Genomic DNA, 123,682 nt, shown 5'->3' on the forward strand with positions numbered 1-123,682 from the left:
TTTAATGTAACCAACTTGAATTCAATTTCCAACACAAACAAATACAAGAAATATAACCAATCTTGTCATAGCACCTATAGATTATTATTATGTTGGGTAAATGGCGGCAAAACCCCCAATACTTTCGTTTTGGTTTCATTAAACCCCCACAACCCAAATTTCTGCGGGTAAACCCCCAAAACCACTATTCTGTTAGCAATTTACCCTTTTCGTCCAAATTTAGCTGTTAAGTGCCAGGTTAGCTTGTCCACGTGGACACAATATACTTGTGTCACAATTTTATTGGTCCACGTAAATAATTATATTAAAAAAATTAAAAAATTAAAAATCAAATTAATTTAAAATTAAAAAAAATTATAAATAAAAAATAAATAATTTTCTTTTTTTTTCTTTCTTTTTTTCCTTTCTTTTTCTTTTTCTTTCTTTTTTTTTCTTTTCTTTCTTTTTTTTGACTGAAACGATTCTCTCTCTCTCTCTCTCTCTCTCTCTCTCTCTCTCTCTCTCTCTCGTTCTATCACTCTCTCTCGATCTCGTATACAATACCCAGAAAATAAATGAAATACCCAGAAAATTAATAGAACAAAATACCCAGAAATTGACACAATACCCATATCCATATACAAAATTGATAAAATACCCAGAAATTGATACAATACCCATATACAAAATTTTGAACAGAAAATACCCAGAAATTTCGACTCGGTCTTCTTCTCCACTGAGATTGAGTTGCAGCACCAACAACTCGGACCGTACTCGCCGCAGCAGGGAGGGTTCTTGGGTGGAACTTCGCCGGTTCTGGTGGTGAAAGACCAAGGGAACGTGAGTTTGGTGGACGGTTCTTCTTCGGTGGTGGTGGAATCGTCTCGACCTTCGTCTGGATATGGATCAACCTTCGTCTCGACTGGTTTTCTCCGTCGGACCAAATGGGTCTGGAGAGGAGCATATGGGTTTTGGGGTTGGGGTTCAGTGAGGGTGGAGTGAAGAGGCTGCCCAAGGATTTTGAAAACCCTAGATTGAAAACCCAACCAAGAGAGAAATAGAGACGAGATCTAGAGAGAGTGATAGAACGAGAGTGATAGAGAGAGAGAGGGAATCGTTTCAGCCAAAAAAAAAAGAAAGAAAAGAAAAAAAAAGAAAGGAAAAGAAAAAGAAAGGAAAAAAAGAAAGAAAAAAAAAAGAAAATTATTTATTTTTTATTTATATTTTTTTTTAATTTTAAATTAATTTTATTTTTAATTTTTTAATTTTTATAATATAATTATTTACGTGGACCAATAAAATTGTCTTACGTATATATTGTGCCCACGTGGACAAGCTAACCTAGCACTTAACGGCCTAAAATTGACGGAAAGTAAATTAATGCAGAATAAATGTTTTGGGGTTTAGAATTTGGGTTGTGGGGGTTTAATGAAACCAAAACGAAAGTATTGGGGGTTTTGCCGCCATTTACCCTATTATGTTTTAATTTGGTGAAAATTAAATTAAGGTCTATTTTGCACCACTTTAAAAAATACAGAGTCTAAATTATCGTTTAACTAAACATTGAATCCAATTAGTAACTTTTGTGAAATAATGGTCCAAAATAGTATTTAGAAAAAAAAAATATATATGTGGCATTTAGTTGGAGATAATGAAAAGGAAATGAAACAAATTTTATTCTATTTATTTGTTTAGTTGCATTTTGAGGTATTGGGATGTCATCCAATGGAATGACTATTCTATCCTTTTGGTAAAATGACTAATTCAAGGAATGACCATCTCCAACGGGAGATGTAAAAATTGTACTATATTTAGCAGAAAAAGTAGTTTTATGGTAAATTTATACCAAATTTTAGCTTTGTGCTCTAATGCACAATTGCAAAATTTTGATGTAAAATTTAAAGTCTAATTAATATTTTATTAAAAAAATAAAATCTAATAACTTTATAATCATTTTATTATTATTTTAGTATGTAAGGTAATAAAAAAAATAATATAAATATTTCATAATTTAATGTGATAGTTAAATATACTAATAAAATAATAGAAATGACATAAATATAAATGAAAAAGTAGTGCATTTATTGTGGTATAAATTTTACATCATAACAAATATTGTGTCAAATTTGGCACAAAATTTGCTATGTGTTAAATTTACATCTTTTTTTGGCACACTATTGGAGCACACTTTTTCACCACTTATTTACACCTCCATTAGAGATGCTATGATATGTTTCAAAAAAAAAAAAAAGAGATGCTATGATAAAAAATTTAATAATTTTTTTTATCAATTTTTTTATACATTTTAAATTTGATTTTATTTTATTTTTATTCTCATTCTTATTTATTAGTATGTTTTTAATCCTCCTAACCAAACATAAACATTGAATTATGGGAAATTTTATTTACACCTAAAAAATTTCTAAAGACACACCATTTTAGTAGTTTTTATTTTATATAAAGTTTATATCTTTAATTGTACTATATTTTTTTTAATTTTTTTCTTCCCATTCATATTCTTAAAAAATATACCTATCAAATAAAAATAAATTATATTTTATATATTATGATGAAAAAATTAAAATAAAAAATTATATGAAATTTTCTTAGAAAAAAAAATAAAAAAAATATATACATGAGTTAAAAAAAATTATAAAAATAAATATTAAAATTAATATAAAATATTGTGAGGAAAATTTTTTTTAAAAAAATATTAAAAGTAATTTTTAAAAATTATTTAAGTTTATATATTTTTGGGTGATTCTACAATACACCCCCTTAAAAGGGATGTACTGATACACCATTGACTTGTTTCGGCATCCAAAAAAATTTTTAGTCTAGTTTTTTTTTCATATTCATGTATGTTATAACTATTTAAGATAACCTACAAAATTTTAAGAAATTTCGAATAATTTACAATATAGAAAACAATGTTCAAATAGCTTATTTTACATGCGTATAAAATAAAATAATCACGTGTGCAATACACAGTTTGAACGTAGTTTTCAGCGTATTAAACTTTTCCAAATTTCTTAAAATTTTGCAGGTTGTCTTAAATAACTATAACATACGGAAAAATTTTGACTAAAAAATTATTTCGGGTGCTAAAACAGATAGAGGTGCATTAATATATCCATTTTAAGGAGGTGCGTTGTAGAATTTCCCTATTTTTTTTAATAAAGAGATGTATTTATTATTTTTTTAAGGGGAGTTCTATTCTCACTCGGTGGCCTTAGATATTGGATCTAAGTTTGTGATTGTGGAGAGTGACTCGAGTGTGGTTATCAATGCTCTCAATAGTAAGGATTCTTGCCAGGCGCTTGAAAACTACATCTCATTTTGTTCTAAGTCTTCTCCCTTCTTTATTAGTTGTAATTTTGCTTTTATTAGTAGAGCCTGTAATTTTGCCGCTCATAATGTGGCTAGATGGGCGTTTGCTCATCAGGTATTTGGGTCTATCCCGGTTTCGGTTGTACCTAACAATATTTTGTGTAACGACCGAGAGGTCTAACCTATTTGAATCTATGATATAGACGCCTTTTCTCAAAAAAAAAAAAAAAAAAAGAACTCCCCTTAAATTATTAGATGAATTGAAAAAGCAAGGCTATAAATACAGAACAATTAAGAGCGGGAAAATTTGAAGATTAGAGCAAAGAGCAGAAGAACAGAGGTGAAGAGCGTGAAAATGGAGGACTCGAGTTCAATGCTCAGCCATATCTCTATTCTCAAGGACATGCTCGATCAAGTAACTTTCTTCTCCTTCTTCCTTTTCTTCTTCTCTCTAATTTTCATTCCGAAAACTACTCGAATTTTGGAGATATCCAGATCAATCAAGAAGTTGAGGACAATATCCAGATAACTCGTGAGATCGAATCTGAGATCGTCAAATGCTCGGAATCCGAAAAAGCTATGGCTGCCAGAGAATCCGATCTCACCAAAACGCTTTACGTTTCTCAGTTTCAGATCACCAGCTTGAATGCTCTCGCTCGTAATCATTTTCAATTTTCTCAATTTCTTTCTATTCTATTGATCAAAATGCATATATTCATTTGATTTTTATTTGATTTGGTTTGTAGATAGTTCAAGAAACTCTTTGGAATCTTTGGAGAAGCAATTGAGTAGTTTGAGAATGAAGCGAGATAACACGCTGCAGAGAATCAGTGATAAGCAGTAAGTAATTGAATTGACCAAAATAGGGATTAGTTGATATTTTCTTATTATTATTGATTTGATTTTGATGTGTAGAGATGAGTTTGTAAAGAAGTGCATAGAGTTTCAGAGTGATGTTGGGAAGAATGATGATCTGAGGACTTTGCTTTTGGAGAAAGAGTTTATTGAGAATGAAGTTTGCAGATTGGATAAGAAGAATAGTATGTTAAAGAATTCAATGCAGGCATTTGTGGAAGAAATTCTTGAAGATCTTCATAATTGCAATTGTGGTAATTTCTTACATTATTGTTCATTGATTAGTTCTTATCTTAATTTACCACCTTTATGCTTATTTTTTTTATTTTTCTTTTTCAGTTTGGATTTCATTCATTTGTTTGCATAAATTTATTGAACCAAATCTTTAAATATGGTTTCATGTCATTGTCTGTTGTGCAATATTGTAGTATAAAATTCCAATAATGTAATGACCATATATATTGACTTCTGCTTATCTTAGAATATCATGAATTTGTGTCTTAGACTCTGTGTGTGTATTTCTTATTATTATTTTCACTTTCAACATTTTTGAATTACCTTACTTTTATTCAAAACACTGAATTTGTTTACTATTTTTGGTTTTCTGTATAAATGGTGGATAATTACATTACAATTTACAATCATTGCTACTAAATTCTTGACTCGCTCTGATATATTGCATTTCTTCCCAAATACAGCTTTACAAGTTGAGATAGAGAAAGGAAGTCAGGAAAATCAGAAATTGGTCAAAGAAATTGATAACTTGAAAACTACCTTGCTTTCTAATATCATAATTGAGGATGATTAGTGGTAAAGTCTCTTATTCCCTTAAAAGCATTCTTCATTATGTTGTGTTAATGTATCACCTGTTTCTATTCATTTACTCTCTTTACAGAAACTAGAAATGGGATAGATGAACATTAAAGGCCGAAAGCAAATACCAAGTTAGTGTCAGCTTCCGTAAGCAGGGCGAAAATGGAAAAACAACAAAAATAAAACTTTGGTGTAAAAGCTTATAGTTAGAAGATGATGAGCCATAATAGATAACATAGCAGCTAATTCTTTTTTAGTTTACTTCTGGTATGTCTTTCTTTCTTTGATTTTAAATGTTTTTGTTTAGCTTTGATAGTTAGTTACTGATTAGTAATCACAAATATTCAGATGAGTTTTTCTCTAGTTCTTAACATAACTAAGTACAATTTATATATGATAATTATAATAGTTACATAATAAAACTGATTTGATCAGATCAAAGCTAGCTGTAAGCCTGTAATAATACTCTTCTTTCCAACTTTGTTTTTTGGGGTAGCATAACGAGTTGGGTGTTGGGACTAGTGTTTACTTTAGAAACCTTTTTTTTGGACAGTTGAGGAAAAAGGAATGACAAAATTAGGGGTGGCAATTAGTGTTTGAAAAATTTCAATCTTAACTCACCTATATTTATGTTATAATAAAAAATTAATATAATTAGTATCACATATTTAATTTTTATAAAAATAATTTATTACGAATTATCAATGCAATAAATAAAATTCTTAATATCAAATTTAAAGTATCTATCTAATATTCTTATAAGCAATTTTTTTTTTTAAATTTATATATTTTTCTATGAAATTTATCAATACTTTAACGGTAAGTTAATTATTTTAATAATATTTAATATGTTTAGATCAATTTGTATTGATTTTGGAGGAAATTACACTCTATACCCTTTTTATATTGTCCTCTTTTATTTTTACATTTTTTTTTAAAATCTATCATTTTTACCTCTTTTTTTAAACATTGTACCAATTTTGCCCCTGTCACTTCAAGATACTCTCCATGTGATTCTCTTATGTAAGGGTATTTTGGGTACAATACATATAAAAAGAGGTATGTTTCAAATAAATATAAAATTAGAGGTAAATTTGATTAATTGATGAATAAAAGAGGCATTTTTCAACTTACCCCGTTTTTGGATCCTAACCCGATCCAAATAATTGTCATTCGAATTTAACCTAATTCTAACTCATTGTCTATGTTGTTGCAAGAAATCATCTTGGTAGAGTGATTAGAGTTCAGACGGCTCGGGAGGATTTTTCGAATGCTCTTTGTAGAGAAGCCGCAGCTTGCTGCTTGGCTGTGTCAGTTGCCTTGGATTTCGCCTACTAGTATGTTATTGTGGAGAATGACTCGAGAGTGGTTATCGACGCTATCAATGGGAAGCGATCTCGTTGGACATTAGAGAACTATATCTCATTTTGTACTAAATCTTCTCCCTCATTTAGTAGTTGTTGTTTTTCTTATGTTAGTAGAACTTGTAACTTTACCGCTCATAATGTGACTAGATGAGCCTTTACCCATCAGATTTATGGGTCTCTCCCGATCTCTTCTATACCGAAAACTATTTTATGACTTAAACCCACAATAATTCGTATAGAGTGTCGTGTTGTTGTGTGAATTGCCACCCTTACTTAAAACACATAATCTTATTATTACTAATTAATATGCTGCTTGTGCAAAAACATGAGGATGACATCTTGAAATATTTGGGCAATAAATCCCTAGCGAAATCCAAACGACAAAAGCGGTGCCGTTTTCATTCCACGAGATCACGTCGTCCGTGATCGGATCATCCACCAACTGATACATCTTCGTCAAAAACGGCGCCATTTTTCTTCCAATAATAACAGAGTGAGTATTCGATTTGTGATCTCCTATTCGATGATGATGGATGTTCAGATGGAACAACTAAAGAGAAGAAGAGCAGTGAGGAACTCCCAACCCCAACAGTAGAATCCAGAGAGAAAGAAATTAGCAGAGTCAACGAGATTGCTTGATAAATTAAATGTATTTTTTTTTTAAATATTTAAATATTACACTCTTAAAATTTTTCTTTTTGATAAATTTACTTTTTCTTTCAGCTTAACAACGTTTGTTTCCAACAACAACAACGTTTCTCTCTCTCTAGCCCTAACACTCTTTCTCTTGATCGACTCACTGGTATGTGTTTAATATTATGTATATACATATTTGATTTGAAGAAGAAAAAAAGTATAGTTCTTTTTTAATTTTTCCTCAATCAATTTCAGTTTGTTTGAGTATTAAAAGTAGTATATTTGTTTTATCAGATGCATAATCAAATCAAGTATTGATTAATTTATAATGGAAGGAGATGAGGAACAACATTGTAGCCCTAACTTTATTGAACCATACAATAACCCCAAGAAGAGAAAGTCTATTACTTCAACAATGGTGGTACAGGACAAATCCCCTTTTAGTCTTTCTAAAGGAGCTATTTTGTCTCTTACTAAACCCTCATATGTTCTTGGTTTGGGTTCCAAGACTTTGAGGAAAGACAACAGGAGTAGGTTGAGTTATCTTTTTACTAAGCTTATGAGTTACCATCAATGGAGTGAAGCTACTGGTGTTCTTAGTGTTTTGTTGAAAGGGACTTGCAAAGATAGGTCTATGCCCAATAATCGCTTGAAGTACACTGTATGATGAATCTCACTACTGTTTCTTTCTTTTTCTTTTTTGTTTTTCTATTGATTAAAATCTAAGGGCGTGTTTGGAGGAGTTTCAATTATACTCTCCAATTCGGATTTGTAATTACTAGGGGACTTTCAAACACACACTAAATGTAGGGTTTTTCTTTTCGTTTCTCTTTGCAGGCGTTAATGGAGATTGTTGAACTTTTAGGAACTGATTCTAATAATGGGACAAGGCTCAAGAACATTTATGACATTTGGATAAGAAAAACCACCACCTTGAAAGGAAAGCCAGTTGAAGTATGTACAATTTTCTGTCATGGAATGTTTGCATTTTGTTATATTCTTTTCAAGTTGTATGAAGGGTTTTAATTCTTAACAGTTCTATGTGCATTCTTGTATGATTTTGTGTGGTGTTTAATTAATGCAAATTTTATCTTTTGAGCAGAATCGATACTTGGTTCATATAGAGTTCATCGTTTTTTGTCTTACACAAGGGAATATTGAAGATGCTTACCAGGCTGCTTTATGGTATGATTTTCGTTCAATCTTGTAGTTTGTAGCTCTCCTTGATGTTGAAGCAAATAGCATTGCATGTTAGAGTAACTTACGCATAATATCTACTCAACGAGATAGACTTGAACAACTCATGTCATATACTGTTACTATTACATATATGAAGTGAAAGATTCATATTTGAGAACTTCATGTTTGATTTCAATAATTGTAGTTTCCGAATTGGTTTCTGGTATTCTTTTGTCTCCAGTTTCAATAATGTTTTTCAAAATATCATTATTATGATACAAATGCACACAAGCCAATTCCAAGTCTTTTGTTTCTCTGCACTGCTTATTTTGAGTAGCACTGACATTTTATTTTTGGCAATTGGCATCCTTTATTTATAAGCTCTTTCGTCTATCCTATGATTTTATTTTTCTCTTGTTTTTTTGAACATATTCGCCAAATTCTATGTGAAAATTAGTTGACATTTACAATCACTTCTGAGAAGTAAAATGCATAATGGACTACTTTAGAGAAAACCTTGACCACATCTTCATGACTAGCAAAACAATTACACTGGCACAACTCTATAAGCTGCACCTATATAATGTAGGCATACTTAGTATCTTCAGTTTCGTTATTTCCAATATTCATGTTGTTGGGTAAGATATTATGATGATTGACTGCTTGTAATTGACATTTGCAATGTATTTTGTTCAAATGAAAACAGTGTAAGGTTTTGTTGCTTTTGTGGTACTTTTCAGGCTCATGCAAGAAAATGATTTTGGTACAGAGCCAGTTTCAAATATGATTGTAGGATTGACATTCTACCAGTTATGGTACTCTACTATTCCAAAGGAAATGTTGTTGACAGATTCTGACCAGGTTTATTCCCCCGGGCATACGAATAAACTTTCTTTCACAGAAGGGTGGGATAAAGCTGATTCTATTCAAGCCTGTACAGAATTTCAATGTGATTCGAACTCCTCTATCAACAATGATCAAAGAACACATATTGATTTGGATAAGGGCTTACAGATCGAAAACTCTGTTGGAGTCCATAGTGTTCAGATAGAAACTCTCCCACAGAACTTTCAGTCCCAGGGCTTCTATGCAAATTCGGCTGATAATACAGGAAGTGGAGCTTTAGAACCTGGTCATAGCAATCAGATGACTTCCACTTTCTCTGATCTTGGTGGGTACTTAATTTCTTTCTGGTTTTTATTCTTAAAGTGTTTAATAGTTTTCCCTTTTTTTAAGCGAGATTCTTTTTTTCATGGCTACAAAAATTGGATGTTCCTTTCGTAATTTTTATATTCCTTGTATATAAAATTCAACTATTAGAAGATGTAATTGTTTTACTAGTAAATACCTATTATTTTTAGTCTGTGGATTCTCTTACGATATGTTTTGTATTTTCAGAAGGCTTGAATTCAGTATTGTTACCTGTAAAGTTGTTTAATGAGAATGGCGTGCATACGGAAATGCTTAATGACTACTACAAGGAGGCAGTGAATTGCTTAAGACGTGCTCTTTGCTCAACTCCACCAGTATTGGCGGCCTTACTTCCCTTAATACAGGTGCACATTTATCTATAAAAAAACCGACATGCATCTCCACACTATTTTGCTTATGTGTTTTTTTTAAGCCACTCTAAGAAATCCTGAAAAATAAATAATTGCAATGATTTCACGTGCCTTTATGATTTGCTAAACATCCCGGTTTAAGTTTAAAAATTTGTTCAAGCTGGCTTGTAGATGTATCTCAGTAATCCACACTCACCGTCAGGATTCAGAAATGGTCTCAATTTTTGTTATTTGTTGAGTAAAAAACCAACACGATGACTGGAAGTAATTTGTTTTAATGCTTCTTTCTTGTGACAGCTATTACTGGTTGGAGGTCAAGTTGATGAGGCCTTAAATGAGCTCAACAAATTCTGCTGTAATTCAAACTCAACACTTCCAATGCGGTATTCATTTTGTTCGTATATTTTGCTTTACTGTCCGCTTCTTTTGAATTCGGAAGACAAGTCTAATACATATTACTTCTGATGGTTTTGTGCAACTGATTGTTTTTATAATTCCAAAAGTTAGATGAAATGATAACCATATATTGATCATTAACTTTGCTCAACGTGATGATGAGATTTTCGTTAGCAGACACTTTGCTTGTTGTGAAGACACATAAATACTAAAGCAGGAATGTTGATATTTTATGCAGATTAAGAGCTACCCTCCTGGAGCATTTTGAGTATAACAACATAAATATTTCTTCCCATTTCGAAGACATATTAAATAAGGATCCTACTTGTTGTGATTCACTGGCGAAGCTTGTTGTCATGCATCGAAATGGTACTACATACTTCTGAAACTTACTTCGCTACATGATCTAGTTATCTCTGCACACAATCGTTGATATACTAGTTCAACATATAATATTATATATATATTTCACATTTTCACATGATATGCTATTATTTCTTGCAATTAAAGTGTGTGCACTGCTATCTAAGATTTTAAGTAAATACGGGAAGCAGCATTGTGAGTTATTTTTAAGTATGTTTCTGTTGAGGAACAAGTTTTAACTGGAGTTATGTTTTTAGTAATTGTTTTCTTGTAATATTATGCAGGGGAGTATAGTTCTGAATCTTTGTTGGAGGTGATAGCTTCTCATCTCGATGCTACATATGCAGACCACAACACATGGAGAGATTTCGCTTCATGTTTCTTGAAACTTTCACAATACGAAGAAGACCAGATGTCAGTGTGTCTTAATGAAAACGATGGCGGGGTTAAACAACGTTATTCAGTTTCCTTAAATAAGACTCCGAATTTATTTAGGGAGTCTAAATCTCGTAAGAATTGGAGGCTTCGATGCAGATGGTGGATGACACGTCACTTTAGCTCAAATATGCTTGCATCAGAGATTGCAGCAGGTAACTTTGTTTTATCAATAAGCAATGGATTTTATTAAACAACAATGGTGCAATTCTAATATTTTATTGAATTGCATTGTTCCTGAACTTGCTTAAAAAAATTGAGCTACTTTCACTATTTTATTAGGCCACTTTTACGCCTAACATATTATAGGTGGAACAAGGCTACAGGGGCAGGAGGATTAGAGGGTTATAAGCCTTAGGAATGTCTTATCAGTAAGATATTAAAATGAAACCTTTTTGGGCGTTTAAAGACCAACTCTGATGCTTGTAATTTTGTCAAAATGAATATCTTTGGACTTGGGAAACAATTGTATAGGGCCAATATGAATAAATAAAGACCAACAAACCATAACTAAATTTTCTCTATAGTTTAGGGACTGACTGAGAGTATTCTTACTGTGACAGTTTACTATATCCTTTGTTCACTTTGCTACAGGTGATTTGGAGCTCATAACTTATAAAGCAGCAAGTGCTTCTCACATGTTTGGACCCAAGTTTGCTTATGTAACAAAGGCATATTCTTGTTTGGAGGAGAAAAATGAAATAGACTTTCTCGGTACACTGAAACTTCACATTAGTAAGTCTGTTGGGGTCTATTCAAGCTTTGAACAGAATAATAAACGATAAAAATGTGAAAGAGTATCAAAAAAGAAGGCGGGATGAATGGTGGTGGCTAGCAGCAGGTAGGGTGGCGGTTTGTTACTCTCACAGACAGTGACAAGAAGTTCACTCCATTTCGGGCAACTCCATTCCCTTTCGGTCCTTCAAGCTTGATCTACCTGAGACCTGAGTTGCAAGGCATGCCTGAAGAGATCTCCAAAGAAAAGGCTCGTTTGGTTGCCATTCAGGTGAATGGGGCCAGTGTCGGTTGAGGATATTCTGCTTCAATGCCCTTAAGGGTCTTCCTGGTCCATACATCAAAATCAGTTTATGCCGCGTGTTTTCACTTTCGCCCTTGGGCCCAGAGCTGAACAAGAACCGCAGTTATTTGCAAACTAAGCTGAAAGCACGATCTGAACTCGGGCAACACCCTAAATTGCCTCAAAATAGTTGCAAGCTCTACCTCTCCAAAGGTAATGATATTTCCTAAATGCAAGAAAATCTAATTGATTAGTTTACTTTTAGATCCGCTTTGGTATACAAAAATGTTGACAAGGAAATAATTTTGTAGAGAGAACATAATCGATTAAGTATCTGTTCTTTGAGCAGGATCTCGATTAAGCTTACCGGGTCTTTATTGGATTAAACTTCTCAAAGCTATTCTTAATGCTTCCCTGTATGGATTGATAGCAGTCTTTTGATGAATACTTGTACGGTAATAGTGCCTGAGTTTGGTTCGAGTGATGGTTTTCGGTTTTCAAAATTGAGTTTCGATGATCAAAAACGAAGATGTTTAGAATGTGCCTTTCTCTGATTTATGTAGAGATTAGAAATGTTTTATGTTTTCTTGTTACTCCAATACATATACACATTGTATTATTGGTGATAGTGATACTATTAATACAAGTTCTATGAGTTATCAATCTCTGATTATCAAAGTTTTCTAAAATCAAAATCAGTTCTTGTTAATTTCTTTGACAGAAGAAGAGAGGTTTTCCTCCAAGATATTCTTGTAAAATATACTAATCAAAAATTGTGTGGCTAAACCTTCAAAATTATTGTTCTATTAACAAATTCAGTCTTTAACATTAGAGCTGAACTTACCATGGGTGAAAAACATGATTCTTCGACTGAAGATGTTAAGTTAAACGAGTCCTTTATAACATTTGGAAGGGTTGTACTTTTTCACAAAAGAGAATGTTCAAAATTTCGGCAATAATAATAATAAAGGTAAATAGTTTATCAAAAAATAATAATAATAATAATACTAATAAGGGTAAATAGCGGTATAAATACTAAAATTTTAAGTTTGTAAGTGACATAAATTTAATGTTTATTTTTAGCGGCATAAGTACCCAATATTTGTAAAATTTTAATTTTCTTTTAGTTTTGTTAGTAGATATTCCGTTTTGAATTTATTAAAGGAACATTTGGAAGTAACTGATACTAATGATCTAGAATTTGGACCTTATTTGTGACATGTTTAAGAAAATAACAGAGTTTGTACTGACGAAATTAGAAAAAAATTATAGTTTTCTAAACATTGAGTACTTTTACCGCTAAAAATAAACATTGAGATTATGTCGTTTACAAATTTAAAACTTTAAGTCTATTTACACTAATAATAATTATCATCATAATAACTATTTGTGTACTATTTAAAAAATAATAATAACAATAATAATAATAATAATTGGAGTTTTTATATTACATACTAAAATTTTTAACTTTTTTAATTTTTATTGTGGGGCAGAATTTTCTTCAAAAATATAGTGTAAGTTTTATACAGTCTACTGTGTTAAGTTTTCATTGTTGTTTCACGGTTGTTTTTTAGTTGTTCTACTGTTGTTTTAATTATTCTGTTTTGCAATTTTACGGTTGTTTTATAAAAAGACAATATTTTTGTAAAAAAATTTATGTGACAGTAAAATTATAATTTTTTACCCAAAATTTAGTATTTTTATAAAAACTCTTAATAATAATAATAATAATAATAATTTTGTATGGATCAAGATTTCCAGACAATTGGAAGGCCTAATGAGATTGTTTCTCCATAGGATTCAAGTAGTTTGGCTGGTATGTTCAACGTAACACTTATCAGAGCATTTTGAATTGAAGGGATAAATAGCTAACAAAAGTGAGATTTAGAGGGTTGTCGTTGTGTCGCCCACTAAAAATTGACCATGTAGTGTACACTGTGGCATGTCCACCGTGACAATTAACAAAACTTTTTAAACAGAATAGGTAAATAACATCAAAAGTAAGGTTTGAAGGGTTTTATCAACAAAAAAATCAATTTATGTGAAGTGTCACTTATTATAGAGTTTAAGTAGTTTTGTCGCGAATATATTTTTTTATTACATAACACACAATACATTACTTATATTCCTAAGAAAATTTAACCTAAAAATCCCTCATTGCCGCAAGCAACCCACTGTCCACTCCCACCCACTCCAATTTCTCCATCTCCCTCCGTGATACATAACTCACTGCATTATGGGTCCACCCAACCCGAACTCAAACCCGCCACACGTGAATGGGCAGTACATGTTCACTTTTTTTCTTTTTTTCACTCGAATTTCAGTCAATTCGCTCAATATTCAGCCTTAATTACAACAAAACAGGCAAATGACGAGCAACAGAAGCAAGATCCTCATGTCACCTAACAGATATTTTAACATCAAAAGTCATCTTAACTAAACAATGAGCGAGAAAATTAACATCTCTTCGCTCAAAACAAAACTCAATAGATAGTTGTAAATAGCCTAAAGTAATTAGTTATAAATTTTTTCACTGCAAAAAAAAAAAAAAAAATTAAAATTTGCGTCATAAATACTTAAGTTTAACTCCCAATTATAATAATACATAAGTTATAATTTTAGAACTTTTATAGATACTTAACTGTTAAGTGTTAAGTAAATTGCCACGTGTCAATTTTTAATTAGTCCAAATCATTAAATTTTTATTTTTTTAAAAAAATTAAATATACCAAAAAATGACCCGTGAATAATCACTGAAAATTTAACGGGGAGTTCCAGAAATATAACTTATTATTGACAAAAATTAAACTTAGGTATTTATTTGCAACTAAAAATTAAACTTAAGTATTTATACCATAAATTACTCCATAAATAGTTATAAATAGCCTAAAATAATTAGTTATAAAAATTTTCTTTGCAAAAAAAAAATTAATTATAATAATATTTTTTATGTCCACATAGGAAAAACCAGTGGCCCTAGAATAGAGGGCTTAAACCCTATTTTGTGTATTTACAGAGAAACCCAAAACCCCTGGCTCTGACCTTGAACGAACTCCCGACTAGCCATGGCCGCCGATTCAAAAGCTTCCACCACCAGAAAGAGAAAGGCTATACTCCGCCGCAAACATGAAGATGAAGTTGAAGATCAACACTATCTCAAAAGACATCAAATTAACTTCTTAGAAGAAACTGAAGAAGCGGAATCCGTACAGCCCCCGATTCCATGGAATAACTTGCAGTTGATTCTATCAATCCAGAACAAATCCATCGACATTCAAAAGTTAGCTTTTTTATTTTTACCTTTTTTATTTTTAATTATTTTTGTGTTTTAAGATGAATTCAGTTCATTGTGTTTAAACAATGTCTGTCTTGTTAACTTAGGAGCTGATTCATTTTGACGTAAGTCAGTGTTAATAGTGATAAGAAGTAATAATTGAATTTTTTGGGTTATTTTTAAGTATTAAATTTTGTATCTTTACTGATAGTTTAGGAAATTTGAATGTAGGAAGGTGGAACTTGCTTTCGATTTTGTGGGTTCGAAAATGAAAGGAAATGATGATGGGAAGGATTGTGAGACTGTGAAGATTTCACGTGTTGTAATATTTCTTAATGATTGGGTTCAGTCTTTGTTGATTCCTTCAGGGAAGAGAATTAAGAATGATGAAGAAAAGGAGAAGCCTCATGGTCAAGTTGAGACATGTTTGGACTTTAGATGTTGGAAAGTTTTTAAATTCTGCTTGGAGCAATCATTAAAATTGCATATTCCTTTGAATTTTTCGAGAAACCTTTTACGGTCGTTTTCTTTCTTTGCAAATGATACATTGTCTTTAATCAACAATGTATCTTCATCTTTGATAGGATCATATTTTGTTGGTGAAGGGTTTGAGTTGCATAAAGATGTGCTTGATTGTGTCTTGTTATTGTTCTCAAGTCATGGTGGTTTGTCAAATGAAAATTTAGAACTGTGGCTTTCGACTGTTGTTACAGTGCTTGAGCTTGTTCACAAGATTTTCGCTGAGAATCTGGTTACTGGAGATGCGGGTGTTTATGTATTGCGGTTCTCGTGCTTGATATTTGAACCGTTTGCCAAGTTTTTGAGGGCACACCCTTGTAAAAAAAATGCCTTTTCTGATTTTATTGACAAACTTCTTGAACCTCTATTGCATCTTCTCGGTATCTTGCATAGTGAAATGGATGAATGTTGTCTTGATTGGAAAAGAAATTTGTTGAAGTTAGTTGAAGATATTTTGTCTCATGGGTTGTTTCATCCTGTGCATATTGACGGGTTTTTGTGCTTACGTGGTTCAGAAAAGTATGCTGCAGACCATAGTGAGGCTAAAACTGACACTAAAACAGTCATTATGAGTTACCATAGACACTTGTTTACTAAATTGGAAGAGGTTATGGCTACAAAGAAGGAATTGGCAACAAGTAGCATAGGAAGGTTATTTCGCCTGCTTGTTGATCGAATTAAAAATCCTAAAGGAGCTTTAGTGATCTCTGAAAATACCACGATGGCAGAGAAAACCGAGTGTTCAACACAACTAGAAGGTAATATGTTGGGTGATACGTCTACAGCATTTTCTCAAAGTAGCACAGTTTTAGAACAGAGTAACTGCTCAACTTTTATAACCGCAGAAAAACGAAAGTCCCTTCTTAACTTTTTTGTATGTGTTATGGAACCTCTTTTGCTTGAGATTAATGGCCACCATCAATCAAAACAAGGAGGGGAATCTGTGTTTTCGGATGCCCTTTGTACACTTAAATCTATAAATAGTTTACTTGCTAGCTTTATGCACGAAAAGGTGTACTTGAGAACAGAGGATGCTTCAGAGGGAGCTTGCCTTAATTTCTTGAAGAATGTTTATGATACAGTAACATTACTGTCATCTAATTTAATCAAATCTTATAAGTTTGATGTTGATAACAGAAAGGAGGGGGAAATGCTGGCTTTATTAGCCGAGGAGGTACTTGTTGCTGTTGGTTATATTTTGGAAATTGAGTATAATGTTATGGGGGATGATCTGGTAGGCTTATGGCTTATGATGTTTTCATACTTGGTACTTGGGTTTTCTTTGACCAATGTGGCAGATCAGTTTCCATTATTTAATAAGACATCACACCTTGGGTGCCAATTGATTAATCTCTATAGTCAACTTCGTCAGGTTGGTTAAAGATCCTTGTTTTTTGTTTTCTTTCTTCCCTGTGTGTTCTAAGCTTTTGTTAAAGTATAGATACATGAGACAAAACACACATACACATATATTTATGTACTTATAGATATAGAATTTTAACTAAATCTATCAAAATAGAGTAATGCTAGGACACACAAAAGTTGCACATTGATGTGTAATTAATCTTAGGCATTACTATTGTCAAGTGAGACCACATCATTTTAAATTGTGTTGTTAAAATTACGTACTTTATTGTATGTAACTCATGTGTGAATCCCTGGCATTACCCATCAAAACAAGAGCATTTAGTCTCTTTTGGGCATTAGGAATTTTCAAAAACCTTATCAATATCCTGCCAGCTAAATCTTGTTTCTTATTATTTTGTTTTTTGTTTTCGTTAGACTGGGATTCGAGCTCTGACATAATGATCCTAATGCAGGTGAATAATGCTATTTTCACAATGTCTAAAGCAATAAGGCTTTTAGCTTTACATGATGGGGATGAAGAAGTGAATTATACTAGATTCTTGACCCCTCAACATAATGAAGGTCACGCAAAGTCAGTTGGAATGTTATTATGCTCGCATGAGTTTAAATATGCCATTCATAGAGCTCTTAAAACCATGCCAGAAGGACAGGCTAGTGCGTGTCTTCAACATTTGATTAAAGATATATCAGAATCTTTGAAATGGATAAAGACTGATGATTTGGTTGTTCGTAAAAAGAAATCTGTCAAACCAGATTCTCAAAATAGCTTTGAATTGCGAGCTGAACTTTTGGGTAGAGGATTGTCTGAAGTGTATGCATTAGTGCTAAACTCACTGCCTGTCACAACGGGTAATAGCAAGCTAGTTGGAGCGTCTGTAAAGGACTTGATAACTGTATTGTGTCCGTACATGAGTAATCTAGTTGGACTACAGCCAGATGCTGCCAACAAGTTCCTCTCTTCTGTCACGGGAATATCTGTTGACTTTGACCTGGCTGGAAACAACGCTGATTTGCAGAGTATTAAATATTCAACTCATTGGATCTTTGTATTCTTCTTTCAGTTGTTCATGTCCTGTAGAATTTTATATAGGCAAGCTGCCAGCTTTATGCCGCCAGATTCCTCGAGAAAGATGTCAGCAGCAATGGGGGATTCATTTATGGCACTCTCTGGTGGAGATTGGATGAATAGGACTGACTGGATGAGTGATGTGTATTTTTCTTGCTTTCTACAACCTTCAGCTCCTCTTCTTACTGTCATTCAAGCTATTTCGAACATCTTTGTGCCTGGTGCTGAAGATTATAGTCCTCTGATTTATGTAATGCATGCTATGGCTCTTCAAAGGCTTGTTGATTTGAACAGGCAGATAAAAGCTCATGAGTATCTGTTGCAAAATAATAATAATTTGGTTCAGATTGGGTTGCTTGATGATGGTGACTTGTCACGTTATAAAAAAAGAAACAAAAAGCTAGAAAAGTGCATCTCTACTCTGATGCAAGAGGCAGAAGGCCTTACTGGTTTCATGATGGAGCATCTATCATTAGTATCTAACTCTCAACAACCAAGTTTCGCTTCAGATGATACGACTTGTAAGGAAAAATCTGCCCGCGAAAGTGGTGAATGGGATTTTAGTGTTACTTCTGTGAACAAGAATTCATTGCCTACTGCAGTTTGGTGGATTCTGTGCCAAAATATTGATCTTTGGTGTACTTATGCTACTAAAAAGAAATTGAAGATGTACCTTACTGTTCTGATCCAAACTTCCATTTTGTGTGGGAGAAACAGCTTTGGGCGGGTTAGAGAGCACCGCAGCGATAAAAACAACCAGCTGAATAGGGTGACCGTGTGGCAAATCTCACTAGAACTCTTCAATAACTCCATCCTATATGAACAACGAGTTAGTTTCCTATAATCCCTTCTTAAATGCACACAACACATACTTACATTTTACTTTGTTTATATGTTTGCTTTTATTGTTTGTATGGTCATTGTATTCTGTTATATATTTCTTGAGTTCTTTTTATCCGAATCTGTACTGAATCATTATTTGAAAATATTTTCATCCCAATTCCTGAATGTTCATTCTGTCTTGTCTTAGTTTGTTCGCAGACATTTGGCATCAAGGTTTTGCCATGCACTGGAGAAATTTGCATTACCATCTAATTGTATTTCATCCGGGAATGTTGATTTTATGTCACCTCCTAATTGGTCTGATGTCTTAAGCGACCTAGAGAAGTCATCGGCAATTGTTCTGGGAAACAAGCATGTCCCATACTGTCAGGACTCAGCCAAAAAACCATACACTCGTTCTTCTGCCAAGCTTTGTTCAGGAAACGGGAATGACCTGAGTACCTTTCCATTGCTCAGTACGGAATTTGCAGTTTCTCAAAGTTTGCTCAATCTCATAGGCTGGATTCCAAAAGAATATTTCAATTCAAAATCATTTTCAATTTTGATGACATCTATTCTCAATCTTGAAAGGTATGTTTTCCATTCCTATCTAGATGATGTCATTTGTATGATATGTTGCCATCGTCCTTCGGCTTTTAGTTCAAAGTAGTTTTTCTATTTACAAGTGTACTGTGTTCTTTTTTAGAAAAATCTTACAATGCAAGTTCTATTTAGTTTAGGAAAGTTTTCAATCAACATGGTTTTGTTTTCTTCCTTTTATTTATTTATTTATTTTAGCATAATTTGGCAGAGTAATCTCTATTTTTACCAATTTGATCTGTACTGGATATTACAGGCTTGTTATTGGCACCTTATTAGATCGTGAGGGCTCTTCAAACTCACAAAATGGTTATGAGCTTTTCCGATTGTTCTTGTGTTGCCGGAAGGTCTTGAAAAGTATTGTTATGGCTTCTTGTGAGGGGAAGACAGAATCAAACCAAACGTCACTTTGTCTCATGTACTCTGGGAAGTCGCTTCCTGTTTTATGGCTTTTCAAGTCATTATATGTTGTTGTTGGTATTCAGGAGTCACTTTCCAAAAAGAATGATTCTCTTCAAGTTGATGATATGATATTTTCATTATTGGATCACACATTATATGTTTTTTTGACATTGAACAAATATCATTTCAACAAAACAATTAAAAATGCTCAGAACTCTTGTGAAGAGCAACAAAATGCCGGAGTTGACTGTGAGCAGAGTGATTTAGTAGAACCCGATCAACCCTTAACCTCTGATTATACTCAAGCCTGGAAAAGTGTGTTCTGTGTCGCTAAAAGCTTCAGAGAGCAGATGCAGGATGGACTTACCTCCTTGAAGTCTCTCATTTCCGATCAAAAAGGGGCTTTTAATGCCGAAGTTGTGGATATTAGTAGGTACTCTACGATCATGACTTGCTTTAGTGGGTTTTTATGGGGCTTGGCATCGATTATGAATCAAACTGATGTGAGAAGTGCCTATCTTAAAGAGATATTATCAGGGAGAGACAATGGTGAATCTGAAATTAACCTTTGTATAACTGTTTTTGTGGAATTCTCTAGTCTACTGGTAGGCATGTTGGTTATAAATGATGCTCAGTATTTTGAAAAAGCGAACAACAATTCCGATCTATTGGGTGAAAAGGAGCTTTTAGCTAAAACTAATGTTGGGAAGAATGATATTTCTTGCGATAAGCAATGCGAAAGTTCTGGTGATGTAATGACATGCTTGGAATCACAAGACATTGATGCTAACTCTGGAATTGGCAGTGTACGCAAGAAGAAGAAGTTGCGGTCAAAAGCTTTAAACTTTACTGCTAGTTTTCTGACTGAGGTCGATTCACTTGATCGTCTACCTCTAAACAAGTCTTTCCTTAGGAGCATGGTAACAGGTGATTGTACTGAAGCAGCATATCTACTCAGGCAGTTGTTGATTGCCTCTTCAGCTATTTTGAGGCTCAATTTGCACATCGATTGTGCTCCCTTGTCTGCAAGCTTGATGAAAATTCTTACTGGCATTTCACAGTTCTTGCTATCAGAATTAGTAGACACAATTCATGTGCCACGACCCTTATCTTTCGTTTGGCTAGATGGTACTGTGAAGTACATAGAGGAAATAGGAAATCATTTTCCTATGACTGATCCCACTTTGTCAAGAAGTCTTTATGTCAAGATGGTAGAGCTGCAGTTAAGGGCCATAGGAAAGTGCATAACTTACCAAGGGAAAAGAGCTACCCTTGCATCTCACGAAACAGAGTCGAACACCAAATTACTTTATGATTATTCAAGACTTTCCGAAGCTTCTCTTCCTCGCAAGCCATGTGGTTTCGATGAATTTAAATCAAGATTGCGATCGTCATTTACGGTGTTCATACAGAAGCCATCAGAGTTGCACCTGCTATCTGCAATACAAGCTATCGAGAGAGCCTTAGTTGGTGTGCAGGAAAGATCCACAATGATTTATGACATACAGACTGGAAGTGCAAATGGCGGAAAAGTTTCCTCAATTGTTGCTGCTGGCGTCGATTGCTTGGATTTAGTTCTCGAGTTTGTTTCAGGTATCAACATTTCAACATATTGGTCGAGTTTGATATTTATTTTAACTTTGCTGTCTTTCTCTCTGGGTTATAAGAATGAGTTGTCTGAACCAGTTATGTTTTACCATTGCCATCAGTATTATTTGTTTCAACTTTCCTGTAATATTGAAAAGCTCAAAATCTCCTGCCCCCTGCCAATACAAACATTGAAACGTTAAACATAAAATTAAATAACCGAAAGAAATAGAGGATGTGAAAGGAAAAAAGGGGCTGTACCTGTAGTGTAACATGTTTTTGCTGCATCATTTTCAATTTTGAAATTAAGATTTTGGATATGTGTGTAATTATTGTAATTTGATGGTTTTCTTTTCATTCTTCCTGACAAATGGTTTTTCTGTTCAGGACGCAAGCGCCTAAATCTTGTTAAAAGACATATTCAGAGCTTACTTGCTAGTGTGTTCAACATAATTCTACATTTGCAAAGTCCTTTAATATTCTCTGAGAGATTGATAGGTGATACTAATCCAGATCCAGGAGCAGTTATTCTTATGTGTGTTGAGGTACTGATAAGAATTTCAGGCAAACACGCTCTGTTTCAAATGGAGGCTTGGCATTTAGCACAATCTTTGCGGATACCCGGGGCACTTTTTCAGAATTTTCATCAACTTAAACGTTCTAAATCTTCTGTTCGGAACACACCTTCCAATAATTCAGATAACCATATTTCTGATCCAGTAGGGAGTATGCAACTCTGCAATGTAGATAGGCGATTTTCAATTGACCTATTTTCTGCATGTTGCCGGTTACTATATAATGTCCTAAAGCATCACAAAAGGTATTTATTTTTGTTATTTTCTTCTTTTTCTAAAGGAACAGTTTGTCTTGAAATCTTCTAACAAAGGTTAATTAACATTTTGATGATTTCGAGATAGTACTCGAAATACAACTATTGATATTGGGTTTATTAGTTTGCATATTATTACATTATGTTTGTGGGTTTTGCATCCCCAACAAAATGGCTGCTGTGTTTTTACATTGTAAATGGCTTTTAAATTTCAGTGAATGCAAGCGATCCATTGCTGTGCTGGAAGCCTCTATGTGTGTTCTTCTCGAGTGTTTGGAGACGGTGGATTCTAAGTCATTGATCAGAAATGGTTATTTCTCATGGGAAGTGGAAGAGGGAGTAAAATGTGCATACAGTCTCCGAAGGATTTATGAAGAGGTGAGTGTTGTCATTACTATTGTCAATAATGCATAATCTCATGAAAACATCTTTGTTATTATTTCTTCACCTAATGCTATGCGATATGGTCAGTCAATATGCCCACTTTTAGTGTTCTTAGTTTGTTTCGGTCTTTCGCTTTACATATATTGAGATGGCAAGGAGGACCATAGGCTCTATAAATAAGTATAAACTTATAAATCAAGTTCTTAGCCTGACATTGTTTAATCCTCAATTGTTAATCCTGTGATAATACTCTTAAAGACTATGAATAAACTTTCTGAAGCATGCATACCGAAGGTATTGTTGTGTAGTTATAAACCGAAACATGTTACTTGTTTCATTGGTGAACTCTCATATCCAACTTAAATTTAAAAGTTTTATCGAGATGAAATCATCGACGTTCACTGTGATTTTATGAAGGTGGTATTGTTTTAGATATAGGCACTTCATATCTAGATTATTGTAAGAGGTGTAGTGTAGGTATTCAGAGAGCCCTTTTTCTCTTCTTCAGTTTTCGCTGATATAGTACTTTCTCCTTTCACTTTTCAGATTCGACATCAGAAAGATGTCATGGGACAACATTGTTCTCAGTTCTTGTCTAATTATATATGGATTTATTCAGGCAATGGCCCCCTTAAAACTGGCATCAAGAGGTACTCTTTCAAATATAAAATATATTGTTCAGTTCTTATTGTGTAAAATCTTTCTATTCTACCCAGTGGTTCTTGATTTCTTTCCCGATAACACTACGATTTTAATTATATTTATTCAAATCGGTTCTTATTGTGTAATTGTTCCTCATTCTCAAGTATGATATCCATAGTTAGCTAACTTATGTCATAGCTCTAACTATGGATATTTGTGTTGGAGATGACACAAATATGTTTTTCTTTCTTACAATTCTCGGGTAGGGAATAAGAATAATTTTTGGTCCGAACAAGAGACTAAACTGCTAGCCCTAATCAATATGCAGGGAAATCGATGATGCGCTAAGACCGGGTGTGTATGCGTTGATAGATGCTTGCTCGGCAGAGGATCTTCAATATCTTCATACTGTATTTGGAGGTAAGCAAGCAATCATAAACAATGTAGTCAAACCTAGTGCGATCATTATAAGTTCGATATGTGAAATTTCGGTTATCTTACCACTATCTTTTATGTTTTTCTGTAGAGGGTCCTTGTAGAAACACATTGGCAACTCTACAACATGATTACAAACTCAATTTTCAGTATGGAGGGAAAGTCTAAGCCATATGAATGTGTACATAAAAATTTTGCCATGATAATATTAAATTGTAATTTTGTTTTATATATACTATTTTCTTTCCTTTCATCTCACCAAACAACATTAGAGAAATTCATTTTCTTTTCTATCACTCCAATTTTCTATTTCTCTCAATTTTTCTACCTTTCCATTTTTCTCTCCTCTACTATACCAAACATAGGGTTAGTGTTCGAGTTCGAGTTCTAAATGTTAGTCTTTAATGGGAAGTTAGCATCCAGAACTGAGCTGATAAAAGTTGATTCACTTCTTTTCTTTTTAGGAGTAATCGTTATAGGTTAGAGAAAAAAACATTGAGAGGCAATGTGAAGAGATTTTTTCTATCCAAAAAAGTTTACTGTCTATTCTAAGGGCATGTTAGACTAATTTATGAGTTGCAACGTTAACGTTACGATAAACATGAGAAAGAGAAAGTTAGTTTTCTTATGTATCGAGTTTATTTATTTTTGAATTGTAAGTGGTGTGTGTTAATGGCCCTTTGTTTAATTGTTTCGTTATCTAGCTTGTTATATGTGGTAGGAATCCTTTTTTGTTTTTGCTTCTTTCCCCAATGAAAAATTTATCTCTTAGCAATAATAATAATATTAATAAAAAAAAGTGTTAGAAATATTTTTCTCCTCATCCAATTCAATCCAATTAGATTTTAAAATCTAATTTGATTCTATCGTTTTTTTAGTTGGATATCTAATTACACTTAATTTTTAATATTAACATAAAATATTCAAAAATTAAATTATCACCTTTATAAGTGTAATGCAACTAAAAGATTGAAATAACTAAAATAACAACATTATTAAGTAATATAATAGAACAAAATATCATGAAAATAAATACACAAAATAATCAAGTGTACAAATTCAACACACAAAAGAGAAGCTACTAAAAATATATATTTTTATTATACAAAAATAAATATAAATTGTTTTTTTAATATGTAATTAAATTAGATCGGTATTTCATTCAAAAAAAAAATTAGATCGGTATTTAATTTGATATTGACATACAAAAATTGATCCAGTCGAATTAGAATTCAACTTTTAACATCTAATTCAATTGTAATTGGATATTCAGTTTAATTACAATTAAATTAGGTTGAATCTGTTCGCTTTACTTAAATTAGATTTGATGTTTCCCACCGCTAATCTAAAGTGTCGGAAGTCATTTTATAAAAAATTACCAAAACTAAGCCAAAGTGCAAAATGACTCCAAGGAGCAATAGTCTTATCTTCTTTGCTCCAAATTCAAGTAAATTATTGTACAAAAGTGAAATACAATCATATTATTAATAATAATAAACTAAAAAAATAATAATTAAAGAACCAAATTCCATCTCTAAAAAACTAGTGTAAATTGCAATATTTTTCATATACATATATTAATTACATCACAGTGTATTACCTCACATGATCTTTAATTTATTCCCACTTTTAAATATTCAAATCAAACGGTAACTGCAAGCAATCCTCATCACCTTTACTATATTACACCAAAAAAAAGACCCTTATGCTACTCAAGCACAACTATCAAATAGCAAATTCATGTCCAAATGTGATTAACATTTCATTTTTATTACTTCTTCAAATTTGATTCTTTCTTCATATTATGGATACTTCACTTGAAGATGTTATTATATCCCACCTTTTACATCACATTTCGTTTCCTTTTTTCTTTCTTAAACTACTCAAACTTATCTGGAATACAAATCACGAGAATGTATATTTTTCCCTCGAGTTTTTAATTGAGAGGAAAAGAGAGGTTATCCATTTTTTCATGGATACACTACTCAAATTCCTACTTCTTTAACTGATTTTGTACTAAATAAAGAGATTCTTAGCTATTTGGAAATCGAAAAGTATTGAGTATGGCTGATGATGAAGATGAGCACGCATTGAAATGGGCCGCGATAGAGAGGCTTTCGACATTTGATAGGATGAAGAAAGGGTTGATCAAGAAGTTGACTAAAGAAGGAAAGGTGGTGCATGAAGAGGTTGATGTTACAAAGCTTGGAGTTCAAGAAAGGAAGCATGTCATAGACAATGTGCTCAAAGTTTTCGAGGAGGATAATGAGAGCTTCTTGAGAAGGCTTAGGGAAAGGACTGACAGGTTAGTGCTTCTTTGCTTGGTTTGGTCTTTTTGTTGAGTGTCTCCTTGTTTGGATGCTGAGAAAGTGATGGAAAATGTAGATAGCTAGCCTTGTTTTCATCCAATGAAACTCTATCATAAACCACTTTTTTATAGACATATAAACTATACAAATATTGGTCTAAACTTAAACATGAAATGATTTGAGTCCATGTACAACAATAATTTTGATAAGAGCAATTCAGTGTATTAGATACTTATTTTTTATTTTTCCCCTTTTTTTGGGAGGATAATAGGGTTGGAGTTGAGATTCCTAAGATTGAAGTAAGATTTGAGAATTTGTCTATTGAAGGAGATGCTTATGTTGGCACTAGAGCACTTCCAACTCTACTCAATACCACCTTAAATGCTATTGAGGTACTTTTCTTGTGTTCTTTTAAATGCTATTGGTAGTTTTTATCTATAAAAACAAAAGGAAAAATACCAATTTGGAATGCGAATACGTATTTAGTTAATATATTTTGTTAAATGATAATTTAGACCCTCTATTTCGCAAAATAGATTAAACTGATATCGTGACCTCAATTTTGATTAAACAATTTCAATATGATGAACTCTAAAGTCTCCGTTGAAAATTTGAGTTCAGGATATCAATTTGCTGAAAATTTGTTTAGGTTAAATTGAGCTCAGGGTATATGAATTTGATCCATTTTGCAAAACACATGATCTGAATAATCATTTAACAAAATACAATGGCCGACTGTGCATTCTCGCTAAATACAGAGGCCAAATAGGTATATTCCCTAAAAAAAACACACACTTTTGTAGATTTCATTGACCAAATGAGAACTTTTATGTTGCATGTAATGTTATCCAAAATGAACTCATATTATAGAGTAAGCCTTATCTCTTTTCCACTATTGATCTTCATCATGTGACTCAAATAGGATGTTCTTGAGCTAGTTAAACTTTTTCCTTCAAAGAAAAGGACTATTAAGATACTCAAAGATGTGAGTGGAATAGTGAGGCCTTCAAGGTATATATCCTTAATGAATTTTCCATTACATACTATTTTTGGACTATTCTATATTAGCTCTATGGTTGGTTTTTATTTCTAAATCTCACAAATGAATTCTATTATTCTTAGGTTGACTCTACTTCTTGGACCACCAAGTTCAGGAAAAACAACATTGCTAAAAGCATTAAGTGGGAAACTTGATACTAATCTAAGGGTCTAACTATCTGTCTTTACTCCTAACTCACTTTTAGTAATGTTCTATTCCATTAAGTAACAAAAAAGTAATGGTTTTGAGCAGGTAACTGGGAAAGTCACCTATTGTGGGCATGAGTTTTCAGAATTTGTCCCTCAAAGAACATGTGCTTATATAAGCCAACATGATCTTCACTATGGTGAAATGACAGTCCACGAGACATTGGATTTTTCAGGACGATGCCTTGGTGTTGGTTCGAGGTATGAAACATTAATTGAGACATTAAGGCGCGAAAAGAATGAAGGTGTTCAACCAGATTCAGATGTTGATGTGTTCATGAAAGCAACTGCTTTGGCTGGTCATAACACAAGTTTGATCACAGACTATGTTCTCAAGGTATGTATGTTGTCCTTACTACATTAAGTCTTGCCTTTTTCTTATCTCAATAAGAAAAAATGAATGTTTCTTCAACAGATACTTGGATTGGAAATTTGTGCTGATATTTTGGTGGGTGATGATATGAGAAGAGGTATCTCTGGTGGGCAGAAGAAGCGCGTGACTACTGGTATTTGACATTTTTTTTCGATAGATTTAATTACATCAAACATAGGATTTACCCAATTACCAAAACCATATCACAGGGTTCAGGCTTGATAGCTGCTAAGTGTAATATAAACTCTACAAACACATTGGTATTTGACACTTGCATATAGAACATTTTATATTACACTAAGTTCCCATACATACAAGTGTAGAGTTTTTTTGTTTAAGTTAGAAAATGTTATATGGTTTTCCAAATTTGAAGTAAGAATCCAAAAAATTAGAACAATTGGACTCACCACCAAGTAGACAAGATTGCTGTTACACCTATATTAGTCTCATTAGTATGATTGATTAGGATTTTCGAGGCTGAGTTGTCAAATTCTTAGTGGTTTTAACTAAGCTATATCCTATAGTCCTAAGGTGTTGAAACAGTTAAGGGAGACTTAGTAAAAATATAGGGCTGATCAATTGTAAGGGGGAGAAATTGTTTTACAAAGCGAGTAAAAGAGACAACAAACTGTCTCGAAAAGTTTGAAACTTTGTAATGCCTATGCTCTAAATACAAACTAGAACTGACATAACAAAAAGAGACCGAGTTTCGCTGTCAAAGTCTACACCAAAGCAAAGAACACATCAATCACTACAAAAAATCTTACTTTTAGTTACAACAAAACTTGTGACTAAAAATAAAAAGTTGTGGCTAATTATAAATTATCATTATTGTGTTGTGACTAAAAACACTTGTTGTGACTAAAACTAAATTAGTGACAACTTGTATCTAAATACTATGTTTTAATCACAACAAGTAACTTTTTGTTGTGACAAAAAAGTCATATTTAGTCACAAAAGATTAATGTTGTGACTAAAAGATTGTCACTAAAAATAGCAGTTTTTTGTAGTGAATGGAAATACACTACGAAATCGGTTAATCTCAATACAAAACTCTCTCTGTATATATCAAAGATTGTGTCACTCTCAGTCATTAGTAGCATCTTAGCATTAATCTTGTTTTATATTGTTTGAATGGATATATTTAAGAAGTACACTAAATTTCAGGTGAAATGTTAGTTGGGCCAGCAAGAGCATTTTTCATGGATGAAATATCAACAGGCTTGGACAGTTCAACCACATTTCAGATCATCAACTACATGAGGCAAATAGTTCATATTATGGATGTCACAATGATCATATCTCTCTTGCAGCCAGCTCCCGAGACATTCGAGCTCTTCGATGACATTATCCTACTTTCGAATGGACAAATAGTATGCCAAGGTCCCCGCGATAATGTGCTTGAATTTTTCGAACAGATGGGCTTCAAATGCCCCGAAAGGAAAGGTGTTGCGGATTTTCTTCAAGAACTAACTTCCATAAAAGACCAAGAACAATACTGGTGTAGGAATAACCAACCTTACAGATACATATCAGTACCCGAGTTTTCGCAAGCCTTTAACTCTTTTCACATTGGCCAAAGCCTTTGTGAAGAGCTAAGAGTCCCTTATGATAAAACCAAAGTCCATTCTTCAACTTTGGTTAGAGAAAAGTATGGCATTTCCAATTGGGAACTCTTCAAAGCATGTTTCTCAAGGGAATGGCTTTTGATGAAGAGAAACTCTTTTGTTTACATTTTCAAAACATTTCAGATAACAGTCATGGCTGTCATTGCTTTTACTGTCTTCTTTAGAACACAAATGAAATCGGGAAAGCTTGAAGATGGGACAAGGTTTTGGGGAGCATTGTTTTTCAGTCTCATTAATGTCATGTTTAATGGAATGGTGGAACTTGCAATGACAGTCTTTAGGCTTCCTGTGTTCTATAAACAAAGAGATTCATTGTTCTACCCGGCATGGGCTTTCGCCTTGCCTATTTGGATACTTAGAATTCCGATTTCACTAATGGAAGCTGGGATTTGGATTGTTCTTACATATTACACCATTGGTTTTGCACCTGCTGCTAGTAGGTAAGTAATACACCAAGAAAAAGCTGCTTAGGGTTTATTTTCGCCCCGAAATATTATTGTTACCAAATCTTTCCGTTTGAATTTTTTCCCGCGTTGAAATATAGGACTTTTGTTAAATTCTATATTAGGTGGCTAATAAAATGATGATATGGTCGATGGACATTAGAATTTCAAAATTTAACAAAAGTCTTATATTTCAACATTGTCAATAGTTCGAGGAGAATTTTTAACAGGGGAGAAACTTCAGGGAGCGTGATTTGATAGTTGTAAAAGTTCAGGGAGGCGAAAATGCCTTTTACTTGTAATTTGTGAATTGTCCCACATGGAAAGTGAGTGGGAACATTGTACCATTTATAAGAACACAGATTACTTCACTTGGTTTTAAGATGAAATTCCACGAGTATTATTACCATGTTGTCATCTTCTTCTTCTTCTTCTTTCTTTCGTGTTTTTCAGGTTCTTCAAACAATTATTGGCTTTATTCGGTGTACATCAGATGGCTCTTTCTCTCTTTCGATTCATTGCAGCTGCCGGAAGGACAGAAGTTGTTGCAAACACACTTGGTGCTTTTACATTACTATTGGTCTTTGTTCTTGGAGGTTTCATAGTGTCTAAAGGCAAGTAATGTCACTTTAGTTTCAAGACTCTTTTCATTTCAAAAGTAGACTTTTTTTTTCCCTTATTCACTAAACCAATTAACCATGTAAATATTATTTGAATGATAGATGACATCAAACCATGGATGCTTTGGGGATATTACATCTCTCCTATGATGTATGGACAAAATGCCATTGCTATTAATGAATTTCTTGATCACAGATGGAACACTGTAAGATACAATATAGTCCAAAAAAATATTTGCTTAAAGTTCGTTTGGTACGTCGTATTAGACTGTTAAATTTTGATTCGTATTAAAAGAGAGTATAGTTATATGCATGTAATGGCAGACTGAGAATTTAATTTTAGGGTGAGATTAGTTAAACATTAAATATAATCCAAAATTGTTAATAACAAGTTAAATTTAAGTGGAATGATGGTTTAACAACGTCCTTCAATTCTAGTGGTTATAAGTCCGAATCTAGTTTGAACCTTATACTTCGTGGGATTTTTTTAGAAAATAAAATGTAAATAAACAAAGAAAAAAAGGGGTGATTCAAGCATCTTAATCAACTATCTTATTTAATTACTATGTATATATGTTTTAATATATTTTCAAATTTTAGGGTGCTTTAGTCCTCTTTGGGCTCAACGGGGTCCGCCTCTAGTTATATGCACATATAAGTCAATACCAAATGTAATACTGGATAAAAATGTGATATAGGAAACAATTCAATATAATACGATATAATACAACATATCAAACAGATTCTTAAAGTCTTCTTTATTAGGTTCATATCTTATATGCTATCACTAAGCTCAACATGATTTTTTTTCACAGACCATATGTACATGTGAATCAAGGCAGCCTACAGTTGGGAAGACCCTTCTTAAAGAGAGGGGACTTTTTGTAGATGAAAATTGGTATTGGATAGGCATTGGAGCACTACTTGGATTTTCTCTTCTTTTCAATGTTCTTTTTATTGCAGCATTGACATTTTTAAAAGGTAAGTCATGTGTTCTACAAAAGTTTATGCCTTGTTTTTTAGGTATTTTCTTAGTATTCTATGTCCAATCTTAATTTCAGCTTTTGGCGATTCGAAGCCTGTAGTTACAGATGAAGACTTTGAAAATCATACCAAGAAATCCATTTCTAAAGGTTGGTGATTGTGTTAACTGTAGAACCAAAAATACAAAATTTAGTTCAGGCTTTCGTGCCCTTTCTATAACATGACATATCACTATTGGTACATTTTAATATCGTGTATTGTATATTCTAATTTGAATAAGCATTGCTACAAGGCACCTAGGATGCTCAACACCCTAGGATCATATATCGATTTTCACAAATATTGATATAGGGTGTTGGGCACTCTAGATTGCTCTTTAGCATTTCTCTACCTAAATTTAAATATGAGACCCGATATTAAATTGTACTAATAACAGTATGATATGTTATAGGGTGTTGGATACCATATGGTGCCCATTAACAATTTTCCAAAAAGAGAAGTATTATGCTTATTCTCTATTCATTTGGTGTTACATTTTTCACTATTCATATTGCAATGGTACCACATACACATAAACCTTCATGCTCATAACTTTTTCCTATGATATATGTCTGAATATAGGTTCTAAAAATGCTGAAGAAAATGTTGTGAACAAGAAAATTGTATTGGCATTGCCCTTTCAGCCCCTAACACTTGCTTTTGACCATGTAAATTACTATGTAGACATGCCTGTGGTGAGTTACTTACTTTCTCCAAAAAAGACTTAAAACTATACATTCATCTATGTCAACTATGTCCAATGGTGTTTTTCTTCTTCTTTTCCACATTATCAGGAAATGAAGAAGAAGAGTCGAGGAGTTCGAGAAACCAGGCTCCTACTATTGAGAGATGTAAGTGGCGCTTTCAGACCGGGTGTTCTAACTGCACTAATAGGAGTTAGTGGTGCAGGAAAGACCACCCTAATGGATGTATTGGCAGGAAGAAAGACCGGTGGCTATATTGAAGGAAGTATAAGCATTTCAGGCTACCCGAAGAACCAAGCTACTTTCGCTCGTGTTTGTGGTTATTGTGAACAGAATGACATCCATTCACCTTATGTTACTGTCCATGAATCTCTTATATACTCTGCATTGTTGCGTCTTGGTTCGGATGTGAAGAAGGAAACCCGAAAGGCAAGTTGCTTTAATAAGATGTTTTTGTGAAATTCCTATACATTTTTAAGCTTAGAATAAGAAAACTCAAGAATCAAAGCAGATTACACTGTGTTCATGGGGTCAACACTCAACCCATAATCTTAACATTGCCAATAGACACAATCCCAACTAGTTAAAAACTCATTTGAATGAACTATTAGGTTGTGTTTGGTTGGAGGTAATAAAATAGAATGGAAATGAATCGAATTTTATTCTATTCCTTTATTTAGTTGCATTTTAAAGTATTAGAATGTCATTCTAATAAAATGACTTTTCCACCAATTTGGTGGAATGACTTATTCCATTTTAAAACCAAAGAAAAGATCATTCCAATGCATTTTAAATTTTATTTCGTTTCATTACCATTCCTATTGGCTATTCCTATTCTGAAAGGTAACGGGGTCCTCTTCGAGACAGGACAAATCTCCCAATTGAACTAAAGTTCTATTTTCGCATTCCATATCCAATAATAGCTACACAATAACATATTTATAGGCTTTCACGCTATTTTCAAATTACTAATAAGCTCCTATAGTATTTCATAGTCTAACAGTTTCCCACTCTTCAAAATCACCTTGTCCTCGAGGTGGTAAAATTAAAAAATAAAACTAAAATTAATAGCTACATTCCCTTTTCTATTTCTGTGTTTTCATTCCTCCCAATCAAACGTACCCTAATGTCCTTATTCACTCCTCTATCTAAAAGGAAGACTCTTTCACTTTCACAAAACTTTCTCTGAAAATAATTAACTCATTGTAACACTAAGTAACTACCAATGTTAGTTACAATCTCTGACAACTATGATTATGCATTAAAGACAAATTGCTTCCTATTGAAAAATTTGAATACTAACCTTCTCAAGTTGTTATGAAGTTTATTAGAGATTTGACTTTAAATTTATTTACACTTTCTTTAGATGTTTGTTGAAGAAGTCATGGAGCTAATTGAGCTAAACTCATTGAGAAATGCTTTGGTTGGACTTCCGGGAGTTAACGGTCTAACAACCGAACAAAGAAAAAGGCTTACAATCGCGGTAGAATTGGTTGCTAATCCTTCTATTATCTTCATGGATGAGCCAACTTCAGGCCTTGATGCTAGAGCTGCTGCAATTGTCATGAGAACAGTGAGAAACACAGTTGATACAGGTCGAACTGTTGTGTGTACAATTCACCAACCGAGCATCGATATCTTTGAAGCTTTTGATGAGGTATAATGTGATTGTGGACACTTTTCTTTATAGGTTTTATAAGGTCTAATTCATGTCAATTTTGTTTCAATTTTCAGCTCCTATTGATGAAAACTGGTGGCCAAGTTATTTATGCTGGACCTCTTGGTCACCATTCACAAGATCTTGTTGAATATTTTGAGGTAGTTTTTATATTTACAACCACATAAAATAAAACCATTAATTAGGCAATGTGATCAAAGAAATTATTGAGATTTGTAGTGATTTTTTTCATTTCTTTTATCTTTTGCCCCCGAATTCTTAATGGGGTTGCTCATGTTTTGGCTAAGCACGCTTTTATTGTTACCTAAAACACTGTTTGGTGGCCCGAATTTCCTTTGTGTGTTCGGTCCTTGATTGAGACAGAGTCCTCTGTTTAATGAATCTCTCGGGTCCTTGTTCTGAGGCACCTCTCTCTTTTGAAAAGAAAAGATTCTCAACTAGAGGGGATCGGGGGAAGTTCCCCCCGCCAAGCTGGGAATGAAGGAACGTACTCTAGGGGCTCTCCCATAGCTCCTTAAAAGCAGAGGGAGAGACCCAGAGAGGGAGTGACTGAATGAACCAGTGTATAACAGACCGAGGGACTCATGGGTATGAGTCCCGAGAGACTTTGTTAAGACTATGAACTGCACTGAAATACTTTATACAATTATATTATCGTTATGATATCAAATTTAAAGTAAACAAGCGAATACTGATTTATACAAGCGAAATCTTCTAATCGAATCGATAAATGTGCCAAAGAAAGAACTTTGATTTGATTAGTGTTTTTTATTCAATACTTTAAACTTCTTGCAGGCTATTTCAGGAGTTCCCAAGATTAGGGAGGGCTATAATCCTGCTACATGGGTCCTAGAAGTGAGCTCTAATGTTGTTGAAACTCAACTTGGCATAGACTTTGCAAATGTTTATGTCAACTCTAACCTCTATCAGTAAGTCAACTTTCCACTTCAATATTTTCCTTAACCTCCTAATCCAATCAATTTGACCATAATTAATGATCTTTTTTACAACTTTTTAGGAGAAATGAAGAACTTATCAAGCAGTTAAGCACTCCACAAGAGGGTTCAAAAGATCTTAACTTTCCCACTAAATACTCTCAAAGCTTTATGACTCAGTGCAAAGCTTGCTTTTGGAAACAACATTGGTCATATTGGAGAAACTCTCATTTCAATGCCATTAGGTTCTTCATGACAGTTGTTATTGGGATTATGTTTGGAGTAATCTTTTGGGGCAAAGGAGATAAAATGTAAGTCAAATTCTTTACCTACCTTTTAGTAAAAAAAAATGTGCACTCATTTGGTATCCTGTGTTTAATCTAATTACAGTACTTTGTATTTTGAAATCGTACATATTTGTCTATTTAGTACCCTAGACTTAGATTTGATCAATCAAATTTAATCAATACGGTCTAATTTTCTTCTAGAGTTCTAAATTCAAATTTAATTATTTTATTACATATAATCCAGGGCAGTTTAGTCAAACTTTATTGATCAAATTTGATGTACAATTTCAAAATACAAGGTAACAAATGAGCATTATTAGAAACTCGAGTACCAAACATGTTCTTCGAGAAAACATAGGATACAAAATAAGTATATTCTAAAAAAAAAGTTATTCTTATGTATGATGTTGGATTCTTATTCATATGGTTTTTTTCCTAGAGAAAAACAACAAGACTTGATTAATCTTCTTGGGGCTACTTATTCTGCTGTACTTTTTCTTGGAGCCACAAACACTTCAGCTGTGCAATCTGTAGTTGCAATCGAAAGAACAGTCTTCTATCGCGAGAGGGCGGCCGGAATGTATTCTGAATTGCCTTATGCATTTGCTCAAGTAAGAAATTAAGTACCATTTTTTTATGTCACATTTTTAATCCTTTGTTTTTACTAATAATGTAAATTAATTTTTGTATGTTGGATTCAGGTGGCTATAGAAACCATTTATGTTGCAATTCAAACCATGGTCTATTCTCTTTTACTATATTCCATGATTGGATTCCATTGGAAAGTGGACAAGTTCTTCTATTTTTATTACTTCATTTTCATGTGTTTTACCTATTTTTCAATGTATGGAATGATGGTGGTTGCATTAACTCCTGGCCATCAAATTGCTGCCATTGTTATGTCCTTCTTTCTCAGTTTTTGGAACTTGTTTTCCGGCTTCCTCATCCCCAGACCGGTATGTCTCTTGAATCTTCGTTGAGATCGCAAAAACACTAGTTAACAATTGAACTGGCTTTTTAATGGGGTGTTTGTTATGTGAATTAGACTTTGAGGGAATAAAGTTAGAGGGTGCTTAGAGTAAGGGAATATGAAAAGTGTTGGAGATCGTCAATTAAACTTTGAGATTCTGTTTGGTTGGAAGGAATGAAAACATAGAGAATAGGGATGAGAATAAAACAACAATAGGAATGAAATGAAATTTAATATGTATAAAAAAATTATTAAATTTTTTCTTATCTTCCATTAGAATGGTGTTTCCTTCCATTTCAAATAGAATAGTCGTTCTATTAAAATGGTAAAAAAATCATTCCAGTAGAATAACATTCCAATACTTCAAAATTCATTCTATTACCTTCATTCCAAATGTCACCTAAAAGTGGGACCTACTTAGAAATATAAACCTCTTGGTCAATAAAATTTAGTTTACCAAACATGCAAGGCCGGCCCTAGGCATAGACAGGCTAGGCCCGTGCCTAGGGCCCACACTTTTCGGGGGCCCAAAAAAAAATAAAAAAAAATTTACTTGACTTTTATTTAAGAAAATTTTAAGTGTATTATAAGTAACAAATATTCATAGTTTAGTTGGTTAAGGTGGATGGTATAATATTTAAGGTCGTGGGTTCAGATCCCATAACACTCTTCTTTTAATATTTTTTTATATATATTTTTGAGGCCCCAAAATTTAATTCGTCTTGGGCCCATATATTTTCAGGGCCGGCCCTGCAGACATGGGTTGAGTTTGACATTCTTATTCTCACCAAGTCTAACTCTCATACCAATCGTTTGGAAAGTAGTTTTACATGTTAAAGGGCTTTAGTGTAAATAATTTTTGAGGTTTATACAATTTTAGTTCCATGTGCTTTTTTTTAAGGGGGAATTTGGTTTTTATGGTTTTTAAAGTATAAATTTGTAAAAACATGACTTTTTCTCAAAAAAGTTATATTATGGAAGAATTTTAAAAAAAAAATTAAAAAAATGTATAAAAAAAAATAGCATAAGGTACCTAGTTACCCTTTGATAATAGTAACCCTTACTCATAAGAGTACCTAGTTACCTTTACTCAATTTTCTTATATTTTTTAACTTTTTCTTCAATTTTTCCATAAAATAACCTTTTGAAAAAAAAACCATATTTTTGTACAAAAAGTATAAAACCCATAAAATTTGTAATTTTGTCTTTTTTTTAATCTCAATTTCAATCAATTACAAATAGGACCCTATACTTTGTAAATTGGTTAAAAAATATGGTACACCCAACTCAACCATTTGGTCTCTTCCATCTCATTTTTCCACTTTCTCCTCTCACAAATCCAATCATAAGACCAACAACAAAAATTCAGACCATTTTTTAGTTTACTTCAAATTTGAGTTAAGGGTACTATTTTTACCAATTTACAAGCCAAACTCAAGATTACAAATAAGAAGATGCAGCTTTGTCACATTCATATTATAACATAATATTATGACACTTTTTGTGAACCAAACAATAACATCAAAACAAGTTCTTAACACTTTTGAGTCTTTTTTTTTAATGATAATTGCAGCTAATTCCAATCTGGTGGAGGTGGTACTACTGGTGTTCACCAGTAGCATGGACAATATATGGCATTTTCACATCCCAAATTGGTGACAAGAAGACTCTAATCGAAATTTCGGGTGCAAAACCAAAGGCAGTGGATGAATTCCTCAAAGAATTTTTAGGCTTTGAGTATGACTTTCTTATATATGTCATATTTGCTCATCTTGGTTGGGTTCTTCTCTTCTTCTTTGTCTTTGCTTATGGTATCAAGTTCCTTAACTTCCAAAAGAGATAAGACACTCAAATCTCATTGCTCAAAGTTTTCTTAACCATGTTCATTTGATAGTGTGTATAAAAATATAAGTAACTATTTGAGTAAAAGATTATACTAAAGGCCTCTCCACCTTTTTGTTTTTTGGTACTTATATAAGTAACTATTTGTGTAAAAGATGATACTCTAGAGGTCTTGAAGATATAATTTTAGACCATTTACATGTAATTTAAGTATAAATGGTAATGTTAAATTTGGAATGAAAGATATTTTTAAATTCTATATCTTAAATATGTTTATTTGTTGTAAAATCTACATCATTCTAAGGCTATGCAAATGGAGTTCTTCCATCTTTGAGACTTTTCTTAGTTAACATCCGGGCTCAGTCCTGAACATAGGCTGGCTAGGTTTGTGCTTTAGGCCACAAATTATATATTTTTTTGGCTAATTAGGATTTTTACCCCCTGAACTTTGACATGTACCAAATCATACTCCCTGAACTTTTAAGGTCATTGAAAATACCCCCTAAACTATTGAGATTGTTGGATTTAAGGACTTTTTTCTAATTTTAGTAAAAAAGTCTAACATGGATGAAAGTTCAGGGGACATAATTTAGTACATGTCAAAGTTCGAAGGGCATGATTTGGTAGATATCAAAGTCTGGGGAACATGGTTTAGTACATAAACAATCATTGAAATAGTAAAATTGAATAAAATTAGACAAAAGTCCTTAAATCCAACAATCTCAATAGTTCATGGGGCATTTTCAATGGCCTTAAAAGTTCAAGGGGCATAATTTGGTACATGTCAAAGTTCAGGGGGCAAAAATCCTAATTAGCCTATTTTTTTTTTACTGGTTTAAAAAATACAACATTTTTTTAAATAAAAGCTCAAAAATATCTTTTTTATGGCCCACTAAATTTCAAAGCCGGCCTGTTGACACCTAAAAATATAGCAGAATTCTCACTCTTAAGAGTTTCCATGTACTTGATTGGAACTTACAGCAAGAGTGCCTGCAAATCCATCATTGAAGGAGGCATCGGTGAAAATCATCGATGAGCATGTCCGATAGAGCTCTTCACAAAAAAAAAAAAAATGCTCAAGTTTCTAATTAGAAGTTGTGATTATCACTATCAAGTTTGTACTTTGTAGCACAATTATATACTATAAGATAACTAGTTAGCCTTTAGGAGAAGGTATCTTGTTACCCTACATTATTTTTCCATATTTTGTAACTTGTTTCTAAATTTTTCCTACATAATTTTCTTTTCTTTTGAAAAAAGGACATATTTTTGCATACATCACAAATACCCCATTTAATCTATTTTATCTAAAAGTTACATTACACCATACATCATTTCTCTATGTTTTCTTTATATCATTTAAATATTATATTTTTAATATATTTTATTCATTTTATATAAATAAAACATATAATATTAACACATATATAAAAAAAATTAAGAAAATAATAATAAAATATATTTAGCTCAATTAATAGTTATCTCTACAATAACTAAGCATTAATCATTGAGATAAATAATATGTAAAATAGTTAAAGTTTAGCTCACTTGATATAAGCTCAATTTGTAATTTTTTCTTTATAATTTAAAGATTAAACTATTTTAGCTCATCTATTTGGGAGGGAGTTTGAGCTTCTTTACTTTATCTTTCAAAATATATTACCAAAACTTTATTTTTTATTTTAACTCAAACTTTTACATTACCATACATCAGTTTCTTTAAAATACATCACCTAAAAATTATTATTTTTTCTTTTTTGCAAGTTTTAATATATTTTATTCATTTCAAACACATAATATTAATATTACACATATCCCCATATAAAAAGTAAATTAAAATCCCAAAGAATTAATAAAATATGTTTAGAGCAATAAATATTATTTTATAAATGTGGAGCATGAATCGTAAATTTTTAAAGAAGCTTTAAAATAGAGAAAGAGAGTTTAGATCATTTGATGTAGCGTGTTTTTAGTTTAGTTCTTTGAATATTTTTAGAGAATCTCACTTTAAAGCTTGATCTCTCAGATCATCACTCTCAATGTCAGCTTTAAGAAGCTCAGTTGTCATCACCTTTCCACCACACGCCTTGTCTAAGTTCTTAAACTTAGACATAGTTAGCTAAGCTCTAATGAACTGAGCCACATGGGGGTCATATATAAGAATATTTTAATTTAGGAAATAATTTTCTATTTAAGGAAATAAAATAAATAATTAATTTTCTGATAAATGAATATTTTATATTCATTGAATCTGGACAAAATCAATTATGTAATATTCTATATGGTCAGATTTCCTGAATTTGTTGTCAAAATATTCTGACAATTAATTTGGCGCAGATACTGATGGAGTATCTCACCTATAAATATAGGGTCTCGGCCCCCGAGCTTCTTACTCATTTTGATTATTCAGCAAATTTCATCTAAAGAGAGTTGAGAGAGCGAGGAAGCCCGAACTCCAATACCGAAGCTATCGCATGGATTGAAGCTCAAAGATCAATGGCTGGAGGTATTTCGATCCTTCATTGCATATACATTTCGATATGTTTATAATTTTTCCGCACTACATATCGTTTATCTATATGTTGTTTTACATATACTATATTATAGTCTAACATCATACTCATTAGATAATCTTCTACTTCTCTTCATCCTAGTTATTACAACTCAACAATACAAGTTGCTTACAGCTCAAGAAAAGACTAATTGGGTTGTGAAAAAATTCAAGTAATTTTGAGAAATCATGTATGTATACCAAATTATTATTTACATTGTGTTCTATTTTATATACAAATTTTGTATCTTGGTTTATTAATTTTTCTAACATCCCCATCAAAGCTCAACAAACCAAGAGACCTACTGTTATTCAAAGCCTGAGGTTACTTACAACCTTTAAGAAGGAAACCTAGCCTGACAGATAGGGCAAGTATATAATAACCAAATATCTCGTGCTTCTGTTTGTGTTTCCCTTTCAACATCTTTTAAAGTGAAACAGTGTTCATTGGCGTCTGCGTTTAGGATGCACTAGGCTCCGGTGAACACTTACAAGCTCACTGAATGAAACCTCTGCTCACATATAGCACAAGGATAGAATAACAAAATATTTTGTGCTTTTGTTTATGCTTTTCCTTCAACATCTTCAAAAGTACATTCCTCTTCATCTTCTATGATAACATTGATGGTTTAAATACTACATCTAATTCATTAATATGAATTTTCTAATTCCTCTAAAAAACATTATTTCAAATCATCTTTAGTAAACAAAGACCACAATAAAACCCAAATTTTTTCAAATATCACCAATATTTTCAAAAATTGACCCAAAAATTATAATAAAACACAAAGAAAGGAATGTTTGAATAATTTTGTAATAAATGAGTAGAGTAACTATATAATTTATAAGAGTTGAATGTAACCACACACTTTTCATGTGGTACATTAATCCACTTATTAATGTAACAATGTATATGTCATTTGTCCAAACTGCTGAGTTTATATTAATCCACTTATTACTTAGCTCTTAATCTCTTATACTATAAAATATGACAAATCATCTCTCTCAACTTATGGCTTAGAGAGAGTTTGGATCCAATGATTTAAGAAAACTTACAAATTACATACAAAAAATACACACAATCAATCTCCATCCACCCAACTATTTATCAGCTTCTACCAATCAAATTTTTCAAAACATATAATCACTCTTATTCTCAAATTCTAAGTTTCAAAACACTTTCAAAATATACTATTTTCCAATTACTAATTAAAATTAATTACACATCATTATGTATATATTTTCTTTGTATCCTCGCAAAGTTTGAAGTTCGAGTTTTTCGTTCGTGCATACCTAACAATATATTAGAGCATTTCCAACAATTTATCTACTACATTCAGTAAAATACATCACTTTATTTATTTTACTTCAAACTTTTACATTATATCATACATTAATTTTTCTATTTTTTTCTCTATATCATTTAAACATTATATTTTTAATATATTTAATTCATTTTATAGAAATAAAACATATAATATTAACACGCATATATAGAAAATTAAAAAAAAAATTATAATAAATATAGAAAATTAAAAAAATAATAATAAAATATATTTAACCCAATATATAATTATCTCTACATTTAACTCAACTTAACTAAGGTTTAGCTTTAAGCTCAATTTTGTAACTTTTTCTTTATAATTTAAAGTTTCCTATCTTGAAAGGTGATAGTTTTCACTAATATAAAAAAGTTTGAGTGTAATCCTCTTTGTCAAATATATTTTGAAAATTCATGATGATTGTTCAAACACATACATAGTACATAATATTCATTAAGGATAGGAAAATAAATTGTTCCCCCAAAATCAAAAACATTTAAAGAAACTATAGCTATATTATATTTTGACCCAAAAAAAACTAACTTCTCAATTGGTTCACAGTGTGGCATCTGAAATGGCTTGGATTTCCTTCTTGCTTCTCACCACACAGTGACTCTTAATGTTGAAATCGAGTTTATCCAAATCCTCTACGATTCCCAGGTAGCCATACAAAACACTTTCCAACTTTTCTGATTCTGTCAATTCTCGAGTATCTCGGTGAGTGTTATTATGGTCAGTTGAGTTGGTTTGTTGTAGCTCGAGTCTCCCATGTTTGTTCTCTGCATAATGCTTGTGAAGCCTTTCTGCTTCTTGCAAACCCGAGAGTGTAGCGTTGAATATCGCTACTAAAATACTCTGATTCGCAGCCTTTCCCCGAAACACCTTAGTTTTCTCCCCATTAAATCCCATATCTGTAATTATAACATAAACAATAATTTTAACAGTAAAAGCATAAACAATGTTTATGGATGCTTACCATTTGAAAGAATGAATCACTATTTAAGGAGACTTACCTCGAAGAATAGCTTCATACATTTGAATGCTAACAATCACCCGTTCATCTAGATTGCGATTAGCTATGGAGATATTTTGAATGATTACAACAGGAGGCCAGATAATTAAGTCCTCTCTCAAAGCAGTGGCTTCGGCACGAGGCAAAATCTGCAGAACCCAAGGAGTATTAGGGGCTGTTGCACTGTTCCAACCCAATAGTACACAAAGCGCTTTGTGAAACCCCAAATGCTCTGCTCTAAGCTCCCTTTTGTGTGATGTTAAAGCATGTTTGACCAGCTCCAATGGACATAAAAACTCTTTGGAGCTGCAGTGTTTAGTCGAGAAACCAAGAGTAACCATTAACCAGAAAATTAACAAGTTGTCTAGGAGGAGGTAATATTGTTCTTCAATGTTTCAAGTACCAAACAAGTTTTCGGTTTTGTTAAAGAAAATCCCGATAATATAATGTTGTTACCACACAAAAATCTAACTAAACATTCTTACAGAATAAGATATGAGGAAAGACAGCTTATTACTAGCTTAGCTGAAGGTATGCACTAAGTTAAGTATCGAAAAATGTTGACTGTTCAAGAACCTGTGAAACAGAAAACACCAACTGATTTGGTTTGATCAGTTTACTCGGTGGATCGATTCTCTTGAACACACTAAGCCAATATTGTATTAGAGTTTAAACAATGAAGAACATGAGTCATGCTGCTTGAAACTAATATTAGAGCTTGTCTTTGTCTTCTTTCTTGGTCAACAAGAAAGAAGAGAAAACAATCTGTAGTGAGAAAGATTTACAACATTGATGATGTCCTGATTCTTTCCCTAAATTCAAAACCAAGCAAAATAAAGTTCTTGAATCCTATCATTCTTAGTCATCACCTTCCTAAACTAAATTCAAAATCTTCACTCCTCAAGTCATGTTATCCTATACTAAAGTCATACTATATATAATTGGCATTAGCTAAAGATGCTCACTAAGATTGCAAAGTAAACACTATAATCAAATTAACTGGTAAAGTAATCATATCTACAGAGTCATGAATGGACATTTGATTAGATGACAGACCTGCCACACACGCAACACTTCAAAGTAGATTCCCCTTCTTGATCTAAATATTTTCTTCGTTGAGCTGGGTGTTCATGCAAATTCTTAATGAACTTAAAGAAAGCTTTTTCAACCAGCCTGTGGAATTCATCTGAATCTTCAGAAACCGGAGTCTTTGAAGGCTTTACAACCTTATCCAAAGAGCCATTAATGTTGTTATCAGTTGTTTTCCTCAAGGAATCTTTCTTTTTCCTCTTCAAGAACACCTTATTACTCGGTTCAAGTCTCCCGCGAAATGATACCGAAATGGGATCCTTTTGAATAGGCCCTAAACGCTTCTTTACATCTCCTCTAGCTTTGTTATCAAATCCCCCATATCCATGGCACTGATAAGAACCACCATTAGAGTCATCATTAATCCTTCTCTTCATACTCTTTTTCTTCTTACCTTTTCTTCTAACCAACCTTTCATATTGGTCATCCCTCTCAATCCTCTGATGATGCAAAACTCTATCATCACTCTCTGGCATAGCTACTAACCTGTTCAAGCTACCAACAACATCTTTTTCTCTTCCCAACCATGAAATCTCACTATCCCCACCATAGTTTGAACCTTCATAATCAACAAGCCTCCTTTTCAAGCCCAACACTTCCTCATCTTGGTCATCCCTTCTAAACAAACCTCCTTTCACATCATCATATTCATTACTAAAAACAGCACTACCTTGTCTTGAAGATTGACCAAAAGGGTTGTTGTTGTTGTTGTTAGCAACATTATCAAAATTATGAACAATAATAGAATCAACATTACTAGGTCTCATACTCAAACAACCTTGTTGTTGTTGGGTCCTAAAGTTTTCCCCAACATGATCATCAATCAAATAACCCATTTCACCATTTCCATGGGATTGTGAAACATCATTAAAATATCCAAGAGAATCTTCTTTCACATACCTACTACCAATACCAAGATGAGATTGAAGTTGAACCACTTCTTTGTTCTTATCAAGTGGATGAAGAAACCCTTGTCCTTGACCGTACAAAGAGTTATCAAAATTGATAAAGCTCTCATTTTTCTGAATACCCACATCGAGTTTTCCCAATGGTGACATTAACAGACCATTAGAATACCCAGAGAACACAGTACGATCCAAACCCTCATGAAACTCGCTCTTCCGATAACCCATTTCCCCTTCCGCCATGTACGGACGATGAAGCATTGTGTTCCGCCATTGAAGGGTTTCCAAAGAAGAAGATTCTTCACGTACATCGGAGCAGTAAGAAGGAGTGATTGTCCGTATTCCATACCGACCCGGATAACCAAACCGGGTCGTCGGGTCGTAATAACCAGTTTGGCGGCCTAATTCTCTATCTCGAGAACTACCCTCCATTGTTGATGACCAGAAAAAAAAGCTTTGAAGAAGAAGCCAAAGAAAAGGAACTTCTGAGAAGCCTAAATAGGGAAATGTAGTAAGGTGTCAGATTGAGAGAGAGAGAGAGAGATTATGGTAAAGAAACTGGGTAATGAGAAGAGCTTAAGGAAATTAAGGAGTTGTGTAGTGAGAGAGGAAGAGGAGGAGTGGGGGAGTGACACCTGATTTTTTGCATGGAAACGCAATGATCACCTTTTCCCGCTCTCACTATATACCTAATTGCTATCTAGTAACCAAGTAACTTACATTGTCCAACACCATACCGATATGATATTTTAGGGCTTGTTTGGAACGCCGCCGTAATAGGTCGTATTGTATTATATATACTATAAATATTATCATCTTTACGTAAGAAATTAAAATCGAGCCCTAAAATAAAAAACGTCATTAACGTTCGGACTAAACTTTAAAAAGTTCCAAACTCGATTTTTAACTTAAAATTACTTCAATTTCAATAAGTAAACAGCAAAACTAGTCTCATAGTTACCAAAGAACAATTCTATGAAGTCAGAATTTCCATAACTACTCTAAATCACAAAGCCCCTATATAAAACCAATCGTTTTTAGCTTAAAACGTAATTAATTTATACCTTAAGCTTTTCCTCTTCGAGGATTTGTTATCGCTACTACCAGAGCTTAGATCGTTAGGTTTCGAGTTGAAATAAAAACAAATAGATATAAAAGAAGAAAGTTTGTCAAAAAGAGAGAACAAAAGTTTCGTTCGTCGTATATGTACTAAATTTTTATATATATATATAAAGGAAGAGGTTTCAATGGTTACATTTTTATTGTAACCATCATGGTTACATTTTTTTAAGCCATTGGATTATTATTAAATGGTTGTGATTAATTTGGAAAATAAATAATAAATAACTTGTAACCTGAAAGTGACCTAATCATTTATTTCTTTATAAAACTTTAATTAAGATTAATTATATTTTAAAATTAAATTAATTATAATTATTAATTAAATTTTTGCAATTTATTACTATATAAGGATCTTTTAGCAATTTATTTTTTTATACTTAAATTATTTAAAATTTTATAGCAAAACTTTTTATAATTTAAAATTATAAACATATAATTTCATAATTTAAATTTTATTATATTTGTAATTTTAATTTTAAATTATTACACTTAATTATTTAATTTTTTTATTTAAATATTTAAAAAGTAAAAAAATGAAATAAGTTGAATGATTTTTTAGAAAAAAAATGGTTATCGATTGATTAGCTTGAGGCCTCATACTTAGATTATAATTGTAACAAAATAATTAAATATCATTTAAAAATAATTAATTATTTGAAAATTTATTATAAGAAGAGAATTTTAATTTGTGTCAAAAAAAATTTAATTTTTGTAAAAAAAAATAAATTTTATTGTAAATATTATAATTAAATGGCTTAATTATTAAAATAATTCAAGTAAGGATTTAAATATAAATAATAATTGCTAAAAGAGGTCTTGTCAAATATTTAATTAATTATTTTAAGAAAATAGTTAATTATAATTAAATAATTCTAAAAAAGAATGTAGAAAATAGTTAATTATAATTAATTAAATCTAAAAAAGGAAAGTCTACCTATTAATAACCTGCTATTACAGGTTAAAAAAAAATGTAACCATATGGTTACAATAAAAATGTAACCATTGAATAGTCACCCATATATAAAATAGTATTATAATAATATATTAATAATTAATATAATAATATTAATAAAAATTTATTATTAATAATTATCTTATTATTTCTTAACTACTAAGAAACTTATACTTTTAGTGTATTTAGCCAACTTAGAGTATCTTAAAATACTTCGGTATTTTCAAAATCAACTAACCCCAACAATCCCATCAATATTTCTAACTAAAACCGTTGTGACATTTTTTGTCTCTAATCGAGTCTTCAGGGTCGCCGAACTTGAAAATATTTTTATTTCACAAATAACTCATATTATATCCACATATTTCAAATAAATCTCCGTAATTAACAAATTACTCTTATTTATCCACTTATCGAGTCTTCAGAGTCACCGAACCTGAAAATATTTTTATTCTACATATAGCTCATATTACATTCACATATGTCATAAAAATCTCCGTAATTTATAAATTACGTTTATTTACTCACTTATAGCAAATTTAAATTATATATTGAAATAGATTAATAGGATTGATTAACCCATAATATAAATATAAACTCTAATTATTTACCATTAGACTTATCAGGATATTACAGCATAAGTACCTAAAATGTTAAGTTTGTAAGCGGCCAAATTGATTATCTATTTTTTATATTCTTTATTGAATTAATTTGAAAAATCACGATTGGTGTCTAGTAATATTTAATATGTCATATCACTATCAGAATAATTAAGTATTTGATCTCACACAATTTAATTTAATTTAATAATATTGATAACTATTTATAAGAGCATATTTAATAGTCTATTTGCAAATATCTACATTGTTAATTCATAAGTAATTCTAATTACTACATAAAAAATAGTTTAACAAAAATAAAAAAAAATAATAAAAAGAGTTTTAGCATCATAATAAATATATTAATCATCAAATTAGTATATTGAGTTGTCTCTAAAAATAATGTGATATACACATATATTACATATATTTATTTTGGCATGAAAAAAATTCATATTGTAAAAATTAGTAATTTTGTAATATATAGTATGGTGAAATTTTAAATTGCAATTATTAAATTCAAAACTGCAAACCGCACTGCACTACGTGATTTTACAAAAATACAAACTACAACTGCACTGTATTTTTCATGTGGTGCGAACAATTTGTGCAATATAAGCTGTCTGATGAACACATTGTACAATATTATTAATGAAAATTTTAATTTTTACATTTCAAAATCAAAACAGATTATTCTTTACTTTTTTATTGAAATTTACATAGAAACCCACAGAATAATTTAAATCGCAATTAAAATCAACTCATATAAAAACTACCCAAACAATCTAAAACGTAAATCTTTTTTTTTTTAAAAAAAAATAGTATAGGGTGATTCTACAATGCACGCCCTTAAAAGGGATGTATTGATGCACCCTTAACTTATTTCGGCATTCAGAAAAAAAATTTAATCTAATTTTTTTTCTTCATATTCATGTATGTTATAACTATTTAAGATATCCTACAAAATTTTGAAAAATTCGGAATAATTTACAATATAGAAAACAATGTTCAAACAGTCGATTTTACACGCGTATAAAATAAAATTATGCCGCAATAAACTTTGAACATACCGTTATTTACCCTATTATTAATGAAAAATTTTATATTTACATTTTAAAACAGTTTATTTTTTTATTTTTTTACTGAAATTTACATAGAAACTCACACAATAATTTAAATTGCAATTAAAATCTACATCACAACTCATATAAAAACTACCCAAACAATATAAAACGTAAATTAAAAAAAAAAAATAGTATATGAGATAAATTTGAGAAGGTAGGAGAATGTGAAAAGTGACTTATCTACCGTAGGATTGAATTCAACATTGTTTTTTTTTCTTCATCTAATCCAACGGCCAAAAATTGTTGTGAGGGACTTAATTCCTCCTTTGATCCCTCTCTCTCTTCTTTCTCTCTCTTCAAGACAAAGAAAGCTAGCTAAGCTAAAAAACGTTTCTTTTTCTTCTTTTCGAACTCTCCAATGGAGTCTCCAAAACCCTACGCCTCATCCTCAAACCCACTCCTATCACTCTCCACCTTCATACACCACCAATGCCTCCGTCTCGGTGCCGACCTCTCAGCCCGAATCCAACACACCAAGCGCTTCGCCGAAACAGTGACCGGAAATTGGCCCAACGGAAGACGCCTCCGTTTCTCGCCACTGTCACCTCTTCCGCCATTTGCCTCGTTAAGTCAGCCAAAGCAAGCCTTGGCTGCCGCGTTGGCTTCCGATAATGTGGCCAAGACTCTTACCGGTACTGCTGTCTATACTGTTAGTAATTCGAACAATGAGTTTGTGCTTATTTCTGATCAAGAAGGAGTTAAATCAATTGGATTGCTCTGTTTTCGCCAGGAGGATGCCGAAGCTTTTCTAGCTCAGGTTTTTCATTTTCTTCTTTCTGCCATTTTTAGTTGCTATGAAGAAAAATGATGTTTTTGTAGAGGAATTAAGTGCATTCGAAAATTCCAGTGCAGATTTTGTGATATGTTGAATTTGAACAGTAGGGTCATATTTGGATAGTTGAACTGAATTAGACAAGATGAGTTGATTTTATCCCAATTGCAAATGAATGTTTTGTAAAAATGTAGTCAATTATGAAATTTTTTATTGGCAAAATAACCATGTTTAGTTGCACAATCCACAAAAAATTACACAATGCTAACATAAAAAGACCATTATGGTCGTTTTTCAACCATATAAATTCAATATAGTTACGTTGCTAATTTAACGTTTTCATAAGAGAAAACAAGATAAACTATTTGGGTTTTTACTATTAGTATAGGTGAAGATATTGGGATTGGATTGGATAGGATAGGATAATTTTATTTCCAGGCAAAGTAATTGGGGTTTCTCTTTAGGACATATTGAATTCTGCTGTTGGATTCAGGTGTGTTTTTCCTGATTGTTTTACAGGCTCGGCTGCAGCGAAGAGAACTTAGAAGTGGTGCTAAAGTTGTTCCCATTACGCTTGATCAGGTAATATTTTGTTCTGAATTGAGTCATTTCCTTTTGTTTGTCCTAGTCATGACTTTGCAGAAGCAGTTTTCTATTACTTGTTTTTGGGTGCATGCAAATCTGAACATAAGAAGCTTAAGTGGGAACTGGTTGATTATCTGAGTTGGTGGTTAGAGTCCAGGACAGGAACCTATAATGGTAGAAAGGGTAGGAAAGTATGAGGAAGATAATTGTCACTGACATTTACATCACCTATGCTTAAGCATAATACAGTGAGAAATGCATCTCTTTTCAAGTCTATATGCATTTTGATTATCCCTCTAAATTTCGCTAACTTCGACAGGTACAATTACAAAGAAACCTGTGCATATGATCTAATGCTTTTGGTTGTGATATTTAGGTATATATGTTGAAGGTTGAAGGAATAGCATTTCGGTTTTTGCCTGATCCAGTTCAGATAAAAAATGCTCTGGAGGTTAGTTTTTCTCTAGTCTCGTGTGGAAAAATATTGGTTGACTTGTATTTGGATGAGATAAATATTAACTATTAAGCACCACATTACTTTAATTTAGTAGCATTTGTAATATTCTTTCTAAGGTTTCTGTGTCAATTTGGCTATATTTTTTGTTTTTCACTGTCTGATCATTGTATTCTGCTTTCTGATACGATTTAATATTTTCTTACAATTGTCTTTATGTTATAGCTCAAATCAACCGATCGCAAAAATGGATTTGATGGAGTTCCTATTTTCCAGGTATACTACACTTGTTGAATCTAGTATCTTGCTTGAATACAGTTGCTCTATCCTTTAGTAAAGTTTGTGAGGAATCTAGTATCTTGTATGTTTACAGTACTCCATTATATATAAATGGTTTTATACACTTTTATTTATTCTTTTTTTCAACATTTACTTTCATGAAGAAATTTACCTCTGCTCATACAAATATCTTTATATTTTTTAATTGTATCCATTTATTTATCTTATCTTATCAGTCTATAAGGTAATCGCCATTTGTTTTTTTTAATAACTTTATCTCATTAGTTGTTTGTGTTTACAGTCAGATCTACTGGTTGTGAAGAAGAAAAACAAGCGATATTGCCCAATATATTTTACTAAGGTTTGTTTTGACAACTCTGTTTTCTCGTAGTTGTAGGAAAAATGCTTAAAAACACCATTAGTATCTGAGACCATATATCGCTATTGGTGCAAATGAATATCGGGTCCTGCATATTTTACTAAGCTTAATTGTACCAATGACGTATACCATCTGGTGTTGGGCTCTTTAGGGTGCCTTTTAGCAATGCTCTAGTTGTAATTGTACTCAAAAGAACCGAGAACGTAACACTTGTTGTCACAGACATAAACAGCTCATTCACTAGATGCTAAGTATTTGACATCAATGCAGGAAGACATTGAAAGGGAGCTCAGTAAGGTCTCTAGGGCATCAAGAGGACCAGGGCTTTCTCAAAATATCTTGGTACTAACACCTGCTTTAATTTTTCTCATCATTTGCATACAATGTATGTGATTTACTTGCTCATATCATCCCTTCTGCTGTTATATTCTCATAATATGCCGATTTTAAATTGCCTTTACAGGTTGGTAGTCTCGAAGACGTTTTAAGAAAAATGGAGGTATTTGGCGCTTAGTTTGATTAAATTTCTCTAGTCCTTGATTAAAGACACAGCTTAGTTTAACTTTATTTCGATCAAATGCAGACGAGCGAAAAGAACTCTGGCTGGGAAGATCTGATTTTTATCCCACCCGGTAAAAGTTACTCTCAACACATTCAAGATGTGAGTAAAAAATGAAGATAAACAGCATAGCTTCAACTTACAAAAACATCAAAATAGTGAATCGGTTGCATTTACCGATGGCTCACTCACACAGCGAAACAGGTAAAGCATCATTCCTCCCTATCTCTTCTTTTTTCCTCTTTAGCTTTCGCGTAACAATGCAACAGCTTTGACACGTGCAGCTGGTACCGAAATTTTGGAAAATTAAAATAAAACTTAACAACAGTTGCGGAAGTCAGTGAAATGTTAAGCTTGATCTGTACAGTTTATCTGAACTTAAACCATTCTGGAAATCTTATCTTACAATTTTTGTATCAAAAATAGAATTCTAAATTAAGGTATTTTATTTTGTTGCATTACTAAGCTTTTCTTAATGCATATTCCACTGCTGTGGGAAATCCAGATTAGGCTCTTCTAATAATATTATGGGATTTCTTGGCATTTTTCTAGGCTGGAAACATGCCACAGTTGACCAATATTTAGATGAGATCTTGGTCAACAAAGCCATGTTATAATTACACATAAGATATTGAGTAGTAAAGGTTCAACATTTTAACACTTATTCTAAGTATTTAAATGCTACGTTTAACCAACTTTCGATATTTTAGTGTTACATTCTGTAAACATCGAGTATTTTTGTCGTAAATATTCTTGATATTTTCATTTGGATACTATGCCTTTTTCTAAATTTTGATGGCCAAACAACATTTGGAGTCTATTTGTTGATAATTTATTTGTTTATTCACCATGCCATACAGGATTATAGTGAATAGTTTATATTTTTATAATGTTGTATGATGAAAGTTAAAGTTAAAAATGTTCTATATCGTGCTAAACATGTTCAATAATCTTCTTTTTGAACCTTTATATTGTGTATTTGTATATATTTGGTGGAGCCTTTTTTTGCATGTAAGAAGTTTGATTAGTAGGTTGAAGAAGTCTCTTTTCTAACTCTTTTTCTTATGGTATAAATGGTGGGGGCCTAAAAAGATTCTCATGAGTATTTTATAGTTATAAAAATAAAAATATTAAGGAATATCTTAAGTTGTCATGCACCGCAAGAGGTGACCTGCTGTTATTGGTGTAATATAATATCGAGTCCCACACTTTTTGATTTATTAAGGTGCCGTTTGGTAACACTTTTATTTTTTTAATTTTTTAATCACAAAATGAAAGTAAAATTTTTGTTTTTAAAAATTTTGTTTTTCAAAAATAAAAATGCGTTCGGTAACTACTTTTGATTTTCAATTTCAAAAACAGAAAACAAAAGTGTGTTCTGTAAAGTTTATTTTCATTTTTATTTTTTGATTTTATTTACGTCGGGTCTAGGTCCGGGGTCGAATTCGGGCTAAGGTCAGAGGACGGGTTCAGTGCTAGGGCCGTGGGAGGATTTGGGTTCGAGTCTGATCGAAGTCCAAAATATTGATTGAGAAAAAAAAACTATTTAAAAAAATATTAAAAGTGATTTTCTTTTGTTTTTAAAATTTTGATCTCAACTAAAAAATTGAAAAGTAAAAACAGTTTTATAGAACATATTTTTGAAAAATATTTTCACTTTTTCTATTTTAAAAACAAAAAACTAATTAAAAAAGTGTTACTAATCGCCACTTAAATTATATAAAAAATTGTTAATCACTAGTGTTGGGTGCATTGTGGTGTCCCATAGCAATGCTATACTACATTAGTTTTGAGGAAATTTTAAACAATTTAGAGTGTCAAAAATAAAATTTTAAAAAGTTAATTGCATGTGCAATTAATTGTTTGAACATTATTGGTTGTGGAAATTATTTGAATTTTAAAAAAATTATAATTTTCTAAGTATCATAAATAAATAAAAACAGTCTTGTATGTGATTTTTTTTTGGTGTCCTTAAGAATTTGAGCATTGTTATTTAGACACTAGTAGTGTTTAGATGATACTTTATGAATGGTTGGTAATATTTCACACTTGTTATTAAATTATATTGAACATATTTCATAGAACTATTAAACAATCTTAATAAAATGAAAGAGAATCTTTGAGCAAGTAAACATAAATTGGATGACCTTCATTAATATTTATTGTAAGTGTTTGTTTGCTATGTTGTATTATACTGTATTGTATTGTATTGTATATGTTGTATTACATTGTATTGTATAGTGTTATATTAAATTATATTTTATGCAATATTCTTATGTAAAATTATATGTAATATTGACCTGTATGAACACATAAATATATAATATTTTAGTATAAATTAAAGTTTAACATAGTATTATATAAAAGAGAATTGCTAAAGGGCACCATTGGTGGCTAACAATTTTCTTAGTGTCATACCGCTATTGGTGTAATTAAAAAGCGGGTCTCATATAATTTAAGAAAATAAATTTTATGAAATATAGGGTGACACCTATGGATAGTGTTGGGCACCATTGGTGTCCAATAGTAATGCTCTATATGAAAATGCTCTATCTGAAAATATGATATATAATCCAATTTAATATAATACAATACAATACAACTTAATACAATGTCCCACATCAACCATAAATGTTGTTGTCTTGATATCTCTAATCACTATAACTAAAATACCCTTCAAATATTATAATAATCATAAACCATTGTTACTAATTATAATAATCATAAACCATTGTTACTAATATACCTGATCAAAGAGATGATAATCATTTGAGATATGATTATTATAAAATATTTTTTTACTACCAATTTGAATTAAATTTTACCTTTCTTGGAAAATTTTTACTTCTATGTGGTAGATTATCAAAAATGTTTGAAGAAAAAGAGAAAGTTTGAAAAAAATGAAACTTTAAAAATCAATTGAAAGTGTATGAAACAAGACATCGTACCACAAGATGAAAGACCCAAATCTTTGACCTTTGTTAGACTAATGTCAGAAATGGCGAGGAAATTTTAGAAAAATCTTTACTTCTCTGTCGTAGAATATCGAAAATACTTTGAGGAAAAAGAGAGAAAGTTTGAGAAAAATGAAGCTTTAAAAATCAATTGAAAGTGTATGAAACAAGAGATCGTACCACAAGATGGAAGAGCTAAATCTTTGACCTCTGTCAGACCAATATCAGAAATGGCGAGGAAATTTCAGAAAAATCTTTTACTTCTCTGTCGTAGAATATCGAAAAGGCCTGAGGAAAAAGAGAAAAAGTTTTAGAAAAATGAAGCTTTAAAAATCAATTGAAAATGTATGAAACAAGACATCGTACCACAAGATGGAAGATCCAAATCTTTGATCTCTGTCAGACCAATATCAGAAATGGCGAGGAAATTTTAAAAAAATCTTTACTTCTCTGTCGTAGAATATCGAAAATGCCTGAGAGAAAAGAGAGAGTTTGAGAAAAATGAAGCTTTAAAAATCAATTGAAAGTGTATGAAACAAGACATCGTATCACAAGATGGAAGACTTAAATCTTTGACCTCTGTTAGACCAATATCTAAAATAGCGAGAAAATTTCAGAAAAATCTTTAGTTCTCTGTTGTAGAATATCGAAAACGCCAGAAAACTTAATGAGAAAGCTTTAATTTAACCAACTTATAGTTCTAGACTGACATGGCTATAGTTATTGGTTATAACAAAAAATTAATGTGTTTTTTTTTAAATGTGGCACTCATACGTCTTTTCTTTTCTTTTGCTAAAAAAAATGAAGCGACCTCAAAGAAGCGGAGGAGGAACATCAAAAAGAAGAGCTTCAAGGAAGAAATAGATCCCTGAGGTGTAATATTACTATTGGTAGAATTAATTATTAGATTTCAGATAATTTAATTTAATGACTACTATAAAATATTGTTAACTAATCACAGGATTGGTGTCTTAGTGCCTTATAGATGCTATTTTAGAAAAGGTAAATAGCTCATGGGTCCCAACTTCATGTGGGTGTATCACCTAGGTCCCTCATTTTATTTTATTTTTAGATCCTCAACTTTATGTTTTTTCTTTTTTGGCTCACTTCAGACTTAAGCTATATTCCATCCAAAATGTATTAAAAGGTCATGATATTATGCATGTGGATAATAAATTAGAAGAAAAAAGAAGTATGACACTCCCATTTTGTTCATTTGTGCATCATTTGATGTTCTCCACCCATTAAAAAAGTTTTGAGTGGTAAAAAGTAAGTGTAATAAATATTATCTTGCTACACAAAAGTTATCCAATGAAAACTACTTGTTACATTCATGGGGCATTACATTCAAATAAATAAAAGAATGCAAAATTTAAAAAAGAAAAAAAAATTAAATAAAACCTTTACTTATTAGTGAGACTAAATTTTGCTAAAAAAATTAAAATTCAAGAATAAATTTGATAAAAAAAAAGATAAAATTCTTTAACTAATTTGTCAAAAAAAAAATAAATAAATAAAAAAGGTTTGTACATCAATTTGTCAAAATGTATATAATTTAAAAACTTGCAGTCACGATCGATTCTGAGCATAGAGGGACTAGACCTATACTTAGGATCCACCTAAATAGCCTAAAATTAAATTATTCATTTTAAAAATATACGTTTTGTTTTATTAATTTTGGAAATACTATATTTTTTTTTTTAAATAAGAATTCAAAATATATATTTTTTTCTATGATTCATCGAATTTTAGGACCGGCCTTCCTTACAAAATGTATAAATTAAATAATTTTATAAATAATATTGTATTTGTGATTTATATTTTTACATAAAAGAGAACCTAAAGCACACTATATAGACTAACAACTATCTCTATTTAAATATGTATTACTAGTTTTATATTTGAGAAGCATTTTGAGAACACTTAACACAAGAAGACTTTTTTCTTTGTGTCTTGAGACAATGATTTTTGTTTTCTTGGTTGGATTGCCATTTCTTTTGATGTGTATTTTAATACAATTTTGTTCTTCTTTCCTTCTATGAGATTCCCTTTTCACCAAAATAAAAAAAAAAAACCCCAATCAATCAATCTATTTTTCTTCTAATGTTTGTACATATTTACGAAACTAATAAGACATTATTATTATTATTATTATTATTGCCCATATTTAATATTTCACACCAACCCAATCAAAATCTAGAATGTATTGTTAAAATAATAATAATAATCATATAGTTTGGTCTAACTAATATCAACACATTTTGATATAAAAGATACCATTGTTTGAGTTTGTGATAGTTCACCTTACTGTCTTTTCTTATATTGTGCTAAAAACATGCCCAAATAATCATTTTTGGACCTTAAATATTGTCTTCTCTTGTATTATATTATTATTTATATAAAAATGTAACAATATAAAAAAAAATGAGCAAAAATTGTTGAGAGAGTCCTTTATTGCAGGTATGAGAAATTGACTCCTTAACTAATTAGTAGTAGTTGAAGCAAAGTCTCTTCTCACCATATTATAATTTCATTTAAAAAAAATAATTAAAAAAAAAAAAAAAAAAACACCAAATGGAGCTCTACAAATGGTGTGACTTCAATTATATTTTACTCAAATATTATTTTTACTCTCTTAATCTTTCTAACTACTATAATAGTGCCAAACCCAAAACCAGCCTAGAAAATATTCTAATCATCATTATTATTAATTAACCACTTTTATTAAACTAATTAAACACAATACAAAGAAAGAGCCAAATAGTCTCATATATATAATGTTCATCTACACAAACACATAGTGTACAACATTGTATACCTTTAAACTCATTAGAATTCAGACACAAAATTGAGAATTTTGATCTGGGTATCGGCTAAAATGGTCGAAGGATCGGTTAGTTTCCCGCAAAGGATCATAAAGGCAGCTCCTTCGAAAGCTCTTGTGCTAAGAATCAACTTGTTGTTCCTTGCTTTCTTCATTATCATCTATGCAGTTCTTCTTCTAAGGCCTTCTTTATCAACCTATCATGAAAATGCAGCTTATCTTGTTAGATGCTCATTTAGTGAATGCCATCCCAAGGTAAGGTGAGCTTGATCCCGTTACTTTTTTGAACGATAACTTCTTTCTGATAAGTCTTTGTAAAATCGTCTTTTTAAAAACCCCTGATGCCCTTTCTGAAAAGAAAAGAAGGGCTTTTTCGTAAAGTAACATTTTGAAAATTGTTCTATTTTCGTTTGTATTTTTATTAATTTGGTGTGATTATTTTTATGATTAGGGTGAAAATGGGGTGAAGGTGATCAAGGCTGTGATAGAGGAGCCAAATTATAACTCATCTAAGGGAAATAATAGTACTAGTAACAAATTAGAAGTGTTACCAAACTTCTTAAAAGAAATAGGGAAAGGAAAAAAGAAGAAGATAGGTATGGTGAACATGGATGAAGAAGATGTCAATGAGTGGAACACAAGACACAAAAACATTGGAGAAGCTATACCTATTCATTTCGATCATGTCACCGATTTTTTCAAGTGGGAAGATTTGTTCCCGGAGTGGGTGGATGAAGAGGAAGAGAGCGAGGTACCATCTTGTCCCGAGATACCTATGCCTGATTTCGACAAGTACAAGAAAATGGATGTGATATTGGCTAAGTTGCCATGTATGGAGGAACAAGCCGGGGCGGGGAGGAATGTGTTTAGGCTCCAAGTTCATCTAGTTGTGGCCAATTTGGCTGTAAAGAAATGGAAAAGGAAAGAATGGAATAGGGGAAAAAGTACTAAAGTGGTGTTTTGGAGTAAATGTAGGCCAATGTTGGAATTGTTTAGGTGTAATGATTTGGTTAAGAGAGAAGGAAATTGGTGGTTTTATGAGCCTGATATGACCAAATTGGATCAAAAAGTTTCATTGCCTATTGGCTCTTGCAAATTGGCTATGCCTATATGGGGACAAGGTATGATTCTTCTTCAATCCATTTCGAACTCTCGATTTTTTTAATTATATTTGTTGGTCTCGAACTGGAATCCTATTTCGTTAAAATTCGTTTAACCACTTGAGTTAGTCACGAAATAATTTTATAAAATTTGCAAAATTTTCTTTCTAATAAGATCCAAACTAATGATGTAAGTTCCACCTGCTAAGCTTTTATTTAAATGGATTACAATCTAAATGTTCTTAATATTACTTATCTTATTGTTATTATTAAAATTGTTTCACCAAACATAGAAAAATGAATTAAATTATTTCACCAAACTTGGACAATGAAACTTGATGATGTTGTGTTGAAAATTTCCAATAGTTTGGTGGACAATTTTTTTTTTAATTGGAAAATCTTTGCAGCTGTTTAAGAATAAAGTCATAACAATATTAATATTAAAAGGAGTTTTAACATATATATAAAATGTTAGGATTTTATTGTAGTGTTCAGCACAATAAATTAAAAAATAAAATAAATAATGTACTGTAGTGGATTTTTTGATAGGCTGATTTTCAAATATAATTTTTTTAATTATAATAAAATAAATATTTTTTGCTGAAAATTATAATATTTTTTGCTTGGAAAAAATATAAAAAATTATTTATTTGTAGATCAAAATTCAGTGTGTGCTAAAACTTTTATTTTAAATCTGGTTAGGAATTAGACGTTCTATCCACTGAGAATATTATATATAAAATTTCAATTGCTTTCTTAATATTATATTTTCTTAATTAATCACATCAAATCAAAGAATAAATTATTTTTATTCGTATATATAAATATATTGTTTAGGAAATAGACGCTCCATCCACTAAGTACAAATACTTGTATTTTTTATAAATTAATTTTTCAATTACTTATTTTTTTTAATATTGGTAAATATATATACTCCAACACACATATAAACAAGGGATAGTTTAAAATAAAACACAAAAACAAAAAAAAAATTACAAAAATATAATTTATACGAAATTTTTAATATATTTTTATGGTTTTTTAATTTTATTTATATAAAACACGGTCTTTTTATGTATTTTTATATTGTACTATTGTTATTTTGTTATTGATTTTTTGTAATTTATATAATATTTTTATGTTATTTTGTTGTTTTAATATTATTTTCTTGTGTTTTTTGTAAAATATTGTAAAACGTAAAAAAGTAACTTTAAATATAAAAATGTAAATTTTTTATAAAAATTAATATTTATGTAATTATTCCTATAAACAAGTTACTTATCTCTTACAATCAACAATATTATTTTAGAAAATTTTAAATAATTTTAAATAATGTGATTCATGTTTAGTATTTTATTTCAAATTTATGTTTAGATTACATTATGTTCAAATTCTATAGTAATAAATCTTTTAAAATCATAGTTGGTTTTAAGATTTTAAAATTAAAAAATGAAAAGTGGGGTCTTAGTATTGTAGATACTCTTAAGGCAATTCTAATGGTAAAACTTAAATTTAGTATTAAATTAATATTAAAATAATACTATTTCAGCACTATTTTTGTTTTAATTCCAATCACATTATTAAAAAATATATTCTTTATTATTTTATTAATATAATGACTTCCATAAAAATAGATTAGCTTTTATTGCTCGGTTAGAACATATATAGCATTTTAATGTTTGATTGGAGATGACCTTAGTATAAAATTTTAGTGTATATTTCATTACATTGGGTTCATATATCATTAATTTTAAAAGCATTTTTAATTTTCACACGTTATAATTGGTTAGCGATTTTTAAATATTTCACTTGCTATGGTACTTCATTATTATTAAATTTTGTTAATTAATTAATAAATTTTTTTTTTAACGTTGCACGTGTAGGAATTGATGACGTGTACGATCCGATGAAAACCCAAAAAACAACAAAGAAAAAAGCAAAGAGAGAAGCCTACGCCACAGTCCTCCACTCCTCAGAATCCTACGTCTGCGGCGCCATAACACTCGCCCAAAGCCTCCGTGCGAGTGGCACCACGCGCGACCTACTCATCCTCATCGACAACTCAATCTCCCAACCCAAACGCGCCGCACTCGCCAGATCTGGTTGGAAGATTAGAACCATAACCCGAATCCGAAACCCGAGAGCCGAAAACGGATCCTACAATGAATACAACTACAGCAAGTTCCGTCTATGGCAGCTCACCGATTACGACAAGCTCATCTTCATCGACGCCGACATAATCGTACTTCGAAACCTCGATGTACTCTTCCAATTCCCTCAGATGACAGCCGTCGGAAATGATTTCTCTCTCTTCAACTCAGGGATAATGGTTCTAGAACCTTCGAACTGCACATTCCAGGTCTTCATGGAAAGTCGAAACGACATCATTTCCTACAACGGAGGAGATCAAGGGTTTCTAAACGAGTTATTCGTGTGGTGGCATCGATTGCCTAGACGAGTCAATTTCTTAAAGAATTTTTGGTCAAATTCTTCAGAGAACGAGATCAGTTTCAAGAACGAGTTGTTTAAAGCAGATCCGCCTAAGGTTTATGCAATCCATTACTTAGGGTGGAAACCGTGGCTTTGTTATAGGGATTATGATTGTAATTGGGACGTGGAAGAGAGCTTTGTTTACGCAAGCGATGTAGCACATCAGAGATGGTGGAAGGTTCATGACGCCATGGATGAGAAGTTGCAGAGGTTTTGTAGGTTGACGAAGAGGAGGAGAACAGAGTTGGAGTGGGAGAGAAGAGTTGCGAGGAAGAAAGGATTGGTTAATGGGCATTGGAGGATCAATATTACAGATCCAAGAAGGTCTCATTTGGTTCTTTAGACTACTTCTTTTTCTTCTTTTCTTGATTTTTAATGTTTTGGTTATAATATGAAAATTCATTTTTAGATAATTTATGTGTGAATAGAAAAAATGAAACTGAATTTATAAAATTCGAGGTATAATAATAATAAGTCATAGCTTCATCAATGTTTTTTTTAGTATTAGGTATTGTTTAGTAGTTATGTTTTTTTTTTCTTACTAAACTATACAATAAAAATGTGAGTAATGATTATGACACACTTAAGTCTATGTATGCTATGCAAACCACCAAACTCTCTAATCGACTGGTTACTAGGATTGATGGTATGGTCCGTGACTTCTGGTGGGGTTTTGAGAAATGGAACCATGGATTTCACTTGAAAGCCTGGGATAAGCTTTGTCTTCCCAAATCTAGAGGAGGCCTTGGTTTTAGGAAAACAAAAGAGATGAATCTAGCCTTCCTGGCTAAGTGGGGGTGGAACTTATTTACTGGAAGTCAATCTCTGTGTTGTAGGATTTTGGAGGCCAAGTATTTAAAAGGGAATGAGCTTTTTCATTGCAAGTATAAAGACTCGGACTCTTGGTTTTGGAAGAATGTTGTGAAAGCGACAACATCCTCCGGCAAGGAGCATGCAAAGTGGTATCTGATGGCAAGGATACGAGAATTTGGGAAGATCCTTGGGTGACGCATGGAAAATCTTTCATTCCAAAATCAAATGGGAGTTCTTCAGATGGGTTCAATAAGGTGGCAGACATTTTAACTAGTGATGGGAAATGGGACATCCAAAAGTTGACAAGCTTGTTTGATCAGGATACAATAGCTGCCATTTTGAAAGGGGGCCATCCTTCTGGTAATGGTTCTGATAAGTGGATTTGGACCAAAGACCGTAATGGAAGGTTCTCATGCAAGTCGGCCTATCTTATTCAAGCTTTACAGAGAGCTCCTAGTTGTGATGTTGTCCCTTCTCTTTGGAATAGACTTTGGAACAGTAAAATCCTAGAGAGACACAAAGTCCTTTGGTGGTGTATTTTGTCAAATGCCCTCCCTCTTAGAGTCATCATTAAGAAAATATTCTATATTGAGGAAGTGATCTGCCCTTTATGTGGAAGGGAAGAGGAATCTGCTGAGCATTTGTTCCTTTCTTGTGACTTTGCGTTTCACCTTTGGAGATCGTCCCCCTGGGGGATTTATCCTATTACTGGTTCTGGTATTCGTGTTTGGGATTGGGTCAAGTTCCTGTGGGGGCTCGGTTCCAAAGGTTTAAATGTGGAGGAAGTCTTTATTTATGCGTCAGTTGTAGTGGATACTATATGGCGTGCCAGGAATGACAAGATCCATAATAACTGCTCTCCTAACTTGGACAATTGTATTGACTCTACCCTTTATGTTTTCGCAAATCTGAAAGGTACTTTATTACCTGATGTGGTCCCGATCCAGAGGGAAGACTTGCGCCATCCTCCCTAGGATTGGCTGAAGCTGAACTGTGATGTAAGAGTTGGTCTGGGTAGTTCTGGTATTGCCGTGGTTCCTAGAAACCATTTGGGTGAGGTGGTCTGGGTGCATTCAGCTAGACTGGACTATGCAGATGCTCTTTGTGGAGAAGCGGCAGCTGTTTGCTTAGCTCTGGAAACCGCAAAGCTCAACGGTCACAAATTTGTCATCGTAGAGAGTGACTCTCGGGTCGTGATCAACTCCCTCAACCGCGCTTCGTCTTGTTGGGAGATTGAGAATTACTCTAATTGTTGCTTAGAGCTCTCTGAATATTTTAATGGTTGCTTGTTTTCGTGTATTCCCAGAACTTGTAATTTTGTTGCCCATAATGTGGCGAAGTGGGCGTTCACCCACAATCGATTTGGTCGGTTACCTATCTCTCAAATACCGAAACATTTATTTTGTAATGACCATGAGGTCTAGTTTCTTTTCTTATTAATAGACGTCCATTCATTCAAAAAATGACACACTTAAATTATACATATATATTTATTTGGGGAACTCGGGTTCCACTGTCGAAATTCATTCCCATATAAGTTGACTTGTCCAATATATACAAAGAAAACAGTTAAGACCAAATCCTAACAAATTTAACATACTCGTAAATCAAGACCAACAAAACAGTTTGTTAATTTTTTTAACTAACTCACTTCACAATTATATATATAGAAGAGGAGAAGAGCAATAAGACTTACAACTTTAGAAAAATCTTTCTAGAAGTCAGAAGAATTGAGATCTTGGTGTGAACCCAGAGAGAAAAATTCTCGAGTTCAGAAAAAATAAAATAAGAGAGTTAGAAATTGAAAATTAAGGGATCAGTTTGATCCAAAGAGAACAAAGTGTAAAAAAAAGGAGAGATTCATACCTAATTGTAAAGAGAAGGCTACCAATTGATGAATGTGACTTGGAACCCTTGAAGTCGTGTGTAATCTTCGATCTTGATAGTGGATTTGATCTGAGCTTTCTTTGAAGCAGCTCACCATGGATGTAACCCCAACATTTGGTGGTGAACCTTGTACAATTGCTATGTTTGTTCTCATCTCTTTGCTCTGTTTTGTTTCAACATTTTTTTTTCTTTGAATTAGCTCAAATTCTTGAGCTTGTGTTATTCTATTTTGATTTTTGTCCTAATTCTTAAGTGTGTTGTTGCTGTGATGTTCCTCACTAGTAACAAAATTAGTAAAGTCAAAAGTAAAGGAAACATAAAGAAACAAATAGAAACAAAATGTGTCAATTGTGTATCCACATTTCAGAATCAAAAGAAATGTAAAAAATGACATTGTGCACTAATGTGTGTGTGTGAATTGTGTAGGGATACATTAGTAAATTCCTATAATGGATGAGAGTTGTGGTTTGATCAACAAGAATAACTCACAGAAGATAGAGAAAGAGAGTCCTCCCAAACATGAGTCCTCCCAAAGGACAAAAACGAAGCAAGAAAAATGAGGAGGAAAGTTGCTCGGTACCTCATCCTTGACGGGGTTATGTACAGACGTGGCTTCTCAATGCCACTTTTGAGACGTGTCATTAAGGAAGAAGTTGAACGACTATTGATTGAAGTGCATAAAGGTTTCTGCGGAAATCACCAAAGCAAATAAAAAAAATATTTAGACAAGGGTACTTTTGGCCTACCATGATCAAGGATTCGATGGATTATTTCAAAAAATGTGACAAGTGCCAAAGATTCTTAAAGATCCTGAGAGCTCCACCAAACGAGCTCACACAAATGCAGTCTCTTTGGCCCTTTACTATATGGGGGATAGACTTGATCGAGCAACTTCCTAAAGGAAAAGGAGGAGTACGATATGTTGTAGTAGCAGTTGACTATTTCAGTAAGTGGACAGAAACTGAACCATTGGCAACTATAACTTCAAAGAAAGTTCTTGACTTTATTGTCAAGAACATCATATGTCGTTTTGGACCCCCTCAAAAAATTGTATCAGACAATGAAAAATAATTTGATAGCGACATATTCACCAACTTTTGCAATAGGCACGACATTATTAAAAGTTCTCCGTAGTTGCACACCCTCAAGAAAATGGACAGGTAGAGGCTGTAAACAAGACCCTCAAGGACACTATGAAAAATCATCTAGAAGAGGCAAAAGGTAGTTGGCACGACCTCCTTCCAGAGGTACTTTAGTCACACAAGACCACCGAAAAGACAACCATCGGACAAACACCCTTTGCATTAGCCTATGGCTATAAAGCAATGTTGCCCATTGAGTTAGAACCACCGTCTTACAGGAGGACAACCTATGACCAAAGAACAAACCACACATTGTTAGCAGAATCCCTTGATGAAATAGAAGAAAGAAGAGACCAAACCAACTTAAAACTACATGCCTACTAGCAAAAAGTTACCAGGTACTTTAATAAGTAAGTCAAGGAGATGAAATTATTCATAGGATACTTAGTGCTACGAAGAGTATTCTTGAATTAATTCTGCAGTAGGAGTGTTTGGACCTAACTGGGAAGGACTGTACCAAGTGACGGAAATTACAAGTAAAGGTGCTTACAAACTTGGCAGGTACAATGAGATGATGAAATTGGTTCTCCTACAAAGGTATTAGAATGGAGAACATCTCAAAAAGTACTACCAGTAACCCACTTGTACAAAACACTACTCTTCAATAGTGGTTCCTACAACATCTCACCGTGCAGGAATTCAGAAGAGTTATATGACCACCACTCTTCAGTGGTGGCCCTTGCACGGTATGCTGCGTAAGGGTAGCCCGAACATGGTTTTCAAGGCATACTTAGTATTTGTAAGATTTTATTACACAAAAAATGTACGTTGCACAACAACAACACATATGTAAAACCAATTAAAAAAATAGAAGACATTTTTTTAGTTCAAAATGTGTCAAACAACTTGCTAATGAATTAACTTTTCAAAGAAAATTCTTATTTTTAGTTCAACATGCGTGTAAAACGGTCTTCTCAAGAAGATGAACAGGAAAAAGATCTAATTAATTGGTGAATTGCAAGTGACTAAGAGACCATAAGTTTGCTTGATCACTTGGGGGCACCTACACACAACATCGAACAAGCACAGATAATTAGGCAAAAAAAATTTGAATATTCGTTAAAGCCAAAAATTAACATCTAAGTAAGATGTATCCGGGCATGCTTCAAGGTGAACATAAAATGCATAAATTTAGAATTAAAGGTTGCCCAGTCAGCTACATGTTTAAAATACCAAAAGAAGATAAAGCTAGGATTAAAGACCACTTGGTCGGTCATCAGTTTGAAAGTAAGGGGCCTTAAGGCCATACAAGAACTACATGAAAAAGTGTGAAATCCAAGCATGAAAAAAAAAAATAAGAATAAAGTATTTTAGTGTTGTCAGGTGGAGGTGAGTTCTGGGCGGAAGCCTCAGTAGTAGAAGCCTCGTGGGTAATATCACCAGTAAACGTGACCAGTAAACGTAACAATTTCTAACACAAAAAGATGCAGTAAACGTAACTAATTTTTTCATATTACCTTTAGATAGAATTATTATTCATTTTTATTTTGATTGGATAATAAGTTCAGGGGTACTATGTAGTACTATTTTGGAAAATACATGGTCCAATTTGTTATTTAATAAAACGAGAGTTCAATCAGTAATTTTTACGAAATACAAGGTCCAAAATAATATTTATCTTATTTGATATATATAAAAATGTATATAATTTTTTAAGAGAGGACTAAACCCCCCTCTAGTTCATAAGTGGATCTATCACTGGCCACATGACACTTGCATCCATGTTAATCTTGGACTGTGCTTTTTTCGATAAGTTGCAACCATATTGGTTCGATTAGGCCTTTTTTACCTTGTTCTTTTCATTTGAGACTTTGAATTGCCCTTGGAACTTAACATACAAGGTCGAGCTTGTGCTAAGACAGGCTAAGCCTGCGTTTAGGACTTACTCAACCCGGAAGTCCAATGAAAAAAATATCCTTTTTAAAAATATATATTTTTTAGTTATTTTAAAAAAATATCAACTTTTATTTCAATAAGGTCCCAACAAATTTTATATTTCCCAACACCCAACAAAACTCATGGCCACTTAAGATCTCCCTCCATTAGAATAATTTTTCCATGAACTTAGTTGTTCCTCACATGCCAAATTTACCAAGAAATAGTCATAAGAAGTTTCAAATCATTAGTTCTTAACACAATAAATAGTTTCTTGAAAAATGATTGAACATCAAAATCCAAGCACCCTTTTATTTGGTCCCAAATTTCATTTCTTTTCTAAGTATCCACATAGTTATATGTATGAAAGATGCCCTCTTTGTAAGACAAAGTTGACAGATTAATCGATTCTGAAAACCAAAGGTGCCGCGAGGAGCTCCTTTAAAACCAGTTCTTGAAAAAGATTCAGGGATATTTCCTCGAGCAGCTGGTGGGATATATTTGCCAGAGTTGTTGCGATTGTTACCTACGGCCAGATTTGCTTGGAGTTTCATAGAGATGTCGGTCATGGTACTGTGATGTTCAAGTCTACTCTCATGAGACATGAGAAGAGCTTGAACCTCAACAAGAGACAAAGAGTCACTTCTTGAAGTAATTCCAGAGACAACAGGGTCAAATTCAGCACCTAGGCCATTCAAGATCTGAAGAACAACATCTTGATCACTAATATTAGCACCATCAATTGCCAAAGAATCAGCAAGATTTTGAACCTTATCCACATAATCTGAGATTGACAGATTGCTTTTCTGAACATTTGAAAACTGACCTTTGAGCTGTAAAAGCCTCGCACGAGATTGACTCGCAAATCGTTGTTCCAAAGCACGCCAGACCGCAAAGGAGGTATGATGATTGGCAACAGAAGCAAGAACGCCTTCTGTCATTGAAGAGCGAAGCCAAGAAAGAAGAAGTTGGTCATGTCTTTTCCACTGTTGATAGAGAGGATTTGGGTTGCCATTGATCAAGTTTTGAGGAGGTGGAACGCCATTGAAGAGAATAGCATCAAGATCATGTCCAATAACGGCTGGAACAACCTGAGATTTCCAAGAAAGGAAATTGGCACGATCAAGCTTGATCGTGAGGGATGTCGATAAAGAACTGGAAAATGGATTGTGAACAGAGGAGGCAGGGGATTGCGCAGTCACATCTGGTGGAGAAGCAGTAACAGTCGAAGGTGTAGGATCTGGAGATGGAATCGAGGACTCCATGGAAGACGTCTGATACCATGTAGAAGCTATTCAAGCTGAGAAGAGGTAAGAACCAGAAGAGGTATAAACCAGAGAATAAAACTCAAGGAAGAACAGGAAAACAAAACAATAGCAAGAAAAGCTTAACTCATTAAAATGAATAGCTGATTTATTTATAGGCTTGGATTACAACAACTAAAGCACAAGTTAGTTAATACTAACTGAAACAGAAACTAACTGACTAACGGTTTTACAACAGTTTATTTATTGACTAATACTCTTCCACCTCATAGTTATATGTATCACAACAAGTATTCACATTTAAGTCCCTACAACACAAAACATTGTTAGTAGGCAGCCACACGAAGTTTAATTTTTGGAGAACTCTCATTTTCTAAAGGATTTTTCAGTACTATGATTCATTATTTCTCATATAGGAAGTTTCAGCAAATTCAATAGGGAAATTTGATTTTATATGCTTACAAAATTAAAAAAATTTATTATTAAACCAAAAATCTAAACCCTTAAAAAACTATGTTTTTCTTTTCAAAACCCCAAAAATACCCCCCTCACAATCCTCTCTCTCTGCATCATCATCTCTCTCTCTCTCTCTCTCTCTCTCTCTCTCTCTCTCTCTCTCTCTCTCTCTCTCTCTCTCTCTCTCTCACATCCCAACCGCCCACCCTCACCACCACCTCCGACCTCCATCCTCCGACCCTCACCGCGACCTCCGACCACCCGCACCAACACCCCGACCCAGCCCCACTCTCTCGGACCGCCCAAAAGTCGCACCCCGAAATCTCTTCCTCTCTCTGAAATCGCAGAAAAAAAAAATTGCCCCCAGGTCCGATGGTCGGACCATGGGGTCCGATGGGGTCCGACCAATCGGACCCATCGGACCCATGGTCCGACCATCGGACCTGGGAGCAATTTTTCTCTCTAAAAACGCAAAAAAAAAAAAATTGCTCTGTCCGATGGGTCCGATTGGTTGGACCCCATCGGACCCCATGGTCCGACCATCGGACCTGGGCAATTTTTTTCGCGATTTCGAGAGGAAGAGATTTCGGTGCGACTTACCGAGCAATTTTTCTCTCCGAAAACGCAAAAAAAAAAAAAAAAATTGCTCCCATGTCCGATGGGTCCGATTGGTCGGACCCCATCGGATCCCATGGTCCGACCATCGGACCTGGGGGCAATTTTTTTCTGCGATTTCAGAGAGAGGAAGAGATTTCGGGGTGCGACTTTTGGGCGGTCCGAGAGAGTGGGGCTGGGTCGGGGTGTTGGTGCGGGTGGTCGGAGGTCGCGGTGAGGGTCGGAGGTCGGAGGTGGTGGTGAGGGTGGGCGGTTGGGATGTGAGAGAGAGAGAGAGAGAGAGAGATGATGCAGAAAGAGAGAATTGTGAGGGGGGTATTTTTGGGGTTTTAAAAAAAAAGGCATAATTTTTTAAGGGTTTAAATTTTTGGTTTAATAATAAAATTTTTTAATTTTGTAAGCATATAAAATCAAATTTCCCATTCAATAATACTCATGGCAACTTGATAATCACTTCGAACACTCTACTTCTTATTCTTAGAAAAATGTCACATAATTTCATTTTTGAACTCACAATTTGAGCTAGGGACACTAGAAACACGAACTTATATCAGGTCCGTCTCAAGTTAATTGAGGGTTTTAGATCAAAAAATCTAATTGAGCTTTTTTATATAAAAAAAATTATGTTTTTGTTTGTATATATAGTGGTAAAAATTTAAAATATAGTATTTTAAAAATATTATAAGCTTTTTTTATTATTATTAAATTTCAAATATTGTATCTTAAAAAATAAATTAATTATTTTTTTTATAAAAAAATAGTCATATTTTTTAATAAATAATAGTGAAAATACAAGATATAATACTTTTAAAAAATAAATTTGAGACATTTTTATTAATAGATTTTTTGATTCTTGGTGGGGAGTCTTGGGCGTGGCCCCTTTGTCCCGCTGTTGGGATAAGTTGAGAATTATTTCTTTTTTGTATTCATTAATTAAAAATACTCTTATATTATATTTTATTAAAATATACTCACTTTTGTGAGCGTATTGCACAATATATCTCCACCCTCCACTTAACTCTAACATATAATTTACATTAGCCTAAAGAGTATAATGAAAATATCATCTATACAAGTAGGCAGTGACGGACCCAGAATTTTTGATCTGTGGGGACTTAATTGTTATAAAAATATTTATTATTTACTTTACATTAAAATTATAACTATTTTGTGGGGTTTTTTACTATTTTGTTGTATAATTATTTAACTAAATAGAAGATATTTAATTTTTTTTCACACTAACTTTTTTTTTAGTGGGGACTATAGCCCCCACACTCTTATTACTGTGTCCGTTACTGAAAGTAAGTATATCTTAAAGAATATAAAAATAAAACAGATATATAATTTAATTTTCTCCTCATATTTACCTTAGCTATTCAGCTTATTCAACAAAAATGTTCCCTTTGAGCTAATCTTGTGAATCATCTACCATGCTCAAAACTTAAGCATAACAACTTTTGCATTGTCATATGATGATGTTTTGTTGCTAAATTTTGCCAGAAGTTGTGCTATGGGTCTTCATTAATATCTTTTTTTAGTATGTTAATATGTTTGTTTACCTACTAAGTTTCATTTTAGTGTTGTTATAGGTGCTAATAATGATGTTTTTATCACTTTTTAACCTTTTACACATGTTCTTAGCTTTTTTTTACCATTATTTGGGATCAAAAGTCTTGTTTGCTTAGCTGTTAACTTGTTACTAAATTTTTTTGTTCGTTTGTTTTACTTTAAATACTTAGCTAAAATTATGTAATGTTTTTTCTTAAGAGTTTTTAGTTAGTAGCAAAAATTGCATTGAACATTTAATAAAAGTAATAATATGGGTATTTGAAATATGTACCAAATATTACACATAGACATAGTGATAATAAAATCTTTTTTTCAACTATTTTTTTAATTCTCCAACTAATCATTTTTTTTTTAGATAAGATATGCATTATTATGAGATATTAGTATTGTCTAACACTAATTATAAATTGTATTTTGTAATTAGTTAACGATACTCTATAAAAGTTAAAGAATTATTAAAAAAACACTATTAGTGTCTAGCACCTTTCTTGATGTCATACCGTTATAATGTAATTAAGTATCGAGTATCATATAATATAAAATAATATCTTTTAATTATGGGACGTTACTTATAAAAAGTACTAAATACCACTGATACTTAATAATAATACTCTAAATTATATAAATTTAACATTTAATTACACATATTACACATCAAAAAGTGTTAGACACCACTAACACCTTTTAACATTACTCATTAATTTGTATACATATTTTAGATGAAACACATAATTATTCTTTTAATAAAAGCTATAAATATAATTATCTTATTCTTAAAAAAGAAAAAAAATAAAATTACCATTTTATTTGATTGGTGGAAACAAATCTATTCACATAGAGGGGTGAGAAAAGAGAATTGAATTGATATGTCCATAAAGTAGACAAAAAACATTAATAATAATAATAATAATAATAATAATAATAATAATAATAATTCTACTCTCTTCTCTTTCTCTTCTCTTGACTTAATTCAGAAAACAAGCTAAGCTTAATAGCTATAACCTTTGTGGTTCTCCTCTCTTTCTAATTTCTATTCCATAACACTTATAATTTTCTTATCTCAATTCTCACACACAATTTATCAAACACTTAAGCTACATATTCATATATACACATATATAGTTATATACATATATATACACACTTTTCTTAGCTGATTTTGTTCTGTTCTTCTAATGGGGTCTGTTCTGGTCTGTTAAAGGTTTGTTCTTTTTGGTGGGTCTGTGAAAATTATTCCCTTTTCATTGATGGGTCTCTTACCTTATATTAACACCAAAAAACAAAATATAGCTTACAGATGGATCTAGACTGGTAAACCTCTTCTCTTCTCCTCCGTTAATCTCTCTCTCTCTCTCTCTCTCTCTCTCTCTTGCTATTTTTAGCTTCAGTTTTTCCCACCTCTCAATAATTTTATGTTTTGGGTTTTTTTTTTTTGATTTAATTTAAATTCACTTCATTTATTTGATGTGATTTTTGGTGCAGTAATCTTTGACAACATATATTCTCAAATTCTCTGGTCCCCCTTTTTCGTATCTTGATTAATCCGGTAAGTTTAAGCTTAAATTTTGATCTAGTTTTGTGATTAATTTATAATTATAATTATATGATTGTTAATTTTTTTTATTGGAATTATTGAATTGAAGAAACCCAGAAAGCCAAATGGGTTGTTGAAGTTAATTTAATTGGGTTTCCATTTAAAAAACATGGTTTGGTTTGAGTTAATTACCATATATGTTCTTAATGATTTGGGATTTGGGTTAATATAGAAATTTATACAAAATCATTTGGATTAATAACAAGAAAATTTATTATTGATTAATAATTGATAATAATAATTTGGTTCAAGATCCAAAATAAAGAACCATTCTTGCTTCAACATAAAATTCTTAACGTTACATATTACTCACGGGAATATGGTTTTTTATTTATTAACATAATAATTATAATAATATTTATAAAATTCCTTGGGAATAGATACAAGAGCACAGTACATTGCATTTTGTTTTGTTGTGGTTGAAAGTTTTGTTCTTTGTTCTTTGTTTTGTAAATATTTTGAAATTTGTAACTGAAATTGAATATCTCAGTTTATTTCTTATCTTGGAAACATAATCAATTGTATTTTTTTTTTGGGGCAATATGGAAGAATATATTGATCATATATTATTGCAAGATTTTGTTTTTATGATCATATATTCTTGTAATCAAATTTCTGCTTATTTATTAAGATTGAATTTAGGATTATGGGTTTTGTTACATATAAGAAATTATCAATTTTTGAATATCTTGGTTACTGTTTGAAATTGAATTATCCAAACAAACCTGAGTTTCTTGTTCTTTTTGGCCTGATTTAGGTTCTTTATTGGGAATTCGGATACATTTTCGGTACATTTTATCAGTTTCGGGAAATGGAAGATGTGAAAATTTCTGAACAGTTGCCTCCAGAAACCTCTTCATTGTCTCACCATGATGAGATGACTGATAAATCAGTTCTGAATGGAAAAGCCGAAACTGGGAGTGACTTGTCTATTGGAGAAAGTACTAAGTTAACTGAGACTGTTCAAGCTTCTTTAGATCAAAACCAACTTGTTCCAACAGATAATCAAGCATCTAGCTCAGCAATCTCAGTGGATACATCTGTCGAAAATCAACTTTCGTCAGCTTTAGCCTCACCAAAAACATTCGATGAATCAGAGACTCGTGATGAGGTTGTTATGAAAAGTTCAGAAAATGGAGCTGTACAACATACCTCTAATGGTAATGGGGTTGCAGAAGATACCTATAATGAAGCTTCAACATCGGTGGAGACTTCTGAAACAGGAGCAAAACACGATGCCTCTGATGAGCCGAAATCTCTAGAACATAGTATCGAGACTGCCCATGTGCCTTCTGCTTCATCACCCGAGCTAACAATCTCTAAAAGTGACGATCATGGTGTACCGCCTATTGATCTTTCTCTCCCGGACACAAAAATTGCCAAGGTTGTTGTCCGTAAAGAAGATTTTGTTGATTCTCCTAAACTTGTTAAGCAACTTATTGCAAATAGAGGTCTTATTGATACAACAGCTCCTTTTGAGTCTGTTAAAGAGGCTGTTTCTAAGTTTGGAGGAATTGTTGATTGGAAAGCACATAAAATTCAGACAGTAGAGGTATACATCGATTTTCTTATGACTTTCATACATTTCTTTTCTAACAGCTTTGCTTGCAAAAGTTACCGATCAGACTCTCTATTTTGTTAAATGAAAAATTAGACCTGTATTTTCTAAAATGATACAAAATAATACTCTAAGTTCAATTTTCGTCAATTTGTTTTTAATATAACCAACTTGAAGCCCGTCTCTAGTATGAACCAATGCAGAAAAAAGGTAACCAGCCTGATCATAACACCTTCAGGTTAGATTATTATTAAGTTTTATTGAGACGAAAGTTAAACACAGTATTATTTTGTACCATTTTGAACAAATGGTTCAATCGGTAACTTTTGCAAAACACAAGGTTTATTTATGAACTATTGTGCTGACTTTTCGTCTTTGGCTTTACAGAGACGGAAGCTTGTGGAGCAAGAACTTGAGAAGGCGCAGGGGGAGATCCCCGAATACAGGAAAATATCAGAGACCGCAGAGCAGTCAAAAGTACAAGTATTGAAAGAGTTGGACAGCACTAAGAGACTCATTGAAGAATTAAAGCTTAATCTCGAGAGGGCACAAACAGAAGAAGATCAGGCGAAACAAGACTCAGAACTCGCGAAGCTACGTGTGGAAGAGATGGAGCAAGGGATTGCTGATGAGGCTAGTGTTGCTGCCAAGGCACAGCTCGAGGTTGCTAAGGCCAGGCATACAGCTGCGGTTTCAGAGCTGAAATTTGTAAAAGAGGAGTTAGAAGCATTGCGTAAAGAGTATTCTTCTTTGGTAACTGACAAAGACGTGGCTGCCAAGAGAGCCGCAGAGGCTGTTGCTGCCTCCAAGGAAGTTGAGAAAACAGTTGAGGAACTCACTATCGAGCTGATTGCAACGAAGGAGTCGTTGGAGTCTGCACATGCTGCACATTTGGAAGCAGAGGAACAAAGAATTGGAGCGTCCATGGCGAGGGAGCAAGATTCTCTTAATTGGGATAAGGAACTAAAACAAGCTGATGAGGAGATCCAGAGACTTAACCAACAAATTCTATCGGCTAAGGATCTCAAATCGAAGCTCGATGCTGCCTCAGCCTTACTAGTTGATTTGAAAGCCGAGTTAGCTGCTTACATGGAATCGAAGTTGAAGGAGGAATCTGGTGAAGGAAAATCAAATAGTGAAATAGAGGGATCAGAGGGAAAAACTCATACCAACATTCAAGCAGCAGTTGCTTCAGCCAAGAATGAGCTCGAGGAAGTAAAGGTCAACATAGAAAAAGCATTGGCTGAAGTCAATTGCTTAAAGATGGCTGCTCAATCATTAAAAGTGGAAGTTGAAACTGAGAAATCAGCTCTTGCCTCGATGAGACAGAGAGAAGGAATGGCATCGATAGCTGTTTCATCTCTTGAAGCCGATCTGGACAGGACTAAATCAGAGATAGCTCTTGTTCAGTCGAAGGAGAAAGAAGTTGCTGAGAAGATGGTAGAACTACCGAGGAAATTACAGCAAGCAGCGCAGGACGCTGATCAGGCCAAGACACTTGCTCAAATGGCTCGTGAAGAGCTACGAAAGGCAAAGGAAGAAACAGAACAAGCAAAGGCTACAGCAAGCACTATGGAGAGTAGATTACTTGCAGCACGAAAAGAAATTGAGGCTGCCAAAGCTTCGGAAAAATTGGCTTTGGCAGCTATCAAGGCCTTGCAAGAGAGTGAATCAGCTAGATCATCTAACGATGTGGATTCACCTTCAGGGGTAACACTTTCTTTAGAGGAGTACTATGAACTAAGCAAGCGAGCACACGAGGCAGAAGAGTTGGCAAACGCGAGGGTTGCATCAGCCAACTCTGAAATTGAACTAGCTAAAGAATCTGAGTTAAGGAGCTTGGAAAAGTTGGACGAAGTTAATCGGGAGATGGCTTCTAGAAGAGAAGCATTGAAAATCGCAATGGATAAGGCCGAGAAGGCCAAGGAAGGGAAGTTGGGAGTAGAACAGGAGCTAAGAAAATGGAGGGCAGAACACGAGCAACGACGCAAGGCCGGTGAAACTGGTCATACTGCAGTGAACCCCATAAAAAGTCCAAGGGCTAGTTTCGAGGGGAGAAAAGAAGCAACCACCTCTGACCGAGTATCTGATGCTACTGTTCCTCCTCCCGTACATTACGCTCCAAGCCCGAATTCATATGCACGCGGGAATGACAGTGAAACTGATTCATTTCAAGAAACCAAGGCTGGAAAGAAAAAGAAGAAATCTTTGTTCCCGCGATTTCTTATGTTCTTGGCAAGGAGAAGAGCACATTCCACCAAGTCAACATAACCCCTCTCCTCCTCGGAATTGGCTAGTGATATTCTTTGCTGTTGTGGTTTAAGCTCTTATTTTTGTTGGTGGTTTCATTCTCAGGCAGTGAACATTATATACTAAATTTTACCATACAGAGAATTTCTTGGATGTACATGTTGGTGGTGATAATTTGTTGAATGTATTATAAAGATGATTGGATGATTTTTGTTTATGTTGTAATAAAGTTGGGTTGGACTTGTCATCATTAATTTTGATGATTTTGGCCAAATACTTACTAATATGTACTGTACAAGCCTGGAAAATATTGAAAAAATATACTGCTGTTGTAATAGTTTTTCCAAGTTTGCATTGCATAATCAAAGAATTAGTGTGGGGTTTTTTGTGAGCTATTTTTAACTTTGTTCATTACTGATTTTTTTTTTTTTTTGGTCAAGAATACGAAATGGGAGTAGTTAAAAGGCATGCTAAATCAATCTATGAGTTATAATAAAAAATTACGACAATTATAAGAAAGAGATGATCTTGAAAATTTAGATAATGTTAGAAAAATTGAACTTTTAATCCATTAGAGTACATATAAGTGTTATTTAATACTAAACTTGTGATAATGAATCTAAAATTAACTTGATCATGGAGACTAATTGTCAATTGAAACTTATGTTTCACTAGCCAATGACATAATTAGCTAGTAATTTCTTCATGGTTATGATCAATAAACACACTAAGAAAGGCCACTACAATTTAAAATTTGTTTATATTGATCGCCAACAATTTATATTGTACTTGCAGAAATAAGTATGATTTTTTACTCTAAATTATAACCACTATTTAATCATGTTCTTGAATTTTTTTACATTGTTTTAAATTTCTCGTAAATTATTACAATAATTAAATTTAATCTCTCTATCTTAAATTTAGAGGGTATAATTGGACAGCGGTAATAGTTTCAGGAGCACAATTCATTAATAATTTAGGGAGCACAACTCTACAATAATAATATTTTATAGGATGTGAAATAGTTACATATTAACTTTTAGATGGAGAGACATGATTTGACAATAGTAATAATTCAAAAGAACTTCAATATGACATAAGAAATTCATAATTATATAATAGTAATAGTTCAGGAGGTAAAAATTCTATTTATTTTATATTTGTGTAATTTGTTTTTAATTATTTTTATTATGATTTACTAATCAACCTTAACATATCCCACTTTAGCTTAGTTGATTATAATATCCTTAGGTGGCTGCTTTTTTACATTATTTTTGATAGTCCATTTTGTATGACATAAAAGTGGGAATACTATATATTCTTTAAACAACAAATATATGTAAAATAATACCAACTTGTATTACAATCATTAGTCATAAATGAGTACAACAAAGTATGACTATTCAAACATTAAAAAAAGTTGTAATGGAAAATGTGGTCTTGGGAGATATTCAAATCAAGAGCTAAGGTTTTGAATAATAGTTTTGTGGCATAGATCATAGATCATAGAAATGATCCAAAAGATTATCAACTGGACCAACATGAGCTACTGAAATTTGAACAAAAAGAAGCCAAGCATCGCCATTATTGTACGGCGTCCTGCAATGAGAAACAGTTTTACGAAACTCGAACCTTAAATTATGATGCCATGAAATGTTAAAAAACATCAGTAAATGACTCAATCTGAACACCAACCCCCCACCACCATTTTTATAATCTCCTTAAGCTTCCAATCCTGACCATTCTTTATTTTATTTATTAAGTTTCCAAATAGAATAAAAGATGGAACTTTGTCTTAAAAAAACAAAAAATACCTAGGTTTCTAGCAGGGCCGGCTCTGAAATTTAGTGGGCTATAGAGAAAAAAATTATTTTTGGGCCCTTATTTAGAAAAAAAAAATGATATTTTTCAAAATCAACAAAAAAATTGTATAATAGGGAAAAAAATTTTTTTGGGCCCCTGGAATAGGTGGGCCTTAGGCACAGGCCTAGCCCGCCTATGCCCAAGGCCGGCCCTGGTTCCTAGATCCTCTAAAGCAATTTCCAACTTGGAAAATAATCTTATAATTGGCTTGAGACCAAAGACTCACAAAATCCATGTATCTTATTGTTTAACCAAATTTGTGACTAGACATGATACAAGGATATATAGATGCACAAGGGAAGACTAATAAACTACAAAAAAAAAATGATCTGTGATTTATTTAATGAATAGAGAAATTACCCTATCAAGATTAGATGGACAAATCCATATTTAATTGCACCAGCTTTGTACCAAAGTGGTAAATTGAGATTCCTCTTTCGAGTCTCGCTACACGCAGAGCAACTGCAACAATGTAAGAAGAGCAAGTAAGAGTACATTAGAGAGAATCAAGAAAAAATATTATCAAGGAATGAGTTGATTGTAACTTCATAAATGAAGCTAACATCTGAAAATACATGAATATGGCCATGCCTCCAAATGTCATCAAATGGGGATTTGCTATAACCTGTGGGGCATGAGGTGAATCAGCATCTGCCTATTTTCCGAGCATGGAGCGATTATCCATAATGGAATGTCCTTGAGGACTATCTTGTAGCAGTAACAGCTCTTCTCCAGTTGGATATTGAGACTGAGAATTACCCGTCTTGGTATCGTTTGAGAAAGTTGTATTCTTGTATTACAATGAATTGACCTCAATAACACTAATACCAGAACAACCATCACCTCCAGTTTCTCTCATCATCTTCCTCACCTTGGCTACTTCATCCCACTTTCCTTTAGTAGCATAAAGATTCGACATCAAAACATAGAATCCCCCACTCGAGTTGTCCAAGAGAAATAACTTCTTAGCCAAGTACTCCCCGATTTTGAGCTCTTGATGGATGCAACAAGCATTAAGCAAAGCTCCCCACACAGCAAAATCAGGTTTTATCTTCATGTCTTTGATTAGTATCAATGCCTCGTCAAGCAAGCCTGCGCGACCTAACAGACTTACCGAGCAAGCATAGTGCTGCAGCCCTGGCATTACATTGAATTCCTTTCTCATAATTTCGAAATATTTTCTTCCTTCATCAACAAGACCTCCATGAGTACAGGCAGCTAAAACACCCAAAAAGGTGATGTGATCTGGCTTTAGCCCTTGTTCCTGTAATTCGGAGAAGCAAGAAAGAGCTTTATGTTCAAAACCATATAAGCTATAACCCGAAATCATTGAGTTCCATGTCACCAAGCACGGATCTTTGATGCTCTTAAACACATTTTCAGCACGTTCTATTCTTCCACACTTGGTGTACATGTCAATAAGAGCAGTTCCGACGAAAGACTCAACTTCTATGTTGTTTCTCAAGACATAGTTATGAAGTCTCTCCCCGAATTGCAAGTGTCCAAGTTGTCCACACCCAGATAGTAAAGTAGCAATAGTGATGGCGTCTGGACCGTGTCCATGCATCTTCATTTGACAGAAAACCTCAAAAGCATCAGTTGCCTTTCCAGACTGAACACAGCCAGAAATCAAAGAATTCCAACTAATCAATGGCTTTTCATGCATATCAAAAAACAACGAAAAGGCAGCTTCGATGTGGTCAAACTTTGAGTACATGCTTATCAACCCATTCGCAACAAGATTATCGATACTCAATCCACTCTTGATCCCATAACTGTGGAAGGCAAGTCCAATTCCGAAGTGACAAGGGTCAGTAACCCCATGGAGAATGCTAACCATAGTAACTGCATCCGGTTTCATGTCTAACTGCTGTATTTGAGCGAAACATTCCATCACAGATGACATGTTACCATTCTCCGCGTGGCTAGATAGAATTGCAGTTAAGGGAACCAAGTTTCTCTGAGGTAATGACTTGTAAAGCACTTCTGCTGATTTCGAATCGCCACGTCTTGCATACTCACAAACAAGCGAAGTATTTACAGAACATTTGTTGATTAGACCAGTTTTAATCACAAAACAATGTGTAAATTCTGGATTAGCATTTGCTGATAGGAGACACACCATGGTAACCTCATTTGCTTCGACATTTCCCTCCCTCATTCGTTTGAAGCAAAGCATTGCATCATTAAAGAAACCATTTTGTCCATAGGCACCAATCATGGTATTCCAAGAAACCACACTCTTTTCAACAATCTCCTCAAACAAGCATTCAGCAGCTTCCAAATCCGCACATCTCGCATACATAGAGGTAAGCGCGTTCTTCACCTGAGAACCCGAATCGAGTCCAGACTTAATCCCGAACCCATGAATGGTTCTTCCCTGAAATATCAACTCATGTCTAGCACAAGACGGAACCAAACTAACCAAAGTCGTATGACAAGGACTAAATCCCTCTCTACACATCTGAACAAAGAGATCAAACGCATCGAAATGATACCCATTTCTCGAAAATCCACAAATTAAAGCATTCCAAGAGACAACATCTCTTTGAGGCATATTATCAAACACCTTCTGTGCAAATGTCAAACAACCCAATTTCATATAAAAATCAAGAAGAGCAGTACTGAGGTGCATAAATTGATCAGCACCTGATTTGATCAAGTGGGTATGAATCTGATTTGCTTCAAATGTTGGTTTGAACCCAAATGAAGAAGAACAAGATAAAGCACAAGCCTTGATGAGCAAAGCAAAAGTGAAGTCATTGGGTTTCTCATTGTAATTCAACAATTCACGGAAAGTAAGTAATACCCGTCTTGGATTTTTGGTATCGAAATAAAATTTGAAGAGAGAATGAAAAGATGAAAGATTGGATTTTGTGGAGAGACCAATGGAAGCCAAGTTCATACTCTAAAATCTCAAACTTTTGACTCAACGGCTTTGGCGCCAAAGTTCATAGTTCATATAACTATACCAACTAATTTTTTATAATATTAAAAAAAAAAAGATTTTGTGTAAAAAGGTTTTAAGTTATTTTTTTTTTTTTTTGATGAATCAGGAAGTTTTTATTGCTCAAAACTAATTTGTACAATCAAATAGCACCCCAATAAAGGGCCTAAAATAATAACATGCTATACAATTAAGATCTTTCCACACCAGATGCCACCTTTTTCAATATAATACATGCTTTACTCTAATCTGATACACTCTGTGCAATACAAACAGAAGTTACAATTACACAACTATTAAATTTTGAAACCAGTTGGTATCATCAGTTGACACCTTTTTCGGCCATATTGCTTGAACTCTTTGAAGCACCTCACTTCTGGTTCTTTCGAACACTTCTGCAACAGTCAGCTTCTTCTTTTCCCACACACATAGATTGCGAGCTTTCCACAGGTTGTAGACTAAACCAGTAAGCACAGCAGCAAAGAAATTTTTCCTGAATCGGCTTAACTAATAGGGTAATCTTTAAGTTATTTTTAAGGGTAATCTTTTTTATTATTATTATTATTATTATTATTATTATTATTATTATTATTATTATTATTATTAACTAATAGGGTATTTTTTTTAAAAAAAAAAAAAAAAACTAATAGGGGATACACCTAGTGTAGATCTCTTTCTTATTTTTTTTTGGGTCATTTTAATAATTTCAAGAATCACGTGTCAGCTATAAGAATTTTATATCTCAGCATATTTTAATTGGGTCATCATAACTACTTCAAGAATTTTTGGTACGAGGTAATGTAAAATTTAAATTAAATTTGAATGACAAGGAATTTGTATTTCTAAATAGTAAATAGGTCTCACTTTTTAAATTAAAATGGTGGTAATGTTAGCATAAGTTTCATATTCTCTCCAACTCTACTCTCTCAAACTCAATTTCACATAACAAATACCCTATTAGGTGGCATTTGATTGGAAGAAATGAAAACATAACTAGAATAAGAATGATATTCAAATACTTTACAATAAAACCAAATAAAGTAATAAAATAAAAGTCGTTTAATTTCCATTCCATTTCATTCCCTCCAACCAAACGCCACCTAAAGATAATCTTAGTAGATTAGATAAAAGAAATGACGTTATCTATTATCTGTGTAGTTTTCATTCAAACAAATATACTTATTATTCTAACAATATGCTAAGTCAACTTAGATATCGCAACATGAATTACACCAAAATAAATAGTGATTACAATTTATTATTACAATATTTATTTTTTATTTCTAAAAAATACATGTTGGAGTCTTATTTTTTTTTAAAAAAAATATATAAATAAATCTATTCATTATAATTTTAGTATATTTTCTATAAATGCTAGAAAAGTTTTGAATACTTTATTGTAAAAAATATGTTATTGGTTTTTTCTTTATATATTCATGGTAAACTGATATATGAAGAATTTTGGTGTTTTGATGTCGATATGAAAAAAAAAAAATTAAAAAAATTTAGATCGAAAATTGAGAAAGAGATTGATAATGGTATTTCTCATTTTTTAGAAAATAAAAAATCATTATTATTATTATTTGTTATCACTATTAAGAAGAAAGCACAACAAAGTTTTATAGTAAGTAATAATTAGTTCAAACAATCTTTAGTGATGAAACTTCTTTGAATAAATTAGTAGAACTCATTATACAGCAAAAATTAGTAGAAAGGCCAATAACAACATTGAATATTATCCATATATTATGATTAAATAGAAGATGCACTTGTGTTTTTTTTTCTTCTCTTTTTTATTGAGTATACTATATATGTAAATAAGTAGTAGAATATATTATAGCTAGTCTACTTCTTCTCCCAAACTGCATAGTCTTGACCATCAGTGGCAATTTTGTAGTAATTTGAAGAAGGCAAAAGGTTACCCAAATCCATTTTAGGGCCTATTTTCATAATAATCTTCTCATCAATTTCAGCCATATAAAGATCACCTTCTGCAGCTAATATCTTCACATTACTATTCATATTTATACCATTTCTTCCTCTAATTCTACTTAACTTGCTTATTTGCTCCTTAAGCCCCCACTCAATTAGGTGATCATAAAACTGCAAACAAAAAAACCCACAAAAAATCTCAATCACTTTATAATCAGCATTGTTATTGGGTACCAGTGATACTCAGTACTTTCTACAGTTGGTGCCCTACAATTGGTTAGTGATACTTTCTAAAAATTATTTTTTTAAGTTATATGAAACCCGATATTTAATTACACTAATAACAGTATGACACTGAAGAAAGTAATAAGCATCAATAGTGTTTTTTTACCAATTCTCTTTTATAATAATAATAATAATATTAAATATACTTATATATGATGTTTAGAAAACCGCTAACTATTTATAAGATTTCATGAGATTTTTCTAAAATAAAGTAAGTCCTGATCTTATAAATGAGTTGATATGCTATATATATATTTCTTATACTAATTTTATTTTAAATAATAAATATGAGATTAGATAAAATATATTTCACACAAAAAATTGAATACTATACTTAAAAAATTGTACTAAAGTTGAGAGAGTAAATAGTCACTTACAATAGATGGAGTTCCAGGGTGAGTGAAAATGTAAACATAACCCAACATGACTTTATCAGATGGAAATGGCCAAATTTGTTGGGACCAAGTATCATGATTATCAATAAATGTCACAGCATTTTCTGGCTTTATTCCTATCAAGCCTGGTGGCTTTCCATTTGAGTCTTTCAACCGCCACAACTCCCCTTTCACTGCATCCTGTAAGATTCCCTTAGTTGTGAAATCAAACGCCTTCACGGCCCCACCAGCTGACGCAACCCAATCTGCCAGGGCGCCTCGATGGGCGTCCTGGTTTAGATTAGGTTTTCCATCTTGCCCGTAGGCAAGTGGATCCCACTTCTCTCCAACTGCAAACTCTGGCATTGTTTGCTCCATATAAATTTTAGTAAATTTTGGCGCGTAACCCGTGACCATATCGAATCGAAACCCGACAAATCCAATCTCGGATTTCATCCAATTCATCCAATCCGAGAGTTCTTTCTGAACTCTCGGGTTGACATGGTCGATATCGGGAGCACCCCCGAAATCGGCTCCTGTGTCAGGGTTTCCTGTGCCGTCAGAGTAGGCGGTATCATCTTTGCATATGAAGGAAGGGCCCCAATCAAGATGATCGTCTGGGGTACCGCCTTCGAATATACAATATATTCGTCTTTGATCTTTCTTTTCAGCTGTTCTATGATTTATGACTATGTCTGCTATGCTTTTTATTCCTTTTTGCTTCAAAGCCAAAATTAGTGACTTCAATTCCTCTTTAGTACCATATTTTGATGCATCCAAATCATATAGCCTTCCAGGCATATAACCTTATGAATTTTTTGAATCATTAATCAAAGATAATTTACATCATTCTTAATAAATAAAAATTAATTAAAAAAAATATACATAACTTAACCATAACACAAATGTGTTGTTTCGTCATAAAGAGTTTCCTTAACACTTCTCTAAATGTTATTTATCATAATACTGAAATATAACGTAACTTTAGATCATTTTCAGTGGAAAATAAATTTTATACAAAATATGACTTACAAAATTAGTCAATGTTATTCGGCTTAATTTTTGTAACTGTGCTAAAAAAAAATTATTTTAAATGAATGCATAAAACGTAAAAAAAAGCTTTCAATTAATAAAAGATAAATAGTGACATTTTTGGGTTGGTCGAGTCCGGGTAAAAATATTCAATCTTAACTTTAAAGTGTCAAATACCATATAAACATAGCGCATTATGACTTATGAGTGATTATTAGTTTTCTATACTATTTATAAAATCAAAATATCTAAAACTAAATATTAAATTTCACCAATAACAGTATACTATCTGTTATGGTGCTCGACACTTTAAGAGGTAACATTTCTCTAAATTGAAATTTGTAGAACTCGATACTAAATTTCACCACACACCTTAAAATGTGTCGGACACCACTCTTAACAATCTTTGTTTTTACAAGCATTAAACATGACCAAATGAACAAGCAACAATTAAATTCATATTAGAAAAGAAACTAATTAACAAATAAAGTTAGTTATTATAGTTGATTATTAATATAATAAAATTATTACCTTGGGGAGCAACAGATTGAGAAGAAGGTGGTAACCAAACATGGGTTATTCCAACTGCAGAAAGATCAGAAATTGTGTTCTTCAAAGAATTGTACCATCCTCCTTTCTCACTTGACCCCCAATTGAACCCCTAATATTCATTATTAATAAAATAATTCAATTTTTATTATATATATATAATAAAAATTACAACTATATATATGTATATATATACCTGAAATAATATGGTGGAAGTTGTGAAAGAAGGGAGGATAAAGATGAAAAGAAATAAAAGAGAGTTCATATTATGATAGCTAAGCAAGTTATAGAGAGTTTTTATTTTTTTGACTTGTGTTGTGTTGTTTTGTGTGAGTTTGAAACTTGAAAGAATGGGTTTCTTTTTATAGGCCAAGTTTATGGTTAAAGAATCTTTTTTTTTTTAATATAGAGAAATGGTCAAGACTTATATAATAAGGAATTAGAAGTCAAGAGTCAAGAGTTATAACAAGGAATTAGGCCTTTGAGTAGAATGGTGGAAATTTTGGCATTTAAAGTGAAGGTTTAAGGTTTCAAATTAGAGCACTATTTATGCTTAGTACTCTCCAGTCCTCACTCAGTATTTTACTGTTATCAGAGTAATTAAATATTAAATCTTTTATAAAATAATTTTTAGAGAATATCGCTAATTAATCATGTAGTGTCACTTACAGAAGGTGTTAAATACTATTGGTGTCTAATAACAATACTCAAACTTCACTAACTAAACCCATTTGTAAATATAATTGGGTAAATATTTTTTGTATTTATCAAAATAGAATGTAATAGTATCCTAAGTTCATAATGGAACATAATAATATTTTGAGTTAAAGGTGCTATGACCATTTTAGTTATATTTTTTTGTACTTCTTTGTATTAGAAATTATCTATAATAAAAATAAGGCTATTTAGCAATTTTTCCTCCCGAACTTTGACATGTACTAAATCATGCTCCTTGAATTTTTTTTGCCGTTAAAAATGTCCCCTGAACTATTAAGATTGTTAAATTTAAGGACTTTTATCTAATTTTAGTAAAAAAATTCTAACATGAATGAAAGTTCAGGGGGTATGATTTAATACATATAAAAGTTTGAAGGGCATGATTTGGTAGATATCAAAGTCTAGGGAGCATGATTTAGTACCTGAAACAGTAAAATTGAATGAAATTAGATAAAAGTCCTTAAATTTAACAATCTCAATAGTTCAAGGGGAATTTTTAACGGCAAAAAAAGTTCAGGAGGCATAATTTGGTATATGTCAAAGTTCGGGGGGGAAAATTACTAATTAACCTAAAAATAAATTGAGTAAAAGTGAGAGGATATTGTTATGTATTATTTTGAAAAATATAAAATTTAAATTATTATTTAACAAAATAAATAGTCTCATCATTAATATTTATAAATAATAAGGTTCAAAAATAATATTTAGTCTCATTTTGTTTTGTGGAGTTCTTTGGTTCTTGGTTCTCCCTCTTTGCAATAGTGGTTACTAGTTACAAGTGTGTAGTTCTTATTTTTCTTTGGTTGTTTGGAATAATACACAAAATGTAACAAATAAATAACTATGTTGTAACATTTCAAAAAATAAATAAATAAATAAAATAACTTCTAATTGGACAAAATTAGGAAATTTTTATTGTTATATACTTTACTAGTTTACTTTATGGACAACAATGTTAGAATTTCTAATTGACAACAACGTAAGGATATTTATTATTATAATTATGGTATTTTTTTCCTTTTTTTTTTTATGGAAGAATGAGTTTTCTAAAAATATTTATGGTAAAACTACTTAAATTTTACTTAATAATATACTTAATGATATATATATATACTAGCAAAAAACTACGTGCGAGGCACGTATATTAAATTTTATGTTAGGTTTTTTCTATGTTATTTGAAAGTGAGATTATTATTGAATACTGAATGCAATATATTAGTGTTTAAGAAAGCTTAATGATTTAAATATATTCTTAAACTATTACTTAAATAGGGGTAAGATAAAAAGAAAATTAAAAAAAATATAGATTGCAGAACGTAATAATCGTAATAATATGATCACATAATGTAATATCCAGATTAAAATAGTATTTAATTTTTTTTTTTGGATATTAATTGAGCGAGGATAATTATCTTGTTTCTTTGTGTTGTTAGTGAGTTGATATTATTGCTTAGAGTAGTTGTACCAATTTTCTAGAGAGAGTTAAAGTTGTATTATCTACGAAAGTAAAATATTATGGTATTTTTACAGAGTAAGTAATCGTTTAATTAAAGCCCAATATGAAGGTCCATTAGGGTTTTATAATATATTTAGTGAGTTTAATTAATTAATGTTAAAAATTCGTAGGTTTGGATAAATTCGCAGGATTAAAAACTGTTTTACTAAAACGATCATATCTGGAGTTCTAGAGCTCGGATTGAGGTGATTTCAGTGGCGTTGGAAAGATAATTCAAAGATCTATCAATTATGTAGAAATAGATTTATCGTAATTTTAACTTTATTGGGGTCAAAATTAGGTTACAAAGTGACGACCTGCTAAGTTTAGTATAGAAACCCTAAGTTTTAAAATTTAAATTTAAAACTTATATCTAACAAACAAGATTTTTATTTAATTATTCTATTTACAGTTAAATTAGCATCAGATTATAGGGGTTATTTTATTATTTTCTTTTATAGATTTAATTAGATTATAAAACCTAAATCTATCACATTCTTGATACGTAATATGCAGAGTCTCTAACCCTAAGAAAAATAAAACTCAATCTCAATCTCTTTCTTTCAGCCTGAATACAATTCTTAGAGAGGACACTCATAAAATCCTATATCCTACAAGTTGTCCATCTCGCTACCTATCAAAGATTTATAATTTTCCTTCTTGTTTCATTCTCTTCGCCAAACAACACTCATGATTTTCATCAACATAACATTGAGATCATCATCACCATTCTAATAATTTGAGATTTCAAGATCTAGCACTGATTAAGAAGAGTCATCAAGAGGTAAGAGAGTTCTTCCACTTATTGTTGTGAACTTTTAGGTTAAACTATGAAATCTCGTTTTTATTTTTTTCTGAAAATTATTGTCTTAGTAAAATAGTCATATCTCTCTCAATATTGATCCGTTTCCAGCGATTTTTGTATCGTTAGAAAGCTTATTCGATGATCTAAAATTTTTATGAAGAAACTATTCACCATTTCGGTGATATTCTATGTCAAAAATTATCATCTTTCTGATGTTGTTGTAAATCGTTTTTTTTCATATTCCCAGAAAAAGTACTTTCACTTAAAATACCATAACTCTCTCAATTATTGTCCATTTTTAATGATCTATATATGGTTTCAAAGCTTATTCAATTTTCCATAAGTTTCATGAAGAAACATTTCGTGAATTCGGAGTTATACTATGTTGAAAAGTTAGTTTCCTTCTGTATCATGTAATTCGTTTCTTGAATCTTGTTCTTCCAAAACTGTTTTGGTAAAATTGTAATATCTCTTTGAATATAATTCCAATTCCAGAGATTTTGGTATCATTGGAAAGGGAATTTAATTTCCTAAAACTTTCATGAAGATGTTATCTTCTAGTTCTGAACCTTTCAATACAAAAAGTTTGTATTTTTGCTAAGTCGTATAATTCGTTACTCCATATTCCTTCTCAAAAATAGTTTCAGTAAAACAATCATAACTCTCTCAGTTTTAATCTATTTTTAATGATCTTTATATCGTTGGAAAGATAATGAAATTTCCTATAATTTTTATGAAGACAACTTTTACTGAATTAGTGTAGTTGTTGGTCAAAAATAGTAATCTTTCTGTTGTACTGTAAGAGTACGAATTTTAATATTAGGGCCTTGACCCATGTCTTATTATAGGTAGTAGTGACGAGATAACAACTCTTAAGCAGCGGGATTTGAGGTAAGGAAATTAGATAGTTTTCTATGTGTTTATCTGCATAAATATAAATTCTTTATATATTGAAATATGATTTATGATTTGTTATTATGAATATGTATATGGTACTGAGAATGTGTGGTATGGACACAATATGAGTTTGTGAATTGATACATAGATTATGGTTGTATGACTTGTATATGTTGTATGTTGTATTTGTATGTTTCAGGTTGTATGTTGTATGATATATTTGTATGTTGCATGTTGTATGTTGTATGTTGTATGCTAACGTCTCAGGTAAAGTGGGGGACCATGGTGGGGTATGATACGGGATAAGGCCGTTGAATGTAGAGATACCCCCGCATTTTCTTGAGTCGTGTATGAGATTGTTATGGTGGGTATGATAAAGTGATGTTACTGTTGAATATAGAGATACCCTATCCTATAACAATGGTAGGGCTGCATAGGCCCATGTTATTATATGGGCAGATTAGGCCCAGGATATTGTAGGTCGCTAGGCCGGGTTATGTAAGTAATGGCTATGATATGCCAATGTTGTGATAATGTTATTATTATTTATAGTATTGATATGATTATGTTATGAGTATGATATTGGAGTTATGATCTCTGTATATGTGTACGGTGTGAACAAATAGTATAGACTTGTATGATAAAGGTTTCCATATGTACAGTTATTTGGTTATAGTTATAAAAGAGCATGTATGATATTGCTAAAACTTAATAAATACATTAATGGTATGTGTGATATTATATGGTATTGTTTGATAAGCATTTCCTTACTGAGCTTTTAGCTCACCCCCCTTACTTTCCCCCTACAGGTATTAGACAGGGAAGTATGTATAGTGAGCAGGGTCAGTTCTGGTACGTATACTGTGAGAGGCTACGGGCGCACAAACGATCTAGAACGCTGGTGGTGCCTTAGTTTTATTTTAAGCAGTTGATAAATCTAACACAGTGGAAATGCATTATTTAAAATTATTTACTTACTGTATCTTGTTTTACAAATGAAGGATCCTTCTCTGTTGCATTTTGATTTTTTTAAAATCCACTGTTGTATTTAAATTATTTTTTTTATCTTTTCAAATTATGCATGAAAATAGTATTTTTGTAAAATAAGGCAAAATATTGGGGCGTTACACATAATAAACAAAGAATAATATAAAATGTTTATTTAAAGCTAATACATATATGTATATATGAAGGAAAAAAAATATAATTAGAAATAATGGGGAAAGTAACCTTAATATCCTCGTTTGAAACACCATATTTCAAGATTGATATATATAAAGCTTTGTCCCTGTTTCAATTGGGTTTACCACAATTACAAAAAGAATAACAGCTTAGTAGAAACCTATGTTGGTTTATGAGAAATTGGATTTACCAGCTACTAAGCTATGATTAAAGTCTGACGGCACAGATCAATTGGGTTTACCTCAAATACCAGGAGCAACTGAAAAGCTACACGCATCCCATTATCTCTCAAAGTAAAACGAAATTCTATAACAATACATTCCTCAATGCATTCCAAGGACCAATTGGTTATGTTATATTGTATATGATGGCCATTACTTTTATTTTGAAGTGGGAAGAAAAAAAAAGGTAAATTTAATATGTGATTGATAATTTGATATCACAAAAGTCGGGGTTGACAACGACTTAAGAGTTTAATTTATATTTATATATAAGTTAACGGTTGGGTTAATCTCTGTTAAGTTTACCAAATAGGTTGTGATTCTCCAATATTTAATATCAGTTCAAATATTAATAGGATTTGTTTTATTATTATTTTATTAAATAAAAATTAAAATATCAGTTCAAATATTAATAAGAGATTTGTTTTATTATTATTTTATTAAATAAAAATTAAAATATCAGTTCAAATATTAATAGGATTTGTTTTATTATTATTTTATTAAATAAAAATTAAAGTGACCCATAAATTTCTCATAAACTAAGAATTTTAGTTATATAGACACACTTTATATAGAATAGATATATATATATTTTTGTAAAATCCTCTAAATTTTTGTTATGTTTCCAAATTTACAATTATGACCATCTCGGGCTAAAATGGGTTGGCCCACCTAATTCAGGGACCCCGAATTTATTTTTTAGAAGAAGAGAATGACAAAGTTTATAAATTTTTATATTTTTATGTAAAAATACAATTCTTTTTCTTTTAAAAAGTTATTTTATGAGAAAATTAAAGAAAAAGTTAAAAAATATGAAAAAAAAAATTATGTAAGGGTAATTAGGTACTCTTACCAAAGGTAACTAGTTACTATAAAATATCAGGGTCAATTATTACTGTTGCTGATATGTACACAAGTATACACATAGTATATTTTTATTTGTGTACACAATTTTAGGAGTGTAATCCTATAATGTGAAAATTGTTATATTTTTGTGTAAGTTCAAATGTTGTGTTTGAAGAGAGAACTGCAGTAGTCACAAAATTCTTTTCACATAAATAAATTAATTGATTCATTTCAAACTTCAATATTATATAAAAGAAATACAATACTTCCAAGCCAGAATTTAATGAGATCACATTATCAATTTTTCAAAAAAATAGAAAAAATACATAATTTGGATAAAGACAAGTTCATATATGTTAAAAAAATGATCAAGTGAGAAAGATAAAGTGATTTTCAACCCCACAATTTGAAAAATATCATAAAGTGTATGCAAACAAATTACTCCTCTTTTTTATGAAATGAATGTTATTTGTTCACACACACTACCCAATATATATCCTAATTAATATTATATATCTGAGATAAATATTATTTTGAATAGTGTGTTTTGTAAAAATTATAAAATAGATATTTTATTTTATTAAATGATAAAATAAATTTTGTATTTTTTAAAATGGTACAAATAAGATTTTGAGTTCAATTTTTAATAATTTTTTTTTTTTAATATAACAAACTTGAAGATAATTCTTAACACGAATAGATACAGAAAATTTAATCAGTTTTGTCATAATACCTCAAGGTCGGAATATTATTAAGTTTTATTTTGATAAAAAATTAATTCAAAATCTTATTTGTATTATTTTAAAAAATACATAATTTATTTTATCATTTAATAAATCAAAAAATCTAATTTATAATATTTATATTTATATAAATATGAAGTAACTAATATTCTTCCACATAACATATAATACAAATTTTAAGGTGATAAGGTAATTATTAAAGACTTTGATTGGATTTGAATGTGAGTAAAAAAGGGATAGGGATTAAGGGAAATCTAATTATACTCTACTAAGTTGGTATTCATAAATCATAATTATTAATAGAACATATCCTTTGAAGAAGTGTGTATAATAATATTTGTATTCGTAGTGATGTGATACTTTTTTGTTGTGTGTAATATTTGACTACATACAATTTTGAGTGAACATATAATTATTCTAATTTCACCAAGTGATAATTTTGAAATAAACAAATAAGAATTGATGACCTTGAAGACTAGGAATGAGAGAAATAGAAAACAAAATAATACATAATATTGATCTCTATGCATGGGTGACAATCTTTGTTATGGGGTGAATTGAAAGTCCTATTTACTACAAATTCTGATTGATTAATCTCAACAGATTATTCCTTAGATCTAAACAGATAGTAAATCAAAGAACAAAGAATGTACAAGCTTCCTCTGCATTGGAAACGCATTCCAACCGAGTAGTACTTGGGTTCCCTTGAACCGGGTAAAGTAACATCCACTATAAAATCAATTCAATTACAATTCTTCAAATCAAACAATGTAATCTAAATTGACTTTTATACAATGTTACCTAACACTCGAACACACTCAAGCTTTGAGATCTAAACTCATTTAGATCTCAGTATACAAGAACACTTAGCATTCACACAGCTGAACCACCTTCAGCACTGTAATCTGAACTCCCTTCAGATCAAGCAGATTCAATCTCCATCTTCAACCTCAGGAAGATCTCTGGAATCTCTATCTGCAGACAACAAAACAAAACAAAGGTATATTGTGCCCTAGCAGAGCAATAATCAAGAAGATGATTCTAACCGAAGAGAGTTAGTTAGCAAAACAGAAACAACAGAATATATATCCTGAAGATAATGAAAATTGACTAACTAACCAACCAGCAAAGTACAGCTGGCACACTCAAACAAACACGCAGAAAGCTGACATGACACTAAAATAAATTTAGTGATATTAGATGCAACTAACCACAGAAAAGATGTTAGAAAGACAAATACTGATGCAGAAACACTGAGCAAAAGTATTTATCTAATTTGCCACACAAAAACATGACACTTACATAAGTAAGTAGTGAGTTTTACTCTATAGCTCTTGCAGGTCTGGTCCTCGGCATAAGCGAGTTAGGCATGACCTTAAGGCCCACCTAACTCAAGGGTTAAAATAATTTTTTTTAAAAAAAAATACATATTCTTTTATTGATTTTGAAAAATGTTATATCTTTTTTCTAAATAAGAGCCTAAAATAATTTTCTCTTATTTTTTCCCATCAAATTTCCATATACATGTTCATACTTGACTTTATGTAACTTTAAATTAGTTCAAAGTAATCTCACCCTAGAATAGATTTATTAATATAATCCTACAAATATTAGGGATTTTGTTTACAAACTACTTACTTTTTTTTTACAAAAATTTAAATTTATTTTAAAATACTATCAGGCATTTAAAAATAATGTATGTATGTTGGATTCATAGCTCAAGTTTTTTTTTTTGTTTTCTTTTAAAGAGAACATCAATTCATTAAGATTAAATCAGCAAAGTAGGATTGACAAAGGGCAATCCTTCCCAAACAAAACAAGAGTTAGCAATTCTTTGGATCCTAGCTTGGACAACCATATCATTCACACACACACAATAAGCTCCCCCTTTACATAACAAATCTTACAATACACAAAAGAATCTATTTTTTCCATAACTTCATATAAGCATGAGGTCAATTGCCAATTCGACATGCATCTTCTCTTCAAAGCCTGAATAACTATCAAACAATCGAAAAATATAACCACTAATCTCTAATTCTTTCTTAACACCCAATTCAATGCCAACCAATGGCTTTCAGCTCCAAGTTCAAGGCCGAAATGCTTGCAGAGCTACTGCAAATTGTTTTCCATTTCAAGTTAGGCACTTTCTTTACAAAAAGTTAGAATTTTTTGTTATTATGAGATTTTAAAAGCTACTTTTTGTTGCCTTTGAAATAATTTAAGATACTAATTTGTTACCTTTTAATACATGACTTAATTTTTAAGTTATATTAAGGTATCTTATTGATTATGATACATTTTGGTCCCTTCAAAACAATTTAAGACAATAATTGGTTACCTTTAAAGATATGACAATTAAATTATCTTACTATTTATGATACATTTTGGTTCCATTCAAATCTAATTTAGAAAATTAATGAGTTACTAGTGTGTTGATCGACATGTAAAAGTTAACATATAGTGTCATAAACAAGTTAGTTTTAAAAAACTTTTCTAAATTGGTTAAAAAAAAGTAACTAAAATTTAACAAGTTACTATCATGTATCTTATTATTATGTTAATATTTAGAAACATATTATTATTATTATTATTATTATTATTGTTGTTGTTGTGACTATAGATTCGTAATGTTAAAGATACTTTTTTGGTTATTTTGTACCCTATTTTAAAAAGGGTTAATTACACCACATACTGAAATTTTTAACTTTTTTACTGTGGGGTGGAATTTTTTTAAAAAATACTGTGTTTTTTCAAAAATATTGTGTAGAATTTATACTGTGTACTGTGTTAAGTTTTTACAGTTGCTCTACGGTTGTTTTTTAGTTGTTCCAGTGTTATTTTTAGTTGTTCTATTTTGTGTTCCACTGTTGTTTTATAAAAATACAATATTTTTTAAAAAATTTCCGCATGACAATATTTTTGTAAAAATTAACCCAAATTCTAATATTTTTGTAAGTTTCTCTTTTAAAAACTCATCAAAATTGCTATTGAACACCTTTAATTATGAAATAACAATGTCTGGTAACCCATGAGGACCAGCACCACCATAATAAGAAACAAATACCTACAAATGTATATATATTTTTGATCGAACGCATAACCCTATTTTACCAAAATATAGTGACTACACTATTTGGGCCAACAATTTGGTTTTCTAATAATAAAATGTTGGCTAATTAGAATTTTGCAAATCAAACTTTTGTGTTATACTCATTGGGTACATGTTATGGGTATAACAAAGAGAATAAATTAACTCTGTAAATTTAAGAGTCGAGGTATAATTGTCTCCTCACATCATAAAGCTCATGCATGTTCTTCTCACATAAAACTTATATATACATCATTAAATGCAAAGACACTCAACATAATCCTGAGGATGCTAAGCTTGTCAAGTCATTTAGAAATATTCTTAGTGTTGATATTGTTCACGATGAAAAGCTTAATTTGCTTAAACTTGCTCCTGTTCATCATCTCAGACATGTTATCCGAGGAATATATGTACCCGAGGTATACATCCAAAGGTTGACGAATTTTTTGAGAGCCTTACATCAAAACAATCAAGTGTCTCGATAACTGTATCTTATAGAGAAGAAAGACCAAGTTAAATAGGACAATTATATTATTTTAAATAAAAGTGGTTGCATGTTATTTCTTGCCTATTAGATAAAATATATGAAGCGTGGGGATTGTTCACGTTTCATAACTGTTGTACAGATTATATAAAAAATAATTAATATCCTACTTGTATAAATAACAATGATCACATTGTAAAAGGGGACGACTAATTTTCTAACTTAGAGAAAATTTTGCTAAATTATATTTGTAATCAAATAACATTAAAAATTAGAGAGACTCATGGAGTATGTAAATTTTAACTATAAAATTACGTAAAAAAAAAATCTCTTTCTCATATTAATAAATATATAGTATTTATTAAGTATAATTAAATATTAAATACAGAATATATACAGATTATTAATTATTAACTCTCATTTATATTTACGAAATCCTTAGTTAACACTTTAATATATATCAAATTATGCTCTTTGAATTTTTCAAGCAGTTAAAAATTTTCACTGAACAATTAAGATTGTTAGATTCAAATTTTTTTATCTAATTTTACTAACAGAAACTTAACGTGAATGAAAGTTCAGGGGGCACAATTTGATACATATTAAAGTTCAAGCAGTACGATTTAGTACATAGACAATCACCACGTTAGTAAAATTAAACATAATTGGACATAAGCTCTTAAATCTAACAATCTCAAATCTCAATAGTTCAGAAAGAATTTTTAATAACTTAAAAAGTTCGGAGAATATAATTTAATACATGTCAAAATTTAAAAAATAATCTAATTAGCTAACTTTTTATTATAAAATCCTAAAAGTAAAAGAATCAATCAAGTATGGGTTGTAAGTTTTTAAATTTATATTTAAATAGGAAGCCCATGAAGAGTAGTTTGAAGCATAATCCAATCATGGGGACCCTTTTGCACATGCTCTATTGTGGCCCATCAACCACATCAAATATTGTAATATTGTATTCCAAATGGGAAACTATAGTGTATGTAACTTAACTTGCAAAAGAATATTTCATTAAAAGAAAAAAAAAATAGTACACTGTAAAGTCAATCCAAATTGTATACCAGATGCTTTTTGATTCAGCAATACTCACAACATAAGAAAATAAAAACAAGAAAATTATTGGGATATTTTTTTGGGCATGAATCTATATAAGATTAGAATAAGAAAAAAAAAAAAACAAAAATTCTAAGAAAGAAGATAGATTTGAGTCAAAAGGTATTTTGCTGTGAATGCAATATCAAAGTGGGTCCAAAAGCACATAATTATGCTGCCCACATGTCCAAAAAAGAAGAGAAAAAAAAGTTGAAAATTCATAATTCTATATTTGGTGGAAAGATGTATCAATTATATGCTCATATTTCATTATTATTATTATTATTATTATTATTATTTTTTAAAAATAAATAAATAAATAAATAGATGAGATGAGGACCCTATGTCAGACTGGAAAGTATTATTCACTATTTAAAATTTGTTTAATTTTATGTATTTATATAGTGATATATATGTAACTCTTTACAGTTAAAAAGTTTTATTTTGGTCCCTAGTTCTTTTTTAACATGAAATTTAATATAGTTTTACTATGTTTTACATTGGGATTTCAATCTTGACAGAGTAAAAAGTGTGGAAAGTTAGAAAAAATGTGAAATATGTGAACTCAAAAGTACTCTTAAAATAGGGTAAGATTTAGTCTTGTAATTCAATGCATTTTATTTATATTTTTACATTTGGATAGTTATAATTGAAAATGAAAATTATATAATGTATCAATATTTAAGACACTATGTAAATTTTTGATAAATTTGTGTTAATTTACCGTGTTAAAAATAAATTCTGAAAATTTTTATTGTAATTATATATTTTTTATTTTATACATGTATGAAATATTATATTTAAATTTAACTATTTTAATAGTAGATTATTCTAAATTTATTAAAAAACTATAAAATATCTTTAATAATTAGTACAATGGAAGATTGTATAAATTTTGTTAGGATTGGTCCTAAATATAAAATATATATGATACACTCATTTTTAAAAGGTCTACTATAAAATCATTTATTCATATGCAATTATAAATAATTAAATATCATTTGTCTTAAGAAAATTGTTGTCATCCTAGAAAATTGGAAACTCTAAATAGAATCATGAGATTGCTGTAAAGTGTATGTGTTGTGTATGTGTAAATATATTTATATAATATTGAACAAAAAAATTATAATACACCTTTTTAAAATGAATGTACCAACACACTCTTATTTATTTCAATACATGAGAAAATTTTTCAGTTTAATTTTTTTTGTAGTCATGTATATTATAGTTATTTAAGATATATTACCAAATTTTGAGACCTTTAAAAAAATTTAACACGCCGAAAATAAAGTTTGAACAGTCTGTTGTACGTGTAATTCTTTTATTTTATACGTGTGTGAAGCAGATTATTTGAACACTGCTTTCTATATTATATATTATTTTAAATTTCTTAAAATTTTATATGATGTTTTAAGAAACTATAACGTACACGACTATGAAAATATTTAAACTAAAAAATTCTTCTAAATATTGATACAAATAAATGCATTGATGTACTTTTTTTTAAATACCATATAATATTAAAGGTGATATATTATAGATAGTGTAGAATGCAAATAAAGAACAATTTATTTAAGTTTTAAAAGTGAAGATTCTGTCTTATAAACCCAAGCTGGAATAACAATTAATGTATATGTGATAAAGCCAAACTCTCCTACTCTGTCTTCTTTATTAAGTATTTCCTCCATAGGTAGGCTCTTACTGTCCACTCCAAATCAAAACACTTCAATCTTAACCACTTTTTTCTACATAAAAAATAAATAATTATTCTAATACCCTTTTGGACCTTTCAACAAATTTTCACTCATTTTAATAATTACAACAAATATATGTTGTACAAAAATAATTTTGTATAAATATATATAATAAAATACAAGGCTTCCCATACTTAAAGCTTTGAGAATTGCAGTTGTTGGTTGAGTTTGCCCATATACCTAACTCACATCCAACCAAAAAGTCTCATCATTTTTTTATATCATATAATGTAGCTAAATAAATAGTATAATGTATGAAATACATAATAAGATGCAACAAATATACAAAAGTATGTGATAATATGAATATGAAAGATATAAAATCACTTTTTTTAATATGTTTATGTGACATATATTTAATGAGAATTGCTAATTACAACCTTTTATTATAATTTTTTTTCTCAATCTCAGTGTCTGAAAATACACGTCGGAGTATTTTTTTCATGGTAGTATTTGTTATACTTATAACATAACCCTGTAAATTTTTAAAAAATTATAAATAGTTTATAGTATCGAAAATATGTTTGAAGTTTTTTTGACACGCAGTCAACTAGAATATTAGGAATTATGTAATTAACTTATATTTGTCTATGCATTTAATACATTAACTACACCTTAATATATTTATAAAGTATTAAAATTTATAATAATTTTCTATACATACAAAACTAAACCTACATTTATTTTTAAATGGGTACTCATTAAGCAAGCGTTTGAGTAAAGGTGGAAAGGTTTATGGAAGAGTTTTTAATGAGTTGGTCTTCATTCAACAAAGTTAAAATCCACTTTATGATGAAAAAAGAGAACAAGGGCATTTTGGTAATTTCAAGCCTTAGCTTAGTGTAATATTCTATATTTTGGTTTTCATATCTTTAAAGCCAACATTTTGTTATTGTAACATACTCTTCAACAGGAGAAAGATAGCTATCATTATTCATAATTTTAAAGAGGAAAAAAAATAGTACTAACTACTACTAAAACAAAGTAAGAAGAATTAATATAAGATTGAGAATTTTTTTCTTCTTTTATTTTTTTCTTCTTTCTTTGAAAGATTTCGAAGAAGAAGAAGAATGACAACACCAAGTAGGCCGCAACAACAACAACAACAATTGATGATAATACCAAAAAACTCGGGGAATGTTAGCCCGAGCAAGGAGGATAAAGAAGAGGAGCTTTCTAGGTCTGCGTTGGCTATGTTCCGAGCCAAGGAAGAAGAGATTGAAAGAAGGAAAATGGAGGTTAGAGAAAAAGTTCAAGCTCAAATGGGAAAAGTTGAAGAAGCAACTAAGAGATTGGCTGATATTCGTGGAGTAAGCTTATATATTATTAATCAACTATATATTATTATCATTATTATTATTTCAAAAATTATAGACCAAAATATAGAAGAAAAAAAAATTATATTGGTAGTTTTTGTTAAGATGAGCTAATAAGGATTTTGAAGTTTATTGCTTTATTAAGTGTTTTAGACTTAGATTTAAATAACTTTTGACAAAGAAGTTAACCAAGAAAAAAAATGAAGAGATGGTTTTGTTTTTTTAAATTATTTGTTAATAACTACTCACTAGACTATAAACTATGAAACTTTTATTTATTTTTTCTTAACAAAATAAAGAAGGAAAAGATATTAATGTTAAGATGATAGCAATTAAACAAGGATATTTTTAGCTCTATTGTTGAAATAATTGGTTTGAAAGTTTTACAAAGAAAAGAAAATCAAATAAGAAAAGAAAGATAGAGTAAGTGATTTATTATTAATCAACTATGTTATTTATATTATTAAGTATAGACCAAAATATAGAGAAAAAAATATATATTTATTGGTACAAGTTTTTGTTAAGATGAAATAATAAGGATTTTTAAGTTTATTGAAGTGTTGTAAACTACTCACTTGACTATAGTATAAACTATGAAACTTTCATTTATTTTTTCTTCATGACAAAATAATGAAGAAGAAAAATACTAATGTTTTATGTTGATTTGTATTGAAGATGATCTATTGTTGAAATGAAAGTTATTATTATTATTGTTATTGAAAGGTTAGTTTTGGAAATTTATTATGTTGTATTTGTTTTTGTAGGAACTTGAAGCACTTACAGATCCCATGAGGAAAGATATTGCAGTGATTCGAAAGAAGGTTGATTTGCTCAACAAAGAGTTAAAGCCATTGGGGTTGAGTTGCCAAAAGAAGGTAAAAATTTAATATTACATATGAAATAATTACCAAAATGATCTCTTTTTGGTCTATTTTCGATTAGGGGAATTATTATTTTTATGATTTTTAATGTATAAATTTGTAAAAATATAATTTTTTTCAAAAAATATTACTTTATGAGAAGATTTTAGAAAAATGTTAAAAAAATATGAAAAAAAAGACAAAAACTTAGTTACCTATTTATGGTAATTGGTTACCCCTATTACAAGGGTACTTAGTTATCTTTATTTTTATTTTATTTTTTTGATTTTCCTATTTTTTAATTTTTTCATAAAATAATCTTTTTAAAAAAGAAATTATATTTTTATTGAAAAAGAATAAAAATCTATAAAATTTATAATTTTCTGTTTTGATTATTATTTACATACTGAAAATTCGACCAACTATTTAAACTTTTTTACCACTCTCTTTGAAAAAAAATCGACTAGCTATTTATAGTGTCGAGGACTATTTCGCAATGAATTATCGAAACCAGATTAAATATAAAATGAATTCAAAAAAGTCATTATGCCTACTTTAAAGGGCTTTCTTTTCAAAGGTTATTTTATCTATTATCATGATAATTCACAATGCTATTGTTTAAAAAGAAAAATGAGTTGATTAATCATGTTGATAGCTTATAAATCAAGTTTATAAATTGATACTTTCATAAATTTGGTCATTTCTTTAGAATTCTTAAAAGAGATGGTATGTTCCAATTTTCACATATGAGAATTTCATATTCTTTCTTTGCTTCTAATTCATTTCTTTTCTTCTTTGGATAAGGACTACATTAAATTATGTATTTCCAATTCTAGTGCAGTGTCATTCTTAATATTTATGACCATTTAATATTTTCTTTATTTTGATGGAGTGAGTATATTAAAACTATGAACTTGGCTTCACTCTTACTCCAAAAGAATGTGACCACAATAATATATACATATAATTATTTTTGTATCTAAGGTGATCATTTCATATAGTACACAACAATTTGTTTCATCCAAATTCATGAGTGCAATTACTTCTCTTATGTATTTAATGGTTCATCATTTGTCATAATAGTTAATAAATACCCCAAATAATTCCTAGAATTTTTCTTTTGTTTTTTCAAAGAAAAACAAAAATCAAGATCTTAATTCTTCATTGCTTGCAGGAGAAAGAATACAGAGAAGCTGTTGAGGCTTATAATGAGAAGAATAGAGAAAAAGCTCAACTAGTTGGAAAGTTGATGGAGGTAAATATTCATCTTTACCTAAAGATAAAATATAAGAAAAATTATTACCTATGAGAATTGCAAAAGAGTTAAGAGTATCAAGTTTTACTCAATACTACCTAAAATATTATATTATTATTAGTGTAATTTTATATTGGATCACATATTTTTCATAAAAAACATGTTAGAATCACATATTTTTTTTTTCATAAAAGACATGTTAGAGAGTGGCACAACTTTTTAAAGTAATAATAATAACTAGAATAATTGGTCATGAAATCTCTTTATATTTTAATTTTATACATTTAACCTCCTAATTTTTTTATTTTTGTGACAATACCCCTTTAACTTCATGAATTACTACTGTATATACCTGTCTATATGTGGCATGTGTTCATTAGCTTAGAGTTTTTAGTATATAGTGGCAATTCTAATTGGTACTTGAAAGTAGAATTAAACTAGCGCCCCAAATTTGTAAAAAATATTGAAATAACAGGATATTGTCATACAAAAAAAAAAATCAAAAAGTTAAGTAGTTAGAAATTAAAACATAAAGAAATTTCACCATCAATAACCTTAATAACTATTATGAATAATTGATAAATACTCCCAAAACACTATCTTATAGTAATGTTGGGTGGATACTACTAGTCAATGTTTTTTAAAATTTCTTCATAATCTTTGTCTGACTAATGTCTTTTCATTTTTTTTTGGTTCAGCTGGTGACTGAAAGTGAGAGATTGAGGCTGAATAAACTAGAAGATCTAAGCAAAAACATAAAAGGTCTCCTGTAAAATATCATTGAAAAATATATATATATAACCATATTGGGTTTGTGTGTGCTTTGTACTAATTAGAGCTACTTATTGGTTTGTTGATTTTTTCTTCTTCCTCTCTTTTTTCACCTGATATTGATTTCTGTCACTGTAATTTGTATTTCTTTGGGTAATGGAGATTTTCTCATCTAAAAAGAAAATGGGTACCCTTCAACATTGATTGTCAGTTATTAACACTTCCAACTTCAGAGGATTTGCAATGTTATTGTATAGTGTTATCATAGGGTGTTTGTAAGTGTTCCATGGATATGAAAATTTAAAGTGAATTTCTGATTTTCATTACCCAAATTACTAAATTGATGTTATTATTGTTTAGTGTTATTGAGAAAGTTTATTTCCTTGTGATGTTATTGTCAAACTCAAACACGACTCGATTAAACAGGTTGACACGACACAACACAACCCGTTTATAAATAAATCTTGTTTAAAATGTCAACCTATGTTTAACATGCTTATGACATATTCAACACATTTACGAATCCAAAATTAACTTTAATGGGTTATAAACGGGTCAAACCGAACACAAACCTTTTATTAAAGAATCAACCCGAAAATAACCCAAACCCGCTAACTATCAACGGGTTTCGAGTCGGTGTTATAGTGTCTTAACCCATTTTGTCACCCCTAGTGTGGGTAGTTAGTTCAAGTCTTTTTCACTTGAGCAAATATCAAATAAGGCAAGAAAATAAAATAATGAAAAATATAATTGATTCTATTATAAATGATATGCAAATGAACTATCCTAATCTGAAACAAGTCATGTTTATACCCAATATATACCAATATAAATATATATATATATATATATATACTGCAAATGTGTATAAGAACAATACTATGTCAATGTCAAGGCTTTTTATCTATGGTCTCATAATATGAATCATTGTCATCATGATATGAAATTTAAAAATGACCAATGATGACTTTACAGTGATGCAAATTGATAGGACACCAAAGAATTCACAACTGGCAATAACCAAATCCATACTTCTTTTCTTCTTCCCTTACCCATTAAGTCTCAGAAATAACTGAAGACAGTTTTTATTTTAAACTATAAAAATGTGGATGAGAAATTATTTTCCAACTAACCTAAACCAGAAAGAAAAGAACAAATCTTTTCACAATGTATAAAATCTTTAAGAGCTGAAACAAAAGTTCTCAGGTTGTAGAATGATGCTAATACTACTACAACATATTTACATAAGCAAGTAAAACAAGCTTGAATGAGAGAAATAAGTTAGTGAGTTAGCTTAGCTGCAAGGATTCATACTCACAATCATGAGGAATGACGAATCATTACGTCTAGTAATGTTTATATCTCAACATTCAATTTGTCATGTTTGCTCCTACAGACAAAAATAAAACATGAAACAAAATGGCTTTCGTAAGTATAACAAGAGAGATCCACGAAACTAGTTACACCTACAAAATCTAAGAGAGGATGCCAAACCGAAAGAATTAGGACCCGAAAACAAAAACATTAAACATCTCTACTGAATGCATAATCAACTAATAAGTATGGAAATAGATGTTCAAGTCTTAATAGGTAAATTTATTTCAACTACTGTCTATATATGACTCTTTCAACTATGAAACAACAATACCCACAAAAGGAAATAACAAAACATAAATTTACCACTTTCAGAGCAGTATCAGTTCCTTGCTTGAAACAATAAGCATAGATGTATAATCCACTAAAAATCACTGGTGACTCGTTAAATTCCAAAGCCTTCTCAATGAGCAAAAACAGTGTCATTACGCCTAGGTGGTCTATCGGGAATGCTTCCCGGCTTGAACTTCGAGGCCTCGTGTTTTGCCAGTTCATGTGGGACAGGACTGTTACTCGAAATGAGCATTTGCTTGAGGTCGTAAAAGACATCAGTATCGTGCATAGTCAAGAACGTTGAAGCAACCCCAGTCTTTCCTGCACGACCAGTACGCCCAATACGATGAGTGTACATCTCAATATTTCCTGGCATGTCATAGTTAATGACATGAGCCACATCAGGTATGTCAATACCACGCCCAGCAACATCTGTGGCAACAAGTACGTTATATCTCTTGGTTCGAAACCCTTCGAGGCTTATTTCTCTCTGTTCCTGTGATTTTCCACCGTGCAAAGTTGTCACACGATAGCCCGACCTATCCAAATTCTTTGCCACATGATCAGCATTCTTCTTGGTGTTAACAAAAACAATAGCAGTCTTATCACCGAGCTCGTCAAGCAACCTCTGCAATCTATTCAACTTCTCAGATTCCTTAGTCATAACCACATTCTGGGTGATCAACTCAGTAGCTTTTCCAGCAGTACCAATAGTAACAACAACAGGATTTCGCAAGTACTTCCTCGCGAGACGCTCAACAGCAGGGGGCATAGTAGCACTAAACATATAAGTTGTTCTATAAATCCTTTTCTCATCAAGCTCTTCATCCTCATTCTCGGGTTTCAAATTACTCGAAGGCATAGCATCCAACACACCCACAACTTGTGGCTCAAAACCCATATCAATCATTCGATCAGCCTCATCAAGAACAACATAGTTACACTGATTTAAAACAGCATAACGCCTTTCCAAGCAATCAATCAAACGACCCGGTGTAGCAATAACAACCTCACACCCTTGTCTAATCTTAAAACCCTGTTCTTCAATAGACTGCCCACCAACAATGGACACAACTTTAATGCCCATGTAATGAGCAAACTTCATAGTCTCATCCTCAATCTGCTGAGCAAGCTCACGAGTGGGCGCCATAACAACAGCATAAGGCCCTTCAGCTTCATTCTCTTCGCTTATCGGTGGTAATCTCGAAATGTAAGTCAACATAGGAAGAACAAAAGCAGCAGTCTTACCAGAACCAGTCTCAGCAATGCCGATAACATCGCGCTGTTGAAGCCCGAGTGGGATCGCCGCCATTTGAATTGGCGACGGTTTCTTGTAACCAGCTCTCTCCACAGCCTTGAGAAGATCAGGATTCAATTTACTCTCGGGCCAACTCCTCATTGGGCGAGGTAACCTCGAACCCTTGTATGAAATATTGAAATCTTCTCTGAATATTCTCCAATCTCTCTCAGTCATCTCTTCAAGCTTTTTATCGCTCCAATGGCGATCAACTCTCATATCAAACGTATCATACATATCAGCAGCTTCTTCCTTAAGCTTCTGAGCAGCAGCCTCCTCTGGTCTCTCCTCAATACCTTCCTTCTTCCTAATCTCATCTCTAAGCTCCTTCTCATTCTTGGCAGCAAGCTTCTTCTGCTCACGACGGTCCATCCCAGCCCTAAAACCTCTTCCAAACAATAGCTGAGCTTCGTGAGGATTCTGATAGAGAGAATTCATGTCCCGAGAAGTGTCTTCAGTGTTCTCCCAATCGAAAGAGAATCTGAACTTCTCACTAGGCTTAATAACTCTCTTCTTAGGCTTCTTCGATCCAAGATACTGCTCTTTAATCGCTTCAAGCTCCTTATCGCGCTCTCTTTCAGCCAATTTCTCAATCCGAGCGCGATCTCTCCCTTTTGTCTCATCTTCCCGATCCCTCTCTCTATTACGCCGGTCCGACCGGTCTCGTTCCCGCTCCCGTTCCCGTTCCCTATCTCGATCGCGGTCCCGGTCTCTATCCCTATCCCTATCCCTTTCTCTATCTCTATCCCTATCCCTATCCCTATCTCGGTCACGGTCACGGTCACGGTCGCGGCGATCGAAATCGGAGGGTTTATGATGGTCGTTGTTGTTATTGTTGTTGGCGGCGGCGGAGGAAGAAGGAGAACCTGAGCGAGCTTGGGAGAGAAGCAAGTGTTGGCGGCGTTTTTGGTCCTCGAACTCGTCTTGGCGGCGCTGGAGAGCTAATTGCTCGCGTTGAGCTTTGGTGAGGAAGACAGGCTTCTTCAAGCTGCCATTGACGGCGGCGGCCGCCGCGGCAACCGCGCCGAGGTCGTCGACGGGGGCACGTTTCATTTAGGGTTTGAAACGGTACTGAAGAGAAGAGAAGTTTCCGGAAATTTTAGAGTTACAGAAAAAAATCGTGAGATAAATCTTTATTTTCTCGTGAAGTTTTTATTTCATTTTAGGGATAATATTGAGTATTTATTTAAATATTTAGAAATGTTCTTCTTTTTTTTACATAGTTTTAAAACGATTAAACAATTTATAATAGGGAATTTTGATTTTATATGTTTAAAAAATTAAAAAATTTTATAATTAAACCAAAAATTTAAACCCTAAAAAAATTATACCTTTTTTTCAAAACCCCAAAAATATCCCCCTCACAATTCTCTCTCTCTGCATCATCTCTCTCCCTCCATCTCACGCCAACCGCCCACCCTCACATCCACCTCCGACCTCCATCCTCTGACCTCCGACCCTCACCGCCACCTCCGACCACCCGCACCAACACCCCGACCCAGCCCCACTCTCTCAGACCGCCCAAAAATCGCACCCCGAAACCCATCTCTCTTCCTCTCTCTCTGAAATCGCAGAAGAAAAAAAATGGTCCCAGGTCCGATGGTCGGACCATGGGTCTGATGGGGTCCGACCAATCGGACCCATGGTCCGACCATCGGACACAGGACCATTTTCTCTCTAAAAACGCAAAAAAAAAAAAAAATGGTCCCAGGTTCGATGGTCGGACCATGGGTCCGATTGGTCGGACCCCATCGGACCTGGGACCATTTTTTTTTTCTGCGATTTCAGAGAGGAAGAGAGAGTGGGTTTCGGGGTGCGATTTTTGGGCGGTCCGAGAGAGTGGGGCTGGGTCGGGGTGTTGGTGCGGGTGGTCGAGGTGGCGTGAGTCGAGGTCGGAGGTGGTGGTGAGGGTGGGCGGTTGGGATGTGAGATAGAGAGAGAGATGATGCAGAGAGAGAGAATTGTGAGGGGGTATTTTTGGGGTTTGAAAAAAAAATATAGTTTTTTTATGGTTTAAGTTTTTGGTATAATAATAAAATTTTTTAATTATTTAAGCATATAAAATCAAAATTCCCTTATAATATTGACATCAGCGTTCCGAATTAGGATAATTTATTGTTTAGACGAAAGATATGTTTTGTCAAATTAGAAATTACAGAAGTAAGAAAACTAGATTAGTAGATAATAAAACTATAACGTCGTCAAATAACATACAACAGCTAGAAATGTAGCTTCTAACACTAAAAAATACCTGAAATATCTCAACAAAAAAATATATCAAAAAATGCTAAATTCTCACATTCTACCACATTCAATTAAAACAAAAATTAATGAAAAAACTTGAAAATACTAAGTCTAAGATGTTACCCTTTGATTAGTACCAGCATACTATCATTTAATATTTACCGAAGTTTTTCGAAAACTGATTATAAAATAAATAAGATTAAGAAATAAGTAAATTAAAGAAAAAGAGATCTAGATTTTTTTCATGGTTCGATTGTTAATAAACTCTATAGTCTTTAAAGTATTTTTTACAAGTGTTTATGCCCTAATTGAAAAAAAAAAACTAATTCTTCCCTTCTCCTAAGAATTCAATTTCTAATTCTTTGCGTGAGGAATAATGTTCTATTTATAGGGGAGAATCGAGTATGGATATGCCCTCTAAAGTTTTAAAATAACACTTTTTGATGAGGCAAAATACAATAGGAGTTTTTACAAAAATTATTGAATTTTGGGCAAAAGTTTATAATTTTACTGTTACACAAATTTATTTTTTAAAAATACTGTGTTTTTATAAAATAATATAACAACAAAACAAGACAATTAAAACAACGGTAGAATAATTAGAAAATAACCGTCAAAACTTAACATACTATTTTTGAAAAAAATTCTATCCCATAGTAAAAAAATTAAAAATTTCTATATGTAGTATTAAAATTTAAATATAAATTTATAATTAAAAATTATTTAAATATGTATATTGTAAATTACTTAAAAAAAAAATAATTTGAAAACATAAAAAAAAAAAAATTGTTTTCATTTTTTTAAGCCTAAAACTGTGATTTTCAGAAACATAAAAAACTGTTTTTGAGTTGTGAGATTGAGAGAGGAAGAAGACCACCTTTCCAACCAGGGTTGACCTCTTATTATGGCGGAAGAAGAAGACCTGAGAAAGATAAACCTTTCCAATTATGGAGCACAACCCACCAAAGCAGTAACGAAAGAGAAGCCCAAAGTGGTGGTAATAATGGGTCCAACAGGTTCAGGAAAATCAAAATTGGCCATTGATTTGGGCTCTCAATTTCCCGTTGAGGTCATCAATGCTGATTCTATGCAGGTCTACAAAGGCTTGGATGTTCTAACCAACAAAGTCCCACTCCATGAACAAAAGGGTCTTTACTTAGCCAATCTTCTATTTCTCACTTTCTTTCTTTCTTTTCTTTTAGTGCTAATTCTGTTTTGATGTTGAAAATGGTGTAGGGGTGCCTCATCATCTTCTTGGGACAGTGAACCCAAATGTTGAATTCACAGCTAAAGAGTTTAGAGATTGTGCTGTTCCTGTAAGTTTTGTTTACTCACTTCAAAATCTGTTCTTTTGAATTTAGATTGTATGTTTTTGTGTAATATAGTATTAATGTTTGAGAAATTTGCCAAACTTAACAATTTGAAATACTAAAATTTACATAGTAACCTCACTTAATTTACTCTATGCTATCATAAATCTATGGTCATTTTGCCACTATAACGGTTGTTTATGGTCACATTCATGGTCTTTTCTGCGGCCATACTAGATTATTTTACTAATAAATTCTTTTACAAAACACTCTTTGTTTTGAGCCTTTGTAATTCATTGACACATTTAGACAAACAACTCAAGGCTTTTGTTTTGTTTTGGTAAAGTAGAGTATGGTATGATGTTGGAGCTTATGCTTTTTATTTATCTATTTTTCTATGGAAAGTGTTGAAAGTTCACTTTTTGTCTTCTGATCATGTGAATTTATCAAATCAATCTTCTCAACATTAATTAATTGTTGGGCAGGGTCGGTCTTGGGCTAAGGCGCATATTTTATATGAAAATGACTCTTGATGACAATCTACACCTGGCTGTAGCATAGGACCTCTTTGTATATTAAAAAATCTTTCACCATGCACTACACTAAATCACCATATTTGATATTAATTTACTAGAAAATTATTTATATAGGGGTTCCAAAATTTAATTTCGTCAACTCTCCTGGCGTTGGGTTGCTCATGAAAGGACACTCTTCATAATCGATCATAAGGGTTGTTGTAACTTGTAACTGTGTAAATATGATTGCTTCAAGAACCATGAAGATAATTTTGCTAATATATTTTTGTTAGGAGAAAACAAAAGCTTTTTTCTTTTTATTTCAAAGTTCATTTTGCAAAAGCTTCACCACCATGTGGATTTTATTTTATTTACTGAATCATGAAATGGTTTTTCAGCTTATTGATGATATCTTGTCTCGTAACTGCTTGCCAGTCATAGTTGGGGGTACACATTACTACATACAGGTATAAATCTACTTTATTCTTCAGTTTACATCAGGGAAGGCCAGAAATTTTCTTGTTGCAAAAACAGTTATGATGCACCTATATTGTTTCATGTTTAGTGTTCTGTTCTCTAGAATAATGATGTCTTTGAATAACTGTGGCTTTCTTCTTAAAAAATTGGGATCTATGCTTTCTCACCACTTATAGAAAGAAAATGCTGATTAGGTAGTTAAATATTTGTGTATTGTGCTAAATCTTTTATCGTGCATGGAGATAGAGCTACTTGTCTCCGCTAAGATCGAACTCTCTGACCATCCTGCTACATATTGTTTTCATTCACTGTCTTTGTTCAAGTGTTTAGCTTATAATATTTGCACTTCTCAGGCCCTTATAAGTCCATTCCTTCTAGACGAAACAACAGAAGATATGGATGACAATTGCTTATATACTTCTCTAGGTAATTTTTGCCAATCTATTTTAAATTTTGTCTTACCCTTTTCAAGTTATTAAACACCGACTTCAACTTTTACATAGGAGATGAAGATATACAACCATTGTCTAAGTTGGATTGTGAAGGAATAACTGATAGCTATGACCATCTCAAAAGCATTGATCCGGTAGCAGCAAACAGAATCCATCCTAACAATCATAGAAAAGTAAGCTACCATCCTTTCCTGTGTCGTTTTGTTATTGAAATTTGAAATGTGAAGCCACTCTTTATTAGTGATATTTAGTTTAGTGCTTTACAATTCGTGAGAGCACTTGATATGCTTTCATTATTTAAATGAAGCCATCGATAGTGTTGCCGAGCCAGAGATGCATAGTAGGGCATCAAAACATCTAATTTATGTTAGTGTTATATATGATAAAAATTTCATATAAGCACAGGAAGTGAATAATTTAGTGTATTCTGGTTGTAGATGAATGTTCGATTAAATTTTGTTTTAGTCATTTCATTCTCATCTCTGATAGAAAAAATTTAGTTTACTGTTACTATCTTCATTTTGCTTTAGGTGTTATTGTTTAAATTATTTCAAGCAGGGTAAAATTTAAACATCTATATAAAATTATGTTGGTGTTAGCTATTATTGATGGAATTATGAAGTGTTCGTGTTTTGTTACCTCGAATATAGTTTGGTTACAATGATGTTTATTGAAGTTCCATGATATTCCATAATGTAGATTCAGTGCTTACTGGAGTTGAATCTTGCTGCAGTCATACTTTTTATACATTCTGTTCTATGAATTTGTATATATTCTTATTGATGCTATATGCAGCTATTATTAGAGTCAGAGATAACTTGTATGCTTCAGTAACACGTTAATACGACTGTGTTTGATTTTCTCTATCGTACAACTTTTTGCAGATTAGTCAGTACCTTAGCTTACATGCTCGTTTTGGCATTCTCCCTAGTGAACTTCTTCAGGGGAAGGCTGCTGAGGTTTGTATTATTTTTCTTGTAAATATGTACTTATTTACTCGTTTTGTCATCTATATATACCTTGCAAAAGCTGTTCGGTTTCGGAACCTTTTTGATTAAATGTGATTTACACCTAATTTTCATGTCTCTGCCTATTGTTTTCTTCAATTTACTGTGACTTTGTATTGACATGTTGCCTATTGTCTCTGGCTGCTCATTCCAGTTATGATTAGCCCATTAAGATATGTGTATATACGTTTTAATTGTTATTAGTTTTGAATATGATAAAGCAATATTGTATGTGGCAGGGCAGAACTGGGGTCGAGTCGATAATTTCAGATACAATTGTTGTTTCATATGTATGGATGCATCACTTCCTGTGCTGGATCAATATGTGGATCAAAGAGTAGACTGCATGGTAGATGCTGGATTGCTCGACGAAGTCTATGACATTTTCAATCTGAATGCAGATTATACTCGAGGCTTGCTGCAAGCTATTGGTGTTCGGGAATTTGAGACTTTCTTAAGAGAGAATGTTGTAGAAGCCAGATTCGATAATGAAAGCTATTCAACTGACATCTCTGTCTCATTGAAGTCGGTGGACACGGGTGATAAAATCTTGAAAGAGAATATGAGGGCAATACTGAACTCCTGTGATGATGATAGTAAGCCAAGCATTATATTAAAAGAAGCCATTGACAAAGTAAAACTTAACACTCGAAGACTCATTCGTCGTCAGGTAAAGATAATATTCAATTATTTTACCTGTATTTCTTGTTTGGTTTTATCTTCTTAATAAATCATTTGTATTCTTGAAATAGTTACTTTGGCCAACTTTAGACACCTAAACTTCAAGGGTCACAACAAATTCATATTCCATTATTCATTTCATCAAAACATTTACCATTTAAATTATCAATTCCTTACTTTACTAAGCATCGTCCTAAGCTGAGTTTACACTAGATAAACCTTTGGTAACTACTTTTCCCTTTCTCCAATTAAATTTAATAAATGACTCCATACTTTTTATGATATAAGATTGATGCTACTTCATCATTTATTTATTGGCTTGGCAAGTGCAATAGTTGACTTTTGGTGTTTGCAGAGACGAATGATTGTTCGGCTGCAGAAATTGTTTGGATGGGACATACATGTCCTTGATGCAACAGACTCTATTCTAAGTATTAACTCTTCGTCCCTCATTGTGTTTTTCTCTTTTTCGAAATTTTCACATTACCCGTATAATCATTTCAAGTCTCAACTATCACTCTAAATTGCAGGTAAATCAGATGATATATGGGCAGAACAGGTAGTTGAGCCCGCCGTGAAAATTGTTAGATCTTTCCTTAGCCAGGAAGGTACTTCGGTCCCGGGTGAGGAGTGTCCAAACGGGGTTGGAACAAGAATACTCGAAAGGGAACTGTGGACTCAGTATGTATGCAAGGTCAGCAAAGCTTATGTTTCTTTTCTTGTTCCATTGAATAGTTCGAGTTAGTTTATTCTGTTAATGTGAGTTAGTTTATCGGTTTAGGCTTGTGGAGATAAAGTCCTTAGAGGAGCACATGAGTGGGAACAACACATACAGGGACGTAGTCATCGAAAACGAAAGTCAAAACTGCGAAAATCGCAAGTTCATTTTGTTGCGGAAAAGCAACATCAAGCTAGCCAGATTGGAGATGAATTTTCAGTGTCTGACTCTGATTATTTCCTAACAAGAGAATAGTTATAGCTTTTGATTTAGAAGATTTATGGTTTCTATGGATGGTTGCTCAAGTGAAGTGTGATATACATTATCTCAAAAAAATAAAATAAAAAATCATTATTTTGTACACTGCTAAATTATCAATAAATTTCAACATGGTTAGCTTAATGTTACTAAATTTCACTTCTTCTCACAATAAAACTCACCAATTTTGCAACTTTTGTAAAATATTAAGGGTGTGTTTGGAAACAATTGTGTAATTACTATGCAGTGTAATTACTAGCTTTTGATTTAAAACACATTTTATAGTAATTACATTGTATTTTAAAATACAAGGTGTGTTTGGATGTTAAATGATAATTACATGTGAATTCCTAATATCATGTTTGGCATAATAGTTAGTAATTACACAATAAATTAATATCATAATATTTAAAAATATATTTCATCAATTAATAATATATAAATAAATAATAATCTTTTCGTACAATAATGTCAAAATTATAACAATTTAGTAGCAAATATTTAAAATAATTTTTTTATGACTATCTAATTGTTCTTGCGTTCCATATATTTTGAGCTATTATATCTCTAAAATTAAACATATATTGCTTGTCATCATCTGTTGGCCCGTCACCAAGTTCTTCATCTGAATCTGAATCAAAATCAATATTGTTCAAATTTTCACAATTTCCTATTTTATTTTCCATGTCCTCTTCGAAAAATTCATCATCCCAATTCCACTTGCGAATAAAGTTGTGAAGTACACAACATGCTAGTACAATCCAACCTTGTTTTTTGATGATTCATAGAAAAAGGGAAAGTCAATACATTAAAAATAATTAAAATATCATATCAATTAATTAAAATAATTTGAATTTATTTTTGGTATGTGATTACACAGTGTAATTACACTCAATTCTCATGAGGGGTATGAGAATTGGAGAGAGTAATTGAGGCCTCCCAATTACCTCTAATTACACAGTTACCATGTAATTACGTAGCCACACAAACACGTCAAACTGTGTAATTACTTCCAATTACATCCAATTTCAATTCCCATGTGGCTTTCCAAACGCGCTCTAAGTGTTTCTCAATTTAGAAAATAGAAGAAAGATGGAATATAATGAAATAAAAAGAAATAATAATGAACACGCAGGGATTTTAAGTATTTTATGCTATTAATGAGATCTTAGTCTACGAGTAACTTGTACTAAGATTTAACATTTACCATAACGGAGTTCTGTGTGGTGATTTAGGCAGCTTATTAGCTTGTGAACTAGAAATTGGATTTGCATACAAGTTAAGGTAGGTCCTATTTATAGGGTATCAAGAAATGAGTCGGACTAACCAAGCCAAATGAAACTAACGTATGGTTTACACTGCTAAGACTTGACTAGTTCCTTAACTAGAGGCGTAGTGAGCTTGCCCTACAAAGCGTGTAACTTGCCTTTAACATGTCTCTTGTCCTAGTTGTCAAAGGATGCATGTAAGCTACATGAGCATGTTCGTAGACTTCTAGTGATAGTCCACTCTAGTAATGAATCTATGGAGCCCTTCACTTCGTGAACGGAGTGAAGTACATTACTCTCCTTAGAGGTCTTGTCTCTCGTGACATAATCGGACCTAGGAGTGTTGAGGGAGGGTAAAGCCTACCCTGAGATTTAAAAATATATTAATATACAATTTTTTGTTTTCATATATACATAGTAGTTAAATACAATAATTAGTTAAGATGCTTTAAATTTACATGGGAGACCGTATTTTGAATCACATTGCCCCCTTCTTCTATGTGTACCTACTTTTTATTTATTAGAAAAAACAAATAAAGTATAAGGTTCAAACTTATGACTACTATAATAGGAGGATGTTGCTAAACCATCATTCCACTTAAATTTAGCTAGTTATTTATTATTTTGGATTATATTAAATGTATAACTAAGTCCACCCTTAAATTTAATGTCCGCCATTGTCTGGTGAGAGAAAGTGGTGCGTTCTGAACATATCTTTCAGACATGGCACCTTTTGTAGATAGCTTTTTTCGAAGATGGTTGTTGTAAGTTTGAAAGCTCATTTTGTCATCCAGACTCAAGCTTTAAGGGGGAGGAAATTACATTATATACCCACTTTACTTCATCTATTTTAATTTTTTACTTTTGTTTTTATATTATTAAGATATACCCACTTTTATAGATGATGCCCTCATTATACCACTTAGGCTAATGTAAATTATGTGCTAAACTTAAGTGGAAGGTAAAAGTATATTGGACAATCCACTCACTAAATTGGGTACATTTTAATGTAATATAATTGAGAGTATTTTTGTTTAATAGATATGATCCCTCCCGGACCGCCCGGATCCCACTAGTGAATAGAAAGTTGGATCTCACCTGAATCGCCCCATCTATCCTCTTGAGGAGAAGTTTGGTTTCAAACCTCGATTCGAACAGGTGAAGTACGCTATGCTAATGTGCCTTGGATGATCCACATCTCAGGTCACTTCAAGATACTCTCCATGTGACTCCCTTATATCAGGGTATTTTGGGTACAATATATATAAAAAGAGGTATGTTTCAATTAAATATGAATTAGAGGTAAATTTGTTTAATTGAAAAATAAAAGAGGTATTTTTCAATTTACCCCCTAATTTTTAGCATTTCTCTAAATAAAAAAAAAAGCCCAATGGGCTGGGCTTGTAGGGGTTGTTGGGCTGAGCCCAATACTCCAACTTAGGGCTTCCTCCGAGTTTGCTAGGGTTCCAAAAACACCTATATCAAAGGTGGAGTCTTCACTAGGGTTTCCTCAATCACTCCCATCGCTCACACAGAAAATCCAAATTTTCCAAACATTTCTATCTCTTTAATCTGTAGCTTCGATTTTCCTTCCTCTTTTTCTCACAGGTATATCTTTTTAGACTATTTTGATTATGATTTTGTTGAATTAGGGTTTATGATGTTTGGAGTGATGAAAAAAATCATTCGGATTCCCAATGATCAATTTTCTATTATGATATTCCAACCAGCTACTTCTGACCATTCATCATAACCATTCTTAATCTCAATCTTTACATTTTTTGTTAAATATTTAATGAAAAAGGCCAGTGATGTATCAAAATATTTGCTACTCTTGATAGGTTTTCACCTATTTGATGATGATTTTCCACCAAGATCTCTGAGGGCTTTTCTTTAATTATTTGATTATGCATATATTTGATGATGATATTTGTTTTTGATTTCAATTTTAATGAATTATCATGTGATGAAATTTGGAATAATCTTAGGACACCTTCCTACACAGTTTGCCAAAGCTGTGGATGAGAACAAAAATCCATTCTGATGATGATAACTTTAACTATAACATTTGTTAATTGCATATGATTTTTATTAGATTGTGTTTAATTAAGATTCAAATGATGATTATGGATGTCAAATTCTCACGACGGTCATCTGAGATTTGTTCATTGATGACAAATATCCTTTCATTCTGATGATTCTTTAACTCAATTCAATATGACTACATAGTTTTGAATGTTTGATTATTTGCTTTCAATTCATTTCTTGAGATGAAAATTTGTGATTTTTATCCCAAACAACATCAAATTCAATTGTTGGATTTGACAAACACATTGTGTTTTCGAAGAAGATTGTATTGATTCTGTTACAATGCCAAAAGGGATACTAACTCTTAAATGTCTTTTTTCGAATCCAACAACATGAGAGTAAGTTTGCTAACAACAACAATTACACCCATGTTGTTGGATTTGACAAAGATATTGAAAAGTTTGTTCGATTCGACTAAGACATTGAAGGCTTTCGGGGTTTTCTGTTCTTGTTTCTTGCTGCTCTCGAGTTATGTCTTGCCGCCTCTGCGAAAAGGGTAATGAACTTACATTGTTCTTGATAATTGCCTAAAAGGTTTCAGCTGTCTTGTGCATTGATTTTTGAATTTGAACTCTGTATTTTTGTAATTTGGAACTTGAAAGTTTTAGGTATGAAAGCTTGGTTATATAACTATGGATATTTCTTTAATTTTAAGAGTAATTAATGATATTCACAATTGCAAATTGGATACAAAATTGACTGTCACAACAAGTTTGTGTGTGAAAATAATGCAATGACTTATTCTAATTTACAAATGACAATTTTTAGAGATTTATAAATATAGTCGACTTTCATGATAATTAAATTGGCAAATGAGATTTAATAACATTCTCATAATTTTTTTCCCTTGTAATATTCAAGTAATTAACAAGCTCAACTACACTTTTTTTGTGTGGCAATTGTACTACACTTTTGAAATGAAATTGTAAAATTGGTTTGAAAAAATATCACTTTACAAATTTATATTTAAAAATACTATAATTAACGTATTTTAATTTGGAATAATTACATGAGCTACTATTACATTTTTACATTCAGAGAATATTTTTTTTTTACATAATAGGAAAACAACATAAAATTAAGAAGAAAATTACTTGAATAATATGAAAATAACATTAAAATAAGAACAAAAAATAACATTTAATTAACAAAAAGTCAACAACAAATTAACAAGATTAACAATTGGGAAATTTACAATAATACTGGAATTTTGGTTAACTTTTATAAAAATACTGTCACACGGAATTTTTTTCAAAAATATTGTGATTTTATAAAACACCAGTAAAACACAAAGGAGTATAACTCAAAATAACACTAGAACACTAGTAAAACATCAGTAGAACACCAGTGAAACTTATACTGCAGTATGAAACTTGTAAAAAAATATAGTAAAAAAGTAAAAAATACCGCCTGGCAATATTTTTGTAACAAAATGGCAAAAGTTAGTATACCATGTAAATTTCCCTAACAATTTAAGATTTAGGGTGCACCGATGCAAAAAATTTATTTTGTGTTAAATTTTGCTAAGGTTCTTAGATTTTAAATAATTATTATGATTATAAAAAAAAAAAATAGATTAAAAAAATTAAGAGAAGTTGAAGAATATGTTTTTTTTTAATATGCATTAACTAAATTATTGTAATCAAATTATTCTCACACATTCACTTAAAAATTAAAGACATAAGTTAAAAGAGATGTGTTTTTTTTCGAAAAAATTTCTTTAAGGCCCTTAGGAAGATGAATTGTAAAATAAAAAAAAACCAAGAGTAATTTGTGGCATAAATATCTAGTTGAACTTTTGCGATTTTGTAAGTACACAGTATTTATTTGCAATTGAGAGTTAAAGTATTTATGCCACATATTATTCAAAGAAAAAAAACTGTTTGATCATATTTATTTTATTATATATGGCTCTTGTTGTTTTTGTTCTCTTGTAATAGATACGTTGATTTTTTTCATAAAAATAATAGTTAAGTCTCCAAATTCTTCCTCATATCCTCCCTCACCAAATTATAAGGGTGTTCATTAAATTGTCCAAACTGCTCAAACTGTCCGCACTACACCGCACCGCAAAAAAAATGCGGTTTGAAATTCTTTGCGGTGCGGTCGCAGTTTGAATTTTTCCTAAACCGCGCGGTGCGGTGCGAGTTGCGGTTTTGAATTGTTTATATGCGGTTTAAACCGCACCGCACATTATAAAAATACAAATTTTTATATTTATTTAGGTCCAATATGTGAATGTTCAACCTAAATTTCACTTTTTATTATATTATTGAAACTTAATTTTTTTTATATATTTATGTTCAAGTCTTATGGTTTTTTTTACATGTGTTGCTCAAGTTTTGTTATATTTGTGATAGTTTAATTATTGTTGATAATCTAAACTGCAAAACCACATAACATCGCACCATTTTTTGCGGTGCGGTTTTTTAGTTTCGCGGTGCGGGTGCGGTTTGAGAAATTGGAAAAACCGCATGTGCGGGTTAGTTTAAAAAAATGGTCAAAAATAGTACCACCCGCACCGCGAACACCCTTACCAAATTATCAATTTCCTTTTGTTTATTTCCATCATTCTATCAATTCCTAAGCTAAAACTTAGTAGTTTAATGAGAGAGTTCAAGTAGCCCTAGATAGTTAATTAGGATAAATTTCGAAACATTATTCATTTTACAATAAACGCGCTTTTCTTTACTCTTTCGACATTCAATAATTCTAAAAATTATTAACCAATTATAAGAAACTCATATTTTATCTTCTTTGATTAGGTCTTGTTGGTGAATTTTTTTTGTTTTAATACATATATTTTTGGGAAGGGAGGCCCATACTTCTTATTTCACCCTATACGGATAAAAAGTAGACAAAACACATCTCACTAAATTATTGATGATAGTAAAAAAATCTTGGACTGACCACTAAGATTGCAATCTTTTCTATATTTGGAATGCTTCTTCAATGAGTGAAGAAATACTCTCTCTTTCTCTCTCTCTCTCTATATATATATGGTTGAAAGGAAATCAAATTTTAAGTGGCTGAAAATATTATATATATACATATATTTTTATAATGTCCCCGCTTCAAGTTTCTATTGGCCTCTTACACCCACGGATTCATGGCTCTTATACATGAGTATATCATTTTGGCTGCTTCATGGATTGATGACTGGCCCTACAGATCAACACGAGTGTTTCTAGCATAATTTATGCTCACTCGCACGCTTCTTGAGAAATCTTCCCAGGAGGTCACCCATCTTAAAATTGATCCAGGTCAAGCACGTTTAACTGTTGAGTTCTTTTGTGATGGCTACCGAAAAACAAGATGCACCTTGTTGATATAGGTAGTACCAATCAATCCATTTAAGCTCTCTTCAACTTTGTAGTCCTATACTTACACAATTTCAGAATCATCCCACTTGACCTTCCTCAGGCGATATGAGATTGCACAGTTTACCCGGTATTTCCCCTTACGGATCACGGGACTACTAACTATTATATTTTTGTTCTCTTATGTTAGTTTGTTGGTATGTAAGAAAAATATTATATCGTTAAAATGTAATCTACTGTTAATTTATTCTATAATTAAGGACATATTAAGTGTATAATGAATTTTCCTTCCAAATAATAAATTAAGGACATTACTTTTCACTTTTTATTTTTTGGAGCTAGAAAAATAGTCCCCACCTACCTACATATTTTTCTTCACATAAAACATATCAAATGTATTTTAGACCCAACTAAACTCAATTAATCTCTATTGGCCAATATATATTTTATAATTTCTCTCTTATATTATAAATTTGAAAAATAAATAAATATTGGTAGAAAAAGACACAATTATAATTACACACAAAATTCACTTCTTTGACTTCATAAAAAAAAAAAATCACTCCTTTGCTGTTTTTTTTCCTTTCTTTTAACCATGCATGTACATATATAATACATTTTTTTTTATTATTATCCATTATTTACAATTGTACTATATACCATATAATTTTTTTTAACAATACATTAGTATATTTTTTTTTATCCTTGCCGACATAATAATAATAATAATAATAATAATAATAATAATAATAATAATAATAATAATAAGTTAATTGAGTAATAATGTTGTTATTAGGTGGATGAGGGTTCAATAATTAATAGACAAAGAAACATTGATTAGAAACACATTTGTAGTCATTTAAATGTCTCATTTTACAGTCAAGTCACTTTAATTCATTAACACATAACATAATATATCTTTGACCTTAATTCCACTTCATGTTTGTACTAAATTTTAAATAATTAGAGACTAATTAATTAAAGCTAAATGTGTTATTAACAACATTTTGTCCAAACTAAATTCAATCATGTCTTTAAAAGTCACTTTAGTGTTGGGCTAAGACTTTAACTATTCCACTTAAATTAAAGGGAAATTGCTATGCATATTGCATTTTTTTACTTTTATGGTTTTTTTTTATATATATTTTTATTTTTATAAAGCTGTTTTTATTTTAATGTTAGCTGTTTTTATTTTGAGATTATGTTATTTTTATTTTATAAAAATTAATTTTATTTTGAGATTATGTTGTTTCTTTTTTATAAATAAATAAAAAATTAATTATAAAAGTATAATTTTACTGTAACTACAAAATTATTTGAAAAATTGAAACAATGTTACATTAATTTAGTAAGCATTGTGTCATGAAAAATCACTGAACACTACCAAAAATGTTATTTTTAATGATAAATTTTTAGTCACAATATAGATTTTTTGTTATTAAATATCACTTTTAGTTACAACAAGAATTATTTATCACACTGATATATAGTTTTAGTCACAAGTATTGTAGCTAAAAACACATTTAGTGACAACAAATTATGATTTTTGTGACAAAATTAGCACTGTCCAATATCATTTAAAATGTTGTACTATTATTGGTATAATTTAATATCGTTTTTTTTTGTATATATTTTAATTTCATAACAAAAAAATTATTAACCACTTGTAAGACGGTATCTTATGATAGTGTTGAGGGAAATTACAGTTTAAAAATAAGGAATTCATTTTCTATATATATATTTTTTTTAAAAGGGAATAATAAGGCATTCTTTAACAATATATAAAAATGCATGTATTACTATATCAATTCTAAAGCCACATCCAATATATTCTACCTCCATACATTATTGGCTAGAATTCATTGTAAATAAAAATAATTGGAAACAGCACAATTTTACAAATTCTTAAACAATGAGAAGATAAAAATATAGAAATATGTATCAAGATGGTAAATATATTTAAATAATATAGCTAGGTAATACTATACATAAGTCCACTATAGTAGTACATATTTTATTAGGGGTTTTTACATTATATATTGAAATTTTTAATTTTTTTTATTGTGAGGCTAAATTTTTTAAAAAAATATTGTGTACTGTAAGCTTTATACAGTGTACTGTATTAAGTTTTCGTTGTTGTTTCACGATTGTTTTTTAGTTGTTCAACTGTTATTTTAATTGTTCTGTTTTGTTGTTTACAATTGTTTTATAAAAAGATAATATTTTTATAAAAAAAATTCCACGTGGCAATAAAATTGTAAATTTTTACTCGAAATCCAGTATTTTTATAAAATCCCATTTTTATATGATGAATTATATTATTATTATTAATTAATTAATATACTAATTAATAATTATATCTAAAATCAATTAATTAAATTTTCATAAGTAAAGTCACTTTATGCATGTAAAATTAAACATGCACATGTAAATTATGAGATTAGCCTATCAAAGATTTAAATAGAGTTTTTTCTTTCTTTTTTAATGACTTACATATAAAGTTTAATTGTGTAATTATTCTTTAACATATACATTATTTTTCTCATTTTTTTAGATTATACTATAATTAATTAACCATCTACATTATTATTATTATTATTTATTATTATTATTATTATTCATTTATTTATTTATTTTTGCAGAAAACCATCCATATATTAATTATTACATTCACATGTTATTTATTAGTCACTTTTCCCTTTTCTGTTCATAATTACCATTCACGTATTTCTGATGTAGAACATGCATTATATAATTAAACACCAAAAATAAAATAGTCTTCAAAATGTATAATAAAGAAAAATAGTTTTTATTTTATATTTTACATTAAACCAAATGTGCACGTGCAATCAATGATATACTATGGGCCATGGATTGGGTGGGATTGTAAAAAGAATAATAATAATTAAAAAAAAAACATTATGCAAAATAATTTTAAATTATATAAAAAATATAAATAGTATATCATGTCTCTATAGAAAAGCTCCAAATTATATATGTATACATTTTGATAGATTTTTTTTTATCTATTTTGGCACCTAGAAAGAGTTTTTAGTCTATTTTTTATGACTATATACGTGTTGTAGTTATTTATGATTAATTATAAATTTTTTTGAAAATTTTAAATAATTTACAATATCGAAAATAAAATTAAAACAATTACTTACCATGAGTATACAAAAAAATTGTTACATGCAACAAAAATTTTTAACGTTATTTTTAACATCATATACTATTCATAATTTTTTAAAAATTTACAGGTGATCTTTAATAACTACAACGTATAAGATTATAAAAAAAAAAAATTAAACTAAGAATCTCTCATTTATGCCAAAACAGATAAGAGTCTACCATTTTCTTCTAAAAAAATAAGATAAAAATTTACCCAAATATCCTTTTAAAATAGTCTAAAACTATAATTATAATTTTGCACACATCTTTTTAAAGAAGGCCCTAGGTAGCTAGTTTAAAAGATCTTTCAAAGATCTATAACATGAGCAAGGATGTATACATATAATAATATATATTTATGGAATGGATTTTATACCATACCTTATAAGTACTATATCACATGGGCAAGGACATGGGGTAAAGTTCATCAAATTAAAATGTTCTAAGTATATACATATTAATTGATAAAAATAATAATAGTGTTATGCAGATGTGATGTGCCAACCCTAGGATGACTCAAAAAGAAACAAAGAAAAAAAAAATGTCAAATAGAAAATTGAGCATATCAAGCAAAAGATAGTTTGGTTAGGTCTTTAAAGGGACCCCTTTCATGTGCAAAAGCTATGTAGGTGGACAAGTATGTTTTTTTTGAAAAAAATACCTTTACACATTATAGAATTAACATTTTA

At 31.5% G+C, this 123,682-nt stretch overlaps 12 protein-coding genes, 4 non-coding genes and 1 pseudogene across 27 annotated transcripts; 13 read left to right on the forward strand and 4 right to left on the reverse strand.

The window, feature by feature from the left end:
* Window positions 1–3,351: 3,351 nt before the first annotated feature.
* LOC115719704 (uncharacterized) lies at window positions 3,352–5,611 on the forward strand. Of its 2 annotated transcripts, XM_061109807.1 has the most exons (6): window positions 3,353–3,724; window positions 3,805–3,967; window positions 4,056–4,149; window positions 4,225–4,418; window positions 4,863–4,974; window positions 5,060–5,606. In XM_061109807.1, the coding sequence occupies exons 1-5, from the start codon at window positions 3,665–3,667 to the stop codon at window positions 4,970–4,972; spliced, it is 621 nt and encodes a 206-aa protein (XP_060965790.1). In that variant the 5' UTR covers window positions 3,353–3,664; the 3' UTR covers window positions 4,973–4,974; window positions 5,060–5,606. The 2 variants fall into 2 exon arrangements, with proteins under 2 accessions (XP_060965791.1, XP_060965790.1); XM_061109808.1 differs by having other exon boundaries at window positions 3,352–3,724; window positions 3,835–3,967; window positions 4,863–5,611.
* A 1,018-nt stretch (window positions 5,612–6,629) lies between these two features.
* On the forward strand, window positions 6,630–12,596 carry LOC115719703 (uncharacterized). 6 transcript variants are annotated; one of them, XR_004012205.2, is made up of 12 exons: window positions 6,636–6,993; window positions 7,068–7,146; window positions 7,275–7,641; window positions 7,818–7,934; window positions 8,083–8,165; window positions 8,900–9,330; window positions 9,558–9,715; window positions 10,019–10,104; window positions 10,356–10,486; window positions 10,765–11,070; window positions 11,510–12,146; window positions 12,283–12,596. XR_004012205.2 is itself a non-coding variant. In XM_061109809.1 (11 exons), the coding sequence occupies exons 3-11, from the start codon at window positions 7,309–7,311 to the stop codon at window positions 11,698–11,700; spliced, it is 1,836 nt and encodes a 611-aa protein (XP_060965792.1). In that variant the 5' UTR covers window positions 6,636–6,993; window positions 7,068–7,146; window positions 7,275–7,308; the 3' UTR covers window positions 11,701–12,596. The 6 variants fall into 6 exon arrangements, 2 of the variants coding, with proteins under 2 accessions (XP_060965793.1, XP_060965792.1); XR_009686029.1 differs by having other exon boundaries at window positions 6,636–6,977; window positions 7,067–7,146; XR_009686030.1 differs by having other exon boundaries at window positions 6,630–7,146; window positions 9,561–9,715.
* A 2,298-nt stretch (window positions 12,597–14,894) lies between these two features.
* LOC115720896 (uncharacterized) lies at window positions 14,895–24,157 on the forward strand. Of its 2 annotated transcripts, none has more exons than XM_030650100.2 (10): window positions 14,895–15,213; window positions 15,439–17,098; window positions 17,547–18,989; window positions 19,191–19,573; window positions 19,839–21,577; window positions 21,959–22,391; window positions 22,616–22,778; window positions 23,331–23,434; window positions 23,755–23,846; window positions 23,953–24,157. In XM_030650100.2, exons 1-10 carry the CDS (start codon window positions 14,999–15,001, stop codon window positions 24,027–24,029), a joined length of 6,309 nt encoding a protein of 2,102 aa, XP_030505960.2. In that variant the 5' UTR covers window positions 14,895–14,998; the 3' UTR covers window positions 24,030–24,157. The 2 variants fall into 2 exon arrangements, with proteins under 2 accessions (XP_030505960.2, XP_060965786.1); XM_061109803.1 differs by having other exon boundaries at window positions 15,117–15,213; window positions 15,443–17,098.
* Window positions 24,158–25,652: 1,495 nt separating this feature from the next.
* On the forward strand, window positions 25,653–38,155 carry LOC115720783 (pleiotropic drug resistance protein 2). Its single transcript, XM_030649963.2, has 20 exons — window positions 25,653–26,166; window positions 26,442–26,562; window positions 27,093–27,181; window positions 27,293–27,377; window positions 27,462–27,752; window positions 27,831–27,921; window positions 28,956–29,856; window positions 30,313–30,473; window positions 30,582–30,685; window positions 31,295–31,460; window positions 31,541–31,612; window positions 32,085–32,197; window positions 32,297–32,635; window positions 33,573–33,863; window positions 33,941–34,024; window positions 34,680–34,813; window positions 34,903–35,130; window positions 35,546–35,717; window positions 35,808–36,062; window positions 37,650–38,155. Exons 1-20 carry the CDS (start codon window positions 25,925–25,927, stop codon window positions 37,917–37,919), a joined length of 4,209 nt encoding a protein of 1,402 aa, XP_030505823.2. The 5' UTR covers window positions 25,653–25,924; the 3' UTR covers window positions 37,920–38,155.
* Window positions 38,156–42,163: 4,008 nt separating this feature from the next.
* On the reverse strand, window positions 42,164–45,517 carry LOC115719197 (uncharacterized). The gene is made up of 3 exons (XM_030648145.2): window positions 43,860–45,517; window positions 42,805–43,109; window positions 42,164–42,702 (listed from the first exon to the last, which is right to left on the reverse strand). The coding sequence occupies exons 1-3, from the start codon at window positions 45,227–45,229 to the stop codon at window positions 42,347–42,349; spliced, it is 2,031 nt and encodes a 676-aa protein (XP_030504005.2). The 5' UTR covers window positions 45,230–45,517; the 3' UTR covers window positions 42,164–42,346.
* A 3,343-nt stretch (window positions 45,518–48,860) lies between these two features.
* Window positions 48,861–55,791, forward strand: LOC133034629 (protein TIC 22, chloroplastic). Of its 4 annotated transcripts, none has more exons than XR_009686026.1 (9): window positions 48,861–49,351; window positions 49,886–49,948; window positions 50,328–50,402; window positions 50,631–50,681; window positions 50,986–51,045; window positions 51,334–51,405; window positions 51,527–51,562; window positions 51,647–51,826; window positions 55,384–55,791. XR_009686026.1 is itself a non-coding variant. In XM_061109806.1 (8 exons), the coding sequence occupies exons 1-8, from the start codon at window positions 48,953–48,955 to the stop codon at window positions 51,737–51,739; spliced, it is 849 nt and encodes a 282-aa protein (XP_060965789.1). In that variant the 5' UTR covers window positions 48,882–48,952; the 3' UTR covers window positions 51,740–52,326. The 4 variants fall into 4 exon arrangements, 1 of the variants encoding a protein (XP_060965789.1); XR_009686025.1 differs by lacking the exon at window positions 55,384–55,791 and adding an exon at window positions 51,892–52,326 and having other exon boundaries at window positions 48,882–49,351; XR_009686024.1 differs by lacking the exon at window positions 55,384–55,791 and adding an exon at window positions 51,907–52,326 and having other exon boundaries at window positions 48,883–49,351.
* Window positions 55,792–55,909: 118 nt separating this feature from the next.
* On the forward strand, window positions 55,910–61,480 carry LOC133034628 (UDP-glucuronate:xylan alpha-glucuronosyltransferase 2). 2 transcript variants are annotated; one of them, XM_061109804.1, is made up of 3 exons: window positions 55,910–57,655; window positions 57,852–58,521; window positions 60,384–61,480. In XM_061109804.1, the coding sequence occupies exons 1-3, from the start codon at window positions 57,455–57,457 to the stop codon at window positions 61,331–61,333; spliced, it is 1,821 nt and encodes a 606-aa protein (XP_060965787.1). In that variant the 5' UTR covers window positions 55,910–57,454; the 3' UTR covers window positions 61,334–61,480. The 2 variants fall into 2 exon arrangements, with proteins under 2 accessions (XP_060965787.1, XP_060965788.1); XM_061109805.1 differs by having other exon boundaries at window positions 57,093–57,660.
* A 5,822-nt stretch (window positions 61,481–67,302) lies between these two features.
* Window positions 67,303–67,438, reverse strand: LOC133035311 (small nucleolar RNA Z247; annotated as a pseudogene).
* Window positions 67,439–71,449: 4,011 nt separating this feature from the next.
* On the forward strand, window positions 71,450–76,409 carry LOC115718418 (protein WEAK CHLOROPLAST MOVEMENT UNDER BLUE LIGHT 1). The gene is made up of 4 exons (XM_030647196.2): window positions 71,450–71,923; window positions 72,095–72,158; window positions 72,964–73,758; window positions 74,152–76,409. The coding sequence occupies exons 3-4, from the start codon at window positions 73,018–73,020 to the stop codon at window positions 76,033–76,035; spliced, it is 2,625 nt and encodes an 874-aa protein (XP_030503056.2). The 5' UTR covers window positions 71,450–71,923; window positions 72,095–72,158; window positions 72,964–73,017; the 3' UTR covers window positions 76,036–76,409.
* A 923-nt stretch (window positions 76,410–77,332) lies between these two features.
* Window positions 77,333–85,420, reverse strand: LOC115721187 (pentatricopeptide repeat-containing protein At2g04860). The gene is given in 7 exon segments (XM_061109811.1): window positions 77,333–77,613; window positions 78,238–78,339; window positions 78,469–80,603; window positions 82,602–82,927; window positions 83,419–84,221; window positions 84,979–85,108; window positions 85,193–85,420. Coding segments are annotated over 5 exon segments (3,258 nt in total). The 5' UTR covers window positions 85,262–85,420; the 3' UTR covers window positions 77,333–77,613; window positions 78,238–78,339; window positions 78,469–78,673.
* A 13,797-nt stretch (window positions 85,421–99,217) lies between these two features.
* Window positions 99,218–102,859, forward strand: LOC115721399 (uncharacterized). Its single transcript, XM_030650684.2, has 4 exons — window positions 99,218–99,648; window positions 100,419–100,529; window positions 101,689–101,769; window positions 102,468–102,859. The coding sequence occupies exons 1-4, from the start codon at window positions 99,409–99,411 to the stop codon at window positions 102,540–102,542; spliced, it is 507 nt and encodes a 168-aa protein (XP_030506544.1). The 5' UTR covers window positions 99,218–99,408; the 3' UTR covers window positions 102,543–102,859.
* Window positions 102,860–103,611: 752 nt separating this feature from the next.
* Window positions 103,612–106,698, reverse strand: LOC115720772 (DEAD-box ATP-dependent RNA helicase 21). The gene is made up of 2 exons (XM_030649952.2): window positions 104,221–106,698; window positions 103,612–103,930 (listed from the first exon to the last, which is right to left on the reverse strand). Exon 1 carries the CDS (start codon window positions 106,535–106,537, stop codon window positions 104,318–104,320), a length of 2,220 nt encoding a protein of 739 aa, XP_030505812.2. The 5' UTR covers window positions 106,538–106,698; the 3' UTR covers window positions 103,612–103,930; window positions 104,221–104,317.
* A 1,853-nt stretch (window positions 106,699–108,551) lies between these two features.
* On the forward strand, window positions 108,552–113,252 carry LOC115720773 (tRNA dimethylallyltransferase 2). Its single transcript, XM_030649953.2, has 10 exons — window positions 108,552–108,876; window positions 108,965–109,044; window positions 109,952–110,020; window positions 110,384–110,456; window positions 110,534–110,655; window positions 111,367–111,441; window positions 111,734–112,159; window positions 112,526–112,601; window positions 112,701–112,864; window positions 112,952–113,252. The coding sequence occupies exons 1-10, from the start codon at window positions 108,633–108,635 to the stop codon at window positions 113,141–113,143; spliced, it is 1,521 nt and encodes a 506-aa protein (XP_030505813.2). The 5' UTR covers window positions 108,552–108,632; the 3' UTR covers window positions 113,144–113,252.
* Window positions 113,253–116,077: 2,825 nt separating this feature from the next.
* On the forward strand, window positions 116,078–116,159 carry LOC115721581 (small nucleolar RNA R12). The gene has a single exon (XR_004012596.1). It is a non-coding gene; the product is annotated as a small nucleolar RNA R12 (small nucleolar RNA).
* Window positions 116,160–116,217: 58 nt separating this feature from the next.
* On the forward strand, window positions 116,218–116,302 carry LOC115721616 (small nucleolar RNA SNORD24). The gene has a single exon (XR_004012624.2). It is a non-coding gene; the product is annotated as a small nucleolar RNA SNORD24 (small nucleolar RNA).
* A 67-nt stretch (window positions 116,303–116,369) lies between these two features.
* LOC115721592 (small nucleolar RNA snoR31/Z110/Z27) lies at window positions 116,370–116,465 on the forward strand. Its single transcript, XR_004012604.1, has one exon. It is a non-coding gene; the product is annotated as a small nucleolar RNA snoR31/Z110/Z27 (small nucleolar RNA).
* A 59-nt stretch (window positions 116,466–116,524) lies between these two features.
* On the forward strand, window positions 116,525–116,614 carry LOC115721588 (small nucleolar RNA Z161/Z228). Its single transcript, XR_004012600.2, has one exon. It is a non-coding gene; the product is annotated as a small nucleolar RNA Z161/Z228 (small nucleolar RNA).
* Window positions 116,615–123,682: the final 7,068 nt, after the last annotated feature.

This window comes from Cannabis sativa, chromosome 2 (assembly GCF_029168945.1).
Source record: "Cannabis sativa cultivar Pink pepper isolate KNU-18-1 chromosome 2, ASM2916894v1, whole genome shotgun sequence".
Taxonomy (NCBI): Eukaryota; Viridiplantae; Streptophyta; class Magnoliopsida; order Rosales; family Cannabaceae; genus Cannabis; species Cannabis sativa.

What these genes read in the sequence shown, in the direction of transcription:
- LOC115719704 (XM_061109807.1), top strand. Translation starts at nt 3,665, where the DNA reads ATGGAGGACTCGAGTTCAATGCTCAGCCATATCTCTATTCTCAAGGAC. An exon ending in TCAAGGACATGCTCGATCAA is followed by an intron (nt 3,725 to 3,804) that starts GTAACTTTCTTC and finishes GGAGATATCCAG; the next exon opens with ATCAATCAAGAAGTTGAGGA. An exon ending in CAGCTTGAATGCTCTCGCTC is followed by an intron (nt 3,968 to 4,055) that starts GTAATCATTTTC and finishes TTTGGTTTGTAG; the next exon opens with ATAGTTCAAGAAACTCTTTG.
- LOC115719703 (XM_061109809.1), top strand. Translation starts at nt 7,309, where the DNA reads ATGGAAGGAGATGAGGAACAACATTGTAGCCCTAACTTTATTGAACCA. An exon ending in TTCCACTTTCTCTGATCTTG is followed by an intron (nt 9,331 to 9,557) that starts GTGGGTACTTAA and finishes TTGTATTTTCAG; the next exon opens with AAGGCTTGAATTCAGTATTG. An exon ending in CCTTACTTCCCTTAATACAG is followed by an intron (nt 9,716 to 10,018) that starts GTGCACATTTAT and finishes TTCTTGTGACAG; the next exon opens with CTATTACTGGTTGGAGGTCA.
- LOC115720896 (XM_030650100.2), top strand. Translation starts at nt 14,999, where the DNA reads ATGGCCGCCGATTCAAAAGCTTCCACCACCAGAAAGAGAAAGGCTATA. An exon ending in TCCGAAGGATTTATGAAGAG is followed by an intron (nt 22,779 to 23,330) that starts GTGAGTGTTGTC and finishes TTCACTTTTCAG; the next exon opens with ATTCGACATCAGAAAGATGT. An exon ending in TCTTCATACTGTATTTGGAG is followed by an intron (nt 23,847 to 23,952) that starts GTAAGCAAGCAA and finishes GTTTTTCTGTAG; the next exon opens with AGGGTCCTTGTAGAAACACA.
- LOC115720783 (XM_030649963.2), top strand. Translation starts at nt 25,925, where the DNA reads ATGGCTGATGATGAAGATGAGCACGCATTGAAATGGGCCGCGATAGAG. An exon ending in CCACCTTAAATGCTATTGAG is followed by an intron (nt 26,563 to 27,092) that starts GTACTTTTCTTG and finishes TGACTCAAATAG; the next exon opens with GATGTTCTTGAGCTAGTTAA. An exon ending in AACTTGATACTAATCTAAGG is followed by an intron (nt 27,378 to 27,461) that starts GTCTAACTATCT and finishes GGTTTTGAGCAG; the next exon opens with GTAACTGGGAAAGTCACCTA.
- LOC115719197 (XM_030648145.2), bottom strand. Translation starts at nt 45,229, where the DNA reads ATGGAGGGTAGTTCTCGAGATAGAGAATTAGGCCGCCAAACTGGTTAT. An exon ending in AAGTGTTGCGTGTGTGGCAG is followed by an intron (nt 43,110 to 43,859) that starts GTCTGTCATCTA and finishes TAAACACTGCAG; the next exon opens with CTCCAAAGAGTTTTTATGTC. An exon ending in GTATGAAGCTATTCTTCGAG is followed by an intron (nt 42,703 to 42,804) that starts GTAAGTCTCCTT and finishes TTATAATTACAG; the next exon opens with ATATGGGATTTAATGGGGAG.
- LOC133034629 (XM_061109806.1), top strand. Translation starts at nt 48,953, where the DNA reads ATGGAGTCTCCAAAACCCTACGCCTCATCCTCAAACCCACTCCTATCA. An exon ending in TTCCCATTACGCTTGATCAG is followed by an intron (nt 49,949 to 50,327) that starts GTAATATTTTGT and finishes TGTGATATTTAG; the next exon opens with GTATATATGTTGAAGGTTGA. An exon ending in ACGTTTTAAGAAAAATGGAG is followed by an intron (nt 51,563 to 51,646) that starts GTATTTGGCGCT and finishes GATCAAATGCAG; the next exon opens with ACGAGCGAAAAGAACTCTGG.
- LOC133034628 (XM_061109804.1), top strand. Translation starts at nt 57,455, where the DNA reads ATGGTCGAAGGATCGGTTAGTTTCCCGCAAAGGATCATAAAGGCAGCT. An exon ending in TTAGTGAATGCCATCCCAAG is followed by an intron (nt 57,656 to 57,851) that starts GTAAGGTGAGCT and finishes TTTTATGATTAG; the next exon opens with GGTGAAAATGGGGTGAAGGT. An exon ending in TATGCCTATATGGGGACAAG is followed by an intron (nt 58,522 to 60,383) that starts GTATGATTCTTC and finishes TTGCACGTGTAG; the next exon opens with GAATTGATGACGTGTACGAT.
- LOC115718418 (XM_030647196.2), top strand. Translation starts at nt 73,018, where the DNA reads ATGGAAGATGTGAAAATTTCTGAACAGTTGCCTCCAGAAACCTCTTCA. An exon ending in ATAAAATTCAGACAGTAGAG is followed by an intron (nt 73,759 to 74,151) that starts GTATACATCGAT and finishes TTGGCTTTACAG; the next exon opens with AGACGGAAGCTTGTGGAGCA.
- LOC115721399 (XM_030650684.2), top strand. Translation starts at nt 99,409, where the DNA reads ATGACAACACCAAGTAGGCCGCAACAACAACAACAACAATTGATGATA. An exon ending in GATTGGCTGATATTCGTGGA is followed by an intron (nt 99,649 to 100,418) that starts GTAAGCTTATAT and finishes TTGTTTTTGTAG; the next exon opens with GAACTTGAAGCACTTACAGA. An exon ending in GGTTGAGTTGCCAAAAGAAG is followed by an intron (nt 100,530 to 101,688) that starts GTAAAAATTTAA and finishes CATTGCTTGCAG; the next exon opens with GAGAAAGAATACAGAGAAGC.
- LOC115720772 (XM_030649952.2), bottom strand. Translation starts at nt 106,537, where the DNA reads ATGAAACGTGCCCCCGTCGACGACCTCGGCGCGGTTGCCGCGGCGGCC.
- LOC115720773 (XM_030649953.2), top strand. Translation starts at nt 108,633, where the DNA reads ATGGCGGAAGAAGAAGACCTGAGAAAGATAAACCTTTCCAATTATGGA. An exon ending in CCCACTCCATGAACAAAAGG is followed by an intron (nt 108,877 to 108,964) that starts GTCTTTACTTAG and finishes AAAATGGTGTAG; the next exon opens with GGGTGCCTCATCATCTTCTT. An exon ending in ATCCTAACAATCATAGAAAA is followed by an intron (nt 110,656 to 111,366) that starts GTAAGCTACCAT and finishes AACTTTTTGCAG; the next exon opens with ATTAGTCAGTACCTTAGCTT.